Raw genomic sequence first — 135,384 nt, 5'->3', positions numbered from 1 at the left:
GTAACAATTCATTTAAGATTAACATGCCAATTCTTACTTATAGTTATCAAGAAACATTGCTTTTTCCATATATATGTGTATGTATGTATATACTACTTGAATATCTAAACTGATCTGGGATAGTTGTTCTATTGTTTTTCATAATTCGAAATTAAGTTACCGAAAGAAAATCTTTTCTGTGAAAAACACTTTAATGAAAACTTTAATGTTTTTTATTATTTGAATAAATTGAAAAAAATATTTTTTGAGAAGAGGTCGAGGAAGGAAGAAGAGGGCGGAGGGTCTGTCTCTGGAAAATTACCCTTAGGCGCCCTAGGTCAATGGGTATGAACCAGAAATATTTTGGGTTCACTTTTAATTTTCTACATCCAATTTATGCTGATCACAGAAACAATTTACAGCATTCGGATAAGATCATAAACATGCAATTCTATCTTCTCTAGAACTAATTCATGTTCATTTCCTTGTATTCCCTCAAATTAACTACAAAGAAAAAGATAAGAATTTTTCTTAAATCCATGTTTATTTTGAGGGAGCATACATGGATACTACATTAAGATGAAATCAATCTAATCATATAGTTTAATCATTAAATTGATATAAATCAATCAATCAATCAATAATATTAAAATAATTATATATATGTTGAAAGAAAATATCTTTTATTTGATCTCGTAATTTGTTCATTTTTTATTTTATAAAACATATTAAAATAAGATTATATTTTAAAACAGATAATAATCAAATTTAATTAACTTCCATATGACACAATAATATATAATTTTAACAGTTTTAGTCTGATCTCATTACAACCGAATTGGTTTGTTTATATATATATATATATATATATATATATATGTGGGTTCGATAAAGAAGTAAGTATTATGACTCTTTTTAAGCAATTTTGTACTATTATCATTTATAGGGTAACTTTTATAAATTTATTCATTAATCAAATATAATTTTAACTTGATATAAAATATTTAAATTGATGTCACATCTTAATTAGTATTTACTTATTTTAATCAAATATAAATTTACTTTTTACTGAGAAAATGAATAAAGATATTAAATTCACCTTTTATTCCCTTCTTCAAATCACTTTGAAGGAGCGTGGCAACCTGCTTAACTCCTCCATACTGATCAGTCAAACTCTGCAAGCTCTTCTCTTTCACCATCTTGGCAAGACCCTGAGCATCGACGTCGAGGATAGGCACAAGTTCGTCGCCACTTCCTTCAATGTCGATGGTAACGAAAGAGAGGGATCGCAAAAGCTCGGCATTTTTCTCCACAACTTTCTTAGTCAAGCCAACGAGAAACCTAGTCACGGTTATGGCCGTAACCGCTACCCGCCACCTTCGTATGTAAGGTTTCGAAGCTGGCGGTGGAGGGTCTTCTTGGAGGAGCATGGAGGGGAATTCGCTCGGTTTTCGAGACCTGAGAGACATGCTGTAAAAGGAAAAGGAGAAAACAGAATGGAAGAGAGGATTTTGCTTTGGGTTTAGAGAAGGAACACGTATAGGTTTTATAGCGACGATTCGATTCTCGTCATCAAAGATGAAGTAAACGCGTCGAGGAAGCTGCACTGTAGCTTCCTCGACCAAAACCGTTACAGTATTTATATAGCATGAACGACCAGATAAAGCATGAGGATTTACAAGGAGGAGGGAACAAAAATTCTTCTTGCGGCTTTTTAAGGCTAAGTTTCTAAGTTTAGTATATTCTCTAATAATGAGGCCTTTTTCGAAAAAGATAATAATCTCTATGAACATTAGTGTATTTGATTTAAAAGTATGTGTATGTGTCACTAATAAAAGATAAAGTAAAATTTTAAATTTATAAATACGGATCTTATTTTATGTAATAGTAGGTTTTTTGGATTGTAAATATAAACCCGTGATGCATGTCTTGCTAAATGTATTGATAAATAATATACTAACTAAAAATCATGTAATTGAGATGAGACAACTTCCTAAGCTCAATGTAAACTTTAATTATAGAGTACAAGATAAATGCTTCAATCACACATTTTGTATGTCTTAATATAGCTAATAATACTTTAATAAATTAATTTGAAAAATTGTTAGATTTAAATGTAAAGGAAGGAGGGGAAATATATTAAATGACAGAAGTTTATCTAAGCATATATGAATTAAAAACACCGAATAAATTTATTTGATTGAAAATATTAAGTATATGATAGAGGACTTGTGTGCATAGTTCCAATATCTGGCCCTCTCAATAGTGAAACTTCAAACCTGTGGATTCCTCATTCTTGATTTTCCTTTCAATATTTATAATTCCATGGTATATTCCAATATCTGGTCCTCTCAATAATGAAATTTATTTTGATTCTGTTCATATATTGGTATATATAAGTAAATAAATTCCATTTTCCTCTTTATTCTTCCTTCTCCTTTATCATGTTCTCAGATTATGGGACAAGTCTTAGACTTTACTACTTCAAATGTCAATTAAGGCCTCCTTGTGTTGCAAGATTTTGCAGAAGAGTGGGACAAGCATAGGATTGTGGGATGTGAAGTTGGCAAGAAATTTCCACTTAAACATTGGGAAGTGAATGTGATAGCTCTTGGTCTCTAGGTATAATTTCTTGTCAAAGAAGAAGTACCCCCACAACGCCTGCATGATCACACCCTTTGTCTAAAGAGTTGTTAAGACTTTTCTCTTATCAATTTATGTATCAATGACTTTGAAATTGCCTTGGTTGAAACATGATATCATGTGCTTTGTGTCAAATTGATATAATTTTCCTTAGAATTCATATATTTCCATCAACGTACTAAAGGGGGAAAGTATATTTATATATATATATATATATATATATATTTCCATTTATGGATAGTTTAGTGCTGGTAATAAAAAAATCATAGGAGTGATCTTTGGGTAATAGCAGAAACATGTTGAAAAGAACTTCCAAAGAGAGGTGTATAAATATGTAGGGAACGAGAAGATCTTATAGAATCAAATATTTTCACTAAGAAGCATGTGCATTATGCACCATATATAGCAATTTCCCACTGATTTCCTTATTGCACATAGCAGGACTTTTGCTCCATTTTTTTTATATAAAAAGATCCAAAAAAATTCAATCCCCAACTTACAATTTGAATTCTGAGAACCTTCAAGCTTAAATTTAAAATTTTAATGGGATATTCCGATTACCACAGTAGTTAGATTCTACTAGATGTTGGTTAGGGAAACAAGAACAGGAGGCAACAAGATATAAAAATAAATTTGCTTTCTTTCAACCTTTCATCTTCATCATTATAATAATTAAAAGATAAATTAATTAGGTTTTTCTCTTTCTTTCCTTTTCTTTCCCCTTTCCTTCTACCAAACATTCTTAGGAAAAGTTTAAATATTAATAAAAAGAAAGTGGATTCCTCCATACCTGGATGGGATAAGGCATCTCAATATGCCTTCGAAGCACGTTTCACATTAATTCCCTTAGCCTTTTAATTATTTAGACTAAAGCTTTTTTTTTTATTTAATTTTAAAATAAGCATGTTTTATGGATCTGAATATTGGGTTTAATAGTAAGTATGCATATTCCTTTTCAAAAAAATAAATTTAAATATCTTTCTCGAAAAAACACGATTTTCTTTTTCCAACAATACTGGATTCAAGCTAAGATGCCACAATTTTATTTTGGCTATCATTTTGGCTCTTCCTAGGCAAGCTGTAGAGGCAACAATATTCTTCGTCACTATCATTGCTTGAGTGCAATACAACTGCTAGGCAAGAATCCACTTTAGTCAAGCATTCTTTGAGATGCCTTGCACTCTAAGGTCAATGAAATTCTTGGGGTTGAATCAAATTTCCCACTCCAATTGCACTTTACCCCTTAAGTCTGTATATGCACTACCAATTACAATGCCCTAGACTTATTTTTCTAAGCCGGTGCATTAGTTTTCCACCCCAGTTAAAGAAGAAAGCGACACTACTACTAGAGAAAAAATCTTCCTTCTTCCCAATATATAATTAGAAAGAAGAAGAATAGTTAAATTAATTCATAGCACTAAAGATTAATTAATCTATATTCCTATCTTCTTACCTTCTTAGTTTGCTTTTGCTTTTACCTTTTGCTATAGCCTAGATTCGAGGTAAACTTTTAACTCAAGTCTTTCCTTCCAAGTAATTCTCTCCATCTCTTTTCCTATGGAATTGGAAGATACAATGTCAACATTAAGGAGGAAGACTAACGGAGAGTATATGAGAAAAAGATGAATCGAGCTTCAACTTTAAACTTTTTTAAGTAGAAGATGGCTTTTTCTTTTGACATAAGAGAAAGAATCACGTGAGTTTCTCTCCACTAACAGCAATTAATCTGATTGTTTTCCTTTTCCTTCTATGTGAAGCCTACGGTACACTGTGAGTATGCACTTTATCTGTCAATTGACTCATTTATTAACGAGAGATTAAGTCAATTGATAAATTCATTCATCTCGATTGTTGGTATTCTTACACTCATGACTCTTCATTGGAATTAATTTTTAATATACGATCCTTATATATAGGATAGGACATCTTATCTTAGCATGGGTCGGGAACTAAACAACCTATAAGATTTCTGATTACTCGTGTTAATTCCTATCAATGAAGGCAAATTGAAGCTCTATGTTCAAGAAATAAGAGGAGGGTCTTACAGCACAAAATAACCCGTAAAAAGAAATGAATTTTCCTAAAGCTGTCTGAATGGGAAGGTCTTCTCGCTATTCTAACTAGATTTCTCGTAATGGTGTTAATTAGTTAGTGCCGATGAATTTGACAATTGTGTCGGTTCGAGAATCTAGCTTTTAAAAAAAATCAAGATGAGTTAATTTAAAATATTAAAGGTGAAATAAAAGACATTAAATATGAATTTAAATCTATTTTTATGAAATTTCAATAACAGATTCCATGCGACATTACAATTTTTGACTCAACGCACACGGCAAAGACTCCAAAAACAGCCGAAGAAAACCGTGGCATCTTGTTACCACCATCCTTACTGCAAGCAAAGCACACACCTCAGATCAAAGATTATTCAGGTTTAAAACCTGGCATGGACAGGTCGTGCACCCCTACATCACCCACCGAGTTTGTGCCTCAGACATGCATATGCCAAGTAAGAAAACTACTTATTTCAACAAGCTCGAAGACTACCAATTCCAGGGCCTTAGGAAACAAAACCATATATGTTCCAATTTAGTTGCCAACAAATGTACCAACCCACCAATAATTTACTTCGTAATATTTTGGTGTCTTAATTAATCTAAAATCTACTATAGCTGAATAAAAATCTTCTGCCCTCATTTGATATCTCTTTTGACGCCTCTTTCATATTATTAAATCACATGCCCACTCCTTTATTTATCAATGCCTTATTTGGATTTAAGATGTACTCCGATTAGCTTTTGAATACAAAGAGTGGACAAATGACATAACAATAAGGTAGAGATGTCAATATAGAGACACCAAATGGAGACAGAAAATTTTTATTCAATTCAACACTGAGGCGGGATGAGTTTGAATTAAGAAAAAGATAAGAGTAGAGTTGAGTTCGGAATGGTCAAAAAATCATCTTGCCCTACCCGATTGTCATCTCTAGATTATTAAGTAAACCTGTTAAAATGGGTCTGGTCCTTTGAGTTAGTTCATATTTTATTAAATATGAAAGTGGGTTGAATTTAAAAATTTGGATTTATATTAAAATCGGGCTTAAATGAGCAGTTCATCAAATAAGTGGGATGAGGTGGGTTGGGGAGGGCTAGCCCTATGGGTCAAAAAAATTAATAATTTTATATATTTAACTATATAAAATTAATAATTTGGTTATAAATGGTATTACTTATTTTATATATTTCAATATCTTTAATCTTTATTTGTCCAATTAATAATTTTAATTTAGATTAAAACTTATTATCTCTTTTTCTTTTATGATAATGAACATTAGATGATAAATTGATAATAATTCAAACATTGAGACATCATTGCTGTCTAAACAAAATTTAAATGTTTTATTGAAGAGTAAGAATTGAGGAGGACATAAATGAGTTTTGAAAATTATATTATTTGGTTATATACTTATATTTATGAGATGGTATTTTATATTAAAGATTTAAATTTTATTTATGTAATTTATTTATTTATTTATATTTAGTATAATTTATTTATTTGTAACATGTTTTTGTTATTCAATTTATGGATTAAATTATAGATCATTTTATTAATAAAAAATTTATTAAGTAAAATTATAAAAATAACTTTTTTTAAAAAAAATCATTTAGCCCAACCCAACCCATGGGCTAGGAAGGGTGGGTTGGGTTGAGGTTGTCATAGCCAATGTAAAAAATAGGCTGGCCAGACCAGTCCATATTGAAACCTCTAATATTTTGAATACGAAAACCATCCTTTTAGGTCTCAACCTTATTACATGCTAAATCTCAGCAAGTCATATTCATTTTAATTAATCTAATAACTTATTGCTTTCCCTCATCTAGCCTGGCCCAGGCCGAATTAGGTTTGGTGGGCATTTCTTCATTTGGGTTGCTAGGTGCTAGCCTTTTTAATTTACCATATATGCTTCAATTGCTTACAAAAATTGGTCACATAGAATCGTTTGACGAGATCAATGATCCAATATTTCTAGTTTCTACAATCATTAAGCACTTCCTTATTCATCAAAATTATAGAATATTATTGAAAACTCTATTATCAAGTCGAATCCAATGTAGTGAATCCTACTAATTGGCTTCGAAATAGTACAAATTTCTGTAATATTATGTTAAGGTTACAAGAATCAATTTCCCCTTCCTTTATCGTATTCTCTGGTCAGCCCTTCCTATTCTTAATTGAAGTATACAAGGAGTTTAACTTATAAATACATAAGCATATTGATTAATCTAAAAGCATGCAACCTAAGTTGTAAAACAATACTTTAAACTTAGTACTTGAGTTTGAATCCCTTTTCTTTAATTATAAAAAAAAAATACTTTAAACCTATTAAGTTGCAGGAGAAGTAGTTGGTCCAGCAGCCAACATCATTCTAAGGAATTCCTCATAATTAACTTGACCATCTCCATCCAAATCTGCCTCTCTAATCATCTGCTCTAACTCTTCATCTGTCAGCTTCTCTCCTATGTTGATCATCACTTGCCTCAACTGCAAATACATTCAAAATTAACAAAGAAGAATATAAGGAGCCCTTTTTTTTTTGCGCAAATCGATGTTCTATTTGAAAGGTTAATTGAAGAATTAATCAACCTCAAAAGGTGATATGTAGCCATCTTGATCCTTGTCAAATACCCTGAAAGCTTCTTTCAGTTCCTCTTCTGCTTCTGCTTCCTATCAGCAAAGTGCAATAAAAAAAAAATTTCACGGAATCAGTCTTGCTTGCTGCTAAAAATTAGACTGTATTATCAAGCTGGTAACACCACATATGCATTACCTTCATTTTCCTTGCCATGAGATTCAAGAATTCCCCGAATTCTATAGTTCCATTACCATCAGTGTCAACTTCATTGATCATGTTTTGCAGCTCTTCTTCTGTCGGATTCTCATCCAATGACTTGATCGCGATAGCCAGTTCTTCCATGGTTATGCAGCCTTTAGTATTGATTAAAGTGTCAGTCCAGAAGTAATTGAACAGAAGAGAATCAGGGTGCTATTTTCCCATTAAACAGAAGAACATATCTTAAGAAAGATAGAGAAGAAACGTTACCATCACCATCTTTATCAAAGAGAAAGAAGGCTTCTTGGAACTCAGCAATCTGTTCTTCAGACAGGACTTCTCCCATGCTTGCTAATCAATGTGAAAACCCCCAGTGGAAAATAACAGAAAGAAACAGTGAAGAATGCTTGGGTAGCACTCTCAATCTTCACCGGCTAGTACTTATGTTGAATCCCAAGAGGTTCAAAGCATTTTATAGTGAAACAATGATGAAGACCAGAAGAATTGCAGCCAGTGAATTTCCTGGAAAGTTGTTGGGTTTTTATTAATTAATTTCAAAGTCCATTTCCATTCAAAAGTCTTGTCATTGGTCTTTGGGGTCGCATTCAATGCCGTTTGCAGCTGCCTAGCATTATAATGACTTTGTGAATATTTTTGTTCCCATTAACAATATTTGACTATACACTATTTGGACCATCAAATTAATCTTTCCATGCATGCATATTTTCTGGGGGATGTATGCATACGATCTTGGGATATAAACTATTACCTCTCAAATTGAATTAAATTAAAGTTAAATTAAATTACACTTTATCAAATATCCCAGAAATTTAATTTAATACTAGAAAACAGAGGATTTTAGCTCTGAAAATTAATTTGCCTCAAAATCAGATAGTAGAATTTTTCTTTTCTTTTCTTTTGGCTAAATGGGTAGAGCACTATGAATTGTATTGGTACCATACTTCAGCCAAACCCTCTTACAATCCAAGTGGGGGCAAGTGGCAAATATAGACAGACTTTTTAGTTTGTCAAAGAAAATGTAAACTAGGTTTCATAGCTTCTCCCCATTCATGTTGTGAATTTCCCCTTTTTGACTTTTGATAAAATCAGCCAACTCCAAACTTAAAGCTTTTGCTTAGTCTTATCTATGTCAGCAACATCTTAAAAATTGTTATACTAATATTTTGTGATAATTGGAGAGTAAAAAAAAAATTCACTGAGTTATCATGAATGGATCAACGAATAGAAATAAAATTCACTTTCACAGTAAAAAAAAATTAATAAAATAATTAATTTGATTTGAATGAAATATAAAATATTAATTTTAAATTATATAAAATATTAATTTATTATTCGATGTCTTTTTCAACACTTTACAATTGAATCTTTCATGGGCAAAATTATATTATCAAACATGTCTTATTCATGGTGACCACCACACGAATAAATTAAAACAAAAACACACATTGTAAATGGTGTTTATATATTAATTTTTGAATTGCATCGAGCTGTCAGTTTCTTGAGATTTGTCAATCTTTTTATTTGCTATGGTTTTGATTCGTTGTCTTCATCAGTTTGTCCATGCAAAGAAACTTCAACATGCTAATTGAATTGAAAAAGGGAGCAGTAGTTGAAGAACTGAGACTGACTAATTCAAACAGAAGGCTGGAACTTTGTAATGATCGAATGTCTAATAACTTGATGGTTTCTTTCTTGACCAACGTGTATTCATCAATTAGTTTGTCAAACTTTTGAAATAGTTCGAGTTCATTGCATTTCTTTGTTATGGAAATAAATTGTTTGGGAAAAATTAATATAGCTATCGATTTAATCGTGTTTGAATTAAATTTTAGGCACAAAGAAATAAATTAAATCGAGAAAGTCAATAACTATGGCAGCTCAAGCATATGCCTTGTACCTAAATCTCATCTTACTCTTATCACTCCAGAATTAAAAATAAATCCAAGTGGTTATAACACTAAGATATTAATTAAATGACATATAGTACGATTAATTAATTATGGGATTATTTGAAATTGATCTTAAGCAAATTGGACTGAGGATAGGGACCAAGCCAATGTGCAAGTGTCTCTTCTTTCCTCGAACTTGGTCTGTATACCGTACAATTTCAACAAAGCGTCGGTGGACTTCCTTTTGTTAGTTCATAACTATTGGTTGTCTGCTTATTCGTAAACTTGCATTCTATTTCAAACATGTGATGAACACGGCACTTTGACAAAATTTTCTGTTCCGTATCCATCAATTAAGATTTTTTTTTTGAAATTTTCGCGTAAATAAATCAAACGAAAATTTTTACATTTCGTATCAAAATGTCCCATAGAATAATTACATAATGATTTTGTTTATAATTATTGTTTTCTTTCTCTTTCTGTGTTCGTTAATGGGTTTCATTTAGTAGATTATGATAGGCGAAATAGTTTTGAATATAAACCGTTGCCGTGAGGGTCAGGTTGGGTAAAGTTCTACTTTTGCCAGTCTGAAAGCTTCCAGAAACCAGTCCCATGAGCTTGGACTTGATTGAGGGCCCTGTTTGATATTTCTCTTTGTGTTTGTTTCATTCTAATACCTGTTCTTTTCCAGGAGAAAAACAGAAAAGAAGAATGTAAGAGGAGGAGACAATCTCATGCAGGGAAGCAGTTTCTTAAATTGACCAGTCAGAAACTGGAAGAGAAAAGACTCAAAGCCTCAGTTGCAGGACCCAGCCAAGATGTCTGATGGGTTGTTGCCCCGCCTTGCTAATTGCCATCTTGAGGCCAAGCCGGCACTGCAAAGAAAGAGGGACAAAAAGGGTCACATCAACTCCTACATAACTTCAAGCAGAAATCCTGAAACACCCCTGTCAAAGAATGAAAACAAGCTTCTGTGTTAGTCAGACAAATGAAAGGCGATGAATCAATAAGAAAGAAACAGGAGATTCTAGTTATAATTGAAACCAAAAAAGAATGAACATATTTTCTTCAATAGGAATCTTAACAAGCACCCTTAAGATTAAATATGCTTTTATGTTTACTGTCCATTTCAACAAGTACTGAAGAAAATTCAAAGATGAAGCCAACTTGCCTGCATGGCCGGCCTCAGGGCCTTAATACCAATAAAAGTAAATAAACAACACATCCAGGCAAATGCATATAAAACAGCTATACACACTCACTAAATTTCTTCCCCATTTAGACTTCAAATCAACTTTATACTTGACATTTGTAAAGCCAAAATCCATATCAAATAAAACGTTTCCTAATTTGTTGATTCCCATGGAGCTACCTTCCAACCTTTCACCTGATGAGGCTAGCCCTGAGTGGATGAACAAAGGTGACAATGCATGGCAGCTAACGGCGGCAACCCTGGTAGGCCTCCAAAGCATCCCTGGCCTTGTGATCCTCTATGGAAGCATGGTGAAAAAGAAATGGGCGATAAACTCTGCTTTCATGGCCTTTTATGCCTTTGCGATGGTTCTCGTGTGTTGGGTAGGGTGGGGTTTCCGCATGTCATTCGGTGACAAACTTGTGTTTTTCCTAGGAAAACCAGCTGTTGCATTAGATGAGAAATTCTTGCTGGGGCGGGCGTTTCTGGGGTACTTTCCTACGGCGACAATGGTGTTTTTCCAGTCAGTGTTTGCAGCAATCACATTGGTTTTAATAGCCGGAGCACTTTTAGGGAGAATGAATTTTCGTGCATGGATATTGTTTGTGCCATTATGGTTTACATTTTCGTATACAATAGCAGCTTTTAGTATATGGTGTCCAGAAGGGTGGTTGGCGAAGCTAGGTGTTATAGATTTCGCCGGTGGATTTGTTATTCACCTTTCAGCAGGAGTTTCTGGTTTCACTGCAGCATTTTGGGTAAGCACCAATGCAACATTCTGTGGAAAGTAGGCTTTTCTGAAAAGGCCATTCAATCTGATGATTTCTTCCAGGTTGGCCCCAGAGCACAGAAGGACAGGGACAGTTTCCCTCCAAACAATATAATCCTGATGCTTGCGGGAGCAGGATTGCTCTGGATGGGGTGGAGTGGATTCAATGGCGGAGCTACGTTCTCGGCCAGTACTGTTTCAGCTCTCGCTGTCCTTAACACCCACGTTTGCACTGCCACCAGCCTATTGACATGGCTTCTCCTTGACAGCTTTTTCTTTGGGAAGCCCTCCGTGCTTGGTGCCATCCAGGGCATGATCACTGGCCTGGTTTGCATCACCCCAGCTTCAGGTATAAAATCTTTAACTGATTCATTTCTTTGCTCCAGGCAAATGAAAACAATATAGTTAATGACAATAACACTATTTATACACTAAACTGAGGATTTAACAGGTGTAGTCCAGTGCTGGGCGGCTATCCTAATGGGGATAATCTCAGGAAGTGTTCCATGGTACACCATGATGGTGCTCCAAAAGAAGGTTAAGCTTTTGAAGCTGGTTGATGACCCCATGGCCATTTTCCACACTCATGCTATTGCAGGAGCCCTAGGAGGCATCCTCACAGGCTTCTTTGCTGTCCCAAAACTATGCCGTCTTTTCTACATGGTGCCGGATTGGGAAAAATACCTTGGCCTAGCATATGGTCTACAGAATGGTCGAACTTCTGCTGGATTTAAACAGATGGGAATCCAACTAGCAGCCATGCTGTTTGTGATTGTCTTAAACATCGTTATGACTAGCATCATTTGTTGGTTCATCAGGTTAATAGTCCCATTAAGATTATCGGATGAAGAATTGGAAATTGGTGATGATACCGTCCATGGTGAGCAAGCCTTTGCTTTATGGCATGATGGAGAGAGATTTGTCACTTCTAAACATAATAAAGTGTATGATACAGATGATTTCTCCTATGTAGGATCTAAATCTATGGGTGAAGTTCAAATGGTATGACAGTTAATATACAAGGAATTTAAGTAGCAAGATTGCATGATGTTTGAAGAATTGCTGTTTGAATTCAGCTTCTTCTTTTTTTTTTTAATTTTCTTTTTCTTCTGTTGATGTTGTTGGGAAGGAGGGAGGGGAGGGGAGAGTGTATTTATTGTTGTATACCCCTAAATTGGAACCTGTTTAAGATTTTCCCAGCAACATGGTCTGTTCATTTCAAAGTTACTGTTGCTGTATAGCTTAAGTGAAGCTCAACATTCAATATCTGTAAGCATTACTACAACAGCTTAATATCAGCAAGGCATGCAGCCATAAGAAAACAAAACAGAAAAGAAGAGCAGATAACAGAAAACTAAGGCAACCGAGCATGATATTCATTAACTGAAGCATGTGTACAATGGAAAGCTTTAAAAAGGAAGTTTAAACGTAGCTTTTACACTGCAATACTGTATCTCATAACAGGGCCTAAACATCAATTCAAAACATGCATTAGGTGCATAACTAACATTAACCAAGACAAAAACAGTCAGGCATGGGCATTTGACAGGGGACAAGGCTTGCAAGTCTTCAATGTAAGTCTAAATTCAACAGTTACCATGAAATCTTGGTCGAAACTTTGGTAATGGTATGTAACAGTGTCAATACATCAGTGGCTTTCCATAAAGAGGGAGCAAACTTCAGAGTATGCATAGTACACAACAAATCCTCCATGTTTTATCAATACTTCACTAAAACGTTGGTTCTCTGGATCAAATATTTTCAATTCATTCCCGAAATGGGAAACAATAAAGGTTCCATCCTTGAGTTCTGCTATCGGAAATACAAAATAGACCTCTAAATAGAAAACAGCTTCTCCCAAATTCCATCGCTTGATTCATTATCCATATATCAGCCACCAGACGGTCAGGAGTTTCCTTCAATTAGACAAGAGAGCTTCTCAAAGACAGTATTCCCATATGATTCAGCATACTACGATCCAAGGCTTCTGAGCAACATCTTGGGTGTGATATTGCTTGGAATTTCTCAGTATGGAGATCGAAGGAGACGATCACCTCGGAAGGGTTAGCATGTCTAGCGTCAAGGATCCAGCTCCATCGACATAGACAGCTTGTTGTGCTGGCCTAATGAAGTAAGCAACTACGCCAAGGCCCCTCCATGAAGCGCTAGCACTTGAACTCAATGTAAAAACATTGCACGCATGGTTTTCTTGTTCCCCTTTAGGTCTAAACAATCGTATAATTTTGCATTCTTTGGTAACTTGATCACGACCGAACCCTACTAAGAAATACTTTGAAGAGATACCAATAATTGCTGCTTCAAAGTGGTTTTTCTTTCAGAGGTAAAACATATTTTTAAAATGAGAATATGGGGGCAAAGATAGCAAGGAGCTGCATAAAAATATCAGAGAGCACTTCAAAAGCTCTAAGCAGGTCATGTAGCCCTTAACCCTGCCCATCCCCAGCTTTGCAATTACTTCATTCAGGAACATTAATAGAACCATACACAATACTTTGTCTCTGAAATTCAAGGCAAAGGTTATCCTCTATAGAACAAACAATATAAAAACATGTTCTCAAGGGATTATCAGAGCTAATTTAGGTGACACAAAATTTTGCAATTCGTTTTTCCCTTTCGAAAGCCTGTGGTTTAAGGAGATATGAAAGGATCACCATGCAATCCTTCTAATTCATCTCTTCCAGCTATCTAAACCAATTCAGATTGACTTCTCTATTCAAATGCAGAATCAGGTGAGACATTCGTTTTTATTCTATCTATCTAAACATAAAACAACGAGGAGAGGAAAAAAAACAAAAGCCTACCCAAAGTACCGGCAGGGCAGGAAGTACCAGGGGAGAATCCCTTCTTTATCATCTTAACAATCCGATGCTCTCTAGTTGCAGGATTGTAAAGAAAGACTTTGTTTTTCCTAAGGAAGCAAAGAATTCCATCGCAAGAAGTGGACACGTAGGAATCACCACGCGGAAGACGACAGATATCCGAAGAAGTTCGTTTGAAACCTATCCTGGTGGTCTTTGTTCCTTCTTCCTCACCAACTTCAACATCGACTTTGGCCACGGATTCCAAAACCAGGTCCAGTTTAGATTCTCTAGAGGCAAATATCAATTGAGGGTAATTTTTTTCTGTTGCCTCTCAAGGTGTTGTTCGATGAAATAAGGGTTGATGATCAGTGATTGCCATTGCTTGGACACGGATTTGAGTCGTAACACAGACTTGGCACGAAGGGTAGCCAAGATCAAAAGGCGAAGATCTTCCAGCCAATAGTTGTTTATCAGGCTTGTTCCGCGTCCTGCCATTATTTATTTCTCTCTTTCTCTGTGTCTCTCAAATTCTTTGTAAGAGGCTGCCATGAAACTGTAGCAAAATCAGGTTGATTTTCTTCTAATATTTCTATTATTATTAGGGTAAATCTTAAAAACCTTGAATTATGTTTAAAAGGTGATTTGACTTTTTTTTGTTTAAAAATTAGTTTTTTTTTCTTTTAACTATTGAAGCTATCAATTAATAGTTAAAAAAACCAATTCTACATCATCCATTATGTATGCTAAATCAAACAAAGATAATGTCTTGTCTAAAAAATAATAAAAATAAATATTTGCTCATATATCTCTCAATTCTTTTAAAAAGATCTGAGGGACCAAACATTAGTTTAAGGGTTGACTACTAGTATTATTGTGATGTCAATAACCCAAGCTTGAGATAGTAGTATATATATAAGTACAACTATTAGAACATTACAGTGAAAAAATAAAAAATTATGAAATTATTTCGACCTAGATATCAATATCACTGTTTTGAAGATTTTATTGACCTTCATGGTTAACGTACAAAAAAAAAAGAAGCTCAATCATCAATTGTGTTTTGCACGACTACAACAGACTAATGTCAGTAAGGCATGCAGCCATAAATGAAGAGAAAACAGAGCAGAAAACAGAAAACTAAGGCAGCCGAACCTGATATTCATCAACTGAAGTATATATACAATTGAAAGCTTTAAAAACAAAGTTTTAACGTAGCTTTTTCACTGCAATGCTCTAATATCATAATCAGGACCTAAACATCAATTCAAAACATGCATTAGGTGCATGACTGCCATTAACCAAGACAACACTTAGCATGACATCTCATTTCAGCCAGTGGCTTTCCATAAAGAGGGACTAAACTTTCAGGGTATGCATAGTAATTAACGAATTTTTCATGTTGTATCAACACTTCACTATCACTTTGGCTCTCTGGGTCAAATATATGTAAGTTTCTCCCGGAACGTAAAACCAAAAAGGTTCCATCCTTGAGTTCTGCTATTGGAAATGCCAATGCAATTCCATCTGTCATCAATCCCCAATTAATAGAAAACATCTTCTCCCAAATTCCATTGCTTTGATTCATTATCCAAATGTTCAGCTGCGCAGGCGGCCCCTTGTAACTTCCTTCTACTAGACATAGAGAGCTTCTCAAGGACAGTAACCCCATACGTTCCAGCATTCTACGATCTGAGACTTCTGAGAAACAACTTGGGTGTGATATTGCTTGGAATTTCTCAGCATGGAGATCAAAGGAGACGATCACCTCGGAAGGGTTAGCATGTCTAACGTCAAGGATCCAGTGAAGTGCTCCATTGAGATAGACAGGTAGTTGTGCTGCCCTAATAAAGTAAGCAACTTCGCCAAGGCCCCTCCATGAAGCCCCAGCATCTGAACTCAATGTAAAAACCTCGCACTCATGAATAGGGTTTTCTTCTTTAGGTGTAAACAATCGTATAATTTTGCATTCGTTTGTAACTTGATCACGACCAAACCCTACAAAGAAATCCTTGGGGAATATTCGATCTGCAAAGAAGATATCATAATAAGCTCTATTATTAGTTTCCTACGAAGAAGATACCAAAGAAAAACAGAGAGCACTTCAAAAGCTCAAATCAGGCCATCTGGCCCTTAACCCTGCCCATCCCCTGCTTTGCAATTACTTCATTAAGGAACAATAACAGAACTATACACAATCCTATGTCTCTGAAATTCAAGGCAAAGATTAACCTCTATAGAACAAACAATATACAAACATGTTCTCACAGGATTATCAAAGTTAAGGGAACAAAAATGCGCACCGAAAAAATCAATACTGCCGGAATAAACAGGGGAGAATCCCTTCTTTTGCATCTTGACAGTCCGAAACTCTCTAGTTCCAGGATTGTAAACAAAGACATTAATCATCCCAAAAAAGCAAATAATTCCATCGCAAGAATTGGACATGAAGTAACCAAAACACGGAAGATGACTGATATTCGAATAATTTTGTTTCAAACCTTTCCTGATCTTTGTTCCTTCTTCATCACCGACTTCAACATCGACGATGGCCATGGATTCCAAAACCATGTGCATGGATTCGAAAATCATGTCCAGAACGGTTCCAGATGCTCTAGCGGCAAATATCAAGTGAGGGTAATCCTTTTTCTGCTGCGTTTCGAGATGTTGTTCGATGAAATAAGGGTTGATGATCAGTGATCGCCAATGCATGGACACACATTTGAATCGTAACAAAGACTTGGTTGGAAGGGTAGCCAAGATCGAAAGGAGAAGATCTTCAGGCCAATAGTTGTTTTCCAGGTTTGTTCCGCCGCCGCCTGCCATTACTTCTCTGTTTCTATGTCGTCTCTCAAATTCTCTCTGAGAGGCTGCCATGAAACTGTGGCATAAATCAGACTACGCTTCTTTTAATGCTTCTATTATTAGGGTAAATCTAAAAAACCTTGAATCATGTTAAAAGGCACTCTGTCTTTTTTTTAATTATATATTTTTCTTTTAAGTATTATCTTTATTAGTTAATTATTAAAAAAAATCAATCCATCACTTATTATATATCAAATAGACATCTTAAGACACAATATTTTCTTTAAAAAATAAAAAAAAAATTAAATATCTGCTCATATATCTCTCAATCTTTTAAAGTGATTTGAGGGGCCAAACATTATTTTAACCATTGGCTAATAGTATTATTGCGGTATCAATAACCCAAGCTTGAGCTTCGAGGTTGTGTTAAGAATAGAAAAATGTCAGATAGTAATAAATGTATACGTACAACTATTAAAACATAATAGTGAAAAGATAAAAAATTATTAAATTACTTCGACGTAAATATTAATATCACTATTTTAAGATTTTTATTTACAAAAAAAACAACAAATTTTCAAGATTAAAAAAAAAAAACTCAATCATTAACTGTGCTTTGCACTACTACAACAGCTTAATATCTGTAAGGCATGTAGCCATAAATGAAGAGGAAACAAAACAGAAACGAAGAGCAGAAAACGGAAAACTAGGGCAACCGAGTCTGATATTTATTGACTAAAGTATTGTGTGCAATGGAAAGCTTTAAAAACAAAGTTTTAAAGCAAATACAGTGAGGCATCGGCATTTGACAGATGACAAGGCCTGCAGGATCTTCAATGCAAGTCTCAATTCAACAGTTACCATGAAAACTCAATTCACCAGTGGCTTTCCATAAAGAGGGACTAAACATTCGGAGTATGCATAGTAATCAACACTTCACTATCTCTCTGGCTCTCTGGGTCAAATAATTCCAAGATTTTCTTGTGATGTAAAACTAAAAAGGTTCCATCCTTGAGTTCTGCTATTGCAAACGCCAATGGAAATCTGTAATTCGTCAATCCCCGATTAATAGAAAACAGCTTCTCCCAAATTCCATTGCTTTGATTCATTATCCAAATATTCAGCTGCCGAGATGACCAGTCGCATTTTCCTTCTACTAGACATAGAGAGCCTCTCAAAGACAGTAACTCCATATGATGAAGCCTACTACGATCTGAGACTTCTGAGAAACAGCTTGTGTGTGATATTGCTTGGAATTTCTTAGTACGGAGATCAAAGAAGACGATCACCTCAGAATGGTTAGCATGCCTTTCGTCAAGGATCCAGTGAAGTGATCCATTGAGATAGACAGGGAGTTGTGCTGCCCTAATGAAGTAAGCAACTTCGCCAAGGCCCCTCCATGAAGGCCCAGCATCTGAACTCAGTGTAAAAACCTCGCACTCATGAATATGGTTTTCTTCTTTAGGTGTAAACGACTTGATCACGACCAAACTCTACTGATTGATACAATGGGAAAACTCGCACTGCAAAAAAGATATCATAATAAGCCCTTTTATTAGTTTCCTGCAAAGAAGATACCAAAGAGAAACAGAAAGCACTTCAAAAGCTCTAACCAGGCCATCTGGTCCTTAACTCTGCCCATCCCCTGCTCTGCAAATACTTCATTAAGGAATATTAACAGAACTATACACAATCCTTTGTTTCTGAAATTCAAGGCAAACATTATCCTCTATAGAACAAACAATATACAAGCATGCTCTCATGGGATTGTCAAAGCTAATTTAGTTGACATTTGCAATTCGAATGCCTGGGCCCTGTGGTTTAAGGAGAATTGAAAGAATCATCATGCAATCCTTCTAATTTATCTCTTCCAGCTATCTAAAACAATTCACATTGAATTCTCTATTCAAAGGCAGAGTCTAGTGGACACTTGGTCATTTCTTTAATTCTATCTATCTAAACATAAAAAAGGGAACAAAAATGCGTACCAAACATATCAACGCTGGAATAATCAGGGGAGAATTCCTTCTTTTGCATCTTAACAATCCGAAAATCTCTAGTTCCAGGATTGTAAACAAAGACATTAGTGATCCCGAATAAGCAAATAATTTCATCACAAGAATTGGACACGAAGTAATTAGCCGACAAAAGACGACTGATATTCGAAGAACTTCGTTTCAAACCTTTCCTGGTCTTTGTTCCTTCTCCATCACGAACTTCAACATCGACGATGGCCATGGATTCCAAAACCATGTCCATGTCGGGTTTAGATGCTCTAGAGGCAAATATCAATTGAGGGTAATGCTTTTACTGCTGCTTTTCGAGGTGTTGTTCCATGAAATGAGGGTTGACGATCAGTGCTCGCCAATGCTTCGACAAGCATTTGAATCAGAAGAGGCATGTATTCTTTAAGGTATTTTTTAATCTTTGGATATAACAAGGTCTTTTAACACATTTATCAAAAATACTGAAAATTGTAATATAATAACATTGTTTATATAATAAACTAATCTATTGATCATTCATGATTAGATGGTAGTTGTTTCGTTTCATAATATAACTATTTAAAAAGTTAGTAATTATGTATAACTCTTCGATCACAATTTTTTATAAATTATTAATATTTATTATTTAATTTAAAAATTAATTATTTATTAATATTTTAATTCAAAAGTTAAAATACCATCATTAACAAACTATCTAACATTCCTCTCTGTCTATGTTGTCTCTCAAATTCTCTATAAATGATTGCCATGTAATTTTTGCATAAATAAGGCTACTTTTTTTTTTAATACTTCTACTGTTAGGGTAAATCTGAAAAACCTTGAGTCATGTTTGATTGCAAGGCACTTTGACCTTTTTGTTTTAAAAATTTTTTTCTTTTAATTGTTAAAAAAGCTAATACTACATCACTTATTATATATCAAATCATTATCGTAAAGACACAAATCTTCTCTGAAAAATAAAATAAATATTTGCTCGTATATCTCTCAATTCTTTTAAAGTGACTTGAGAGGTCAAACATTATTTTTAAAAATTGACTAATAGTGTTATTTTGGTATAAGTATTATTTTATATTAAAATCTTGAATAGTAGAATTTAGAGATTAAAACCCTTGAATGTTAATTTAATGTTTTATGTGAAATGATATGATTATGTGAGTAAAAGGACAAATGTTATGTTTTTTCTTTAATGTTTAGATTATTTGTATATTTAATAATTATGAATGAAATTTATAAATTTCAATGTTGTAATTTGTAAAAAACAAAAATGATAAAATTTTAACTTTTTTTATTTAAAACAGAACTGACCAAACTAATTCGATATTTAATCGATTTGGTCTTTCTATAAATTTAGTCAATTTTGATCGATTTTTAAAAATATTTAATTCATTTGATTTTTAGATATACTGAACCAAACTGACCAGTTACCCACTTCTAAAAAAACTCAATCACCAGTTGTGTTTCGTACTACGAACCCAATTCATTAAATACTAACCTTTATATGACAAGATTACTAATTTTTTAGAATTTTGTTCCTAACAAAAGGATATAAAGGAATTTGAGAAAATATTATAAAAAAAAAAGGAGAGATTGAGAGGAATTTTTTTTTATGTTTTGAAGGAAAATTGAACAGAAGTTGCTTGCTGCATTTTTTTTCTTTATAACCAAAAGAATCTCTAATGAAGCTATGAGCCGCTCCTTTGTTCCTTGGAATATGATCCTTAAGCAGAACTTCTTCCAATTTCCAAGGAAGAAAGTGTGTGAGCAAGGCCTTTTTTTTGCTGTGATTTTTATAATCTAACTCTTAACTCAATTATTGTACTCATTGGTTACTAACCCAACCATAAGAAAACACCCAACTCAAATATCAAACACATGATATAGAGGGACTAAACTTACAAGGTATGCAGTAGACACAACTTTTCTCCAATGCGGTGTCACATCACTCAACATTTTTCATTTTAGATTGTATAGTTGCAACCTCTGTTCATAATATTGGACAGAGCATTCTGTTCTAGGGAGGCTTCACAATAATTATCAAACCAATTGAATGCAACATCTCCCAAGCTCCCTTGTTCTCATTCAAGGCTGGTGATGAGTTGCAATCTTTCATGAAAATCCATATGTTCTCATCCAAGTCTTGAACAATTTTGGACTTCCTTTTTGGGTTCTGTTTATCAGTAGTAACTAAAATCTTTTTTAATGATTACAATAATCAGATTTTAAACTTTTAAGTTTTGCAATGTTTTATTGGGGACGGGTTCTGGTCCAGTGGTAATACTCCCACCACGAGAGCCAGGGGACGTTGGTGTCTAACCATGAGTCTGCTACAGCAAAGGGCTGCAGGTGGGGCTTTGGCTGACATTGGGTAATTACTGGCTGCTGTGGTTGGCTCTTGTTTTAATGTAACAACATTGTCAACAGGCTTTTGTGATCAATGGGGGAGGAGTCCTGACATTCTACTTGGAATTGGCAGGTATGCCTACTGGGTTGTTGTATAGCACTACCATTAACACAAAAATGGTAGTTTTTGCTGACTTCATTGAAGCAATGAATCAAATTCCAGCTTTTCACATAAAAAAAATAATGCATATTATTTACAACTCGATCAATTCACCAGTGACTCTCCATAAAGAGGGACTAAACTTTCAGAGTATGCATAGGACACAACCCTTCTTTCATGTTGTATCCATACTTCACTAAAACTTTGGCTCTCTGGATCATATATTTACAAGTTCTCCCCAAAATGGGAAACAAAAAAGGTTCCATCCTTGAGTTCTGCTATTGGAAATGCCAGTGGAGTTCTATAATTCATCAATCCCAAAATAATAGCAAACAGTTTCTCCCGAACTCCATTGCTTTGATTCATTATCCATATATTCAGTTGCAGCCTGTATTCTGATTGTACTAGACATAGAGAGCTTCTCAAAGACAGTAACCCCATAAAATGCCGCATACGACGATCTGAGGCTTCGGAGCAACTGCTTGGGTGTGATATTGCTTGGAATTTTCAGTATGGAGATCGAAGGAGACGATCACCTGGGAAGGGTTAGCATGTCTGACGTCAAGGATCCAGTGAAGTGCTGGTTGTGCTGGCCTAATGAAGTAGGCAACTACGCCAAGGCCCGTCCATGAAGCCCCAGCATCTGAACTCAATGTAAAAACGTGGCACTCATGAATATGGTTTTCTTACTCCTCTTTAGGTATAAACAATCCTATAATTGTGCATTCTTTTGTAACTTGATCACGACCAAACCCTACTAATTGATGCGTTGGGAATAGTTGTCCTGCAGAGAAGATATCATAATAAGCTCTATTATTGTTTCCTGCAAAGAAGATACCAAAAAGAAACAGAGAGCACTTCAGAAAGCTCGAACCAGGCCAAGTAGCCCTTCACCCTGCCCATCCCCTGCTATGTAATCACTTCGTTCAGGACCATTAACAGAAGTATACAGAATCCTTTGTCTCTCAAAATTCAAGGCAAAGATTATCCTCTATACAACAAACAATATACAAGCATGTTCTCATTGGACTATCAAAGCCAAATTAGCTTACACTATTTTTTTTATTTTTGATAGGGAAGTGGAATTCATTAAATCTTTTTTTTGCTCAATTAGAGGAAATATTCAATTAATCATCCCAAAAAGGAGAACTTAGAAGAATCCAGAAAGAACAAAAGGACAAAGAAGGACCAGAGTTTGTTCGTTTGTACAGAACATAAGACACCATGACATCATGTACAAAATGCTAACTTGCAGTACAAACCTTGACTATCAGACCTAAAGACACAAATTCAAGGATAACAGCTCCAAACAATCAGTTCATATAACCAATGATGTTAAAAATCAGAACAATAATCATGAACACAAAACACAGTTCAGCCTAGAACCTCTATGACATTAAGTGAGGAAGTAGGAAAAAACAAAAAATCCAAACCATCTTCACGTGAGAAGAAGGGCAAGCCATAAAAGCAACAGAAGAAACAGAGGCAAACTACCATCAGGCAGAGAACATAGACTCTTTATCAACTCCATATTTCGCAAGAGAATCAGCCAAGGAGTTTCCTTTTCTAAGAGTGTGTTGGAAAGAGACTTCCTTGAACTGCAAAATAAGAGAATCAATATCCTTAAAAAGCATCCATTTATCCCAAGGTCTCTTGCAGGGATGGAGAATCCAGGAGAGGACAATTTTAGAATCGGACTCCATGAAAAGCTTGTTTGTGGTTGCAAAAAGGGATAAAGAAAAGAGGTGGAGAGCATGCTTGATTGCCATGATTTCGGAAAAATTAGAATCCTGAACTCCAAGAGGGCCAAAGAACACTCCAACAAGAAATTCCCTGACTCTCGAAAAGCCCCTCCACATCCTATCGGCCCCAATTTTCCTCTGGCAAAACCGTCAACATTAAATTTTAAAGTCCCCTCTGGTGGTGGGCACCAATGAATGTTAAGGCCATGGCCAATACAAGGGACATAATTTCCAGCTTTATGCATTGGATTAAGTATGCATACTCCCCAACTTACAAAAAATTGGACAGCATTTCCCCTAAAAGTACATCATCCCACATAAACAAAACACCCAAAACAAAAACAGACATTTCCTATACACTCCGAATGTCATGGCCATGTACACAGCAACCATGCTGCCTTTCACAAATAAAACACTACGCATTTAGATCCCGAAGAATTCCGCCCTAACGATGAATTCGAAAACTATACACACACAAAAATAGACACCATCATCATGAAAGAAAGGACCTGGCTTTAATTCTAGTGAACACCCTTGCTTTAATTCTATCTATATAAACATAAAACAAGAGGAAAAAAATGCGTACCAAAGCAATCAGAAGAGTAGGAAGGACCACGGGAGGATCTCTTCTTTCCCTTCTAAAGAATCTGAAACTCTCTAGTTCCAGGATTGTAAACAAAGACATTGGTTAACTTCATTCTAGACTCCTCATCAATTAACTCACAGAAACACTTTCTTGCACAAACATTTGATTTCTATTCACATCCATCTTCACAAGACAGTCAGTATAGTAGTTAACTTCTCTGGAAAATATTTCATCAGCATTAACGAAAAAACTGTGTGTAAATGCAAACAACCAAAGCAAAGTTCCCAAGGTTGTTAGGTTCTTTCTATTCTTGGGCAGAAGCCTAGTTAAGTGTAACCTGATTTAATTGAACATAGATCATTTATAAGTTGAGCAATTGTATTGATGCTTGAATAATGCTGCATTATTCTCCTACTTTTAATGAATTAGCTAAACAAATAATGTTTGGGTTTTCTTCATTTTTTTTCCCTGGTTATTAGGTGAAAGAATAATGCAATAAAATGTAATTGACATAACACTTTACACACAAAAAAGAAAAAGGGTTTACTATAATTGATTGAGTTTCACTGCTGAAATAAAATAAAAGCAATACTTCCTTCAATGAAGTTATTAGCATAAAGTAATGTAATTTAAGATCTTTACCCACTTCAGATACTTACATATCAAACACTAATTAACTCGCGTGTTTTTCTGCATGCAGAGGGACTAAACTTTCAAAGTGTGCAGTAGGCATAAATGCTCTCTAATGCGCTAGCACAACCCTGAACATTTTGCTCTTTGGATTGTATAGTTGCAACCTGCCTTCATGATAAATGGTAGAAAGCATTCCATTCTTATGCTCCGCAATTGGAATTCCAATCGCCATTCACTTACCGAACACTTCAAATCAATAGAATGCAACATCTCTCAAGCTCCCATGTCTTCATTCAAAGCTGGTGATGAGTTGCAATCCTTCATGAAGATCCATATGTTCATCTTCTCGCTAGCAGCTAACTCAGTCAAGCAAAGAGAGTTTCTCAAAGGCATTAAGGCCACCATATTGAATCTGTCATGGTGACTATCCAGGCAACTCGAATGTGGGATTGCTCGGAATTTGACAATTACCTCCGAAGGGTGTCTCCAAACATTAGTGATCCAATGGAGTGCCCGATTAACATAGATATATGATTGTGGTAATGTTACAAAGTAAGGTGCTTCACCAAGCCTTCTACATGAAACGTTAGGATCTGGACCCAATGTGAAAACCTCACACTCACTAAAATTACCATGAGCCCTTTCCGGTTTAAACAATCGTACAATTTTGAACTGCTTAGTGACTTGATCCTGACCAAACCCTAAGTCAAACCGGATGGTACACCTGCAAAGAATAGATATAGCAGAGAACAATTAATGCTTGTAACATAACAAATTCTTTCTAATAATCCCCTTCACAGAACAATCTCCATTACAACTTGAGCCCTATACCTAACCAAATTCTAAACTTTAATTCGCTTGATATTGGTAGCAATGCAGACTATAGGAAAATCAAATTCATACCTTTCCAACCAAAGCCATAGGAAAAATGTTGAATCTCCCTCGTGCTGGGGTTGCAAACAAGGATAGTTTGTGGTGCATAAAAGCAAAGAACCCCATCGCATGAATGCGACATGCTTAAAAAGTATCTAGGGAGGTTTGTAAGTGTAATGGTCAAACCATCGGTAACAACTTCACCAATTCCCTCATCAGCTCTGTCAACATTTATGAACATTGATTTTAAATCCATCTGATTTTGACTGATGATAGAGGCAAAAAGATGATGTTTGATGAAATCTTGGTCGATGATCAATGAGCGCCAAAGCTTGGAGACACACTTGAATCTTAGTAAGGACTTGATAGGAGGATTGACAAATATCAACATGATGAGTTCTTCAGGCAGCCGAAACTCCTTATCTCGTTTTCGTCTACCATGGCTGGCCATATCTCTTAATTCTTTGGGTACTTCAGTTGAGGGAAAACAACCAACTTTCAAACTTGAAGAATTTAATCACAAACATACCACTTAAATAATTGCTAATCCCAAATAGTAATTTCTACATTGAGTAGGTTAATTAGTTGAAGCCCTAGAATGCATAGGAAAATTATTTATCAACTACTTTTTCATAAAAAATAACTTTACTTGCTAAGTTGAAGAGATTTTATTAAGATTTCAAAAAGAATACAAAAATTATAAGCTAACAAATATTTAAGTGGTATTAATAAAGAATAATAAAAAATTCAGTTCGTTTGACAACAAAATTGATTTCCAGAACTATATATAAATCCCGTTTACGCCAATTAATCAGAATTTCCAACAATCCCATTTTCGGATCTGTCTTTCGTTTGTTGGTTTGTCAAATTATTAGTGTATGTTGGATTTGTCACCTCTAAATTTGAAAACAAAAAAACGTAATTTGCAACGTTTGAGAATCCAACTTCCATAGACAACCTACCTAACCGCATTGGTCCATGAATTAGACCACTTTGAGACAGGTAAAATTAATAAACGCCTTATTAATTTTTAATTGTCAATTGAAAACATTATTTTTAACATTTTTGTCACAAAATACAATTCGTGTGTTAGCATTACTCTGTTTATTTATTGAAGATCCATCAATGTTAAATTTCATTTAACTTTTTGAGTGAAGTAAACATATCATAAAAAAAACAAAATAAATCCTTTATCTATTTAATTTTCTGATTATTTATTTATATTTAAATTTTTAATCCCAACAATAATTTATACCTAGAGTCCATCAGTTCAATGCAAAATTTATATATATATATATATATATATATATATATATATATATATATATATCCCATTCTCGTAAATTACAATTTTTTTTAGAGATCTTCAACCTTTTTTACTTAATCATTAAAATATCCACTATTTTCAAATTTTCAGTTTATGATTTCAAATATTGAAGAGGGCATTTTAATTTTTTTTTTTTTTTGGGGGATAATATCAAGAGCTGAAAATTGGAAGTGGACTTTGCACCAAAGGGGGCCCAAATTACGTCGAAACTCTCATGAGAAAAATCAATGTAATTGACAGTACACATTTCACAAAAAGTGGGAGGGGGGGATGGGTTTTCTGTAATTGATTGAGCTTCACTGCTGGAATAAATGAAAGCAAACTTTCTCTAATGAAATTATTGGCATAAAGTATTGTAATTTAAGATCTCTACCCACTTTCGATACTCACTTATCAAGTACTAATTAACCCGCGTGTCTTTTGCACATAGAGGGACTAAACTTTCAAAATATGCAGTAGGCACAAATGTTCTCCAATGCTCCAGCGCATGAACATCCCTGAGCATTTTACTCTTTGGATTGTATAGTTGCAAACTGAGTCCAAAAAATTTGATAGAAAGAATTCCGTTCTTATGCTCCACAATTGGGATTCTATGCTCCACAATTGAAAATCCCATGTTCACATCAATAGAATGCAACATCTCCCAAGCTCCCTTCTTCTCATTCAAAGCTGCTGATGACTGGCAATCTTTCATGAAAATCCATATGTTCATCCTCTCATCATCATCAGCTAACACAGCCAGGCAAAGAGAGTTTCTCAAAGGTATTAAGGCCGCATAGTGTCTGTCAGAGTGACTATCTAAGCAACTCGGATGTGGGATTGCTAGGAATTTCTCTGTATGGAGATCGAAGGAGACGACTGCCTCCCAACGGTGTCTATTAAAACTAGTGATCCAGTGGAGTGCCCCATTAACATAGACAGGTCGTTGTCCTGGTAATCCCCGGACACTGTAAGGTGCTTCACCAAGCCTTCTCCATGAAACCTCAGGGTCTGGACCCAATGTAAAAACCTCACACATACGAAAATCGTCAGAAGTCCCTGACGGATTGAAAAATCGAACCAATTTGAATTCTTTTGTGACTTGATCCCGTCCGAACCCTACTGTTGGATCAAAACGCATTGGTTGGCCAACTGCAAGGAATAAAAACAATAGAGCACAATTAATGCTTGTACCATAACAAATTCTTTCTAATATTTCCTTTGGCAGAATAATCTCCATTACAACTTGATCCCTATACCCTAACCAAATTTTAAGCTTTAATTCGTTTGATATTGATAGTAATGCAGAGTATAGGAAAGTCAAATTCATACCGAAGTAATCAGAGCCAAAGAAAAAACGTTGAAACTCCCTCGTGCTAGGGTTGCAAACAAGGATGGTTTTTGTTCCATAAAAGCAAACAACCCCATCGCATGAATGTAACGTGCAAAAATAGTCTTCACATTGGTTTGTAAATGTTATAGTCAAAACATCAGTCACAGCTTCACCAATTCCCTCAGCTCCATCGACATTTATGAACATTGATTCTACAGCTATCTGTCGGAGAATGGTAGAGGCAAAAAGAATTCGAGGATCCTTTTTCTGTTGATTCAAAAGATGTTGTTCGATGAAATCATTGTCTATGACCGATGAACGCCAAAGCTTGGAGATGCACTTGAATCTTAGTAAGGACTTGACGGGGAGGTTGACAAATATCGACATAATGAGTTCGTCAGGCACATGATCCTTCTTTTGCAGCCTTTGTCTACCATGGCTAGTCATATCTCTTTCATGCGGGTAAGGTACAAAAGCAGGTTGCTCAGTGGGGGAAAACAAAACAACTTAAAGGTACTTAAATAATTGTTAATCCCAAATAGTAATTTCTAGGATGACTAGGTTAATTAGTTGAAATCCTAAGATGCATAGGTAAGGGCATAAGAAATAACTAAACTTCCCATATAAAATTACTTACCAACTAAATTTTCATTAAAAAAAAAACTTTTTTTTATTTCGAAAGGAATGCAAAAATTTTAAGCTAGCAATTAAACTAGCATTAGTACAGAATATAAAAAAATTCAGTTACAAGTAAACATATCTACTTATAAAATATCTGAAAAAATAAAAAATCATTTAGGTCCGAAGGTTTTAAACTCCTAAATTTTTTTTTTTAATGAAAAACAGGCTTGTTGTATTCGATTAGGATTGGAGTACCCTAAGCCATCATAATGACCACGCCTACTGCTACCCATACATTCTGGGTGCTCACTTTTCAAAAATCAGAACAATGAAACCGTGACAACATGGCAGACGTGACTAAGTTGTATGTAGTATCTAAAATCAAAAACATATAATGCATGATTTTCTGTTAAATACCTGGAAATAAGTATTTGATATAAGAAGTAAAACATTTGAGTAATTGATGCATGAGATCGAAGAGTAAAGGAAGAATTCATCGATCAGTAATACATATCATGTTAAAATTTGTTAATTTTGTTTATACTTTGCTTATGATCACATAGAAGATAATATTATGATTGGAAGGGTACTACAGAATCATGCAACAGATTTTGAAATAACTATCTTCTTTTATGGTTGAGATCAATTCTTAAACATATTAATGTAAAATAATTTTTTATAATAATATATCACTACAATAAATGACAATAAAAAGACCATGAAAAGCAGGAATTATAGTGCCATACATTAAAGCAATCAATATCAATAATTATTGTTTTGATTTTGTATTTAGTTTCCTACAACGTGTTTGAGTTGTTAGTGTATTTGTGTTAGACAGTTAAGTTTCTAATATTGTGAGCTATTTTTTTTTTCCAGCTGCATTTTGGTTGAGTCAACAATATTGATATCTACTATGGTTGAGTCTTTGATTTCATTGCCTTTTATTGCTAACTTGCGGGACAACATATGCATATCAATAATCTAGACACTGAATGGCTCTTTTCATACCTATATGCTGATTTGTTTTTACATAATGGTCTATTTGTAATATAATATGAATGATTTTAGATATGAATCTCACTTTTTTTGTGCAACATAGTTTTTAGTATGTCAGGATCCATATATATTTTGGTGGTTAAGCAGGAAGTACGGTAAAAGGTATCTACATAAACAATTTTAAATTAAGAAAATCTTAACTAAGATGAATCAATTTAAGTGTTGGTGTATATAATATATTTATGTATTTTTTTCACCATTGTTGCAACCACGATGACAATCAGACTAATCACATCATTAAAAGGTTGATCTTGATTGATTCTTTCAGCTTTATTTTCATATAGAACAACTTCTATGTTGTTAACACTAGGGATGAGCAATTGGATGTTTCGATCTGTCATACTTAAAAATCAAATGGATCAAATATTTTTAGAAAACTAATCAAAATCTATTAAACATAAAAGAGGACCAAACTAACCAAACATTGAATTGGTTTGATCGGTTTGGTTTTAGATCAATTGACCAAAATTTTATCTTTTTTTTTTTCATAAATTACAATATTAAAACTTATAAACTTCATCTATAATTATAAAATATACAAATAATCTAAACATAAAAATAAACATAACATTTGTTCCTTCACTTATATAATTATGTCTTTTTACATAAAACATTAAATTAACATTCAAGATTCAACATAACAAAGAGTCAAAGATAATAACATATTAAAATTAACATCCACAAAATAAAACTATTTAACACAAGACCATTGACCATCGCAAATTATCAACTTGAATCTACTCCATGGCTTGGCTCTTCACATTCACTCACATGGGCTATCTAACAATTGAAAGGATATAAAACTTATTCTTAGTTTTAAAGTTTTTTAATAACAAAGTAAAAAAAGATTAAAAATGAAAAAATTATGTAAAAAGTCATAAAATTTAACATTTACGTCAATTGAAATGTGAAGAATGCATTTCTTATCTCTTTACTCATCAATCATCAACAATAGAAATGGAATCTACAATCCCAATCTCTAACATCTTTAAAATGCAGAAACAAAAAGAATTAAAAGAAATAAAGAAATAAGAATTGCAAAATTAATAAAATGTAAAAAAAATTAATTACCTAATTCAACTTTTTTAATGTCTACCATATTAGACTCAATCTCATTGAAATTGAAAGATGAAGATCCACGTAACCAATCTTGAGTACAAATAAGGGCTTGTGCAAGCTTAAGAGCTAAAGAACCCTTATGTACATCAAGCATCTCACCACTAGTGCTAAAAGCATATTCAGACACAACTGTGGATGTTGGAATCTCCAACACATCATGAGTTATTTTAACAAGGATAGAAACCTCTGACTATGGAGTTTCCACCACATCATAACATCAAAGCCATCAAAATCGACAGCATCATGCTTACTTAAATATTTATCCAACTCTGTTTTCAGATCATCTCTGCTACTTTGAATTCTATACGTCTTGTACTCAGACAAATTAGTTATTGTATATAATGAATTTTCACTATCATCTGTTGTACGTGGACGCCCTTCAACTTGACTACTTTAACCAACATTCACATATTAAGGACACCACATCCTTCTATACTCATCAAACAACTCTTCCATTGCTTTTCTCAAATTCTTAGTCATTGTAGAAGCTTGATCAAGAGAATACATTTTCATCAAACACCATTCTACAAAATCAAGTTTCTCCTAAGATCAAGAATAGAAGTAATGTAAAGTAATGAATTCACTTTTTTAATATTCTCCAATACTTATCAAATTTTTCCTTTATTCTCTTGGCCATTAACTTCATATCAACATTAGGAGTTCTTTTCCAATCACGCAAAGTGCAATAAATGATACAAATATCATTAAAAAAATTATTAGCGATGATGTAAGAAGTACTTGAAACTTTTACAGTGAGCTCGTAAAATTGTTTCAAGAAAAGACAAAACCTCTTCACATTTGTCCAATCCGTGAGATCAGGCACCCCATTCCCCCATCAATAACTTACCTCTATAGTATGGATCAACATCTTCAAATGGATCAAATGCTTGTTTAAACTTTTGAGCTGCATCCAACATCAAATAAATGGAGTTCCACCTAACGCTAACATCCATACATAACATACTTTTCTATTGAATCGTAGCAGATCTAACACATTCTTTAAATTTCGTTAACCTAGTAGGAGATTGCCTCACATATCTCATAGCACCTCTAACACAAGCAACAAATTCATTCATTTTTTTCAATCCATCACTCGCCACAAGATTAACAATGCGAAAAATACATCTCAAATGAAGATATTTGCATCCAAGAATATCATTCCCTAATATATTCATTTCTTTCAAGTATGCAATTGCAAGATCATTCGAACTAGCATTATCTACTATCACTGTAAAACCCTTACTATACCTTCTTGACAACAAAGATTAAAAGTTGGATTCCTATTTTCTTTTAATATATCATACCTTTTTTCATACCACATATAAGCCAAGTAAAATGGATATATATAATTAAGTCCTCTAAAACAAAAAGCGATGGAGCAATTTCCTATTATACGTATCATGAACAAAAATAAACATTTGTTAATGATGATATTCACAAAAGAAATTAGAATAATTTAATGCATCAATTTTTTAATATAATTTAACTTACATAGTTGCATCATGCTACTTCTTTCAGATGGCGGATTAGTTTCGAGCACATAGTTATTAGATTGATAAGCAAGATCTTACATGTGACTTTTATAAATTTGTGTACAAAACATCTTAATCAAACATTAACTATATTTTAATTTTTCATTTTCTTAAAATTAAATTAATGAATGATACCATATAATTTATAATTTTTGAGAGAAAAAGTTTACCAATAATATTGTCATTGAAAGGATTCGTCAATCCAATCTCGAAAAATGAAAAATTAGTAAATTGATGATTCCAACAAAAATTATCAATCATCAACTCAGCATTTCGTGCAGGATAATTACTAGAACTGGTTGTAGGGAAATTTGCAAAATTAATTTCTCTTATGTCACAAACAACATTTGGTGAACCAAGACCAAATGCAATAGTAATATGTTCAACCAAAGTTGTTTCCAATTCATCCTTAGCATTGACAATTGAAAGAACTATCTTATGCCTTCCAATAGGCACATTAATAACATTGAATGTGCAATTACATTGTTGGACACGAGCAAGCAATTGAGAGTTTTTGGTTGGTTGAACACTAATCTGATTCAGTTGAGGTGAACAATGATTACCTCACCTAGGATATGGAGTGTTATTCTCATATATAAGAGTATAAAAATTAAAAGTATTTTTAAGTTTAGAAAATTTTTTAACTTTCAATGTTTTCAACCCACTATCTTTATTTTGTTTTGATTGATTGAGTTTATCCACGACTTCAGATCAATCTTAAATTGCCCAAAAAAATAAAAAACAATTGTGCAAAAAAGACCTATAGATAAAACACTAAGCAAGCATGTGTTGTTAATAAAGAGAAATTCGTCATCAAAATTATAATAACTTATATAAGTAATATCTATAAACGCTAACTTAAAAAAAACAGATCAATAAACCAAGAAAACAAAGAAGAAAATAAAATAGTGTAATTGTCAAGGAAATTAAGCAAAAAGACATTACAATATGCGCTACTAGCCTGTACCTACACTAAATTCTAAATTAACAAACACACTACAAAATAATAAATAAAGACCAAATCACACTAACATCAAGATAGAAGCTTTTAACTTTAATCAAATCTTTTAAAAAAATTACAAGAGGTAAAAAAATTAGTCAAATAATTATTGCATTGTTTAAAGATAGTATGGAAATTAGTCAAAGTGACCAGCCCCACTAATCAAAAACCCGTAGGAAAACAAATACTAACAAAACATGCACAAAACAGAATACATAAAATGAGCAAGAAACTATTAACAAATGATCAAATGTGGTGTTATAACTGGCAATGTTCAAGGGAAAAAGCAACACTGCTATCAAAACAAAATGGGCATCAGTCAATAATAGATATAGAGTAGACGTAAGTAGATATAGAGATAGAATACATATTCTTTTAACATGTAATCCTCTCAATCAATGCTAATAGGTTCAATTAAACCATTACAAACTTATTAAACTTCAGTAAAAATGAAGAATATTTTTCAGAATATCAACTTTACAACTACTTAAACATAAAATTATAGTTACATCGTGCCAAGAATATTTTAAATTTTCCTCCTTTTTTTCTTGCAAAAAAAGAAAATATTCACACCCATATGTACATAAAACTATATATATATATAAGAGATATCTAATCATCATTAATTAATGTAGAAAGCTCACATAAAAATGAATTGTAGCAATGAAATTTCATCTTCATGTTTACCAATGCATTAACATAATTACTAATGTAAAAGTCTGAACCTTAAAGAAAACTATTAGAGGGAGATAGTATAAGTTGAAGATAGTCCAATCTTATAATTGTATCGTAAAAAAGCTTTAAAATAATATCACCAAAAGCTAAATGGTAACCTTTCCTTATTTTCTTTCCATTTTCTACCACTCATTTCATTAGTCCAAAGTTCAAAGCTAATAAACTTTGTTACTAGATGAAAAATCCCCAAAACTAATTTCCTTAATTTTTACAACTTTCATGAATTGATATTCATGAATGATTAAGTAAAGTTTTAATCATAAATATCACATAAGCAATGTTTATGGACAAAGACATATTTTATACACCATAAAACAGTGAATTTAACCCAAAATTTTGGACATGAAAAACATATTAATCAAGAATGAAACGCATGAAACACAGACATAAGCAAACAAGTATGTTTATTAAAGAGAAATTTGGTATTAAAATTATAATAACTTGCATAAGTAATATCTATAAAGGTTAAGTTCTAAAAAGCAAATCAATAAACTAAGAAAACACAGAAGAAAATAAAATGTTGCAATCCAAAAGGAAAGTAACCGAAAACACTTTACAATACGTGTCAAGGCTTTGAAACTTTGTGTAATCCATTTTCCCCACATAACAATAAGGAAAGAAAAATAATAAAAAAAAACCTATAAATAATAGCAAAGAAGATAATAAAAATAAAATTGAGAGGAACATGGCAATAAAAGGGAATGCACAGTAAATAAGACATTATGTAAAAGATAACTGAACAACCTGAAAGTTCGAAGTTCTTTACACCCAAAAAAACCCTAACCATTGCGCTAAATAGAGAAAATGCATACAAATCCAAATATAGAGAAGCACAGCGAGTCGAGGGAGAGGGAATACAACCAAAGGCAAGATTGATAAAAACGGTAAAAACTTATGAAAACCCAAAAAACAAGTAACAAGAGCAATAGCAGGTCAATGATGAACATGGAGAAGACAGCATCAAATAACCCAAACACGACACCCATTTCAGGCCACGCATATCCATTTGCTCCACATCCTGAAAAACCAAAAGCCTCATGTGGGTCTAGAAATAGAGGAAAGAAAATACATAAAAAAAAATGATTAAGCATGCCTCCCTCGCAAGCCGAACCAAGGAGAAGTCTAAAAGCATCAGACATGCAACCTACCCAAGCAAACCCTACCCCAAAACACATTACCAAACCCCCCGCTTCAACACGCCATATGTTAAACCAACGAAGGGCCAGATTTCGATTCTTGGGCATCCCATTGGAACCTTTTTTAATAGATAGTTATAGGCTATGTTATGTTATAGATGATATCGATTTTTTTTGTTGTATTTTTTATTTTTTTTTTATTTTTTTTATTTGACTTGGATCTTAGTCGGTTTTTGGGCTCAATGGTAGCTAAAAATAAAAAGAAAGAAAATAAAATAAAATAAACAAAAGAAAAAAAAAAACCACTAAGCTGAAAATCACTGTTTACAAATCTAGTGTTGGAGCTTTCGGCTGTTCGCAGACTCAGCAGATGGAAGTTGGATCAAGGCATCAAACATGAGCAAGATATATTTCAAAGCGATTGTACAAATGATTCCTGATCTGCATCTACACTATCCCCATGAAATTTGCGTATTGTCCTAAGAGCTGAAACAGCTTTCTCATAAGCAATATCATTTTCTGAAGGATGTCTAATAACAGCATCCAGCCTCGAGAAGGCCTCTATAAAGAAGGAAAAAGAAAACATAAATTACCATTTTATAGAAGCTAATAAGGCAATAATTTAAAGTGAGAAAGGCAGCAATGCAAGTGTAAAGCAACCTGGAATGTAAGGTTTGAATACAGATCCTCCAAACTCCGCACAAACACCAACCCCATTAATCGCTGCCTGAAAAAACAAGGAACATATATTTTCAATGCAATCCTATTGACTAAAGCACAAGGCAATTATTTATGATCAGAACACAAACCTGACGAACAGCAGGATTTTCATCATTGCAAGCTTCCAATAAGAAAGGAAGATATGTGTCATAATACCTGTCCCAGTCCCACCAACTTCAGTATAAATACCTCAAAGGACTTTGAGAATTGGCATTCTGACAATAATTAAGCTGGAAACCACTTACTTAAGAGCTGCCTTATGACAATGCTCTACAACATGATCAAATATAAGAATGGGAAATAACTTTTCTTCTGCTGATTTATCTTTACTCTGTATAATCAAGAAATTTAATCAGCCAGGTCAGAGGCCTATCACCTCTGTTTATGCTGTGATATACAGAAGATAAGGGGAGGGAACAGGACCGAAACAATTGAGACTGCTTACTCAGTTAATACACAAGCAATTCACATACACACATAAGCAGAAAATATAGCAAGGACCAAGCACTCACCCACATAGGTATTACATAAGATGTAAGCTCCTGGAAGAAAGGCAAGAAGGATGCCTTGAATGTTATGATCAAAGTGCCCAACAAGTTACCAACCTTGACAAAGAGAAGAAATACAGGGCAAACAAAGATGAGACCAAAATATAATCCATCTAACTGATAACCAAAAGTCCATTAGGAATAGAAACATACTGGACCCAAAACTTGTTTTCCTTTTTCTGCATCAAAGTCAGTATGTCCCAAAACTTTTTTTTCTTTTTCTGCGTCAAAGTCAGTATGTCCCACAACTTTTTTTCCTTTTTCTGCATCAAAGCCTTCTGCGTTAGCCCTTCCTGCGCTTTCCTGTATACCAGCTGAGCTACCTCTGATCACCTGTTTAATCACATCAAAGATGCACCTTACTCGGCCCTTATCAAGAAATGGTCCAGCAATCTGACAGATAGAGAAAGAGGGCATCAGCATAAGCTCAACTACCTTCAAAGGAAAAGAAAACATGAATAGATGATCCATGACAGATCTCAAGTTAAAAGATCAGTACAACATCATACACAGAATTAAGCAAACCACCACAATAACCAAAAATGGAAAAAGGAAATTAGATATAAATCAAGCCAAGTTATTAATTTTTTGTCGGTAAACGTATCTGGTAGAATATCTGCTAACACCTCAAAGAAAAAACAAATTCGATGGCACAAAAACCTAGAAAAATGTCACTGCTAATATCACCCATAACAACTGTCATGACATTTTGAATTACCGCTTCACATTTTACACGATGGTTATACAATTATTTATGTAACAGGGGGATATTAACTGTTTTCATCTTTTCATTTCTCTGTTTCCTTTTTCTATTCTTTTTGAAGTTTCATCTCACTCCTTCACAACCATCAGTAATACCAACATTTTTTTTTATCAAGCAGCTTTCATTGATCAAGAGGAAATGAAAGAGTTCCCACCTTCAGAAACCAAAAAAAAAAAAAAGGACCAACTTGCAGAGGTATAAGACAATATACCCTAACAAAAGAAGCAACCAAATCCACAAAACACCTTCCAGGCTCAAAACAAAACAATCTCATCAAGAGTAAGCTAAATAATTCAGCACGCTCAGTCATATTCAATTGCTACGACAATAAGTATTTAAATTCCAAATTACTGAATCACTTCATCATTAATTTTCTTCCTCTAAAGACTAGCCCATTCAGTAGAATTAATAACACATAACAAACATTAGAAGGAATGGCAAAATTTTCAGGACTTCAAAGAATCAGCAGGATGATTGACCATAGATTCTGTCAACATATATCACAAAGGAAATTTAACAGGCAAGCAAAAGCTAACAAAGAGGGCCACTCATAGAAGATACAGAGCTTATGAACCATGTCCTAATTATGATATCACCACCTCAGGCATTTTACAAATCCCAACCAAAGTTTGCTTGCAGTTTATAGGTCAATAAACAAAAAGACAATCAGAACTAATTCAAAATTCATGGGGATTACAAAAGCATGTGCTCCCTAAAATACAACAAGAGTTGTGCATAAATACATGAGACATGCAACTTCCTAGCTGATGATGGATGACACTAACCTGTATGCATTCATTCAATGAATTCAGCATCCTCACACAAATTTCTACCTGAAGCTCCTGCAAGCAAATTATAATAGAAAAAAAAATCAACATAGCATAAATGCTATGGATTAAATACAAACAAGTAATCATGTATAACATTCAGGACAAATGAAGACCCAGACAAAAATAGGACCTTGTGTAAAGCCTCCAGCAAAGCTGGCATTATGTCATCAATTAACTGTTTTAAATATGTAATATTATGACCTTGAGATTGCCCCTTCTTGCCAGCTAAACGTAACAGACTCAGCATGGCTAAACAAAATAGACAGAAACCACCAAGAATGCAAGTGAGGCAATACAGGAAGAGATGCAAATGAAAGGGAGCAAAAAGTAAAGGTCATACCTGCAAAAGCTGCTGCCCTAACTCCTTTGTGGACATAAAATTTAAGAAGGGGAACTAAAGTAGTAGTAACCTACATTGTTTCAAGCAGTTTAGTAACCTACAATCTAGGCTTTCACAGAAAGCTAAAAAGAAAAAATTCAAAAATCAAAATAACCTGATCGATCCATGGGAAGAATTCTTCATTGAAACAGTGAGCAAAATCAACTAACATTTCGCAAGCCCCAACTTTCAAATCCCAGATCCATATCCTTTTATCACCAAGTGTAATAGTCTCAATAGAAAATAAACAACATAGACCCTTTAAAGCTCAAAGGAAACATCATTTTGGAGGTACTATTGAAATAAGTCAAAGTTGACCAAAAAGGCATTTTACTAACACAATATAATATTCCAACTGATATCCTAGAAAGTGCTTATTTTGACAGGTTACAAGGCAAACCGCTCAGTTATGTTACTTATGTATGACAAGAAAATAAATAAATAAATAATCTTTATCCATTTGAAGTTTTTGCATAACAATCTTATGTGTAAATATAATAACCAAGAAGGAGAAATGAGTTCACAATAATAATAAAAAAATCCAAACAAATGCACTTAATTTTCTATTTAAGACCATCTAAAACAATTAGCAGACCTTTCTTCATCAGAAGACGTAGTGCTTATATCAGGCTTAAGCTGAACAAATTGAAGCAAAAAGGGAATGAAAGAACTCAGGTAAGGAAGAAAATCCTGCTGAAGGCGATTGAAAAGTTTCACCCAAACCTACAAAATATAAGGTCCACCCTACATAAGAAGTCCACACATAAAAGGCACACAAACACAAAATCATTCACCTATCAATGTGGTGTCTCTAAATTTTAGAACATACTTGTAACATGAGGCCCAATAGTAAATCATCCAACTCCATTTGAAATCCTTCCAATGACATCAAGATTCCCGTAATCTTGCAGTGAAAAGGAAACAGTTTGGCAATGAATATATTTGCATGGTAGATGAAGGAAAAAAAAATTAATAAACCCATTGACCACAGCTCCACAAGAAATCCATTTAAATCTCAGGGAAACATAGAAGTTATCAGTTGCTCACCAAGATCAAACTAAATACCATAAACTAATCCCTGTTGGAGACTCCCTTGAAGAGAATTATGTCAAATCTACTCCAAATTCTCTTTATATGGCTTGTTTTTTTGGCTCAGCAATTCAATAAAATTCATTGATAATGAGATAATTACAAAAAGATCTGCAGCCCAAAGGAAGGGAGCAGGGACAAAAGACTTAAGGCTTCTGGCAATTAACAACCCCACAAACAGATCATAAGAACAAGAAGTGAGCTTAACAAAAAACCAAGATCTCACAAGAGTGATTTCAAACTTCAACTGAAAAGCAGCACATAAGAACAAAAGAAAAATGGTCAAGTAAGAAAGTTTTACCGGAGGGAAAACAGTAGAATCCTCACCACCAAGCAGAAAAGTTTTGGCTTGTTATTAAACAAAAAGTACTCAGAACGGACACTCAATCAAGATGCAAATATTTGCGCCTTCTGGAGTAAATGCCTTTTATTGGGTCTAAAAAGCTCCCTCGCATAACGTAGACCACTTTAGCTGTAATGGTCTTCCAAGAGAGCATGAAAGAGTAACTTGAAAATTCCCAACTTGATAACAAATGCCCATGATTGGAACATAGAGTGGCAATGGTTTATCGTTCAACAATGAAAAAGGTAAAAGCTCATTTATTGTAAGAAAATGTTTTCTATTTTCATCTCCACATTTTACTCAATGAAACAAGATATTATAAGTTATATATCTAGATTCCAAAGCCCCTGTTTCCAGTCTTCTGGAAGACTCAAAATATTTTTAAATGATTTTGGATTTTTGAGAAAGGAAATGGAGAACAAGGGTTTCCAGTCTCAAAAGATTAAGCTATTAAAATTACTTCATGAAACACATTCTGATAAAAAAATTAAGATCTATATTAGAAAACACTTCAAAAAAGTGAACAAGCCCATAGTTTGAGAGTTTAAGCATTAAAGGTTCCTTTGGGTGCTCAAACCTAATGCTTCTGGATGGTCATGAAACAATTAGAACATAGAGCAAATTTTAATATTAAAAAATATTATTTGTCAAAATTCCTCATGTCTTCTAAATGTAGAAATAGTACTTGGATAATGTACAAATAACAAGAAACTTGTCAGTTGCAAAAGGTGAGAATTATTCACAAGAATAATGCCGATTACTGCAAATAGAACTTTTCTTTTGGCCACCTTAGTTAGAATCAGGCTATACCCTTAGCATTGTAGCTTCTAAACGCATGTATGGTTGTAAGTTTGTTGTTATCCCTGTGATTTCTGGCTAGTTGTTTTCACACGGCCTGCTTTTGTGTCCTTTCATATGATCATTAAAATTCCTAACTACTTCAAAAATAATACTCTATAAAAGATAATAATTGACAACCTAGATTTTGATTGCAAAAACTGAATCAAATCATTAATCATTACCTGTCCAACCTCCCTAACAGCCAATCCACTCAAAAGAATAAACTCCATAGCTTTGGCACGAAGCATGTGTTTAGATTGATTAATTGCATCCACCAAGATAGCTTGCAACTGAGGCATCACATCATTATAATGTGCCCGGACAAGCCCCTCTAATCGATTCAAGAATTTCTTCGGGTATGGCCCCGGGCAATGCCTCTGCCAGTGCTCCTATTATAAAGCATCCCATGTCACATAAAAGCACTAAAACTTAAAAGAGTAAAACTGAGAACACCCTAGAAGCCCTTGAGTACCCAAAGTGCATGAGTAACTGATAGCAAAGTTATCAAAGCACCCTCCTGCACCATTTGCCACTCACTCTGCAAAGCGAAAAAAGTACATAAAATTGAAAAACGGAGCTTATGCATGGCAAGACAAAGAAATTTCTATACATAATATCATGTGTTCTAAACTAATTCCTTTATCATTTAAGGAAAACAAATGCATGGCTTAATAAATTGACCAAGGATTATTCATGGACCTAGAGACAAAAGGGCATGGAGATCCTACAAAAGCCGCATATGACATGTTCTATTTTGATGTATTGAAGAAAAGTGCTGTTCCTACTACCTTCTAGATGTTCTCTCGCTCTGAACCTTTCCACCATTTAACAACCACCATTTTTATTTTCAAATATCTAGGAGTTATGAGGTCTTTTACAGGAAAACAATCAGCTGGGGATGTGATCTCCAAGTTATGTATGAAGGAGTACCTAAAACTTAAAAGGAGTGAAAGATTACATACCTGAAAAAGTATAAAAACTCCAGTCACGATCCTATCCAGCCATGGAGCTATGATGTTAAGGGTACCATCTTCACTGAAATTAAGGACTACCGAAGCTGCACGCTCCTATATTACACACAAGAAAACAGGGATGAAAATACAAAAACAAAGTTTACAGCTAAACAAAGAAATCGGATACTAACAAAGTCAATGAAAATAAGATATATTTTACAAGCCCACATTTATATATATCTAGGAATTTTCGGTTGCCATTTACAATGAAGATGAGAACTGCTGAAGCAGCAGGGGCCTATGTCACAGACAAAGAACAAAAATGACTACAAAATTATCGTTTACAACTAAATGAAAACATAAGATAAAAAAGATGAATGACTATACGAAACCAAGCTATTGCTTCTAGAAGACATGATTAGTTATGAAGAACATTTACAAAACATTGTGCGTAAACAGAGATTCCAAACACTTCAAATTTTTTCTTCTTTTTCTTCTTTGTCAGGGAGGGGTATGCCCGGATAGGTGAGTATCAAATGCCAACAGACAGACATACCTGAAGTTGATAATTTTGGAAGTCATTCAGGAAATCAAGTAATGTCAACACAACTATATCCTCACATCGATATTCCAAAAACAGATCCAAGCACACAAACAACTCTTTAATAGAGTTAATAGCAGCAAATTTAACTTGGGGATGTGAATCATGACATGACTCCAAAACCATTGTGACTAACTCTTCAAAATTTTCTTGCTTCATCTGCACCAATAAAATGAAAGCAAAATATAAGCAAATAAATAAGCATGTCTACAAAAACTATTTTAAATAATAACCAGCAAAATAAGAATTAAACGTAACATATTAAATTAAACCTTCAAATAGCCCTTGCTAATTATTGGAATAGCAATGAGACAAGCATGTCGCTCCTCCCATTTAGAACTACGCCACAAATATGACAACAGGCGCAAAATCCATTGGAAAATCGAGTCATCCAACAAAATACACAACCTCCTTAAACAATCTTTTCCAAACAAAGAATTTGTGTACTCCCAAAGTCTGCCATCATCATCCTTAATATGGGATAACCAATAAATCAACTCCTCAAACAGCCTCTTTACAAATTGGGTCTCTTTTCTTATCATATCTGGAGCCTTCTCTGCCAATGACATCAAAAATTCAATTGCTGAATGGCTGATATCACCCCTATCTTCAATTGATATCTTCAACATCAATTGTAAAACTTTTCCTAACTGGCCCTCAAAAAAGTTGGGGTTTATCCTAGCTAATTTGATTAACAATTCTAAACAATCCTCAGCCATTGAGTCTAATCCAAAATTCACTCCATCAGTTAAAATCTTCATCATCAATCGTAATAAGCATTGAAAGTCTTTAACTGTATCCTCAGTTAAAACAAATTCGATCAAACTAATGGAAGCAGACATTGCAGTAATCCTCAAATTTGTATCACTGTTAATATTTAAATTCATATGCCTACCCATATGCTCAGAAAAGATGGACCTGAAAGTAGGTAAATGAGAAATTATCCTTCCAGAATTTCCCTTCTCAGCTATGTTTTTAAAAAGCATCAATACATTCTCTTGACGGCACTCTACACGCTTCATATACTGGAACATAATATTCAATAACTCTGGCCATTGGCCAGTAGTATAGAACTCAGAAACCGTTTTGAAGATTATAGCACTTGAATTTGACACATGGTTTTGAAAAGGATCTGACACATGGCTTTCAAAGAAAACTAAAAGGGTATCTTTCATTTTTTTAATTGTGCTTTCTGAGGTGAAAAAAAAGCAAGGAGAATTGAAAATTTCATTGAAGCACGATGTAACTTGCAGATAAGTGTAAGGCTCGTAGTAGATAAGTTTGCAGAGACCTAAACATAGTGAATCCACACGTGACTCTTTAAGCAAAGTAAAGAGAAATCGAAACTTATCCTTGTTTGAACTTATCTGAGAGATTAATTGCTCAAATTTGCTTAAGTCAGCCAAAATATGATCAAGTTCTTGGAAATGAGCAGCAAAGGAATTACTTATACTGGCTGTTCGAGCTTCCATTTTGAAATACCTAACGACGGCAGACGCTGTTTCAGAAGTTGTGGCTGTTCGAGCGTCTCACAGCAAATGACACCGTTTTAAAATACCTAACGACGGCAGACGCTGTGTTTTTCAGAAGTTGTGGCTGTTCGAGCTTGTCATAGCAAAGGACGCCCGCCGTTTTGAAATAGCTGAGGACGGTAGAAGCTGTGTCTTTCAGAAGTTGTGGTTGTTCGAGCTTCTCACGCGCCGTTTTGAAATGCCCAAGCACGGCAGACGCTGTGTCTTTCAGAAGTTGGAGCCATTTTTCCAAAACAAAATGCCCATGCTGGGTTAGAAACTAGTACGGCAAGCGCAACAAAGCCAAATAGGACGCCCGCGTCGTCTATTTACTGCTCTAGTTGACCAGTCCAAGGTAGTATTTTAAAACATTAGACAAGGCTATAGGAGAACACGTGAGCCTTCAAGTAAAGAGCTGGTTTGATCTTTTTCTTTTAATTTGAAAATTTTGGTAGATTACCACTAATATTGGAAATGGCTTCTTCTCTATTCTGTATTTAATTTCATTTGACTAAGGTTCTCATATATCCATAATCCTATACATTTAAGATTCTCATTTAAAAAAAACGAAAGCCAAATTTGAAGAATCACCTCACCTGGCCCCTACTGGTTTGGGTTTGGAGCATGACGTTGTGGAAATGCCGTGTGAAATGCTTGCATAAAGCTAGTCTTTTTAGTTTTTGGCATAATTTCTTTACGCCAAAATTATAGGTTTGGCCTGTCGGGTACAGCCGATTTCAACAGTACTACTCCAAAATTTGATGTCATTGATGAATCATTTATCTTTCTCTATATGAAGGGTCCAAATTAATCAGGTAATTTGCTTTCTATAAAACCAATAGGAGAATTATTGCCTCGTCAAGGGAGGCAGGGTCGTATGTCAGTTAAACGAAGAAGAGAGGAAATTAAAAAACTAAGGCCCGGCCAATCAAATTGGCTAGGCAACTCCTACATTGTCTTGGAGAATTACTAGTTGTAGGCCACTTGATGGAGACTCAAAACACATGCGAACCCGAAGAGAAGTCATTTTCAAATATTCTTTTATTCTTTGACCCTTTTTTTTTTATGGTGTCTCTCTCTGGCCCAAATGTTGTCTATTTACTTCTTTAATTAACCAGTCTGAGGTAGTATTTTAAAAACATTAGACAAGGTTACGGAAGAACAAATGTGAGCCCTCAAGTCGAGAGCTGGTTTGATCTTTTTCCTTTTAATTTTTGGAGCTTATTTCGGTCTTTGATTGCCACAGATGATCAAGTATCTAATTAGTCAAAAGCTATGGTGCAACTTAGTTTGAAAATTTTGGTAGAGGACCAATAATTTTGGAGATGGCATCTTCTCCATTCTTTGTTTGACTCCATTTAACTAAAATTCTCATATATCCATGATCACTTACCTTTAAGAATAATATAATTTAAATTACGTGTGGTGATTTGAAAGAAAAAAATTAAAAAAAAATACACTTGGTTGTAAAAATAAATTATTTTGAAAGATTATATATGTACTAAATGTGTAATTTTCTTTAGATGAAAAAAAGGCATGATTGTACTTCAATATAAACTAACTATGTTATAATCAATGTTATATTTTAATTATTTTATTTTAAATCAGTTATAATATTATTTTTGTACTTTTTATAAGTAACAAAAGTATTAATCAAACGGAGTCTTAATAGGTTATCGATAACAAAATGTAAACCTGATCAAATAGAATTGAAGAAAAGAATATTGACAAACTTGACCAAATATACAAAAGGAATCCTCGATAATCATCCTTGAGAATCAATTTTATGCGTGTCCACAAATTGAGAGCACATATATTCTTTGCTAAAGTGTCTTGGCATCGAGGGTAAACAAGAACTCTGGCCTTTTTCTGAATCTTGTTTGTGTTAATCACGTTGTTAAGTTAATTATTGAAGATCTTCCATAAAGCCATGGCTTAACCTTATGATCAGTTTTAATAATAAGCTCTTAACTTGTCATCTCATTGCCTGCCAAACTAAACTAAATTGGCTTGACAAAAACTTCATATAGTAAATGTTGTAACAAAATGCTTGCAAATGCTACATTTATAAGGCGAAAGACAGGACAGGACACCAAGGCTGAAACAAGCCTCAAACCCAAGGAAACTATTAGGAATTACAAATATTAGTTTTTTCTCCCTTTTTTTTTTCTAATTTATTTTTTAAAATCCTATAACAATTATTCACTAGATAATTGGTCTGTGAATATAAAGCAGTAGTTGGACATACATGGAAGAAAATGCATGCTTCCTTAATCCCCAAATTAACTATTCGTATTTGTAAACACCGCCCTTCAAGTTCAGGTCAGGCCTCCACCACTGGCATAGCCCATGAGCTCGCATGAAATCTTTTGAAGGATTTAGATTCACTGTCAGATTTGCTGAAGGGAGCAGATGCAGCGGTTCTGCAGTTTCCACTCCTTTTACTCCCATCATACTCATGAAATGGACCTCCCAAAGAGTGCTGGCTTGCTAACCTCGCAACATCTCTTCCATCTTTTTCCTGTGCTCGAAGTAACCAATGTAGTCAGAGCATATGGGATCCACCCAGATATAACAGAAAACCAATTTTCTTCATATCTATTTCCATTGTTCCTTTCATTGTTATGTATACCCTTTGTAGCAGAAGCAATAGCAAGTCCAGGCGTGATTACACTGCCTGCAAATCAAAGTCCATGTTTCACTCTCTTATCTTTGATTCTCTCAATTGGGGCAGAAAAGAATGGCGGATTAAACAGGAATGGTTCCAGAAATTTGCCTGTCTTGGCCATAGTTTTTCCAGCCAGCATGGCCATGGCTGCCCCAAGGGAATGACCAGTTAACCAGACATTCGAATCACCCACGGCGGCAACCATGTCTCGAACAGCTTTCATGGCGATCCCAAAGCGAGTAGTCTGGTGGAGTCCATTGCGAATTACGTGGATATCCAACTCAAGGTCTCTTGCAAAGGAATCTAGTTTGATTAAGGTACCTCGGAAGGCAATTACATAACGGGGGTTTCTATCAGTTGAGTTCTGACGATGATAAGCATGCGGTGGAGTTTTATATTCAAAAATGGCACCGAAGATCGAAAGGAGAAGATCTTGAGGCCAATCATCCTTGTTGTTTTGCAGGCTTGTTCCGTCGCGGCCTGCCATTATATCTCTCTTTCCATTTGACTTTTGTTTTAATACCTGTATAAATAACTGCGGTAATCCCAATGGTGTTTTTTGTCTTTAAAATTCTTTTCTCTTGATCATTGCATTAGTTTGGAGATAGTATGCATAAAATAGTATATACACATATAGGTACAATTATTTAGAATATAGCATTATGAAATATAAAAAAAATTATGAAATGACTTCAATTAATGTACTAATGTGAGTGTTATTAAGATTTTATTCACTTTCATCGACAATGTCCTTCATTTTAGAGTCCTCATCAATTAACTCACAGAAACATTTTCTTGTAAAAACATTTGATTTCTATTCACCAGAGAATCAGTACAGTAGTTAACTCCTCTAGAAAATATTTCATCAGCGCTAAAGAAAAAAATCTTGTAAATGCAAACAGCCAAAGGAAAGTTCCCAACGTCGTTGGGTTCTTTCTATTCTTGGGCAGGAGCCTAGTTAATTTTTGCTTAGGAGGAGAGAGGCGTTTGGAGGTGGATATTGGGGTGAGAGAAGGAGTCATACTTGGGGGGATTGTTTGATGTTGTGGAGGTGGATGGGGACGTGAGTGAACTGAAGCTGGTTTAAAGTAGGTTGACTCTAGTTGACGTTTTGTTCAATTGTTTTGTGCTTGCTGGATACGGTGGCTCCAACAGATTGGATGAGAAGGACAAGAGGAAGGCTTGAGAGCGAAGCTGAAGGGAGACACGGTGAATCCCGTTATCTCGTGGAATGGAGTCTTACGTTACTGGCTTGAGGGTTCTTAAAGGGACTCCAAGACTTGGATGAAGTCAAGAGGGACGGATGCTGCCAAGGCTTGTGCTTGGCAGGGTGATGATTCTTGCGATCTTTACAGTGTTTTTTCTCTCTACTTCTTAGCTATTGCTTTGCTGGATCAGTTTTGATGTTGATATGAAAAGGTTGCTTGTCCTTTTTTGTGTTTCTGCTTGGTAGTAAGTGGAGTTCATCTTCTGGTTGTGTTGTGTGGTGTTTGTTTAGTGCATGCCATGCGTACAGGTGTCATTTGGATCGATTGTTTTATTAGGTGGACTCAGCCTGATGGTTGTGAATTGTGCAATATAGGCTGAGTGTCATAAGCGGCTTTTTATTTGTGTGCGGCCTGTTGTTTTTGTAACTCTACAGTTGTGATGAAAGCCCAAATCAGATTGCATTGCCATGGACAGTCTTTAGACAGAATAACTAGAGACATGAAATAGCATTCTGATTTTTGAAATGTTTTATTGGGGACGGGGTTGTGGTCCAGCGGTGATACTGCCACCACAAGAGCCAGGGGACGTTGGTGTCTAACCATGAGTCTGCTACAGCTAGGGAAGGCCTGCAGATGGGTCTTTGGCTGACATTGGGTAATTACTGGCTGCTGTGGTCGGGCTTTTGAGATCCATTGGGGAGGAGTCCTGACACTCTACTTAGAATTGGCAGGTATGCCTGCCTACTGGGTTGTCGTATAGCCCTACCAGCACCACAAAAATGGTAGTTTTTTGCTGACTTCATTGAAGCAATGAATCAAATTCCAGCTTTTCACATAAAAAAATTAATACATATTATTTACAACTCGATCAATACACCAGTGGCTCTCCATAAAGAGGGACTAAACTTTCAGAGTATGCATAGGACACAACCCTTCTTTCATGTTGTATCAATACTTCACTAAAACTTTGGCTCTCTGGATCATATATTTGCAAGTTCTCCCCAAAATGGGAAACAAAAAAGGTTCCATCCTTGAGTTCTGCTATTGGAAATGCCAATGGAGTTCTATAATTCATCAATCCCAAATCAATAGTAAACAGTTTCTCCCAAACTCCATTGCTTTGATTCATTATCCATATATTCAGTCGCAGCCTGTATTCTGATTGTACTAGACATAGAGAGCTTCTCAAAGATAGTAACCCCATAAAATGCTGCATACGACGATCTGAGGCTTCTGAGCAACAACTCGGGTGCGATATTGCTTGGAATTTCTCAGTATGGAGATCGAAGGAGACGATCACCTCGGAAGGGTTAGCATGTCTGACGTCAAGGATCCAGTGAAGTGCTCCATTGACAAAGACAGGTTGTTGTGCTGGCCTAATGAAGTAACCAACTACGCCAAGAGCCCTCCATGAAGCCCCAGCATCTGAACTCAATGTAAAAACCTCGCACTCATGAATATGGTTTTCTTGTTCCTCTATAGGTATAAACAATCGTATAATTTTGCATTCTTTTGTAACTTGATCACGACCAAACCCTACTAATTGATGTGCTGGAAATCGTTGTCCTGCAAAGAAGATATCATAATAAGCTCTATTATTAGTTTCCTGCAAAGAAGATACCCAAAAGAAACAGAAAGCACTTCAAAAACCTCTAACCAGGCCATGTAGCCCTTCACCCTGGGCATCCCCTGCTTTGCAATCACTTTATTCAGGAACATTAACAGAAGTATACAGAATCCTTTGTCTCTCAAAATTCAAGACAAAGATTATCCTCTATACAACAAACAATATACAAAGCTAAATTAGCTTTGCATCAAAGCTAAAGCAGCTGACACTATTTTTTTTATCTTTGAAAGGGAAGTGGAATTCATTAAATCTGGGTGTGATAAATCATCACTCCCATGGCCAATACAAGAGACATAATTTCCAGGTTTATGCATCGGATTAAGTACGCATACTCCCCAAATTACAAAAAATTGGACAGCATCTCCCCTAAAAGTCCATCATCCCACAGAAACAAAATACCCAAAACAAAAACAGACAATTCCTATACACTCTGAATATCAAGGCCATGTACACAGCAACCATACTGAAAAATCATCAGCTGCCTTTCACAAATAAAACACTGCACCTTTAAATCCCAAAGAATTCCGCCCTAACGATGAATTTGAAAACATACACACACAAAAAGAGACACCATCATCATGAAAAAAAAGGACCTTGCTTTAATTCTAGTGAACACCCTTGCTTTAATTCTATCTATCTAAACATAAGAGAAGGGAAAAGTGCGTACCGAAGCAATCAGAAGAGTAGGAAGGACCACGGGAAGATCTCTTCTTTCCCATCTGAAGAATCCGAAACTCTCTAGTTCCGGGATTGTAAACAAAGACATTAGTTTCCCCAAAGAAGCAAAGAATTCCATCACAAGAATTGGACATGCAGTAACCATCAGGTGGAAGATGACAGATATTCAAAGATCTTCGTTTGAAACCTTTCCTGGTCTTTGCTCCTTCTTCATCATCAACTTCAACATCGACGATGTCCACGGATCCCAAAACTATTTCGGTTGTAGTTCCAGAGGCAAATATCAATTGAGGGTACTCTTTTTTCTGTTGGTTTTCAAGATGTTGTTCGATGAAACCAGGGTTGATGATCAGTGATCGCCAATGCTTGGACACGCATTTGAATCGCAACAAAGACTTGGCAGGAAGGGTAGCCAAGATCGAAAGGAGAAGATCTTGAGGCCAATTATCCTTGTTTTGCCGGCTTGTTCTGCCGCGGCCTGCCATTATTTCTCTCAATTTCCCTCTTGTCAGTACAGGCGGCGATGGACTTTATACTTCTATTCTTGCGGTAATGCCAATGCTGGGTTTTTTTTGTCTTTTGCTCTATTTTTTTATCACTATTCACTTCCCCTGCCAGTACATTAGATTGGAAATTTTGATAATGCAAGGAAAGCTTGAGTCTTGAGGTAGATTTCAGAAAAATACAAGTATATATGTATAGGTACAATTATTAGAACATAACATTGAAAATTAAAAAATATATATAAAATGACTCCAATTAATGAGTGTTATCAAGATTTTATTCACTTTCATGTTAACATCCATCATTTCAAACTCTTCATCAATTAACTTACATAAACATTTTCTTATACGGACATTCTATTTGTATTCACAAGAGAATCATAATGTAGTTAACTTTCTTGTAAAAAATATTTCATCAGTATTAACAAAAAAGATTATCAAAATATCTCAATAATTTTTATATTTGTATATTTTATTTAATTTAATCTTTCTATTCAAAATCACAATAATTAAAAAAAGTACACAAATATAAAAACTATTGAAATATTTTGACTCGAAAAAAACTGTATAAATACAAACAACTAAAGCAAAGTTCCCGAGATTGTTGGGTTCTTTCTAATCTTGAGCAGAAGCCTAGTTAAGTACAATAATTGAGCATAGATCATATGTAATTTGAGTTATTATGCTGATGCTTGACAATGCTGCATTATTCTCCTACTTTTGATGAGTTGGCTTAACTTTGGTTTTTCTTCTTTCTTTTTTTCCTTGGTTATTAGGTGAAAGAATAATGCAAAAAAAAAGGGGTTTACTGTTATTGATTGAGTTGCACTGCCGGAATAAATGAAAGCAAAACTTTCTTTAATGAAATCATTACCATATCAAATACTAATTAACCCATGTTGTTTTTGCATATAGAGGGACTAAACTTTCAAAGTATGCAGTAGGAGCAAATGTTCTTCAATGCGATAGCACATTCGTGAACATTTTTCTCTTTGGATTGTATAGTTGCACCCAATATCCATAATAGTTGGTAGAAAGCATTCCGTTCTTATGCTCCGCAATTGGAATTCTTATTGGCCAATCGTGTACCCTAATCTCCAAATCAATAGAACGCAGCATCTCCCAAGCTCCCATGTTGTCATTCAAACCTGGTGATGAGTTGCAATCTTTCATGAAAATCCATATGTTCATCTTCTTGTTAGCATTAGTTAACTCAGCCAGGCAAATAAAGTTTCTCAAAAGGCTTTAAGGCCACCTCGTATCTCTTAAGGTCACTATCCAGACAACTCGGATGTGGGATTGCTTTGAATTTCTCTGTATGGAGATCGAAGGAGACGATTGCCTCCGAAGGGTGTCTCCTGAAACTAGTCATCCAATAGATTGCCCCATTAACATAGACAGGCCATTTTGCTGATGATAAACTGACTGAGTAAGGTGCTTCACCTAACTTTCTGCGCGAAACCTCTGGGTCTGGACCCAATGTCAGAACCTCACACTCACTAAAATCGAGATAGATCCCTTCCCGACCAAACAATCGAACAATCTTGAATTCCTTTGTGACTTGATCCAAACGGAACCCTATTGTTTGATCCGAACAGATTGGTTCGCCTGCAGGGAATAGATATAGTAGAGCACAGTTAATGCTTGTAACATAACAAATTCTTTCTAATATTCCCTTCACAGAATAATCTTCATTACAACTTGACACCTATACTTAGCCTAACTTCCATAGTATAGTGTTTGGGTTAAGAACCTATCTAACCTAATTGGTTGATGAATTAGACCACTTTAAGACAGTAAAAATAATAATAATAGTCTCTCTAATTGCTTATTCAGCCACATTAGAATTCACAACACCAATTACTTTTGAAAACATGATTTTCAGCCTACCTCTCTCATCACAGATAACAACCAATATGCCAACATTACTCGATTTTCCTAGTGAAGATCCATCAACATTAAATTTCATTATACTCAAGTCTATGGTGACGGTTCCTGTAAAATAAAAAAGGCTGAAGCATCCCTATCTCCATAGCCCCATGATTTCTACGCCTCTATACAAGAAAAACAAAAAAATCAGTTTGTGGTTTCAATTAATACCCATTAACAAAAGGATGCAACCTCGGCCTTGCAAGGAGCTAGGCCATCCCAAACTCGAAAACAGAAGTAGAATATTCAAAAACTTAATAATTCCAAACTCCACCTAATATATGAAAAGAAAACATAATTAAATTACTAATTAACAATTCTCGACATTAAAAAAAAACAAATAAAGAACAATTTAGTTCCATCCACTTCATTTTTGCGACAGAGTCCGCACAATATTATAAAAAAACAAAACAAATCTTTTATCTATTTAATTTTTTGATTATTTATTTATGTTTAAATTTTTAATCTTAACAATAATTTATAGATAGAGTCTATCGGTTCAATTTAAAATTTATATATTTATACATCTATCCCATTTTTGTAGATTCCTAATCAATTAAAATATGATCAATCTTTTTTACTTAATCACTAAAATATCCACTATTTTCAAATTTTCAGTTTATGATTTCAAATATTGAAGAGGGCATTTTATTTTTTATTTTTTGGGATAATATCAAGACCTAAAAGTTGGAAGTGGACTTTACACCGAAGTGGGCCCAAATGATATTGAAGCTCCTATGAACCAATGCGTGAAACCGCGTAAACCCATTTGACTCTGGTGTCTTCAGCAATGCCCATTCCCCACGTTCATGGCCCCTTACCTCTTTGTCCTTCTTTCCTTTGTTAAATTACAACAAATTAAAGGTATAAGACTCTACCTTTATATTTTAGAACAAATAAAATTAACCAAAAAAATGAAAAAGTATATATATTCTAGAAAGAAGACTTTAGTTAAGACTAAATCAGACATATGTTAAATACTAAGTTGAGTACAAAAATCACTTCATTTGCCATGAATGGTACAACAATGTATATATATTTTTCGGGTCTTAAATGAATTAATTGATAAACTTGTTAAATATGACATTTTTGGTCTACTAAAATTATTGTTAGTTTGTAATTAAATTGTTGAAATATAAATATTGAAATTTATTATAATTGTTTTGCTCCTATACTTATTAATAAAAAATCATATACTTAAAAAAATTTAATTGATTTTGATTGATGAAACAAAGAACTTGTAAAATTTGACTTGCATATGACAAGGTCACATTAAGGAACCATTTGTTACATACAAGCCACCAAGCACATGATATCTTATATGGGAAGGAATTATTAACTTTAGTAATAAGGGAAGTGGGAAAAAAATTTTAAAAATGGTGAAAGCAATTGTTAGAGTTGCTCAAAAAATAAGCAATTCTTTTGACTCCATTTCCCCGTAACTCTTTATTCAACTAATCGATCTTTCGTTTTTCTTTATTTTTATATCTAATTTAACACATAAAAATATCAATAGATATTTTATAATCCGATACTCTATATTACTTAAACCGATTAAATAAAATTAAATATCTTATAATTGATTTCAAATAATAAAACTATTACTCATCACAAGTTTAAATAAGACTAGAGGTGGTCTTAGGGTTTAAGAAATTATGAAATAATAATATTTATTGAGATTTCAAAAAATAAAATAAAATCTTGATATTTCAAAAAAAAAACAAGGGCATTTGTGATATTTTAGCAAAATATAAGTCCCAAACCAAAATGCACGCTCAAACTATAAAAGCGAACAAACAAACGTACAAAACAAAACCAATATAGTCTACAAACAGTATTTCTCTCAGTTTTGTCTGAAACTGAAACTATCTCGTCTCTCTCTCTCTCTTGCAATGTCTGAAGGAGGTTTAACGGTGCTTGATGGAAGCCATCTACGATCACTCAATCTCTCTTTGCCCGAACTTAACGGCAGCGTAACGGGAGCTCAACTCCTCGAAATCGCTGACTCCAAAGCCTGCAGCTCTCTCTTTGGCCTCTCATTGCCTCAAAAAGTCAAAGCCTCCGCTCTTTCTCGTGTCACCGCCGGCGCAGGCGATGATGATGTTACTTTCCGCAGAAAGGAGCTCTCCGGAGAAAAAGCGTCCAAGGTTCTGTCTGACTACATCTATGCCATTGCTGATGGTTTGAAAGGTCAGGGAGGACCAAGTCAGCTGGATTACTAGATGATTAAGATTATCAAGAAAAGTTAAACTTTTTAGCAATTTTAATTTTTTGGGTGATTTTATGATCTGGGTTATTTTGACTTTATGTAATTGTTTCTTTTTCTTGACTTTTTTTTATCTAAAAGCTAAACTGTATGGCATAGTTTAATTATATGGTGATTTCCTGATCTGGGTTTTTTCATTTTTTGGCCTTGAGTTTATTTTAATTATTGATTTTTTTTTTATTGATATATGGTTCAGATGATCCCCTAGTGGTGTCAATATTGGATGGGAATACTTTAAAGCTGTTTTTGGAGGATGAAGATGATTATGCTATGTTAGCAGAGAATCTGTTTACTGATTTGGATATAGAAGATAAAGGAAAGATTTGCAAGAGTGAGATAAGGAAAGCACTTGTTCAGATGGGAGTGGAAATGGGGATTCCTCCTTTTTCAGGTTACTACATCCATTTCCCTATCTTTTGCTGTGTAGAGTCAATGTATGGTATTGTCTGTTGAACTTTGATCGCATGTGATCGAATTGAATGCAATTGGTGAAAGTCAGTTATGGATCAAACATCTAATACCTTAACCAATAAAATATGTTTCTGTAAAGTGATAGATTAAGAGAATAAGTTCTTTCATCTCTTCTTTGAGTCCACTTGTGCCGGTCACCTGTCATCTGAAAGGGCATGTTTGACACCATAATTTGAACACTACAATAGCATGCTATGTAGAAATGGACTTCTTGCACAATGTGAAATGTTCATGCAGCATAAACTCACACATCATATTCATGGATTTTACTTGGTTTGAGCATGCAGTTTTGTCTCCAGCATCATCATTATGACTAAAGTTATAACACGAAAGCTTCTTGTTTCCCTTCTCTCTCATTGCTTTGGGAGCTGTTATTGCTTCTGAAATTAGGCAAAAACATTTCAAAACACTGCACGTCCCTGCTACATGGCTGACTCTCGTAGTATTGGAATCTGATTTATGTGTTTACCATTAAAGAAAGAACGAAACATCAAGAGAATAAACATATTGGGAGGTAAACAGAGGTATTGGAATATTAATTCATGACTGGAGAAGTATCTGACATAAGTGCCCAGAATCACTTCATTCAATAATAGTAAGTTTTGGTTAGATTCAGTCATTTTCTATATGATGGTGAAGTTTCTCCTTTTTCCCTTTTTATTAGAGTTTTAAATCAAGATCACAGTCTACCGTCCACACAGGTCACATTGGTGTCAAAATACCATAATCGAGTGTCTATGGAAACTCTCTCAATGATTATTGCATGGATGCATTGTAATATTTCCATTACTTTTGCAGTATTGATTATTTTCAGTGAAACACTAAGTAACCATCATCCTAACTGGAATGAATGATGAATGATTGCATATTGGTATGTAAATCGGTGGCAAGCATGCATCCATTCAAGAGTTTCCGAATGAATCAGTGATACCTATTAGCACACTAGAGTCGGTTTTGGTCACTTAGCTTGTTCCCTGGAAAAAGAGTGCTAGTTATTTTTTTGTGGATTTTGGTGTTTCCATGCGGAAACAAATACTGTAATTCATGGAGATTTTGGAGAAAAAAGTTAACATGTCTTAAATCCAGAAGCAAGAGTAGGATTCAGATCAGCAACAGAGTTACACAGTTTTACCCCTACTACTTACCATAGACTTGTTAATATCTGATATTTGTGCTCATTTCCAACAAAAATTGATAAAGGTTAACTATTGTTTGAACAGAATTTCCTCTGCTAAATGACATCTTAAAAAAGCATGGAGCTGAGGGGCAAGAAGAATTGGGCCAAGCACAATTTGCTGAATTACTTCAGCCAATTCTGCAGGAAATAGCGGATGCATTGACTGAGAAACATATTGCTGTCATCCAGAGTATCAAGGTTGTCAATGGTTCTGACCTAAGAAAGGTATATCATGAACTTAATCTTTTTTTCTTCTCTTGTATCCCTCATATGAAGAGCATTCACTTTTTGAATTTTATGCGTAATTACTAACTTTTTTTATCATTTCCATTTCAAAAAAAAAAAAGAGAGGTTTTCTATGAGTATCCATGGTGACAAAACTCCTTTCTTAAGGGACTAGGAGATCAGTTGAAAAACTTGGATATAATTTTGGAAATCTTATAATGTGAATAATTAAGTTTTTGCTTACCTGATTCCATGTAGTTGGGGAATCGTTACTTCATTGTTGTTGGGTAAATTCTGATGGCTTTCAGTTTAAATATTGCAGCTCTTGGCAGATGAGAAGCAATTCAATGATGTCATACAGAGGGTTTTGCAGGAAAAGAAGAGTGGAAAAGATGAGCTAGGGAAGACAGAGCTAATCAGGAGTTTCCTTGAGAAACATGGAAAAGATTTGGGCTTGCCACCTGTAGAATCCAATGAAGCTGCAACTCTTCTCTATGATGCAGTATTTTCTGAAGTTGAAAGTGGGGAGAGTCCTGCACAGGTGGAGGATGAATGTCGGGAATATGTGAAAGACGTCCTTGAGAAGTTTGCAGAGCAGCTTGAAGCCAATCCCATCTATTGTGACCTTGACAATTAAGGGAATGGCAGCACTTTGTATCCACTTCTTTGATTGGCAGAGCATGCTTGTAGTTATCCGGTGTTTGCTTCTGTCCACAGGGGTGGCTATGTTAATATTTATCTATGTATTAGACATTGTATACATGGTAATTGGGTCTTTGTCGCGTCTTTGATTCACACACTGCTTTTATGACGCCCGCCACTGCCCAAATTTCCTCACTTCTGAACCACATCACAGCAAATATAAAGTGACCTTATTGGCCATGCATGCTGGCTATTGTCATTGTTTTGATTTCTAGATATTTGTGCTTTGTTACGCCTATTTATGTAAGCAAGAGAACGCCCTGGATTGGCATATCAATTGTTCCAAGATAGAAGTTATTGAAGATGAAATTCTATGGAGCAGAATTCTACATTGAAAAAGTTTTCCGGTGGTCTACTCAGGGTAGAGTACCGGTGTGCTTTAACTAGACATACCAGTTATGATACCAAGTGATGCAGGGGGTGTAGGTCAAGTACAAAGATGCGGGCAATCACATAATCCTCAGATCTATTTAGTTTTCATTTCAAGACAAGATGGTAAGTTAGCTGATTAACAGTATTCCTTCAGATACAGATCAGCCATTACGTCATCATACCAGGGGGTAAAAAAAAAAAGACACTTAGTACAAAATGAACTGCCGACGTACTAAAGCTGATAAGTGGTGGAGAGTTGCTGTGACAGCGAAGGAATAGAAAGGATAGGGGTGATTTACTCCTCTAGTTATCAAAGCCGAAAGCAACTTTTTTCAGAAGAATCACACCATGCCGGTGTGATGTTTTTGGCCCCACAAATGGTGGGCTCAACTATTAAGCCAATTGCTGAATATTCTGTCATTTTCTGCCTTTTCAGACTACATTGGGAGCCGCTATGCTACCACGTAGACAAGATTGGTCTCCCTTATTTTTCTCGTGAACCTTTTAGCCCTTTCGATTCAGCCACGTATGGTATTATCCTCTGCAATTTTTTGAAGCACGGAACCTGATGACTTGAGAACAATGAGCTCTTGGAATTAAGACAACATTCATTCATGACAATGAGTTTCAGCCGCAGATATGACCTATAAAGGTTCCAAAAAGTGACTCAATATATTTTCCTGGATGACTATTGAGGATTAGCAAACTCAAGCTGTCAAAACAAGCTTGGCCTGGAGGGAAGGAAGTTATTTGAGATCAAATGGCAGTTAAGAACAGAGAAGGAAGCATTATGGAGCCTTAGAATACTATGAGGGAATATCCCTCAACTGCATATGATGTTTTGGTCTACTTCAAAATGTGGAGGATGGAGATCAGTGTTAATATATTTTAGGAATCGTATCCATTGAAAGAAACATTTGAGGGACCACCAGTGAAGCAGATGGGCTACAATCCATCAGTTTTCAATACAACCCTGTTTGTTCCCTCTGGTTTGCATAGAGCCACATGCACTGCTGGTAAATAACTAATGAATTCATAGAACCATGAAAAATAGCTTCATACTCATAGCTAGTTCATATATATCAATGAAGCACACAGTCTGCAAGTACCATATGACTGAGAAACAAAGTCATTATGAATCAATGCTTAAACCCAGAAATGAATTTTATTATTTAAAGGCTATTAAGCCTAGCATACCATCTTACAACAGCAGGCTACCACGGAATGCTACTTTGAATACAGTGGGGGCATATAAGCTTCCCCTTAGACGATGACCACAGTACACCAACTAAATACCAAAAATAAATACTCAACCTGACACTGGTTGACGCATTCCTATTCATGGCCATTAGCATAGCTATACCATAATAAAACTTGGCTTTAAAGCAACTACACGAGCTTTACTACTTCATTCTTTGCCATCTGCAGCACGAAGTGAGCCCAACTGAACTGGTGCTTGAGTTCCCACCACCTTAGATGACCCATAAATAGTCAGGTCAATGCCTTGAGCCTTCTCTTTCTCAATTTGTTCCTTGATCCAGAAGTATGTAATTCTCAGGCCATCCTACAAAACAATAAATTTAGATACTCCATAAGTGAAAGAGGCACTTGATAGAAAACTAGGCAATGACCAGTGATGCCTTTGGACTTTTCTACTTTTATGTGCACATTCCATTGATTATCTTTACCTGCAAAGCAACCACACTGTCTGCCAAACTTAAAGGTCAGGGGGAATCTTTAAAATACGAAAATCATGTGAGATATCATAATTCAGTTACCTTCAACCTCATCATAGGACCCCACCCAAGTTTTTCTTTGATCAATGTATTGTCTGAATTACGACCACGGACACCCTCTGGTCCAGGGATATGATGAATTGGAAGCTTTTTATCCTCAAAGCTAAGAACAATCTCAGCCATCTCATTCATGCTAACCATCTCATCACTTCCAATGTTCACAGGCTCACGGAAATCAGACTTTGTCAATCTGAGAACATTAATGTATAAAAAGGTTGATCACTAAGATTCAATCATAACTTTCCAAATAGATGGCTAAAACCACATTTACAAATGAGATAGCATACATTGGTTCAGAAGGCAGAAAACATCTTTCCTAACAATTTTCTATTGCACTTTATATAATAAGAAATACGCCCATTTTTTTATATCCTACCTCCAATTAAATGCTAAAAGAGGAAACCACCTTTCTAGTAAATGCATTTAAACACGGCAATGGTGCATAGCAGGCAAATATAAGCAAATATCTAAGGCTCAAGGTTTATGATGGTATTTAAGTTGCTTACTCTACTAACATAGCAAACTGCAAAAACAAAATTACTTATACCTTATTGAAGTCCTGTCTCATATATATTATAAGCAAAAATCCATGCAGATCAACATTAATTAAAACCAAAAACTTTGGTTTTTCCTTCTAGTTTGTTGCCTAAAATATGAGTTTCAGAGGGAGGATTACCTAAGTACACCTTCTACACATTCATCAATGAAGGTGAAAGATCGGGTCTGAAGACCATCTCCCCACATCTCAAACTTGTCGGTGGATGTAATAGCTTTTCTGCAAAAGGCAGCTGGAGCCTTCTCCCTTCCACCTGTAAGACAGATGCATGGAAGCGACAAAATTAGTATGTTTCAAAAGCAACAAAACACATAAGCACTCAGCAAAGAAAGAGTTTACCTTTCCATGTTCCAAAAGGGCCATAAATGTTGTGGAACCTTCCAATGCGACATTCAATTCCAAAGTCTTTAGTGTAGTGCTTGCACAACTCCTCTGTCGCAAGCTTCTCCAAGCCATAAGCATCTTGAGGCTAAAAGCCAAGTGAAAATATAAAAATCAGTAATTACATCACAAGCATTAATCAAAAATAAGAGTACCGGATAGTAGTTAATAACTAAAGGTAACAAACCTCAGCAGGCCAGGCATCAGATTCTTTCAAGCTCACATTAGTCTCCAACTGCTTAAATTCAGGGTAGATACAAGCACTGGAGGCATAGAAAAACCTAAACAAACCAAGATGTCAAGTGTTGAACCAACTTTAAACTTGAAAAAGGAATTGCAACCAATAATAGGCAAACATACAGAGCAACAATCCAACAAACCTCTTAACTCCATTGATCCTAGCAGCCTCAAGCATGTTGAAACTGATCATTGTGTTGTTGTACATAATGACAGAGTGATTGGACTGAATGAAACCCATCCCACCCATATCGGCAGCAAGGTTGAAAACATGATCCACTCCATTGGTAACTTTCAAGCAATTGTCCATGACCCGAAGATCAACAAGATGGAATTCATCACAAAACATATCTTCAGTCATGTGCTCATTCTTCTTCCAGTCAGAAGCAATGATGTAATGGCCTTCACTCTTCAGACGTCGAGCAATGTGGGATGCAATGAACCCACCTGCCCCAGTGATTGAAATTCGGAGTTTCTCAGATGGCCAGTAAGGCTCCCTCTCCAGGGCATCATAGGTGTAAGCACCATAGTTGGTCCCATCAGCACTTCCCATCCTGCATATGCTCAATTATAAACATCCATTAGGCACAATTAAATTTTGAAGAAGCAAAAGCAGGAAGCAAATGAACAACCAAATTAATGCTACATGCCATCATGCAATGACCCTTTTAATACGACAAATCAAAGATCAAAAAGAAAATAAAATGTTCAGATGCAATCTTAAAAGAGTAGAAAATCTCTACTTTAAGGAATAAAATTCAAGAAGAAAAAACATACAACAGCAACTCACATCCACTATACAAAGGAAATCATAAAATAAGTAACACTCAAAAAGTACAAGGACAAAAAATTAATAGAAGTGATATAGTTTAAGAATATAAAATTTCAAGTTTTTATATTTCTATGTATTCCTTTAGCTAGTAAAGCCAAAATGCACGAAGAATTTAATATTAACAGCAACATAATTTACAAAAACTTAAAAAAAAAAAAAGTCCCAATTCAGAATAAAAGTGCAGAAAACAAATCAATATAAGCAATATAAGTTCTTTTTAAAAAAGAAAAACACCTCTTGACAAGCAAATTTTTCCTTCTTTTTGGGACTAAACAAGCAAATCTTAAAGCAATATAAGTTACTGCTAAAATCAGCTAATTTGCTCAAAATTTTCAAATTTTGCGTGGAAGGAAAATAAACAAACACAATATCTCAAAGGACTATGAACCCAAAAACTTGTTAAATATAAAAGTACCATAAAAGAATCCTCATCCTCAAAGCATGAGAGAAGAGAATCCAAAAATGTGAGGCAGAGGGTCAATAAACATGCGATTTGAAACAAACCCAGAAAAAGTTAAGCCACAAATAATGAATGGAAGCGTTGAGAAACCAAAGACGATCGAGGGAAAAAATCCTCAGAAACAGAGCAACGAAACAGGGGAAAGGGAAACCAAGGAACACCCAGCACATATTTTTACCTGAAAAGAGTTAAAAGTTGGGAACTTTTGAAGAGAAGAGATAAATGCAAGAAGCGAGAAAGGAAGGTAACTTGAGATAGGAGATGAATGGGTATGGATTGTGAAGCCTGTAACGCTCTCCTTTCTATATATAGGGAGAGAGCCACCAGGGACCCGGGGGACAGACTACTTAAAAAACCAATTCTTTTATTACATATTATTACTTTATAGTTTTCTTTTTAATTATTTTATTTTTTTCAATATTTTTGAGAAAGATTTGAAGAGAGAAACAATGATTAAGTGAGAGAATGTCTTTTCCCTTTTTTTATTATTTTTTCTTTTTTATTTGAATTTAATTCTTTAAAAATAACAACCATAAAAAATAAAATTTTTACGAGTTTTGTTAAATAAAAAGTCAAAAATTTTGAGTTTAAATATTAATATAAGTTGACTTTGTTAAATTTTGTATTAACTTTTTAATTATATCATTTTAAATTTTTTGCCATGGTTTATACTATACATATTATAGAAATTCAAGTAATAAGGTTTATTTCATAATTGAAGCAATTTAATATATTCTTGATTGAGTAAAAAAAATTTATGTTTTCTGAAATTAATAATAAATTCTCAAATCACACAAAATCTTTTGTTTTTCATTTTATGATAATGATGTGATAATGATGTGTTTGTACGTGAATATTTATTGTTTATATAATTTTTTATAATAATTACGTATATTGTTTTCTAAAACATCAAATTTAAAAAATAAATAATTGAAATTTTATAATGTTAATTGTAAATTATTCTATACAATTAAAATTAAAAAAATATTTTTTAATAAATATCATTCTATACATTTAAAATTCTTATTTACAAATTGAATAAATCTAATCAATGTTTATAATGAAAAATAAATAAATATATGTATATATATATATAAAGATAGAAAAAATAAAATTTACTTCCTTCTTTTCTTTTTCCCATTGAGAAACTTTCTTTTTTTGGCAAGAATATCTTTGTTTATCATCTAGTGTAAATATAAAAAAAAAATAAAAAAGGGGAAGTTTTATGATAGTTTCCAACATTTTAAACCCAACAATAATATAAAAAAATAATTATCCAAACAATTAATTTCTATTTTTGGGCCTATTGTTATTTTGCATCAATATTTTCCTTAGATTGTGAAATTTGGACTCATTAATCCTTGGGAAATTGTGGGCAAGGGATGGCCGCAAGCCTCAAGTGGGTCATTTGTACATGAGGGAAAATTCCTAGAAAGCGGCTTGGAGGTGAAGGCTTTGTTTGGTTTCGGCACCTAACGAAATTACTTGGAAAGCGCTTTTCCCTTTGTGAACTATCGTTTGCTTTATCACAATTGCCTACCAAAGACACAGTCATTAACAGTAAACCAAACACTGCTCCAAACAAAAAAAAACACAAAAAGGTGGAAAATTCCAAATAATTTTTTTTTACGGAACTTTTTTTTTTGGTACCAAAATTCATTAGATTTCGAACAATACAATAGATTATGGACTATAACTTTCTTCTAACTTCGTTTGTTTCGATTTTTAAGACTCACAATTGAGATTTCCCATTCGAGTATATATCTTATGAGAAAAATTCTAATTCGGATTTTGTGTTGCCTTGGATACCATATTGTAAGATTATCACATGACTACATGTTTGTACTATAATCAAGTACTATTTTTTATGGACACACATGGATGCAAGATCTTGATGAAAATGTGACCACAAATTGGAAATATTGCTGAAGGATGAGACTTCTCAATCAAAGGAAAGGCCCACCCTCTCATAGTGAAAATGCAATTACTTGAATGGAAGTGATGATAGGTGCCAAAACCAAAAATTAGGTCTAAATAATCCTTTTTTTTTCTCTCTCTAATGCAATAACCCTTTTATGAATAATTGTTGTTCAACACATTTTCCATATGCGGAGTGATGCTTCTCCATCTATGTTCTTTTTCTTTAATTTTTTTTTTAACATAAATACTTCATCCACTTTCACATGATTCATAATCAAAACGTGGGCTATAGCTTCACCTTTTTATGGTTTGCAAATCACTATTTTTGGCATAAAATTTCAAACACAATGATTGAGACAGATGACATTAGCCTAATAAAAGTCAATATAATATTTAAAAAAATTTTAAATAAATTTTTATTATTTTATTACGTTTAATAAAATTTTTATATTTTTATTTTGAATCAAATAGGTCATTATATTTAACGAGTTTTTCTTTTATAATTAGAGGAAGAAGAATTCGAATCTTACTTTTTAAATAAAAAGATTACATACCTATACTCCCACATTTTTATGCTGTCTGAATTTAATCATTCTCACCCAACAAGAGAATATTATATTAAAAATATATTCCGTGTAAGGAAATATCACCACTTTTTATTTAGATTTATGACATGCAATTGTAATTTTTAACACAATAATTTATTTTCATTTTTCTCACTTGTCACCAATTTCACCTCCATTGAAAAATATTTTATCCATAATAATCAAACATACGATGCGTAAAAGTAATCCAACTTATCATAAAACACAAGTACATGTCAATATTTGAATAGAATCAAGATTTATGATATGGAATAACTATCTTGTAGTACAACTATATGAAGGGGAAATTTTTTTTGATGAATGAACTAATAGAAATTTTTGGTTGAAAAAATAGAAAATTAGATATTGATACAAAAATCTTGAAAAATAAAGATATAACATTTTAAAAAGTCTCTGAACAATTCAAAAAATTTTAAATTAATTTATATTATTTATTACCTTCAATTAATTTTTTATATTTTTATTTCAAGTTAAAGTGATTTTTATAACTAATAATTAATTTAACTATTATTTTTATTCCAACATAATATTGATGTGGATGGTAAAAATGTTATTTGATTACATAATTATATTATATTAACATATCATGTCACTATTTATTATTATATTTAACATGTCACGTTATGTCAACACCAAGTAACATAAAAAACGACAAATATCATTTTTATTAACGGTAATTAGTTAGTCAATCGTTAATTATAAATATTTAGTTGATCCAAAATAATATATAAAGACCTGTTGAGACGTAATAGAAGAACAAATATTATTAATTTTTTTTTGAATAATTTAAATCTTTTTTAAATATTATACCAAAAAATAAATTTATGCAACAAAAATGGATTAAAGACCACTGAATTTAAAAGACATTTGGGCTTTGTTCCTATGGACCCCTAATTAGAAAGGCCCTAGAATGTTACCTAGAGCCCAAGAAAGTTTAGGCTTCGACCATTTATTTTTAGGCCCAATGGCTTTCGGGTTTGGTTTTAGACTAAAAATCCAAGAAGAACTTGGCTCTGTTCAAATATAATCATTGAAAAGTAAAACAAAAAAAAAAAGAAAAATAATATAAGTTTCTCTCCGTCTTTCTCGTCGATCCGAAGCTCTGAGAAAAGGTTTGATCTTTATTTTTTATTTTTTTAGTTTTTTAATAATCGTTTTATATTTATCAGATTTATTTAGATAAATTTTAGTAGTAATTAAATCTGTTTGGATAGTCGGAAAATCGAGCAGTAGGAAAAGATAAAACATAAAAAGGACATAAAAAAAATTTCTTTGGCCTTAGGATTAATCTCAGCCAAATTTTACTTTTTTTTTTCCTGTAATTTTTTGGAAATCTTTGCTTCAAAGATTGGTTTTTTAACTCTTAAATTATATATTTTTTAAAGAAATGGCGGGAAGAGCTCAGATTCCGACATGCAATTCAGCACTAATTGCAATGATTGCTGATGAGGTACATGGAAATTAATTTTTTTTTTTTAATTTTTTAGCATAATTTTGATGATTGGAGTTTATTTTATTTTGATGTGATGCAGGATACAGTGACTGGATTTTTGATGGCTGGAGTTGGAAATGTGGATTTAAGAAGAAAAACCAACTACCTAATTGTGGATTCGAGTATGATTTTCGGTTTATTTCTTTACAGCTTTTGTTGAATTTTCAAGTATTTTTATGATTCCTTGCAATGCTTATGATTACTCTGTAATTAGAGCACTCCAGCATTTGGCTTGATTCACTAGTAAGTGCATATATCTCTGCTCAAAAGATTGGATTCGAATCTCCCCTTCCCCAAATCGAATAATAATTACTCTACTAGCTGATCAGAGCTAGGTAGGACTTAATTGTTGCTGGACGGGAATTGTAGGTAGTTCAGTTCAGTGGCTGTTGAGCCTCTGTTTCCATCACTGTTGAACATTTGTATTTAGATCATTAATCATAAGACAGGAGATACGCTCATAGATAGTATTTTTAATCAAATTGAATTGATTGCACTGCGGTTGTGTTGTTTGCTTCAAAGTTTCCATTGTGTTAGGCGTAATTCACTTATGCTACTCTTTTCTCAACTTGCAAGGGATGGTTCTGAGCTTTATATGTGTTTTTATATAATAAAACAACCATAGCCTTAAGGTTGCTCTTGAGATGCAGATAAGTGCCAAATATTAGTTGTGGCCTCAATTTTTACTGTTTTGGCTTATTAGTTTTTCAGATTTTGAGAAATTTGTAGCAGCTGTTTAGGGGTGTTTTGAAAAGTGTGGTTTCAAAAGTAAGAATTTTAGATGGTGGATGCTACCATGGTACTTTGTAAGGGAATGAAACTATTGTTCGTCCTACTGTTTTTCAGTATAACTAGCTCATTTCATATTTATGTTCTAAACTTTCACTATATATCTTCTGTCTGCCTTGTTTTTGTTTGCTAATGTTAGTTTTCATGTTTTTGCTCAGAAACAACTGTGAAGGCAGTTGAAGATGCATTCAAAGAGTTCACCACAAAGGATGACGTTGCTATTATTTTGATCAGTCAATATGTAAGTTATTCCTCATGAATATGTTGTCTAATAATATGAAAGTGGGTTATGCTCACTTCTGTTGACCATGATGAGGAAATGATTCACAAACCATTTGCTACTATCACTTAATGACTGGTTATGGAAGTAATCACAGCGTAAAATCCCTGTTGCATGATCACATTATCTTAATTCCCTTACCATGTTTCTTAGAATCATTAACAGGTATAGCCAGCCACTCTGATAAGTCAGGCAATTTGAGTTGCCTGGTTAGCCATGGTGAAATGAAAATTGGGAAGGGAACTTTGACAGTAGCTTGTTAAGCCGAGAATTGTCTTATGTACTAGCAGTATATCATACTAGCATGTATTGCGATCTTTGGGTTTACTCCAAAGCTCTTATCATTTCTGAGAACTAACTTTTCTTCCAATCTATCAGGTCGCAAACATGATACGGTTTTTAGTTGATAGCTATAATAAGCCGGTTCCAGCAATTCTCGAAATTCCTTCAAAGGATCATCCTTACGATCCTTCTCATGATTCTGTTCTTTCACGTGTGAAGTATCTCTTCTCGGCCGAATCCGTTGCATCTGGAAGGCGTTAACCATGTCCTACTGGTCTGCTTATCAAATTCCAATTATGGTATAGGACCATAGTTGATGTAGCTGCAAAAGTCTGTGCAAAATCATACACCATCATAAACTATATCATCAATGTACTTCCCTGTGATTGATTATTCAGCCTTTTGCGGATCGAATAACCTCTTCATTTCTTGTGTATGTTGTATTTATTGAGTACCAGAATCTGAGATCAAGGTTACAAGAACAGCTTGAATGAATTTGCCTGTAGAAGGCAAAGAAGCTGATTATTTTCATCATATTCCCTTTGAAGACCCCTCTTGGTCCTAGTTGTGGGCTTCTGGCCCATGTTGTGTTTGGTTTGTTAATTCCATGGGCTCTATAAGGCTTGAACAAACAGTAAACATGAAGGACTTCCTTGCTTTGTACCCTTACCCCTTGAGGTAATATAAGCATAATAAGCTCATATCGAGTTGGACAGAACTCAATCGCGAACAACCGAAATGATTAATTATTGTTTAACCGATAAGCACAAGGCACAATCATGGTTTTCAGCTTAATTATGAAGAACTTTTTTTTTCCTTTTTGGAAAATATTTTTTAATCTTTTTTTTCTTCATAAGGTGATTGGCAAAGAGAATTTTACAAACTAATTAGTTGAATTTTACTAATTTTTGTTATCATGATTGTTTCGTTTCAAGAGTAATACAGTAAAGAAAAATTAAATAACACTCGCGATGATAAGTGAAACTCAACTCTTTTTTTCATGAATGTTTAAACTATTTTTATGGTAAATTATCGATATATGTTTTTGTAATTTGGAAATTAGTGTGTGATAAATAGTAATATGGTTTTGTTGGTAATAATAAATTAGTTTAGAGAAATTATTGAATTAAAAAATTAATCGTAATTATAATAAGGACCAACCGAGACTTTAAACAAAACCGTCCCTTGCAAAAGGAAAAAGGCTTCACCCTTTCAAACTTGGTATGGAAACCTTCCAATTAAAGCTTTACTCACAACTTTTCATTCCCACTTTTATTTGTTTCTTCTCTTGTTTTGTCATTAATGGAAAACACCCACTCCCACAAAAATGCCTTTATAGGAGGCCCCAACATGTTTGTTTAGTACCCCAAATAACTGTGCTTAAAAAGGGTATTAATCATGACTAAGGTATATAAACAAACACAACTTAGCTATTGCCTTTAAAAAGAAGGAAAGAAAAAGAAAGTAAACTCTACCTAATTCCTTACGATTTTAGCTTTTCTTACATAATATTTTGTGATTTTTTTTCTCGATTAATGTTACGTGAATATCTTTTTTTTTTTGAATTAACATCTTATGCATAACTTGTATTTTGATCGAAAATTGAATTGTTAATTTTTTTAATAAAATTATGAAAATATTCTCAATTTGAAATTAATCTATTTGTTCATATTTAGGAGTATGTTTTCTTTTTTTTTGTAATTCTATTAAGCAAACTTAATAATTTATTCCTTATGAAAACTAAAAGTTAAGGTGTTAATTGGAAAAAAAAATATTTGTAAGGTGCACTGTAAGAAGTGTAGGTAGAGTTTACCTAAAAAAATAAAACATTTTTTATTTTGTTATTTATAAATAAAAGGATGATTTTTAATTAAAAGCAAAAAGGTGAATTTAGACCGACCTTGGGGCTGTCAGGCTTTACGTGGATAACATGGGCCCCACCGAATTGTGGGGCCCAATGAAACAGTTATCCAGAAAAGAGCCGCCGCATCTCAAGGAGGGGGACTTTGAACCAGTCGTCCCTACCCATCCAATGGAAATTCTATGCTTTCTTCCAAAGATTTTTTCATGTGCTTCGAATGACCATGTATTTTTCTATAATAAAAAAAAAAAAAACCCCATTTTTCTTTTTAAAATAAATATATACAAATATTGATTTAATCGATCAATTCATTTGTCTTGATATCGAATGACTCCGATTCGGTATTGTTCGGAATATACAAGAAGTAAGTAAAGAAACGATGTATTTCTGATTATTTGTTTTCGAATTTTTCTAATAATAAAAAAGAAAAAATTCATATATTTTTTATTATTCAATTGAACAAAAATAGTTGAACCAATTTCATTATCCAAAAACCAAAAAAAAAAAAAAGAAAAGGGAATTCAACCAAATGTCTCTGTTGTTTGGTGGCTACTTGCTAAGCTTGAAAGATATTTTTCAAAGAGCGTATCAATTTTGGTGGATAATAATAAGAACACCTTAGACTACAAAAACTTTTATTTCCAAATTTAGGGTTTATTTCATTCCCATTGATTTATTTTCCCAAATTTCAATTGCCAATCATGCAAAAAAAAGATTTTCTATCTTTCTCCAACAACTAGTAATTACAATAACCCAATAACTACTTTCTATTTATTTTTTTTGCTTTCAATAATTCATAAAATTTACGAATGAGTCGCTCCATTTTACGTACTAAAACTATTATATCATATCGTCTTATTTTTTTTTATTTTTTTTCACTTTTAGTATTGTAAAAATTAAAAATTCATTTTTTTAATTATCAACAAATACTTATTTTATAGGTAAAAACATATATATTTATTTTACAAATTGATCTTAATTATACATACCAATCTTTGATCCTCAATCATACATTCTTTACATTCATTTTATTGAATATGTTAACTTATGTATAACGCATATAAATCTACTTATACAAATTTTTAATAAATGAAATAATAATAAAAAAAAATTATCCGACTCATGGTTGTACCAAAAAATAAAGATGAGTAAAACTAAATTAAATCAATTACCCATTCAAATCAAATACGATTTTGATAAACGGTTCGATCTAATCGATTTATAAAATCAATTGGTTCAAAATATTTGGTTCAATTAGTTTTTGGATCGGTTTTCAATTTTAAAATTTTTAGATCAATCCTCCCAAAAAACTAAACTAATTATATATATTTATATATGTTAATATCTATAAAATATTTTTAACATATATTAAGAAGAATTGATACTAAATTTAATTAATACTATATTTTAAATATATTAATTTACTATATAAACGTATATAAATCATAGTCATAAAAATTTAATTTTAATTATATATATTTATAAGTAGTATATTTTAAATGATAAAACTTATATGTTAATATTATAATATATGATAATAAATATTCTACATATTAATATATTATAATTACTATAACTTAATAATGTTTCGTAATATAAAATATATATATAATTATATATATTATATATATTTAATTTATACATAAGTATTACTATAATTTATAATAAACTTTATTTATATGAAGATACTTAATAACTTTATTAATTATTACTTTAAATTTTTTAACATATTATTTATAATTAATTATTATTTATACAAACTTTAAGATGAAAACATTCTAACATATTAGTTATGTTATTAATTATATATATAATAAAGTAATATATTATATATATATGCATATATTTAATTTATAAATAAGTATTCTTGTAACTTATAATAGACTTTATTTATATGATTACATTTAATAATTTTATTAGTTATTATTTAATTTTTATAATATATTTTTTATAATTAATTATTATCTGTAATAAAATTTAAAATATTATAACATATAAATTTTATCATTAATTTCATATATATAATAAAGTAATATAATATATAATTTATGCATAATATATATTTTATAATTATAAATGAAATTTATAAATTTTAATATTATAATTTATAAAAAAATAAACTTTTGATCTATTAATTCAAAATTAAATAGATCAAATTAATTTTATATTTAATCAATTTAAACTTTTCTTTATATTTAATTAATTTTAAATTTATTTAATTTTTTAAATATAACCAATCAAATCAACTAATTCACCCATATACTCATCCTATCACGAAAATCCTAGAGACAAGAGCACCGAAATTTACTCTCCTTATCCATTTGGAAAATGGGAGTGGCCCCACATTACAATATTCCAAATCAAAAAAATAATAAAAAATTGAGAAAAATTCTAAATCCCAATCCCTTTGACACGCATCTGAATCAGCAGATAATAAAACCAAACCACCCTAAACGACCCAACCAAGCACAAGAATGGATAGAGTCTTCTCTGTCGAAGAAATCTCCGACCACTTCTGGTCCTCATCCTCCGCCGTCTCCACCGCTGATGACGATAAGAAACCCGGCTCTCAAATGAACCGTAGTGCTTCCGAGTGGGCTTTTCAGCAGTTTCTTAGTGAAGAAGCTGACAGGAAAGGTGAAGATGAAGAAGGAGAAGAGGAGGAGGAGGCTAAGGAAGAGCTGAAGGAGAAGAAGGAGAATGGGGTAATGACTTCGTTTAATGGGTGTTTAGAGAACAAAGATAAAAATAATATTCCAGTGGATTCAGAGGAATACCAGGCTTTTCTTAAAACCAAGCTTAACTTGGCTTGTGCTGCTGTTGCCATGTCAAGGGTAATTCTTTTCTTTTCTTTTTTGTTTTTTTTTTTGTGTTTGGTTGATGAGGAAAGGTGGGTGGCAATAAAGTAGGAAAACTTTTGATCTCTATTGTTTTTTTTTCTTTATAAAAAAATGAAATTTTTTCTGGTTTACGTTTGGTTATTAAGAAAAGTTAAAGGGAAAAGAAAAGGGAAGTGAGGGAAGTATGGATTTTTGACTTGTTTGAAGTGACATTTTGGTTTCTGCTTTCTGGGTAATGGAAAAGGTAGCTTCTTTTACCTAGATAGGTTCTAAATACTAGAACTTCGTTTTTCTGGGCCAGTGTTGGTTTGTTCTAATTTTCTGGGAAAATCAAGGTTTTCTGGTAGGGTGTTGTTTTGCTTTCTGGATAATGGAAAGGTTACCATGGATTTTCTATTTTGGCCACAGGAAAGGTTCCGACGTGATTTACTCATTAGTTTAGTTAAGTTGATGATTTGTCTCGTTGACCTCTTGGTACCACTAAATCATGAAAAGCTAATTTTTAGGATTGTATCAGTAGTTTATTTTCTTAATTTCTGATTGGTGGTGGGTATTTATTCTCCCTTAGCTTTGGAATTTGTGAATAAATTTGGTTGAGATGATTTTTAAATGATTTTTGGGTATTCTATCGTATAAGAAAAGTGTCTTTTTCCTTGGAAGAGTTAAAATCCTGATAGGACAAAGAAAGAGCTGGAGATCAGTTGGGCATGGGCTGTACATAGCAATTTTTTTGATGATTTAACCAAAAACCAAAAGCGAGAAACCGAAATGCCTAGAAATGATTGTGCTTGAGTTGACCAATGACCATGCCTCAAAAAATCGGAAAACAATTGAGTAAAAGTCGATTAATACTAAGTTGCACTGTCTGAAGCTTGTTGACCAGAAAGTAAGGAATAGAAAGGGCTATTTTTAGCATGAAAGATCTTCTACGGGCTTTGTGATGGCAATTTGTTTCAGAAAGGACAACTTAGCAAATAGAAAATCCTAGATCTTATTACTGGCTTCTACACTTTCGCTATTCTCATTGGATGATTGGCTTTTATGAACATCTGAATAAAACATATGCGCTGAATCATATATGGAAAACTAAAAGCAAACACTGGTCAGCAGCAGACTTTTAGATAACTCTTTCATCCCTCATGATACCAGCTCGACTGTGTAAGTATGAAATTGTACTAGGTTGTAAACCAATTCATGAACTTCTTTTTGTATCTTTCAAGTTTTTCTTTGTTGCATCACAAGCAGATATATGCATGACATGATTCTTTGTTTCATATTGTCCAGAAAACGTTTTGGTTTCAGATGTCATTTATTTCCCCAACTGAAAGTCAATTAAGCTCACAATATTTTGTTTTTAATCTTTTATGCCTCTGTTCTTAGTGTAAAATGTAGGATCTATCTTCATATTGCTTTGTCTCAATTAAAAGGTTATGTGAAGCCCTTTCCCTCTTATGCTCTTAATTTTTGTAAACTGTGGACTCATTATGTTATTTAATTTATGCATGTCAAACAGGCATCTTTTGTAAAATCCCAAGACTCTGCTGCTAGAGCCGACAGTGGATCACAAGCATCCAATACTCCACAATTGGGATCCAAAGCTACTTCTAAAGGTTTAAAATCATCTCTGAAGTTTCTTATTGTGCAGCTGTTCTTTCTGCTTCCCTTAACAGTGTTCATGGTGGTAGTGTGCATTTGAGTATAATGAGTAATACAATTTTAAGTTTGTTTTACTGGACATATAGGAGCTGACAATAAGGATGGTAATGCACCGGTTGAAATTCCTTCTTTGCCAAATGGACAGAAGAAATCTGTAGCTCAGGTGAGGCCAAGCACGAGTGGATCATCAAGAGAACTGTCAGAGGAGGATGAAGCTGAAGGGGAAAATGAAACAATGGAGAACATGGATCCTGCTGATGTAAAACGTGTAAGGAGGTAACCATTGCTTCTTTTGCATTGCTGATATACTGGGTCATGCATGTTTTAAATTGGTATGATGAATACTGTGGTAGCTTCAAATCAAATATTCAAAATATTTCCATTTAACTTCTTGAAAATGTTTGTCCTCATCATTAATGAGGCATATTCATGCTTCAGATACTTACTTTGTTAAGTTCTATTCCCACCAATTGTTCCATATGGTGGTTTTCAGGATGCTTTCCAATAGAGAGTCAGCTAGGCGCTCGAGAAGAAGAAAGCAGGCCCATTTGACAGAACTTGAGACACAGGTGTGGTGCTTTTCCCCTGGCATTGGTATTTGTGTGCCCTTCTCCCATTCTTACCATTCCCCCTTCAGTTATAGATGTCCTAATCCATTATTTAATGTAGGTTGGCGAACTAAGAGTTGAAAATGCAAGCTTAATGAAGCGTCTCGCTGACATTAGCCAAAAGTACAATGAAGCAGCTGTGGACAACAGAGTTTTAAAAGCTGATGTTGAAACATTGAGAGCGAAGGTAAGTGACCCATTGATATATTTGGTCTTAAAGTTGAGTGTGTTGGTGGATGGGAACTTTATGCCTGCTTAGACCTTGCGAGGCTCACGACCGGTCAAAATTTTGGCTTAAAGGCTGAGAGTTATCATCGGTTGATACAATGAGCCTGCAGTTTCATATTTCAACCAAAATTTTTGTAGATCTCTGTATACCGGATGTAGCTGAAACCTATACTTAATACTATGCCCATTGGTGAATTGTTTTTCCAGGTAAAAATGGCTGAGGAGACAGTCAAAAGAATCACTGGTTTGAACCCACTGTTCCATGGCTCGTCTGAGATATCAACAATGGCCATGTCATCATTTGGTGGAAGTCCCTCTGATACATCAACGGATGCTGCTGTTCCTGTGCAAGACGGCGCAAAGCATCCTTTGTATCAGGCTTCTGCAAACAATCCTATATCCACTCATGACCTGAAAGTCAGCAATGCATTGGCAGACATTTCTTCAGTTGAAAACATACAACCAAATTCTGCAGGATCAACAGTAATGGGAAGCAAAATTGGCCGGACAGCGTCTCTGCAGCGAGTGGCTAGCTTGGAGCATCTGCAAAAGCGGATCCGTGGGGGCGGAAGCCCCTGTGGGCCTCAGTCCAATGGGGAGCAGTAGTATCAGACAACACAAGCATAGTGTAAGAGAGTTTTTACTGAAGAGTGTCTTGGAATGACAAACCTGCACTATATTTCTGGTTTAACTTGTGGCAAACAATGTTATTCTTTATGTTAATCATGCAGTAGTGCAACTGCTAGATTTAACCCTTCAATTAATCATGTGATAACTGTTAAAGAATGGCTAATCAATACAGTGGTCGATTTTACCATTGCCATTTCCATATCTGCATCTCTCGAGGGATACCAGAAAAACCTGTATGGTAAAATTGGGTTGGCTGTCCTGTCAGGTATGAAACCCGAGCCCAGCTAGGGAAAACAAGTTGTCTACAACAAACAAGATTACGGCCATTGGTCTGCTACGGGGAGCCAGGTGGCCCTTTCAAGGATTGTTAATATAAATCAGTTTATGCGAATATGACTTAAATAATTTCATATCCAATACAACTTTTCCAGGAAAGCAAGGCTGAAGAAGGGATAAGAAGATTCTGTTCTACCAAAGGATTGAAAGAATTAGGTGCGAACATGACATGTTGAACAGGATCAATGGGAGAATCCATTACTCGAGGCCACTAGCCAAGGCCTCCCTCCCTCTTTTAATACCAATTGCCAATGATCCTTTTATTTGTTACAAGGGAGAGACACAACAAGAAAGAAAAAGATCATGCTAATTTTTTAATATTACCTTTCGACTAACTTTCTGCGAAAGCTTAGGCAATCTATTCAGCCTAATTCACACACCATTCTGCTGATGCAGGAGAGAACATTTCCATCTTCCTTACCTGTTCTAAATTCTATCATCTATTAACATATTGCATTCTGTTCCCCTTCGGTGGCTCCCTTTTTTTTTTTTTTTTTTGGCCCAGTCTTTCACTGGCTCTTTATGTGCATGAAAAATCAGCTTGAGAATCCATTTTGAAAATGTGTGAACATTGAATTCTTTCTCCAGTTAGTCTCTCCAGTATTTCTTCTTCTTTGTTTCTTTCATTGCCTCATTTTCCTCTCTCAATTTGCTAATTGCACTCAGAGAAAAACCATGTTGCAACTTCCCTTTCCATATCCAATAATTGAGTCCTACTCCCACACCTACAACCTGTCAAGGTGATTGCTGATGGTTTGTATGGAACTACCACCAGGTTCCGTTTCTACCCTCTTGAGCTTCATTTTCTTTCTTACCATCTCCACTTGCTGCCACCTTTTGGCCGAAGCATAAACATTTGATAAAGCTACATAGTCCCCACTGGTAGCAGCCATATCTACATAAGAATTTGGAGGCTTTAGTCGGAGCAGAATCTTCCCCACTTTCTCAGCCATTACAACATCTCCATGAACATTGCACGCACTTAATAAACTCCTCCACAATATGGCATCAGGTTTCATTGGCATCTCTATGATAAAATCATACGCTTCATTTAGATGTCCTGCCCTGCCTAAAAGATCAACAATGCAGCCATAATGTTGTATCTGAGGCTTGACATCAAACCTGCCTCCCATACTGTGAAATAAATGAAGTCCCTCTTGAACAAGCCCTGCATGACAACAAGCTGAAAACAAGCTAGTGAAAGTCACGGGATTTGGCTCAACACCAGAACCCTTCATTGCATCCAAAAGCTCCAAAGCTTCTTCCCCTCTCCCATGAACAGCTAACCCAGCTCCCATGGCAGTCCAAGTCAAAACATTTTTCACTCTCATTAGCCTAAAAACACATAAAGCACTATTAATGCACCCACATTTTGCATACATGTCAACAAGACCAGTTCCAATAAAAACGTCATTTTCAGGCCTAAAAAATGCCTTCTCTATAAAACCATGAATACAAGCACCACTATAAAGCTCTCCCAATCGAGAACAAGCTGAAAGAACGCAAACCATGGTAGTATCAGTAGGTTTCACCCCAGACACATCATTTAACATGTCTCTAAACAGCAACAAAGCTTCCCTACAACATTCCTTAGCCCTCTCCTTTTGTGAACAATAGCCTTTGATCATGGCATTCCATGTAACACTACTTCTCTCAGTCATTTCATCAAACACACTTCTTGCTGACAAAATATCCTTATTATTTGCATAGAAATGAATCAATGTAGTCGCTACCAAAAGGTTTGACATAACACCAAATTTCAAAGCTTTTTTATGAATTTGTCTCCCTAACCATAATGTTGATAATGAATGCGATCTAGCACAAGCTCCAAGCACAAAAATAAAAGTAAAATCATCAAAAACTAAATTCCCTTTGGAAACCCAGTTGGCAAAAGTAAAGATTGAGACTTTGGGTTGGCTGCATCTTAACAAAGTGTTGAAAAGGAACAAACTTTGGGTGTCAAAGTGTTTGTATACCAACTGGGCATATTTGGTATTTTGTGGAGAGGGTGAAAAGGAGTAGTTCTCAATTAGTTTGGCCAAAAAGGAGGGTTCTTTGAGGCCATTGATGATTAACTGAGCATGGATTTGTTTTATATGATGTGAGGCTATTGGGTTTTTCAGATTTAAGAGAGGCAGGCAGCTGAATCTTGGGAGCGAGTGCATGTCCCCATAAGAGTTATTTGTTGGGTGTAAGTTCTTTTTGAAGGATTTAGAGGTTTAGAGCATAAAATGTTCAGTCTTTATGCCTTTACTTGGAAGTGGGTACAGCTTCTTGTGCAAAAAAGATAGCGTTGTTCTTTGGTATGGATGTATGACCAAAATAAACTAATTTTTCTCCTCTAACAAGAAGCAATTGTCAAATTTGCACAACATTTCCAAACACTTTAAAAAGGTTGCTTTTTCCTCTTTACATTTTCTTTGGCTAATACTATCAAAAGATTTATGTGTAAAATGCCAAGTTAAAAGTCAAATCTTCTTTGGTCAAAGATCTCAGGGACTCCATAGGATCCCTAATCATACACACCCTCCCAAGGTTACAGACCCCATTAATAACATTTTCTAAGTACCCTTACAAAGAAGTTTCTTTCTAAATTGAAAATATGAAAAATGTGAATATTTATTTTACGAAGAAAAGTGAATTTACTACTTAGCCACCACCTACCACCTGTATACGCTAAATATCTGTCTGTGTGTGTATTTAAGCGGATACAGTTAAAACTCAGAAAAGGACAAAACTTGATAGCCTCCAGACTCCAAGTCCCCAACCTTACCCTTTCTGTTTATCTCTTCATCTTGGAAGTGGAACTCTCCTGCCCAAAACCCTTACGTACACATATAAAACTCTCTCACTTGAAAGAAGATCCAGAAACCCTTTTAACTCAAAGATCTTGACAGATTTAGGAAAACCATGGAGATCACTTCCATAACTCTCTCTCTCACAAGACCCCTACCACCTTCACTTCCCTTTTCTTCTGCTCACTCCAATTTTATGACCTGCAGTAACAGCATTTCTTTGTTGAACAAAACCAAATCTCAAAGCAAATCTGTTTTTGTCGTTGGTCAACCAAGAAGGAGAACAAGAGCTGAACCTGCCAAAAGGGGTCTTACTTGCAATGCTTTGTTTGGTCTTGGTGTGCCTGAACTTGTTGTTATTGCTGGAGTGGCTGCTCTTGTTTTTGGACCAAAGAAGTTGCCTGAAGTTGGGAAGAGTATTGGGAAAACTGTCAAGAGTTTCCAACAGGTTTGTTGATTGCTTTATCTGGGTTTTGCTTGATAGTTCGAAAACTGAAGGAAAATGATCCAGAGTTTGAATCTTGCTATTCAAAAATGTTTCTTTTGTTATTTGGTTGTTGTAAAATGGGAAGCTTTGATGTTGTTGCTGAGAGATCTTAGGAGAAAAGTGAAAAGGAAACAAATTTTGACTTTGTTGTGCTGTTTGATTAAGGCACCAATTAAAATTTGAACCAACTAGATGACTTTGTTATGCTGAATTGAGTTGGGCTCCATTGGAAAGAAAATTGAGTTAAGAGTGGATAGATTTACTTGTGGTATTTCTTTTGTGAATTGTTAAATTTAATTTTCAAATTTCTGATTGTATCTTAACTGTCCTATTTTTTGGGGAGTTACTAGGTTAAAGGTATTGTCTTGATGCATTGTATTCCTAGTTATCTGCCATTTCTTGAATTGTTGCTAAAGATAGCTCTACAGGCTTTGTTTCTGATTGAAGGGGCAAGTAAATAACTAAATATACATTGTAACTTAAATTTTAATAAACTGAAAGTTAGTAAAATCTTGTTTACTTCAAAGCTCTAGACCAATGGTAATATTCTTGACATTAGCTTTAGTTCTTGGGAGATAGATTCATTAATTGTAATCACCCCGATAACATTTGGGAACTATTAACCTTGTGTGCTAGGAGTTTTCTAGAAACTTTATATTTCTTTTCCTAAAATGTTTGAGAGAAGAATGCAATGGTATTACCTTTGAATGGGTTGTTCATGGTGCACAACTTGTGTTTAGGGAACTTTATCCAAATTAGAAGCATGGTATAGTAGATATTAGTTAAACTGCATTGCACTTGTTATGGGAAATAGGATTGGTGGGTTAGTTTTTATCGCATTTCATGGATTATAACTGGAGTAGTTTCTTTGCTTTTAAAACCTAGGATTGAATTGAGCCAAACTTGGGTGATCACTAGTTTTAATACTTATCAGTCCCAAATACTGTGTCATCTCCCCTCTGATGTGCAGTCCTCTCTTCTACTAGAAGTGTTGTATGCAAGTTGCCACCAAAAGTTCCTAGCATAGTAGGTCTGCACATTATCAGTTAATTCTTTATTTCAAACCCACAGGAATCATAAAGCAAGAATGAAATCAGCTTGTTGTACTAAAGCTAGCTACAAAACAAAAATAGAATAATTCTTGTGTTTTCCAAACAATGAAGGGAAACCAATTGGAAAATAAAATCTCAATCCGAGTTTCATTTTTATGACCTATTAAAACAACCTGCCACTAAGATGACCTTATATCAGTGTAAAACTCAATTCCTTTGTACAACCCCTTTGAGTAACACGTAAAGAGTTAAGAATCAAGTGAAATCTTGGTGGGGTGGGTGGGGGAGCAGTTTGAGATTGGAGACATAGGATGCCTGGAGCTGCTGTAATTGATTATTGGAGTCATCTTGAACTTTGTTTTCTTAAGGGTTTTCGGATGTAATGTAAAACCAATCATGAGCTACCAAAGCAATTTCTTCTTAGCTGTTCAGAAAACAAAATGTAAAATTAGGATAATTTTACCTAGGATAAAAAAATAATAATGACATGTTACTTTATAATGTTGGAAGCTTGACAATGTATTAACCTTGAAGTTAAGTGCAGCATGGTAAGAAGAGAGGTGCTTTACACTTTAAGTTGGCTGAATGCGGACGATCAACATTTCCCTGGTCAGTGGACAGCAGAAATGATGATCCATGCTAAGATATGTTCTCTTGAGATGCCAGTTTTTATGTCCTAGAAAAACATATCCATCAATCTAATTTAAACAGCAATTATCTAGTTTTCCCAGAAGGATTATGCTCACTTGTTGTTGTTAGTGAACTTTTTATTCTTTTAGTAAAACTATATTCTTTTGATAGAATTATTTGAATGCCATTCTCAAACTTCATTGTACCTGTCTTTTTGTATCCCAATTGCTAATGAATATATTGTTAGTCTGGCCAAACTAATCCGAGAAGGTCCTGTTGTTATCATCTTAATTTCAAATGTGTCATGCCTCCTTTACTTCCAATTGCTAAAGGATATTTTTGTTTGTTTGGTCAAGTTAATGTGAGTAGAATCTATTTGTACCGTGCCTATTTTAGTCCAAATTTCTAGATTTAGTGGGCAAAATATGAAGAAACACATAACTAGATGACCGGAAATTGGAATTAAGTCTGGCTTGCTTTACTTTCTTTCCAATTACGGGGAGGTTCTTTTGATTTATTCAGTGAAAAGGAATGCCATTTTGATGTCCTGGAAATGATGTGAGTTAGAGATCAGTGATTCTGGGTGTCGTGATTTTCTGAGAAGCCTTTCCTTTTAAACTGATATTCAATGACATTTTATACGGCTCATGTTGAGCATTATGGTTCATTAATAACATTCTGGTTGCTCATGCTGAGTACGGTGTCTCCTTGTTAGTGACTTAACTTAATCTTTCATGTAGAGTTCATGAGTATCCCTTGTTATAGCCCTTTTAGATGGCATTTTTTTTGTTGTGTTCCATGATCATTTTTTGGTATAGTTTGCTCTATAAGCCTATGTTTGGGAAACAAAAGGGGAAGGGAAGGAAAGGGGATGGAGGGGGAGGAGAAAAGAGGGAAGGAGAGGGTAGAGTTCCCCCTGTTTGGATTTGTTAAAAATAGAGAGGGAAAGACAAAGAAGGACTGGAAAGGGAAGGAAAAGGTGACTTATCCTTGACCTATAGATAATTTGTTAAACATGGGCACGAGACATTAGTTCCCTCGTCTATACATTCAGTTTCCAATTAGCTCATACATAAGCTGCGTTAACAATTACTGTAAGATTTTTTCTTATATGTTGCCTCGATGTTTCCAAGTAATATTTCTTAGATGCAGCCTTGCTGACATTCTTCATGGTTGATAAGATTAAATTTGATATCCCACAACATTTTGCAGGCTGCCAAGGAGTTCGAGTCTGAGCTCAAAAGGGATCCTGAGTCTCTAACTGAGCCATCTGAGGAGAATCCTACAGCAGTTATCAAAGAGAAGAAACAAGATGTCGAGGTCTCGAAGGAGAGTGTATGAGATTGTAAAACCATCATCTAGTTGGTACAATTTCTCTATTCATATCTGTTGTAACGATGAGCTTAGAACAAATAATTTTGAACCTAGATAAATTATGTTAGCAGTTTTTTTTCAATGGTAAGACCATCACTTGATACATTGTCTCCAGTGCATGTTTGAGAAATTATGGTTTTAGTATCCATTGACCAAACTGCCAAGTTCCGAGTGCTCCGGATTTTTATCCTGCATGAGAGCTATAACTCAGATGGTCGAGGCGTCGGAGGTAGGGTCGAGATCATAGATTCGAGTTGTAATGCTATGTTCTTGTGTCACAGTAACCCTTCAAGGAAAGTAAGCAGGATGCTTCAATCTCACATCACATAAGCAGGAAAAATCCTGTAAAGCCTATAAACATGGGAGTTGCACAATGGCACTTGCACTAGACAAAAAAAAGAAAAAAAAAATCTCCAAGTATCTGTTGTGGCTGAAGGTGGCATGAGGAAATGCTGCTTTTGTGCTTATATTATATTGTCTCTGGAGCAAGGATCATAGCTGCTATTATTGATTAATGATCAATAGTTTCAGCCTGAGCCCACTTCCCCATTCTTTGCCCTTGGTGGGTTTGTCTGAGCCCACTCAAATTGACTTTCTTCTTCTCTTTCTCTAAATTATTTCACTGGTGGGCCAGGAATCATTGTTTCTTCTTGAGATGGACCCCATCCCTAGCACAGGCCATTTTCTTTCATTTTCTTGATTAGGTTGGTAATCACATGTTAAGAAAACTGATTAAGATCCAAAGAAAGGGATTAAGATTTGATTAGACAAAAAAAAAATTGGAAGCATTACTGGTTAATTAATCACACTGATCTAGACGCTATTGGCCCACTCATTTGATCACTGAAATGGAGAGTACCATCTATTGGACATGATGGATTCTCATACACACCATATAAAAAAAATTTGCAATCCTCCAATTTTTAGTTTAAGAGAAAGGGGTGGGGGCAGAAAGTAGGTGAGGATTAAATAAATAAATAAAAATTAATAATAGCAATTAAATTAATAGAAAATCTGTGATATATAAATGTCTTTCTTCTAATTTTGTAATGTATAGATATCACACGCTTTAAAAGGTGTTTGTATTGATTTGGATTCTAATGTGTCACGTAGCACAAATTATATAGAAAAGACAATACAAAATAAATAAATAAATAAAAATAAAGGAAAGAAAACAAATAGTATAAGATAAACATATTGCTCCAATTTGTCTCTTGATGATGAAAAGATCCACTTTGATTATTGTTAAATTTTAATTAATTCTTAAGTATTAAATTTTCTTCTTAATCTAAGTAAATTTTATATAAAACAATATATTTTTTATTTTAAAAATAAGTAGTGTTGTTAATCACATACCTAAATCAATGTTGAACTAGTTTTTTTTTTAATCAATTTACCATATATCACACATGTGATAATTTTGGATATGACATATTAATACGATATAAAATTAATATAAAATTATATAAGTTTAGGTTTAAGATTGTCACGTTTTAGTTAATTGGATTATCATATCAATTTGTATAATAGTTGTATGAACACGTTTAATACAATTCAAACAAATCAATAATATTATAAATACTTAAACTAATTATCAATAGTGTTGCGGCATATAAAATTTAGTTTGATTTATTTAATACATGTATTAGTTGTGTTGTATAATCTGTTTAATAAATATGTTCACGTAGGTAATTAGATTTTGATTAATTAAATTAATTACGTCGTATACGATAAATTAACAGATTTAATATATTAGTATATTATTATATTATGTAGAATAGAAAATGGACTTCATCAATTCTTCAATCCTGTGATTGTTTCCGCACGCTCTTCCATGGGAGTTGGCTTAGTTCCGAGCTCTTTTATTTTCTTTTCCTTTCCAAAAGGAAAGCTTTCCCATTACACACACTCTCTCTCTCTCTCTGTGTCTCACTTTAAAGCCATAACTCACAACACAAACCGAAGCTAGCTCTCTCTCACAGAACACAAAGTTAGACTCAAAGGCCAAAACAAGACTAGGAAGAAACACTCTTTCCAGTTTCAGTTTCTCTTCTCAAAGTCCTCTCTCCTTCTTTCTCTCTCACAACTTCCCATTCAAACCATAAAGAAAACAGTAGAGACCAACACTAAGTAAAAAGGCAGTGAATTGAAAATTCTTCTTGGAATCCGCAATTCTCTTTCCGGGTTATCGGGCTCCGGATCTGCCACCCATTTCACCAACACCCTTCACCTTTCTTGGTTACCCCGTTAAAACCCCATAACTTTCTACAAACCCACCAAGAAAAGAAGAAAGAAAAAAAATAGAGAAAGAACCCAGTTTTTTGAATCTCTTTCCACTGCCAAAAACATTGGAAAACACTTCTTCTATATAGTAAAACTCAAAGGCAAAAGTCTTTATATATATATATATATATACAAGTGACAGAGGGCAGCTGCTTTGTTGGTGATAAGACATGGCAGGTAATCAACAGGAAGGGTTAGGTGATGATTTCTTTGAGCAGATCCTGGCAGTGCCACCAGGCTACGGTGGTGGCGCTGGTGGTGGAGGTGCTGGTGAAGTTGGTAGTGCCACCTTGCCGATGGCGTTACAGTTAGGGTCAAGTGGCGGTCCAGCTGGTGGCAGTAGTGGTGACGGTGGTGGTGGTGGTGGAGGGTTTAGAGGGATGGGAATTGGTGTAGGCATGGGAATGATGCCTCTGGGTTTGAATTTGGAACATGGATTCTTAAGACATGAAGATGGAGTTGTAGTTGACAGCAACAACAGCAACAGCAACAACAATAACAACAACAATAATAACAATAATGCTTCTTGTTCAGCTGCTTCTGCTGTTTCTGGAATCAGTGTATGACATTCAATATCTATCTCTTCCTTTCCATCTGTGCCTATTTTTGTTCGTTTTCAGTATCTCCCTTTACTTTTTAAAGTTGGGTATGAAAAAATTGCTGCATAATTTGTTTTGTCCTTGAGTAATGAATTATTTCAGGATTGGCAGTTTTGGGTTGTCCTTTTTCTATTATTTTTAGTTCCTTTTTTCTTTCTCAGTTGTATGAAGAATAAATACAAAAAATGATTTCTTTCTCCTTCTTTTGAGTCTGAGAACAAACAGTCTACTCTGGGGTATGGACATGTAATAATGGTAGAATCTTAGCAAACTTTTCCTTTTTACAAAGATTTGTAAATGATAGGATAGGATAGGATATTGGGTACAAAGGCTACTATTTTCAAATGGATTCTGAATTTTTAAGCTGCTTTCATGCTCTGGAAATTCAAACCTAAATCTGTGCACCGGACTTTTTTTTCTCTTGCAAAGTCAGCTTTTTCCGATTGGGAAATTCCCCTAACCTTCTTTGGACTTACACCTTTCAAATTTGAACAAAAGTTTCTGCGTAAAGGTTTTATATGCTTATGAAGAAAATTAGAAGGGTAATTCAGTTATTAATGTGTCTTTGTAACTCTGCTCATGGTGGCAGGAGAGAGATTCCATGCATATGACAAGCTTGTTTCCACCCTTTGGACAAATGCAAACTCAGCAAATCCGTCCTTCAGCTCCTCCTCCTCAGCCTCCTCACCAGCTTCACCAGGTGAACTTAAACTTTTTTGGACGAAAATGCCCTTGATATTTGGCTTAAAATGGTCCTACTGGGGGCCTTGGCATTGCTTTCTCTTTTTGTTCTCTTTTTCCTTTAGGGTGTACTGTAGGAACTGACCTTTTTGTACGGTCCTGTCATGATTAACGTCAGGGGTATATTTGATATTTGCGAAAAATCTAGGGTTGGTTGTTACTATTCGGTGCTCTGCACGCTCTTTTGAGGGAGAGTGGGGGTGAACGGGAAAGTAAATTACTGACAACAGAGAATGTGTCGTGCACGTGTGACTTTCTCTACACGTGCGGGGAACTCTGCAATTATCACCTCATCTGGTTTACAAAGGGAGGGCTTGAGTGGTCCTTTTCAGCATTTGTAGTGATAATCTTTGTCAGGAAATAGATTTCCACGCTCTTTCAGTGTTTGATAACAAGCGCGTGTACAACAATCGCATCAAAAAAAGTTGGGTTTGAGTTTCCAGTTTAATTAAAGAAATGGTCCAGGTCAAATGTTTGACTTTTGTGGATGACTGCATTGTTTTGGTTGAGCCATTTTTATATCTTTGTGTCAATTTTTAATTTACAGATTTTTGGCATGATTTCGGGGAATAAAATTTCTTAGTTCGTTGATTTCCCATTGGCACAGAAACTTCTCTTGTTTGACTTCGAGCTCTAGAAAGTCGGTGATTAAGTTCATAAGAAAATATAGAAGTACCCTTGGTTAGATTTGCATTAGTTTCGAGTCTTAATCAGCTTTAGGAAGCTCGATGATGAAATTTAATCTCGAGAATCCTGAATGAAAGTGTACGGAGTAATTTAATCATCGAATCCATTCACCGAGTTATGTTTCCAACTTTGAGATTTGAGAACTATTAGTTCATATGTGCTCTTTTATGCTTAATGCTTACCTGAATCCAGCTCTTCAGATGATCTTAAACTTATATGATATTTTGAAGTAGGCAAGTGAGCCATCTGTACAGAATGGTTCAAAGTGTACTACTTTATGAACATTAATTGTTACCAAAGTTTTAGCCTCTTTTTTTTTTTAATATGGTGGACTGAGTGTTCTTTGAATATATTCTTGATACATAGGAAGCTGTTTTTTTTCCCTTTTCCACGCACTGTCATGGTTGCCAATTTCTTGCTTTTAGTATGCATCTCCATCACGTTTACTAATGGTCCCTAACACCACACAATCCATTACATCCTGATGCAGCAATTTCATAGCCAGCCAACATCAGGTCCAGTTGCTGCTGCACCGCACCCGCCTGCCATCCGTCCAAGGGTGCGAGCAAGACGAGGACAGGCAACGGATCCCCACAGTATTGCTGAGAGGGTAAACTTGATTCTCTATTTCATAAAACCTATAATTATGTTACATGGGGCTTCTGTCAAGTCAGAGTTCTTTTATGAGGTGCTGCTTGGTTCCTTTTCATTGAAAATGCTTGCTATGATCTTTCTTTGACATCTTTTCTTTTTATATATTTTCTTAATAATGAAGTTTGGTATGTTTTTGCCATTTTGATGAAATGAATCTTGGTAATCTGTTCATTTTTTGTTTAATTAGTTTTTTTCTTCTAGTTATTTGTACATGTTCCCTCTTTACTTACAAGCTTTTGCACCTGGTCCCCCTTCCTCCACGTCCTTCTGTGAATGCAGTTACGCAGAGAAAGAATCGCAGAAAGAATGAAAGCTTTGCAGGAGTTGGTTCCTAGCTGCAACAAGGTTTGGACATGCTCAGCATAATTTATATATGATTTATGTTTACTTGTTTGCTGCTGCTATTTGATTCTTCTTCCTGGTGTATAAGAAGTAAAATAAACTGACTTATTCTGTCCCACTGGTTGCTGTTTTTCTGCATTAGAGTGGAATTTTTTATTGCTTTATCTTATTGACCAAAGCCAAAGGCTAGAGCTTCTAGTTGTTTAGTATTTTGAAGTGTTCTGTTTTCTTAAGACTTCTCCCTTGCCCCAAGTTTTGTAACGTCTGCATGCACATGGCAAGATGAATATCATGAAAATGTTTCCATTTTTTATGAAATCCATGGAGTTCATGCTATTGCTCAATTTTGAAATGATGGGGGAATCTGTTGTGGCATCTAAGATCCGCATTTGCTTATGCATTACTAAATCTTCTGCAGACGGACAGGGCAGCCATGCTTGACGAAATTGTAGATTATGTGAAGTTTCTAAGGCTTCAAGTTAAGGTATTAACAATTAAAATCTCGATTTCAATCTTGATGTGACTAAGATTCATTGTATTTCAAATGGTTGTTGTTAAATAGTCTTTCTCAATAAGTTAAGAAAGGAATCATCCTAAAGATACTTCAGTTGCAAATATCTTCAGAGATTTCCTTTTTAAGCATTCCATTCTCTCCATGTACTTTGAGAACACTTAATTGAATTCGTCGCTGCCATGGAAGAACTCATCATTGCTGCTTTTGCAATAGAATTTTCTTCAAGCCTAAGAATATAGAAAAATAAAAATAAAAAGGAAGAAAAAAAGCCCTCATCATCACTATCTAAAAGTTCCTAACTAATTTGAATTACTTGTTCCGATCATGTCTTTCCAAAGTCTTTAGCAAGTCCTTATCTCAGGTAGGGTCCCCTTGCTGAATCCTATACACATCTATGAAGACCTTAAGGTATACCTTTATGTGTAGTAGTTACAATGTCAGACTGAATTGACTCTTGTCTGGTGCCGGAATCTCAAGGCTAAAAATAAGTCATTATCGAATAGTAAAAATGTGAACTGCATTACTGTTACTTGGATTAGTAACTAATGTGAACAGGATTCTACTGTTTCTTCTCTTGTCCCACAGCAAATTTCTGTTATCAATTATATTCACTACACGCCATTAATTCCGTTCAATATTTGAACAGGTCCTGAGCATGAGCAGACTCGGTGCTGCAGGTGCTGTGGCTCAGCTTGTAGCTGATGTGCCGCTATCATCTGTCGAGGTAGTTTATATGGAAGGATCATGATTCTGAGATTTTCCTTTCATTTAGTGAACCTAAAATTAAAAGGAGAATCATGCTATGAAAACATGCAGACTGTAGTATTGAGCATGCAAATTTTCGTGATTAGGAACTAAACTATTGAGTATGCATGAAACCATAAGAACTAAGTCATAACTTGTATGTACAGTTATCTCTGTTGTTGTCATAATCCCTTGTTACTTCATAGTTTGTAAATGTACATTCTTTTCGAGTCCCATACGTTGCACTTGTATACTGGGATATACATGTACATTCGACAGGTCATTTTCAGCAAATCTATTAACTGGATCAAGTAGTTGGCTGTCTTTTTCAGATATACCGTGTTTTCTAAGTTTTGTTTTCCTTGAATTACTTTTTATCTTTCTGTGAATAGGGAGATGGCATAGAAGGTGGAACCCAGCCTGCCTGGGAGAAATGGTCAAATGATGGAACTGAGCAGCAAGTGGCTAAGCTGATGGAAGAAGACATTGGGGCTGCCATGCAGTTTCTTCAGTCCAAGGCACTTTGCATCATGCCCATATCACTGGCCTCCGCGATCTTCCGCACACACCAACCGGACGCACCAACGATAGTGAAACCCGAATCAAGCACCCCTTCATAGAGCGTGCCCATAAAAACGACTTCTTAACCCTGTAATAGTCCTATCCTGTACTCACTCACGATGGCTATTTCGTGCTTTGGTCCAATCTTAACTCTCATTGGCAACATCAGTCAAGTCAGTGCAACCTTTTCCATCCTTCTTTTTTCCAGTTTTGTTCCAAAAGCAAAGAAAAAAAAAAAAGGAGTGATTCCCATACCTATCTTGAAAAAAAACTTGGAAAGGCATATTGATGTTACACTCCATGGTGTAGTCAAGGGAAAAATACTTTTCAAAGGTTTCATTGATGTTTTCCTCTTCTAATATCCATAGTTGATCGAGTGGAGGATGACCCAAAAAAAATGCTGGTGGTGGGAACTCGCTTTCTTTCTTTTTGTCTCTGGGATAGTGGGAAGTGGACCATTGAAAAGGGATGGATAGGTATGTGTATGATGTATTTGCAGAAAAATTTTAATGCAAGTTGAAATTTGATAATGGACTGCCTTGTGGGAACTTTCTGGTTTTTCATAAAGAAGTTTGCTAAACACTGTTTATAAGGTTGAGCTTCTTGTTTCTACAAAAGAAAAGTGAAGTGAGCCCCCTTTTTGAAATTTTGCTGAATGGGTTGAGTTATTGGAGAGAGAAAGGAGGCAGAGAAGCTGTATTTTGTTTTCTAATGTATACATCTACTACCAAAAAGGTAGGGGGGGGTAAAGCTAGTGACACTTTTCTTCTTATCTAGAATAGTACAAAAAGAATGTAGTTGGGATACTAATATCTAGTGATGAATGATGATCACTATAAAGAATTGAACATAAATTCCAATGTGTCAACTGCATGTTTTATGGGAATATGCCTTTAGTTGGGAAGAAAAGAGGATAAATATGAAAAATAAAAAATTGCACAATTTATGGGTTTTGAGACTTCTTTCGAAATCGATTTAGGATAAAAAGTTTCACATACTCAACTCTATGATAATTAGAAGTTATATTTAGTGTTAGGTTTGTCAAGGATCATGATAATTAAAAAATTTTTAATGAAAATGTTTCGTTTTTTGAATTAGTGATAATTATGAAATCTTTGTGAAAATGTTATTTTCTTCACGTTCTTGATAATTTGGACCCTTCGAGTTCTTGATAATCAAAAGATTTTTTTAAATAATCATGTCAAGTCCATAATAATTAGGGTTACGAAAGTATTGCGAACTTGGACATTAACTTTCATTTTTTTGATATCACATTATCAAACCCATATATGACTGGAAGAGGAAACAAACAAATTGGACTTCCAAAGTACAATGAGTTAAAAATCCCGGACACTTTGAAAAAGATAGGAGTGGTAACACATCTTCAAGTGGAATCCTCATAATTGTTGAAGAACCTACTTATAACTTTTATCAAGCTTTAAATCTTAGAAAATATCATTAAGGCTGAGAGCTAAGGATTGCTAAAAAGAACTTCCTTAAAAGAACTTGCTAGTTGTGTGATATTAACACTAATCAAATTTACAGAGCAAATGCTAAGGAAATCAGTAGAGACAAGTAAAACTTTTTCTTGAAACTTGTAGTTACATGATGCTACCAAAAAAAAGGCTTCTAGGATCTGTGAATCCGTCTTTGCCCACACCATCTCTCAATCCTTGAAAGCACAAATGAGTGCTCTTTGTACATGGTCTGCCACTGCCCTTAACCTTCCTTGAGCAGCATCTCCTGCTGTACACCCACCAACCTCCACAGTTCGAGCCACCCTCTGCTTGCATTTCTCCCAGTCATCGACACGCAACCAGCATGCTCGTCCTCCATGGCTTCCTTCCATGCCAAGAAAGGACACGCTGGGGTTTTCACCAAATGAATATCTTAATCTCACTGAGACGCAGTAGGGCAGCCAAGCAGCGCCACCAGCAGCGTTTATATGAGGTATATGGGCAGGGTCAAGTACAACGGTCAGTGCAAAATCCACGGAGTTACGAGGTCGATCATAGTGGATATTGCTTTTAGTCGTGGATGAACTTTCGGAACTATCATCAACATTTACCCCAGTATGATTTTCAAGACACAACTCGATTCGGGGTTTCTGCGCAGGAGCTATATCTCCACCTTGTGTCTGGGCTAAACCTTTTTTCCATGCTATTAATTTCAGGAATTCTCTTAAAACTGATATGGGTAACGTGAGAAGAGTAATGAATGATGCAACTCGTGAGGCATCATAGGGTTCTGATGCAACGCGGCGACTGAAGTAGTCACATATCTCGCATATTTCAGATTGAGTCAATTCCTCTTGAGCATTAGCATTGTTTTGTTGCTGCTGCTGCTGCTGATTGAAGCGCTTCACACTAAGAACCTGAAGAAGAAGTTGAACTCTGTGGACACTTACAGCAAACACATAGCCCCTGCAGAAAGACAAGCAATCAGATGACTATCCAAACACAGATTTCCTCCATATATAATAACTGAAAATCAGCCTAAAGAGAAAGGAGCATTCCAAAAGAAATCAAACAATCAACAATGTTGCACTGTCCTCCCCTATTTTACTGTCTCATTATCCAACCAAGGCTCTGAGCCAAATGAATCCCAATCAATTATATTATACTTTTCCATCTCTATTTTCATCCTATACTTTTATTTGGTTAGGTAGCCACGTTTGCTGAAATCTTTCTATTTTCTAATTTTTAAATCACAAAAAGCCTAATAATCATATGGAAAGGAAACAATGTGGTCAGTTAGGAAGTCAAATCCCACACTACAACTTGAAGCTGCAAACACTCATCTGAAAGCAGTTCCTGTCTTCCCATAGTGATATCAGCACACAAAATAGCCTAAGACTGACCACCATGTCTTCTGCATAACTCTCTCCACTGAATTGATCGTCTTTTAGGAATTACAATGCAAGACACAATGGATTCAACCAAACTTTCGGATGGTCGAACCACACCTAGCCGTGGGAACCAACAGGAGCTTCTACAGGAGGTTGACACATTCAATGCTAGGCATCAAATGATGTACCTTTATATTGGTCATAGTTAGAAGCAATCCTAATTATCATATCTTGTACATAAATTATTACCCATCTATTTTTCACAAGGACAATTGAAGCAACCAAATTAATCATGTACTTTGAACATAGAGCCAGCAAATTCATTAATATAAAGAGAAAACAAGAACTACAGGTAGAAGTTTCCTGCATGTGGGAAAGGTAACTAGAGAAACATATTGTGACCTTAAATTTAGCACTTTCATTCTCTTACCCCACAAAGAAACGCAAGGCAGGCTGTTCCTGGTCCAAGTTCAAAAGGGCACCTTCATTGTCCTTCAAGATTGATCCCAGGATCTCTTTCAAAAGATCTGGTAACTGGGCAAATAACCATAGAACTCCAAGGTACTTGAGAATACCCCTCAGTACCTTCTTAAGAGCAACAACAGGAACCCATCCACCTCCATATCCTCCATCATCACCAAGACCAATAATGGCTGTATTCAGTTCCCCCCTTACATGTGCAGGAACACCACTACCAGGCGATCGACGTATTGGTAATCCCGAGCTCACAACAGCCAAATTTGGGGATCCTGGAAGGGCATTTCCCACACGGTTTAAACCAGCTACCTGGTTTGCTGCCCTAGACATTGCTGCCGAAGTAGGGAGATTAACTCTATTTCCATTTGCTGAAAGCTGTGGACCTGAATTTGAGTTTGGATTGTTTGAATTTGCCAGGCCACCTGTTTGTTGACCACTGGTGAAACCAGAATCTAATCCAATTAATTCCTGGCTAACATGCTCCATAATGAAAGGCCTGAACTGTGGACATGGTAAGGACCCTCCGAAAGAAGATCCCCCCCTGGGTGGTGTTGCAGGTGGTGTCGCTGGTTGCAGCCAAACCTGATCTCCAGCAAAGCATCGCATGTCAACTGCAAAACGCTTGCGATATATTATGCGTATCCAATATGGACCACGCAATACAACAGAAACATCAATGGGCAACAGTGAACTGGGGACAATGCCAGGGCCACCTCTCCCTGGAGGGGCAACTAACATTCCAGGCCCATGGAGGCCATGATTTCCCAGAGAGCTTGCGGAACCAGATGCAACAGGATTTCCTGCTGGACCAGAAGCAGCCTGATTGACATTTGTAGTTGAACTACTTGGCAGAAGTCCCTGGGATGGTACATAACCTGACTGTTTTGGCATGGAAGAAACAGCTGCAGATGCTCCAGGGACTCCTGGAGCAGGACTAGCTCGAGCAGGCCGAGTTGCAGCTGCAAGAGCATGCAAAGGTCCTGCAGTAAGCCGAATGCAGTCCAAGAGGGATGCAACTTCAGCTCCATCTATGAAATCTTCCAAAAACTGTACAAAGCAACTGAATAAATTAGTGCATTTATAATAATCATAGGTAAATGGAACCAAGAAAGGTTAGATTTGTACCCAAGCCAAGTTCCTGTACTATCCAGAATACAAAGTAATCTACATTATATTCCAAAGTTGAAAAAGTATCATGTGTTTATGATGAAAAACATTCCTCATTGCTTATGTGAGATTAGCTTATTACATATTTATCAAGCGACATCCCATAGGTTATCACACACTGCTACAATGTAGTTCACAGGAAATTTCCATTGAAACCCTACTTAAACACATTCATGTAGGTTCATGTAGGTTACTGGTTTACTGATCAGTTGAGGGAACTCCTTATGCTCATAAATGATCAACCTTTAAATCAGTACACTTCCAAGAAAATGATGCAACAACTTTAAGATAACAACCATTTGTCCAAAAGCTAGAAAAGTAAAAGGTATTAAAGTATTCATCCCAGCATCAAAACCCGAGATTTGGCTCATTGGTTGGTGCATGATCTCCCTACTTAAAAAGCAAAGTTCAAATTCCCCTTCACCCAATTCCTTAAAAAAAAAAATCAACCAAGATGGCACCGGTAACCTTTCATTCAGTGTAATTCTGAAAAACTCAGAATAAATGCCACTATCTTAAGCCCATCTAACATTCTTAGTCAAGTTCTTAGGGAAAACAAATTGAAGATAGGCCAAGACATTTTGTAATTTTTCATAAGAAAAAAGAAACATGGAAGAAAATTAATAAGTTGCTCACAAATGATATCAATTAAAAATGAATAGGACTGGCATAGGCCATAGAACATATGAATGTGTCATGGAGATCATACAGGAGGATTGTATTCAAACACCAAATCAGAATGAAAAGCATGATTAGAACTATGTATGAAATCAAGGTAAAATAAATGAGAAAAAGAACTAGACAAAGGAAAAATTTCCATTTAAAAAGAAAGAATTAGGAAAACGAACCTTGGTATGAGGCCAAAGTTGGTCAGGGGACACATGCATTGTGCAGCCTTCTTTACCTGATTCCCACTCCACAACAAAGCGAGCTAAGACACCTGATCCAAAGCAAAACCACAAACTCAACAGTCCTACGGCCTCAATTTTGAAAGACCTTCTCATCTGTTCTGATAACTTATCAGCAACATCAACAGCACCTTTGCCTCCAACTGGTGCTTTAACATCAGAGTTTGCACTGCCGTCATCAGGTTTCTCATCTGCTCTAACCCCAAGCAATTTCCGCATCCCAAGAGCAAACATTCTAGCATTAGAGAGCCTTCGTATATCTGCCACCAACTTCTTAATACTATCTGCCTCAACAGATTGATAGCTCAGAACAACACCATCTGGATCATAACGAATATGAGAATCCACATCAGATGTATTGGCTATGCGTACGCCAGAGCCCCAAGGTGTATTATTACCTCCCTTCTGAAGTTCCCACAAATCTCTAAAGTGTTGGTCATTTATTTTGACATCCCAGGACATGCTTCCAGGCCTGCCAAGTCGCAAGCATATATGCCTCCATGAATCACCTCGGGCAGATGGAAGTCGGAACCATATATTGGAGGATGCATTTCTTAGACCCACTTCTTCAACATATGGAATGTCCAGTTCCTCCATCTGGCTAGTTAGCCTTGCATGTTTAATACAAAGTGAAGAATGTCTGACCACATGAAGAAGAGCAGAAACATAGATGCAAGAAGGTGCATTCCCTTTATTTGCTTCAGCTATAAGATTCCCATAACTGTATACTTCAGTTTTATTGATCATTTCTGTAGAAATAAGCGCCTGTGATGAAGGCTGCTGAGGGTAAGCCACATCAGTGGTTTTCCTTCTCTTGCAAATTCCTGCATCAGCCCCTATACCTTGGAGAGATGGAATCAAACTCAACATATCTGAAACTGTACGCTTTCGTGGATTTTTGTCATGTTTGGAAACATCATGAGAAGTACCATGACAAATTGGAGTTTCTGCTGCCTGGGCTGCAAAAGGTGCATTTTGCCAGTCAATTATACCTAACCATAAAACAAATTTAAACAGACAGATCCAGAAAAAGGATGAACTCAGAGAAGGTATCTTACATACGGGAGGTGAAGCCAAGGGGCTTGATCCAGCAAACCTAACAGATGCAGTTAGATTTGTGGAGGATGAGCTTCGAGGTCCATTAGGTTTTGCACTTTGTGCAGAGACTCGAGGAACAGTTGGTCTGGGCGGAGATAATAGTCGAGATGACCTACTTGCTGACAGTGCATCCTTTGAAGTATCATTTAGCAATCTCAACTGATCTTCATCCAATGCTCCAAGCTCAACTGAATGATTAGATCTAAGAGAAGCCAGATCCTGATCAGATTTTGAAGTGGATAGCTTCTTCGCAGATGTGCTTCTTCCTGTACCAGAAGACAAGGAACCAAAAGAACTGGACTGAAGTGAGCCCTTCAGACCACTTGATGGATATAATGAACCACCATAATGAGTGGCTGGGCTTGATACTTTTGCAACATTACTAAGCTGTGGGACCTGCAAACCCACTTCCCACTTTGGAGAGGGTGTTCCAGCTTTTACGCTATGAATATTCATCGGGACAGAACCAAGTTGAGAAGCAGGAGATGAGCTGAATGAAGAAAAATTCTGAGAAGGAAAAGGAGTGGCAGATGTCCCCTTTTCAGTTTCAAAAACTTCATCAACAATCGATGAAAAGCTTGATGAAGGACCCCCAGCAATCTGCATAGAACTATCGAGGTTGAACTCAGAAAGAAGGCCATGTTCAGAGGTCTGATTCGGACCCCCAATATTAGGCAAAAATGAAAGTAATTTTCCCCAGTCAAGTATGCTCAAATTTGTTTCATCTTCAAGCATCTGCATCTGGCTAATGTCAATTTTCTTGATGCGCAACACATTATTCAAGTCATTAAATGACTGACCCTTCCCTGATGGATCTGGCTGAGTCTCTAGCAGTTTAAACAGAGGCTTGAAATCCTTATCAAGTTCCATCAGCAGAAAATAAGAACTCTCACAGTCTGGAAACCCCATTACCAGTACAGCAGAACCATTCACAAGGTTCTTGGGCACCTTCACTGCAGCAAAACCATGTTCATAGACCTACAAGAATCAAACATCCAGATTCATTAATTAATAGCAAACAAACAAATGAAACACAAAAGCAACTATACAGCAATTAGTAACAACAAACAAAAAGGCGGGAGTTGATTACTTCGAGGCCTAAGAATCTGCCAATAGAGGCAAATAGATGTAATATACTTTTGCTTCTCAGGCTAGTAAAAACATCCGCTGCTGTCATAGTTCCTTGATTTAAAGCTTCTTCACAATCTAACAATGCTGAAGGTGAAAGAATATTCTGGGATGACTGGAGAAGAAAGCGGCCGTTCCTGCAATCCAAAACAAACTTTCAATAATCCTAAACTAGGCAAAGACATGTTCATTAACACAACTAAGTACAAGTGGAAAGATGACAGCTCAAAAATCTTGAAATAGAAAATTAACAAGGTAAGAAGCAGCAAAGAAGTCACCAAGTACAACTGAAACTGCCCCATTGTTATTTTGAGAGAGAGAGGCGTGGAGGGCATCGTCGAAAGTCAGGTAAGAGTAATACTCAAGTGGCAAAAGCAGAAATAATACATCTGATAACCTAGAAATGAAAATTTCTTGCTAGGTTTGATCCCAGTAAAGCCAACTCTTCCAACACTTCATATAATAATATCTTCTTCTACTTCCAAAACATTTTGAAAACCATGCACATATCTCTAAACATAAAATTTCTTAAAAAAGCTTCTTGCTAAATCAAGCAAGTAAAATTCCCTTGCCAATTTTAAATTAAGAAATAACATTGTTGCTTAGTTTTCTGATAAAATATAAAATCCTTTTCAATCTAGAATAGACCCAACTCATGGAAAACCGATAAATTTTAGTAATGAATGAAACCCCTACAGTCAAAGAAAGGTTCCAGTAGCCCTGCGAAAATGAAGAACCAAGTTAACTGGTTCTTGTGCTAGTGAACGCCAGAGACAACACTCATCAAAGTGCACAGCAAATATGTTTGCAGGCTGAATTGCTAGATAATCCAACCTCACTTCAATGGCAGAACATCAAATTTCCAGCGCAGCAACAATCTTAAAATCTGATTGCATGATCCATAGTTCCTACCCTTACCATGGTCTAAAACAAGGAGCACTGAAACTCTTTTAGGAATGTAACCAAATCCTTCCATAGTTAAACAGGCATGCATGTAGCTTTCCACATGCAACTAATTATCTGGATCTTAAATCACTTACACAAGGAATTTCATCCTCAATGCTAAATGCTATATCAACTAGATCATAGAAGTGAATGCTATGAGCACTGATCTTTTCTGTTTTTCCTTCATATCAATAGGTTCCTAATGTTGAGAATGGATTACTAAAGGCAAGTGCACACGTGGTAGAGGAGAGCAAAATGAAAAAAATAAACTACTAAACACAGAAGAATTAGACATTATTTGAAGGGGTAAAGAATAGAACCTTATGTTTATTCCAAGGGTAAAATATGATGAGCCATAAGCACGGACACGTAATACTTCTTGCCCCTCACGCTCCTTATTGTCAAGCTTAGCATCCTTCTGCAGCAAAAAATGGAGAAAAGAGAAGTTACCACAAAGTATCATCGGTGATACCAGAATCATAAACTCCAGCAAAAGACTATAGCGATGAAAGCAGGTTTTAAAAGAGAAAGTAATGAAACAACAACACTATAGTTTTTGCCGATGTATATTCTATCTCCTGATATAGGATTGTGTTGGTGGAGAAACAAATAGCAAAATTCTTTTGAAGTGCCAATTTGTGAGCAGCGTCATAAAGAAATTCATCACTTTCACATGTAAGTGACAGTAATTTAAAAAAAAAAATAGAAACACATGAGATCTTTTATACACAACTTATATACATACAAAGAATCATTTAAACCTTTTTAAAAACAATCAAGTCCAATTGGTTGATTCTTTTGTCCCCATTAAAGAGAGGACAGAGATAGAAACCTCCAGTTAAATTGAGAGTTAGACGTAAAGTGAAAAAAACTTTGTCCTTAGGCTCCATCCCCATTCATGCATGATTCTTCACTATGACATTCCTGTGCAAGTTGTCAGCAAATAAACCCATAATAAAAGGGAAGCAACCTTTTTATGCTCACTGTCAGGTTCATCAGCCTGTGAGTGGAGAACAACATCACTAGTAGCTCGGCAAATCTGCACATTTTTCACCAGCTCCTTCTGAATTTCCAGCAGACGAGTATATCTATTGCACGATATAGCTCTTAACAGCAGCTTCTCAACATCAATGCAACTTTGGTCAAGGGAGAACCCTGCCTCCTTGCCAGTTAATGGGTCTATAACAAATGTGCCATGTTGACACTTAATCTGCAGGTCCGGTCCAGGTTCAATTTTTATATATGGGCAAGCTCCTGAGTCTGAAGCACCCGAGTTTTTATCAAAATCTAACCAATAGACAAGCTTTAATCCTGGAGTTCGTAGACCAGCAGAATCAGATTCATTATCTTGATTCACCTGTGTGAAACCACCACTTCCTCCATCAGATATCAGCTCAAAGCGAATAGCATCTTTCCATCTCCCTTGTCGAAGTGCCTGTACTTGCCTTATCACAGTGTCCATAACAAGTGCAACACAGAGCTCATGTAGAACTGAGTATAAGGTATTGAATGGATTCTCTGCTGCAGACATTCTGCGCTCTAAATCATCACCAAGAGCATGCCTTCTCAACTCTTCTAGTTTCACAAGCCCACTTCTCTCACCAACAAGTAATTCTAAATACAAAATCCTCCACATTGATAGGTGTCCTCGATAACCAAGAGTAACTAACACCTTAAATTCGCCATCTACACGAAGCAGAGCTGTACCATTGGAAACTTTCACTTCAGAAATTTCCTTGGGCAGTGAAACTTCAAGTAATTTAGAGCGTACAAGTGTGTCCAGCTTTCTCAAAGCTGGCTTCTGCTGATCTTCACTTAATGAGCTTTGCATACCCACAGCTTCTATAGATTTTGGTACACGCTCATATGATCCTGTGAGTAGGACTTCAACAGCAGATGGAACATCATAGACAGGGGCCCGAGCTTGCTGTAGCCCCTCATGCATGAAGAATAATGAGTCTGCAGCCTGGGTGAAACATGTATCATGACTTGACAAAGTAGATGCCAATTGCTGGCAATACTGTATCAATGGAACCTGCACATCACAAGATAAGGCTAAATATGAACATATATAGCTAATATGTCAATTAATTCCCATGTGGAAAGGACTCAATGGAATTTTATTAAAGAATCAGAGATACATATTACTTTCACACGCAATTTAGTAGTCGCACATCATAAGAGTTTAACTCCTTAAATGAGTCAGATGATACTTGCTCTTTGATGGCCCAACAAGCACAATCAAAATGATGTAAAACATTAATTAATACTACAAAAGCCTGCAGAATCTTAAGGTGCATCTTCATATGATATTCAACTTCCACAGAGTCTACACTTATATCAAAGGATTATACCATTGACGTTGATAGCTACACTGAGTCCAACTACTATAGTGGCATGATCTAATGGGTTGGCATAGAGCATTGAAGTCATAAAAAGCGTTGCAACTCATAGCATGGTTAATGGAAGTAAAAAAGTGAGCATCTCCATAATATTCCAGCAATCGTCAGGTAAACTCTTACGCCTGCATCCTCCCACAAGTAATCTATTTGAGCACATTACTAGTTTTTTGAATAAGAGACGGGCATTATAACAACCAAAACTGACTATTGATTAACTTTTCACAGCATTTATTTTCCAAATATTTGTATTTCTTCCTCCTCCTTCCATGACTCTCAAATACTAAGCTGAAATTTCATAACAGTACCTCATTTCTACACTTCAAGGGATTCGGATTCACTAAAATTAGATCCATTACAAACCCAGATACAAAAGAAAAATTACACTTAAATTAAAAAATAAATCTTTAGTTCCAGTTTCAATAGCTCGGTAATCAAACAACTAAAAACAAAGAGTCCACCAGTTTAACTGAGTCACTGATTTAAAACGCAAAACCAACAATTCTTTTACCACAAAAAACCAAAAAAGGAAAGAAAAAAAAAAAGAAAGAAAAGAAGCCAAATCTTTTAATACAGAAAACTTTAATTTCAACAAAACCCACAAATCTTTTAGCAAGACAAAAGGTGAAACCCAGATAGCTAAGTGAGCTCGAGGAAAACACAAGCGAGTCGAACTCACCTGCTGACACCACTTAGCAAGAACATTGAGCCTAAGCATCCGTTGCTGGGTCTTGACTATATACTTAAGGAGATTAATCTTCTTCTCCGTATCCGATTGGTCGTTTGATTTCGATTTCTCCACGAGTTCTTGCAATGACAAGAACGATTCCTCGGCTGCTCGGCTCACTAAACTCGAGAACTCCACCGTCTGTTGCCCTAACTCAGCCATTTGGAAACCAAAACTCAAAAATTCCCCCACAAAATTTTTAATTTTGACGTCAATTAGGGACTCTAGGGTTTGGAATTGGATCTGGGTTTCATTGCAAATGCATGAAAATTACTGCTTTTGAAGTTCCACCTCTCAATCTTTCTCTCTCCCCCTCCTTCTGGGTATTTGTTTGGGGTCTCTCATGTAAAGGAGAGAGCTTTCTTTCTTTTAGGTTCTGGCTTCGGGGAGAGAAAGAGAGAGGCAAAAGAAAAATTTTGGATGTAAGAAATGACGAAAAAGTCTAATATAAGGACAAAGGAAAACAGAATTGCCACGTCACCTTTGAAAAATGATTCAGATTAAGTGGACAAATATTTGTTTTTTTCTCTCTGCCAATAATACCCTGTCCATTTTTTTTTCATTTTTTGTAAATTAAAACTAAATTAATTTTATGAAATTTGAATATTTCAATTTTATATTAAATTTATTTAATTACATATTAATTTTTTGTTTGATTTATTTATTTTAATAATTTGTTTTATTTTATAAATGTAACTTCATAAAAAAATCAAATAAAATTAATACTTAATTTGATTCTATTAAATTCTATAAATCAAGCTTTTCATTTTTTTTAATAATTGGGAGAAAGAATATTTAAATTTTACTTTTTAAATAAGAAGATTATGTATTAATCAATGAGATAAACGTTCAGGTGTAAATCAATCTTTTCATTTATAAATTTTTTTTTATCATTTCATATTTTAATTCTTGTTTATTTATTTTTAAAATATTGAGAAACAGGTTCAAATTTATGGAATAAATGACTAAATGTAGATTTTGCAATAAAGTTTTACATTCATTTTCTTACTATTGCATGAAAATGTCAAATGAACAAAACCCTGAGTTTTCATTGCATCATTTTGAAAAATAACTTAAATTTTTTTTATATAACTAGATATTTAAATGGGTGTGGGTATTTAACTAGTAATGAGTAAGATATCAAGATTCAAATTTGAATAGAAAATTTCAAAAATAATTAGATAATTGTCGAATTCAATTATCCTACTTATTAATAGGGTTTGAGATACGACACTTCGCAATTATCTGCATCCTACTCGTTGAAACCCTAGAAATACTAAAGAGTCCCAACCGAGATAGAATAATTTGTAGATTTCACTCCCATGAATTTGTCTTTTGTTTTTGTTTTTTTTTTTTCCAACTTTTTGCATGAAGCATGGAAACCCTAACTATGAACCAATACCATTGATTTTCAATTTTCAACTATCAATTTGATGGTGTCATGGCATTTTCTTCAACAATAAAAAAGGAGGAATACTTAGCCCAAGATTGGTGCTTGACAATCAAAGAAATAAAAAACACAATGCACAGAGTTCTGCTATAGTCAAAAGTTTGGAATGAGGGCTTTATTTGAGAACATGAGGCTCATGGTTGACTCATGGATTCATAAGAGAAACATCAAAGGAAAACTATTCTTGGGCCTGACATTTTTTGTTGGACTACAATGGGTGACAGAAGTTTCAAAGTCTGGGTTAATAGTTTAATGGCCCTGACAAAATGGAGCCTATTGCAGCCCACCAAGAGAGTGAAATGACTATAATAACATGTTCTTGCTTCTTTTCATATTTTAATATTTTTCTATATATATATATGTGAAAAAATAAAATTTCCCTTTAAAAGTTGATAATTAATTTATACAGACACCAAGTCTGCCAAGATTTTTTAAATATTTGCAAATAGTTGAGTTCATTGACAAAATCTTTACGGGTTCATATTTTCAATTCAAAAGATATATTGGATAAGTGGTAGAGATGTGAAATTCGTGACATTTTATCTATTCAATTATGCAACACTCTTGTTGCACGTAAAGCTTTACTTTGACTTTTGTATTTCTCACGAGATTTCACATAAATGAATATTCAAGTTTATTCTGATACCACATTTCACAAGTCTATGTTTTCAACTCAAAAAACATGTTTATAAATGATAGAAGGTACATGTTTTATAACCCAAGACACATCCCATCTCTTACTTATTTGAGATCCGTGACACATGAGCTAATCTAAATAAGAAGAAGAAGAAGAAGAAAGGGAGAAATTAACAGTAATTAATTTGACCATTTATTGAGAAAATCAATTGTTTCATGTAATGTTAGAACTATTTGGAAATTTGAGACTTGTGTTTAGTCTCTTTCTTTCCATTCCTAACTTTAAACAAAATCCTCTTACATGGTTTATATTTCATGACTTTTCTTCTTTGAACTCCAAAATTTCCATGTCATTTCTCTTTCAGGTTTGATTGATCATATATGGATAAAGATTATAGACCAAAAGGAGAAAAAAAGGAAAAAAGGGGTATTTTGATTTATATCCTTTCAATAAGATAATTTTCCCTTTGATACATAATTCATGGAAAGAAAAAAAGGTAAGGGGAAAAAAGAAAAAAAAAAGGAAAATCTTGTCATGGACATCATATAATTTCCTTTGTACAAAATCCATGAGGAGAAAACATGAGCAAACTATACATGAAAAACTTTGACAAAATCCTATCAAACTTCTTTGTTGCCAATCAACAAAGAAGAAAAATTGTTTGGATCTTATAGCTGAATGGTTCTTCTCTCTCTTCATGTGAGCAATGGATTAATTTCTTTCTCCTTTACTTGTAACTGGCTTGGAGACTGCTAATTTTGTTCATACAACACAACCCAACCCTCTTGCTTCTGATCCTTTCATTATCCTCAGCCTTTTGCAGGAATTTGTGAACATTCTGCATTGAGAAATGAAAAGAATTGTAAGCTTTTCCTCTTTTTTGGTTGAAAAATGAATTGGAAATTGATTGAGCCAAAAAGAAAAAGTGACAGAGAGAAAAGAACTTACTCCCATGGAACATCTCCAACCAACATCCAGTCACCATCTTTATCTTCATAGGTGGGTACAAATTCTGATCCATTGTATCCTTCCCTCTCTGAATATTCACCTGATGGTTAACAACAACAAGAAAAAAGTTAGCTAAATATTTATATAATTTTGAAAAATAAAGAAAAATGAAAAAGAAATAAGTGAGGCATGCTTACCAACTTTGAACTTGAACATGTCTTCCAGGGCCTTGAGCAATTCTGGGTAGCCCTTGTACACCTTCAAATCTATCTTTCTAAGATAAGGAGCTCCATCCATGCTAACTTTGACATAGATCCCAGCAGCTTCAGCCTCTGTTTTCTTTGGTTGGAGGCAGTTTTTTCTGTAAGATCGGATTGGTGGCCACCCTACAACTTGTGCCCTGAAAACATTACATGACATCCAGCCCTATTAGTAACCATTAAAACTAGAAAACATGATTCATTTATCCCATCCTGATTGAAAAAAAGATTGCTTACTTGGATGGTGGAGCAGTTTCCTTGTCACATTTCTTAGCATCTGCCACATTAGAATTGTCACCAGGCACAGATTCTTCATTCATATCAGGCAAGGCTCTTTTGTTACTCCTACCACTTGCAGATGTTTGCTCCTCGGAGGTGCCTGGCAGGCCTAATCGGAGCTCGGTAGCATCAAGGTTAAGATCTTTCTCAAATGCCATAGCTGAATTCTCTCTATTGTTTGTACAATAATTCTTGCTTACAATATCAAATGATCTTGAGGTAACTTGATAGCTGATTGATGGACTTAATCCAATGAGGCTTTTTCTACAAAGATTAGAAAGGGAACTGTGGATGACGTAGCCCTGGAAATGTTTGCTATGAATTCCTCTATATATAATTCAAGGAAAGCTGATGATCAAGGTCTTAAGGTTGAAGGAACATGCATGTGTGCATGGCCTTGGGAAATTTCAATGGTACTTTATAGATGGGAATAGGATTATTAAAGGCAAAGGACATTAACTAAAAAAATAGTATTTAAAATCAGTTGATAAAATAACACATTCGTTGTAACATGTTACATATTCATATAAACAAGGATTAAGAATTTTATAATTTCGATTTAAATTAAATTAGGGTCATTACATGACATTTGCAAATATTAATCAATAGATTAACTTGAAAAATATGATTAAGGGACATTGATGGGGAGAGTGGAGCTCAAGAGCTCTAAAGAGAGAGTGATCAAAGAGGGAAAACTTTATGGGAGGCAAAGGTATCTTTAGTACATGAATTAGGACATGGGGCGGCTACGGTGTTTGTCACATGAACAGCACAATTGAGGCAGTTGTCTTAAAATAATGGGGACAAGGTTGGGACAAAGCTTAGCAGCCCATATTCAAGTCTGTGAAATCAGAAAGAGTAATTGGTCTAAGATGAATTGATCAGTTCTAAGGGAAGAAATCTGGAGCGACGGATGCTATGACCGGTGCGTGTGGATTCCAATTTTGACTTGGGTTGGGTCCACATGGGTTGTTGTCGATGCGCAAGGCATGGTCTAGTTTAGCGCTTTAATTTTGATCCATCGTTATGGGTTCACTTACATGTAGGCATGGTCACCCTCTGTGAGCCATTGCCTCATTTGGAGGACGTTGCTCATCAACATGATCATTGCAGAGAAAATCTTAACAGAAAAAGTCCTTTATGCCATTATACACTAAGGGTAGAGATTAAAAACCCGACATACTTAATTAAAAAAATAAATGATAAATAATTAAATTCAATTGTGAAATTTATAATTTTTTTATTAATGTTTAAGATAATAATCTTAAATCTTTTTAGGACAACAAATCAAAAATCATTCTCAAAATCTTATCAAATTCGACTTTAGAAATAAATGGACCCAAGCACTTTCATTTGAAGTAATATCCATGGCCCTCCATTCTATCATTTTTCTTGATTCAAGAAGAAATGGAAAAGAAAAAATGCCTCTCCCATGAGCTGAAACGGTGGAAATATTTGGAGTTTGCTAATCTCCAAATAATTATGATTTGACATATGATTTATATGTTGTAACTAATCAATTAATTAGAATTTTGTTTGTGTTGAGAAATTGACAACAATCATAGAGACCTATAACCAAAAGAAGCCTATCATGAGAGTTCCCATTGATTCATTTGCATTTAACAAATGGGAAGCTCTAAAGGATTAACCTTTTCTTTTTAGGGGATAACTTAGGGAATAAGCTTTGGGTCTAGAGTTGTTCTATTCTTTAACTACCTAGCTAGCTAGGAGGTCATCTCATTCACTCTATTTTAGCTTCCTCTCTCTCACTCTCTCTCTCTCTCTCTATATATATATATATAGTCAAAGAAAGCAAGAAGAAGCACTGGAAAAACATAAAAAGATATCTACTTGATTTTTATTTATAATTAGGGTACATAAAATTTCCTTACTTGACATTTAAGTTTCAATTATAATTCACTCTTAATCTATGTGTATTAGAAATAGAAAATTCACATTGAATACATAAATCTTGTTGCTCCATTGTTAATGTTTTTATTTGTTTAATAACGTGATATCAATTTTAAAATAATTTTACTCTAAATTTGTGAAAAGTGAAACGACAAAGAAGTAAATGAAAAAAGATTATAAACAATTGAGATACATGGTTTTGATCGTACACATTTAACCATTATCACACCGACACCAAACTCAATCGTTCATCACAATTGTTCAACCTGAATCATGCATGCCGGCAGTTGCTTTCATGTGCACACACGAGTGTGCCAAAACATTGAATAGTCACTCACTGCCGCTATTGGCAAAGTTTTCCATTTCTCTACAACTGAGAGCTTGGATTTGCTGAGGCTCCTTATCCCCTTGGGAAGGACCACAGGGCACAGAAGGGTCCCCCAGTACTTGTTGATATATGACATTACATTATGAGCTTTTCTCTCTACACTGTCTGGCTGGGGTCTCTCCTCCAGTTATTGCCAGCCAATCAACCCCATATCTCTTTGTTGCCTTTGGGACAGAATTTGGGTCCCATGAAAACCAACCACAGCTAATTTTTCATTATCATTTGCCTAATTGCCTTTACTAATTTTTTGTTCCTTTTTTTATGATTAATATTCTCTTTTTGGAACATCTTTTAGTTTCTTGCTTATTTCGTTTGTTCCCCAACAAGTAAACATAACTTAATTAATTATGCTTGTATTTAATCAAATTCCTAGCTTATTAATTAATTTCAAAGCAACTTTGATATTATTCAACTAGCTATAAATGATCATATTCCAAATGGACCCTAGGTTTAGATTCATTTTGTGTCATGTTTTGACATTAACTATATATATATATATAAGATTGGAATGACTTAACCTAGGGTGGGAAATGCATTGAATGATGATGGATCTAGCTAGGACTCCCTTTTTTTAACATCTACTTTATTGTAAATTCATAATAGACATCCTAACCATAACGTAAAAGGAATGAAAGGATAAGAATTTTGTTTATGATTCATTGCACCTAAAATTTTTCAATCCCTTTCTCAATAAAATCTTGTTAGGGTACGAGGGCGACAATTCACTCGTGAGCTTTGTATTGCCACGTTTAGTTCTTAATTGCCAAGACGTGCGTCGGATTTCATGATAGGAACATTATGATGAGAGATATATATTTTATATATATATAACTAATGTTCTTGGAAAGTGATGATTTTCATAGATGTTGTTGGCTATGAATATAGGTTATATATCCGTTTTTTTTTTAAAGGCATATTGATTATATATCTTAATCCAATTATATTTTTGTTTTGCCAATAAAAGCATCTAGAACTATAATTGTTTTGATTAACCAAAAAAATCTAACAGGAACCAATTATTTTCTAATATTTTACCCTTCGAACCCTTCTCATCTACAGTGAGAACCCATTCTGAAATTTAAATTTTGTTGTATGTTATAAACCGTGATCAATTTAGAATTTACATAAAAAGTGATTAAAGATTAATTATAAAGATCATGAATTGATATATTTTAAATTTTATACATATAATAATAAAAAATTAAAAAATAACAACCCTCACCCTATCACTTCATTGGCTTTACTACTAATTATGCGCACTAAGAATTATTTGATTGTGAATTAATCAGACCACTTTCAACAGTTTGAGTTGAAAGCTTTGTTTGTTTTCTATTATTGAAAACTTTTTGGGGTTCTTAAAGTCTCCACACGAGTGAAATAGGTTAAAATGATAGATGGAATATTTAAAGTACATAAACAGTTAAAATTTGTTTGGTTGTGGACTTCCTTATCCTCAGGTCACCATTCCAATTATATGCGTGACTCGAATTTCAAAGCTTATGGAGGTGAAGTCGCCATCCTTCCCCTTCCAATCACAAAAGGCAAGCTTGGAAAAGAGACCAATTACGTTCTTTGTTGGTATTCTCATTTGTGAAGGACAAAGCTAAAGATATGGACGCATGCAAGTGGTTGCTTTGCCACACAATACTGATCAAATCATCGTCAAAAGTTTTGAAAGACCTAAACTCCAAAGCACCAACTATGACCTTCGGGTTTTTTTTTGCCAACAACCAAACCATAGTCTTACATTTTAATTAAAACATTTGATTTAATAGTTTCTAGAAATAACCTTGATTTCATTTAAAGACCGTAATTTTAAAACTTTTTTTAAAAAAATTGTACAAAAATTAAAGTTTGAATCTTTTTTCTTTACTTAAGACTTCTTGATTATATCCTACTATTTATATATATAAAATTGCATTCGAATTTTGTTACATTAATAAATGGATGCATCCCACGGTAGTTCATTTCTTTTTTTTTTTTCTTTAATCCTTTTGTCCTATCAACCTTAAGCTCAAAGCTCTAGTGCCAAGTCTCTATCCTTTTTATCCTCACAAGCAAAAGTCTAAAAGATATTAAACTCTCTCTCTCTCTCTCTCTCTTTATAGATATATATGTATGTATGTATGGAGTGGTTAGAAGTAGTTGACTTTCCTATTGTATCATCCCCTCGCAAAAATCTTATAGTCAAAATAATAATTTTGAAAAATATTAAATTTATCTGATGGTTTAATTATCTAAAAATTAAATGTCAAATAAAATTATTAATTTTTTTTTGTATCATTTGTAAATAATCGGACAATTGAAGCATAGGGCAACCTAGCATTGTTTTTTTTTTTTTGTTTTCCTTTTTTGGGTTGAAAGGAAAGAATAGCTTTGGGGGCATTTGGCTTAGACTAAGTGGGAGGAATGAAGACACTCAACCTTCTCCCCAAAGAGGACAGTACGTACCATTTGGAAATATAAGAATCTCTGTGAATCGTACAAAATAGAGTCATGAGAAGAACAAAGAAGGGAAAACCAAAAAGAGGTGAAATTGACCATAAAAAGAGAAGAAAAAAAAAACCCTTATATTAATGGCCACACGTGTGGTGTCTGAGAGATGCTGACAGTGTTCTAGGGATGTGGTACCACACTAGATAGGAATGCACACGTGTGAGGTCTAGGAGATGGTGACAGTAGGCTTTGTGGGCCAGGCAGCCCACACGAGGGGACATTTCTGAGTGTAGATTGGCTGGCAATGGGCCTCCCCCTTTCTTTTGCTAAATCTCTTCTCTTTTGTTTTGGAGCTGAAGGGCAGTCCTTTTCAAACCTTGCTTTCTGTGTTCTGTCAGCTTTTTGGGGTAATTAAATTCGTATCTAGCGTCATGTTGGCCATGCCATGTGCATCTTTGACCATACCATCATCATCATCACCCCCATGGCCCTATAATATTTCCCCATCCCCTAAAGAGAATTGTTTTCTTTATGTTCATACATTTTTTCTATTATTCAAAAGAAAATACGTCGAAAGAACTCCTTGAAGTGAATATTTTAAGGTAAAAATTAATCGATAATGTAATATTAATGGATATGAATTCATTTTTCATGATGAATATAATTCGTATATAAAACCCATTTTGACTCTTAAAGTACGAAATGTATCTCTTATGGGCGCTTTTCATGACTTAACATTAGCAGTTACTGTCCCATTAGATAGAAAGGGTTTGCATTGTTCAAGTCAAAAGATCAAATTTTAAAAGTCAAAAGTGCAATTTTCACATGCAGTATTTAATATAAGAAAATGACATTATAGTCAAATAAATGGTTTGACCAAAGGCAAATGTTTTAAGTATTTATTTAAGCAAAAAAAGATGAGGTAGTTACAATCCATAGGGTGGTCCAAGGGCTACAAATTTCAAAGGGCAAGTAAAATAGATATTGAAATTTTGGTAATATATTTTGAAATTCAAGGCAGTTAGATAAATTTGTAAACATTAAGAAAATATGTAAATTGTTACTTATTTTTCAAATTTTGGTAATCGTCTTTCATTGCAAGGAAAATTATTTATATCTTATTAATTAAAAATTAAGATTTTAAATTAAAGATTTGGAATTCAGATCCTTAATAAAAGAAATAAGATTTATAAGATGATGTAGAGATAAATTTTTTTGTATAAAATTGAATAATACTTGTAGTCATTAAAAGACCTGATTTCGAGACTGATGAATATGTTTTCGAATACGTAAAATAACTCATGGAATAATAACACAAAAGAAAATTGATACTCTAGTTGTGAATTTCCTAAGAAATATATTGCATGTATACATCATGTTGCATTAGTATTTATATTTATATATACATATGTATATATATATGTAGTATATAATTATATGTAGATGTTTGTCATACTTGGGTGAAACAGGGCACATGGGTTGGGGGAAGAAAGAAACAAAGGTGAAACAATGCAAAACTTGTCTAAACTCTTAACAGCAAGAAAACCAAGTTGGGGGGGAGGATGGGTCCCCCACAGGGGATACCCTCTCAGCCAATCAAATGAATGAATCTCAGCTCTTGCCGCATTTTGTTTTTTTGGCTGACTTTCCGCAAACGCGGTGCAAAAAGTCAGTTTTGCCTAAAAAGATTCCACTTGCTTCCTCGAAGTCGTTCTAAGAATAATTACATAATAATCATATCCGGTATTTCAAAAGTATTTATGTGGATATCAATTGATTATTCTTCTTTCTCCTTAAAGAATTCAGTGCAAATCATTAATCACGCCTCAAATGATTAATTTGAGTTCTCTCAAATTGTATAATCACACGTAATCCAAATCGAGTAATCATGGATGATAAATTTTAGTTTTTTTTTTAATTTATAAATATTGTATTATTTCAATAATTACATCATATGGTATTATTTTTTATTTTGAGGTAATCATGAAATTCATTTATGTAAGTATTAGTTATATTTATATGTAATAATTAAATTTAAATTAAATAATACATTTGAGTATTTAATTCATTAATTGGTGTATGATCTCTTCACTTAAATAGTAAAATTTAAACCCTTTCCTCCAATTCAAGAAAAAAATTTAAATTAAAAAATTAACCTAGTTAATAATACTTAATTCTTTCTTCCAATCGTTTAATTTTATTAAGTGATGCTACGAGAATTTCATCCTTTTATATTATTTTGAGATAAATATATTATTTTTAATTTTTTATTAAAAAATTAATACTTAAAATAGAGCCGACCTTTTTCTATGGTCTTATCCAAACAAAAAGGGAGATGAAAATTTCTTTAGTTAATAATTGTCTTTTTTATGAGATGCATTATGGTTATTGTTTACTTTTGCTTTTACCATTTTTTTGGGTGTGAATACAGTGGCACCCAAATGGGCCATGATGTGTGAGCTTTTAATGCTTACCACAGGAAGTGGAGAGAGTGTGGATAAGAATGTGAAGGATGAAAAGGATTTTAATGGGTAACCTTGGAGAATGGCACTACTTACATTATATTTTCAACCTAAAAAAAATAAAATTGTAACATGTATTATATTGTCATTGCAACTTGATTCAATTCCTATCAAATGTGAGATTCATCTGATTGATGTTGGTTTATTTAGTCTATTCATTAATTTATTATTGTAATAGTTATGTCATGTATATGTTATAGATGTTGTTGAGTAATATTTTATTATATTAATATAATTTTTTTATTTGCACATGTAATTAGGAGTGAGTATTAATATATTCCAATTGAATTAATTCATCAAAATCGAATTGAATTTACTTCATTCAATTCGATTTGCTTAAATTTAATTTTCATCAGTTATTTGTTCTGATTTATTCTCTAATTTTTATTATTTTTAATATCTAAAATTTTCAATTAATCATCCAAAAAGTAGATATTTCTAAATATATAATATATAAAAAGATTATTAATGCATATATAAGATAAATTTCAATAATAATTATTAATTTTTATATATAATATAAATACTGAAAAACCAGTAAATTCGAACAAATCCATCGAACATTAGTCAATTTCGATTATTTCAATTTCATAGTATAGTTCAATCGGTTTGATAATTTTATATGCGAGTAATTATTTTGATTTTTAAAATTTTAAAATCAAATTGATCAAATGCACACTTAACATAAAATTTTATCAGAATATTTACTATGATGATTAATTTATTCAATGTTAATTCCCTCCAAATGTAATTAAACTAGGAATTACTAAAGGAAATGGAATTAGTTTAATGACTCCATAAAGTTAAAAAAATCAAATTATATATATAGAAATATATAATATATTTGGTGCATATGGGATCATTAATAGGTGGAGCCTAGGAAACAAAGGAAGGCAAACAACGCCAACTACGTATGTCCACTCACTCACACAATCATTCTAAATATGACATCATCCATGACATCACCTTCCCCGACAACCCGTGGACGGTCCAACTAACGCTTTCTTCCACGTGGTATCATCATCGCCGTCGAGAATCCCCTAACATAATATTCCAAAACCATATATTATCTTTCCACAGAACCATTTTTTGGCCTTCTTCCCCCCCCCCCCCACACATTTTCACATATTCCCTCCTCCCACACCTTACATGCACTTCCTCTAGCAAACAAACTATCAAGAGAGAACACAAAGGAAAAAAGAAAGAAGCAAAAGGAAAAAAAAAAAAATCAAAGAGAGATATTTTGGGAGAATGGAACGAGATTGAAGTTGGATCGATTCACGAGTTTTTTCACGTAAATTTGATGTTTAATTTCTCATAATGACTAGCATTATGGACGCGGCGTGTGGCAAGTATAGCATGATTAATTTCGAAGAGACGGAGTTACGTCTAGGATTACCGGGAGGAAACGGGAACGACGGTGAATTGCTGAAAAACAACGGGAAAAGAGGGTTTTCGGAGACCGTTGATTTGAAGCTTAACCTTTCAACAGCAAAGGAGGCAGTGGCAGATGAAGCTGAGAAGGTTAAGGAGAAGACCACTGTTGCTCCTCGCTCTGCTGACCCTGCAAAGCCCCCTGCAAAGTAAGCTACCATTTTCTTTTTAATTTCTTGGTTTAACCTTGTTTCTCAAATCTCTGTTTTCATTTCCTTGTTGGGAAAGTAACATATAGTAATTGAAAGTTCAATGGATCAAGACGTGAGCATGCATGAGCCTGTTCTTATCTGAAATTAGTCATTGAAAATTTCTTCCAGGTGTTGAATATTGATTTGGAGATTAAGAAGATGAGTCTCCATTGAATCTTGGCCTTGTAAAGTGAAAAAACAGTTTAATTTGGGATGTTTGATGGCTTTGGTTGTTTGTCGGGAAAAAGACGGAAAAAAACAAAACATGTGGAATCTTTAGTACTTTTCCCAACAACCAAACAATAATTCAAAGGTTTAACAGGAAAGTGGCCAAGATAGTCCACAGCCAAGCTACCAAACTTTGGTAAATGTCAATAATAAAGTACTGCCACATTCATATTTTCATTACTTGGATATATAATATATAATATTAAATATAATTCTCTTTTACCATAGAATGGAATTCCAATAATTTCCATTATATATTTTTTTGTTATTTCCTTGCTTTGAATCATTATGATTTTATGTTTATCGTAAAAGAATGAAATGATCTAGCTAGTTGCTTAAAGTTGGGGGCACATTGGATTTCAGGGCACAAGTCGTGGGATGGCCACCAGTCAGGTCCTTCCGGAAGAACATCATGGCCGTCCAGAAGAACAGCTCCGACGTCGAGGGCGACAAGGCCGGCAGCAGCAACACCACCACCGCCACTGTGGCGGCGGCCTTCGTTAAGGTCAGCATGGATGGAGCACCATATCTGCGCAAGGTGGACTTGAAATTGTACAAGAGTTACCCAGAACTCTCTGATGCCCTGGGCAAAATGTTCAGCTCCTTCACTATTGGTAACTGTGGGTCACAAGGAATGAAAGATTTCATGAACGAGAGCAAATTGATAGACCTCTTGAATGGTTCTGAGTATGTTCCTACTTATGAAGACAAAGACGGAGACTGGATGCTTGTTGGTGATGTCCCATGGGAGTAAGCTTCCAACTCCAAAATCAAACTTACGTTTTGTAATCTTGGCAACTTAATCTCATGATTAACTCACTAATCCGTCTCTACAATTCTACAGAATGTTCGTCGATTCATGCAAACGCTTGCGAATCATGAAGGGATCTGAAGCAATTGGACTCGGTCAGTACTGTGGCCATTCTTCCAATCTTAAACAATGGGATCTAAACGTAAAATTTTATCACTGATTATTTGTCTTTCTTATGATATTGCAGCTCCAAGAGCAGTAGAGAAGTGCAAGAACAGAAGCTGAAGTAGTGTTACGGAACAACAAATCTCAGATGAAACCCACCTGGCAAACCGGCTCGAGAGGGTTCGAGCAGGGAGTTTGAATGTGTCTGTATCAAGGGTTTTCCTTCTTTTTCTTTACTCCTTTTTCCTTCAGCATGAAGAAAAAACAAGAAAAAAATCATGAGGAACATATTCAGAAGATTTATTAGGGGACAAGAAATCAAAATAATAGAAAAAAAATCAAAATATGTTTATAAGACTTTTTTGCTTTTTCTTCGGTGCAACTCTGCCTTATTGTCAATGGCTTGTCTAAATAATACCCTAAATATTATTAATGTTTTCTAGTTGTCATGAGTGCTTTCTTTCTTTCTTTCTTTTTTTGGGGGTTTACTCCATTTTGTAATATTTTGCATGTACTATTACTTCTTATTTTTTTTATGTAATGTATGAAGAGATTCTGTGCATTATGTATACCTTTTTATTATTTTTTATAAATTTTATAATGGTTTTTTTGTAATTGGTTGAGGAGACAAATAAACAAGATCCATGAAAAAAGAGATATGGTAGAGCAAGGCCATGTGCAAATTGCTGGGAACATTTAAGAATCAATTATTATTTTTTATATTTTATTAATTTCAATTGCTGGTATATGGTATTTTTATTGCAAGTTGTAGACAACTGTGGACCCTAAAATTATTTGTTCACAGCAAATGCTTAATTTTTTTTATAAAGAAATAAATAATTCTAACCCCTCTCGAGATGGTTCAAATCTACAAAGAAAGTAATTTCTGAGAATGAGATATTAACAAAAGAAATCGTATTTTTTTTTTATTTTTAGAGTTATGATTTCTACATTAATCTCGAATTTTAATCTTCAGATTAATAATCATAAATGAAAAAATTGGCTTATATTGAAAGATGACAATGAAGGTGGTGAGGAAATGAGAATTAATTCCACAACAATTTCCTTCATTAATTCAAAATACCATTTTCATCAAAGAGTGATGTGTACTTCTGATATGAAATTATTTGATATTAAACAAAGAAAAAAAAAGATTCCAAAGTATGTATATAGATGTTAAATTATTAATGTCATTACTTAATATGGAATTCCTTAACATAAACCCAACAAGAAAAGGGGCCATCAAATTATTAATGTCATTACTTAATATGGAATTCCTTAACATAAACCCAACAAGAAAAGGGGCCATCAAAAGACAGAATCATTCCTATTAATAGTCAAAACATGCTGTTGCAATAAGAAAATTGTCTATGCAATAAGGTGAATGAATCCTGTTTTCTAACCAAATTGGACTGGCATTTTGCAGCCAATCCAAGGCAGCATATAAATTTATTCTTTGGCAGGCGTATTGATTAAAATAAAAAAATAAATGTTTTTCTTTAACCCCATGGCTATGAAATTATTGGCTTCAAATTAATTAACTCAAAAAAAAAAAAAAAAAAAGAAGGAGAAGAAGTGGGGTGTGAGTGAGTGAATGCAGGATTTGGTTGGGAAAAAGGCATCTTTCTGTAAGATCACCCCAACATGAAACTGGGGATTTGTGAAACTTGTTTTTGTCCTTTCCATTTTTTCTAAGATTCCCTTTTAAGGGAAGTGACTGAATATCTGATATCTCCATCTTGAATGCTCAGCATAAATGTGGGGATTTGTAAAATTTGCCTCTTTGTTTAACTCTTCTCAAAGATTCTTCACAATGTTAATTAACTTTCCTTTAATTCTTTAAATAAACCATAAAAACACCTCCCCTCTCTTCTTGCTCCTTAATTTTCCTACTCCATCTCTTAAACTAGGCTGTCTTGAATCTTTTCAGATTGCAAACAAAAAATAAAGGTTGTCCTGGACCTAACATCAGATTTGTTACTCGGCTATAATCTACTCCAATCATTTTGGTAATTAGTTTGCTTTCTTGTTGGAAAAAAATAATAGCCAAAATTGGAAACTTCATATTGAAAAATAGAGGAAATCAAGGCTTAAGTTTGCTAGCAATGAGCTCACAAAATGTCTAATGAGTTCAGGTGTTGAGGTGAAGGTATGGAATAAGGTTATATATATGCTTTGATTGATGAAATATTCATATAGGAATTCCTTGAAATGGGTATAAAATTACAATTATTTGATGCCAATTAAACTTGCTTGCAATTATTTATATTTAGCATGGAGTGTTGTGTCATCCAGCCAAAAGTTTTGTTTTTGGGCTCAACTCCAAGATTCCAAACTTCAATTTTGGTCCAACAACAGATCCCTGAGGAACCCCAAATGATTGGGTTGCCCTATTGATGTTTGGAGCAAAACTGTGGGACTGAAATGAACTTTATAAGGGTTGCCTTCAAAGTTGTTCTTAGCAAACATAACACAAGCTTATTGGTTCAGTTTATTTAATTGGCCCAATTATCCAATTATCTTTTGTGGTTTTATTTCCTTTATAATTTCTTGGTGCTTGAGTTACACAAAAGGAAGTACTTCTCTCACATCCATAAACTCCACCCTCTAATCTAATTTTCTATAAAGAAATGTGATTATTGATTAGATTTTTTCTCAAATAGCCAAAAAAATTGGATTATTTTCTAATGATGATAATGATGTTACTTCAACATCAAGGGTTAGTTTCATTGTACCATCGCAACTTAGAAGAACCACCCTTCAACAAGTTCATTTCTTCTGGCCAAATCGATGTTTGAAAAGATTGCCCTAAAAGAAGATAAACAAACAATATATATATATATAGAAATATGAAATTAATGAATATTATGCATTAATTATCTTGAGAATTTAATAATTGACTGAATTATTCGAATTTATTGATATCCATTAATTTTTAATACTTATAAAAATAGTTTTCGAGCTTTTGATTTACATAACAAAGATTAATTAATTTTTTATTTTGTTAAGGTTATATTTAAATTTTTAATTGTAATTACTGAAATGTCTCAACAATTGGATAAGAGTTTGAGTTCGGTTGAATTTGAATTATTTTGAGCTTAGATCGTTTTGAATTTATTTTAAATTTAAATTTTTATTTTTTAAAAATTTATGAGTTGAATTCACTCCAGTTTTAAAGGCACATTTCGATAATTTAAATTTGAAATTTTCAAATTAAAAATTCCAATTTCTATCTAATTCAAAATGGTTAGAATTATGAATGAGCAAAGAAGAAAAGAAAATTGATAATTACCTTTCAAATTAAATAATTAACTATGTTGATATGGATATGGCAGTGGCTAACTTACAAGCAATGAACTTTAGATGTATGAAAAAGAAGGAAGGAATGGGATGACCTTCAACTCTTAAATTTAAATTTGAAGTCATAATTCTATGCCTTGTAATGAAATAAAAGAATAAAGTAAAAGAAAAGTGGAATAATTTTTTTTTATATAATTGAGAAAAAGGGGATTCGAACCTTATTTTTTAGGTAGGAAGATAATGCACTAATTAATGAGCCAAATGCTTAAGTACATGTGGAATAACTTTATTGTATTGGCTGATCGCAAAAATCAATGAATCAGTACTTATCTTTATGATTGATCTAAGTAATCCTAAATCCACAACAGAACCCTCAATCATTTGATACCAAAAGATAGCTAAGTTTGGTTTAATGATACTCTAAACCAATTCATATTTGCTTTCATGATGGATTGGTGATACCATATACTTTTGCCTTTCTGGCTTTATATTGATCTCTTTGGACTCTTCCCATCTATACCAATTTTCCTTTGAGATGGAAATCAAACCTTTCCTTCATGAACATTTCTTGTGCTATAGTTTCAGACGTATCAATGGCAAAACCCATATTAAAAACAAATCAAAGAGAAGAATTAATGGTGTACTTGCAAAAAAAAAAAAAAAAGAAGAAAGAAAGAAAAGAGAAGATATAACTTTAGCTTAATCTTGTACATGCTTGATAAAATTAATTACAAGAAATAATTCATGTTATGCATTTTACATGAATTTCACATGGTGTACTAAATTCAGGGTTAATCATCTACCCCATAAAGGGTAATCCCTAAAATCTAGCAGGGACACCTGGCTTTCCCCATAAACGAGACTATCTTACTCTTAATTTGATCAAAGTTGCAGTATACTAGGACAACCTTTTAAAGAAAAAGAAGGATTGGCCAATTAAGCAATCTATGCATGGGAATGCCCCTGGCAGTTCCAATTTCTTCTGCTCAGTGTGTTGGTTTTTCCTTCATTATTAGTATTATTATTTTTAAAAAAAATTTAGAATTTTCTGTTTTTTTTTGCTTTTTTTCTGTTATTTTTGAGTTGATTTCCGTTTATTACAATTAAAAGGAAAAAATGGGTGTCTACAATATTTTATATAATAGAAAATTAAATTGTTACAAACTTATTTTCCATAGATCATAACAATTTAGAACAAAATATTATCTACTTCAATATCATAGAAAAGTTAAAAACAAGTTATTTTTACATATAAATATCTTTTGAAAATGTCAATTGATATTGGATGTAACAATTAATTTTTATGTCTCTCCGGTGGAAGTATAAGAGGATAGGAGATTGAGTTTGATTGAATTTGAACCATTTTGGGCTTGGATCTTTTTGAACTTGTTTTAAACTTAAATCTTTGTTTTTTTTGAAATATTTATGGGTTGAAATTGCTCAAGTTTTAACAAGTTTTTTAAAATTAGAGTAAAAATTCATATTACTCGTCAAGCTATTTATGGTTATAATAAAAAATCTGATTAAAACAAGAATAAAATTAAAAAAATCACACACATCAAAAGATATTTCAATTTTCTTTTTTAATAATTAATGATCGACCACTTCAAGATAGCTTTGTGGATTAATTAGTAGTAGTAAATTAATAATATGTTTTACGTCTAATAACATAAATGGGAATGATAAGCACGAAAAGGATATGTAGCTAACTCAAAATGAAAAGAGAAACGGAACTTTGGTGAAAGAAAAGAAAAGAAAAGAAAAGAAAAGAAAAAAAACTTTGGGAAAAAGAGAAGCACTATTAACTTAGAAAAAGCTAATTCTCAAAGACAAGAATCCAACATCTAAGTAACATTAAAAATTTCTGTGTCTTGAGTTGGCCGAACAGGAGAGTAAGCTGTGTAGATGGATGTAGGCAAAATTGAGTAAAGATATCAGGCGGCTAATCTCAGACTTTGTCCTTATCCTCTTAATCAGCATTTATTTCTAGCCGCCTCTCATGCCTTTGACAAACAAATAAACATTTAGCCGCCTCACACTTTCCATCGTGAGCACGTCCACCTCAATCCCTTTGCCATCTCATCTTCAACATTCTCAAATCACAAACCATTTGATTAGCAATCCAATGGTCCATATCCTAGGCAGCAAGGAACATCATCTCAGTTTTGTACTTTACAAATTTCCAATAGTTATATGCCAAATTGCCAATGTGTTGACAACGTCAATTTATTAATGATAACATGAACCTAACTTTCTATAAAACCTTATCAAATCAAAGACAACTTTGCACATAACAAATTCAGCAGTTTGGAAAAGAAAGCAATGGATAAAGTTAATACTGTTCCGAGGTTGCTGGTCTTTTTGGTTAGCTTAGTGGGAGCAGCAGTTGCTGAGCAATGTGGCTGGCAAGCTGGTGGAACAATCTGCCCAGACAACTTATGTTGCAGCCAATATGGGTGGTGTGGCAACACCGATGCCTATTGTTTGCCTGAAAATAATTGCCAGAGTAATTGCAAAAGTAGTGGCCCTGGAGGAGAGACTGCGACTGTGACATCCACTTACCATTTCTACAATCCAGAGCAACATGGATGGGATTTGATGGCTGTGAGTGCCTATTGCTCTACATGGGATGCTAGCAAGCCATTTTCATGGAGGAGTAAGTATGGTTGGACTGCCTTTTGTGGCCCTGTTGGTCCTACTTTCCCAGCTGCTTGTGGCAGGTGCTTGAGGGTAAGAAATTATTGAACCCTTTCTCCCTTCTTAATTCAAGATCAAAGTTTATTCGTTGATCAAGTTAAAACATTGCCTTCATTTTTTTTGGGGGTCTAATCTTGATTTTATATTGTTTTTACAGGTTACAAATACAAGAACAAATGCTCAAGAAATAGTGAGGATTGTGGATCGATGCAGCAATGGAGGGTTGGATTTGGATGTGGCTGTTTTCAACCGATTGGACACTGACGGAGTAGGATATGCCCAAGGCCACCTTACAGTAAAATATGAGTTTGTTAATTGTGGCGATGGTTTCAACCCTTTACTTTCCTCAGTTGTTGATAATAGCAGTAAATAAAATGTTTGCTGCTTAATTATGTGCTAGAAAAGCCAAATCATGTGAGGGAACATGCTGTTGTTTTGAGAGCTGGCTTAATAAATTTCATCTGGGGTTTGCTTGGTTTGTTGAAATATTCTTTTACATATCTTCATTCCAACTGAAAATGAACTTCAAATGTTTTAAGTTTAAATTCGAAGTCATAATTCTATGCCTTGTAATAAAATGAAAGAATAAAGTAAAAAGGAAGATGGAATAACTTTGTTGTATTGGCCAGACCGCAAGAATCAATTATTCAGAACTCAGCTTTATGATTGATCCAAGCAATCCGAAATCCACACACAACCCTCAATTATTTGATACCAAAAGATGTTAAAGTCAATACTTGCATGCACAGTACACTTGAACAAGAATTTCAGGTTGTATTGCTGTGATGCAAAGATACCAGTATATTTCAATGTCCTTGGAACGTGTGGCCAAGGATGTCTATTATATGGTTTAAGCTAAACACTTGTTCATGCAGTCTTACAGGTGTTGATTATGTATAACTCATATATTTAGCTTGTAATTAATCTTCAGAATATCCTTATGAAGCTTTTATCAATTCTTGCTTTGCTGGACCTTAAGCTCTGTTCATCCCTGTTTTACGCTTCAATAACAGAGGCTGTTATTACAGCCAAATACTTGAGCTTATACCCTCATAATAACAGATAGCGAAGTTTGGTTTAATGGTAATGTATGAAATTATTGTTTACATATACTTTACAAATTCATTTTTGCTTTGATCATAATAGATTGGTGATACCATATAATTTTGCCTTTCTGGCTTTATACTGATCTCTTTAGACTCTTACCAACTGTACCACTTTTCCTTTGAGATGGAGATCAAACCTTTCCTTCATGAACATTTCTTGTGCTATGATAAACTACAACACGCTTCTTTGTACTATGACTATCAATATATCCATCCCAGGGTATCTGCTAAATGCACTCAGAAAATTGTATCTGGGGCCTATTCCTGTGAAAGCTGCAACTTTTGGGTGCATCAAGACTGTGCACAACAACAACTTCCTGTTCAGATAACACACGCTCTTCACTCTGAACACTTCCTTGATCTGTCTTCCCATGTATCGCATGATTTCATATGTGATAAATGTGTTTGCACAGCTCGAGGTTTCAAATACAGCTGCAAACATTGCTCCTTCAATGTTGATTACTTTTGTGCTTTAAAAACTAATGAAGAAGGCCGGTGGAGATGCCGACATAAAGAGCAAAGAAGCATTATTAAGCATTTCATCCACCAGCATGGGCTGAGCCTCTTCAGCTATAGGAAGATATCAATATTGAGCTACGTTTGCGCTTGGTGTCAGGACCTTTTATCGGGCAGGTCTTATGGGTGCCTTGATTGCGATTTCTTCCTTCATGAATCATGCATATGGGAGATACCCAAAGAGCTGCAACATCCTTTTCATCCGTCTCACCATCTTTACTTGCAGTTTAGCAATCTTTCGGCCTATTGCAATGCTTGCAAAGGGGAACTTGATCAATATCCGAATCGACACTATTGTTGTTATGACTGCAACTTCTGGCTTCATATTGGCTGTGCAAGACTCCTACCCACCCTCAAGAATAACTGCCATGAGCATGACCTTACCTATTTGGTAAAACACTCTCGCTATAAAATTTTCGCATGCAACAGCTGTGGTGGGAATTGCTGTCACGAAATCCCAAAGATATTTAGGAAAAAATTTTATCATAATTCCGTCCCAAGGAAGTGTGCTTTCTACCTCTGTGTGCAATGCGATCTCAATTTTGATTTCGATTGTGCTTCAATACAGTCTAAAGTGAAACATAGATCTCATAGGCATGAACTGCCCTTAAAGATTTAGTTAGAGAAGATGATTCAGGAGAGTATTATTGTGATATTTGTGAAGAAATTCAAACAATCATGTCTATTATTGTGAGAGATGCCAATATGTAACTCATACTGAATGTGGTCTCAATCAGGTAAGAGATCCAATCCCTTTGCTTCACTGTGTCTTTGCATTACTAATAGATAATGTAAATGTTTGACTCAGCAGAAATCAACCAACTCAATGCCGGGGTCTATGAATATGGAATTTAAGCAGGGGGGGACCTCCCTCAAGGTGGATGGCAAAGTTTTGGTAGAGAAAGTGATGGAACAAGGTGAATCAGAGCTTGGTGAAACAATTGATACTACTATTTACAAGAGCCGAGAACTTAAGGTACAGCATCATAGACAATAGTATAAAATTTTCCCGACTCTTGAAGCAATTTGACTCCTAGTCTTTGACAATGACAGTATTGTACAAAATGTTTTGCATGGCAAAACTCGGTGTCTTAGTGTTATGTTAAAATTTTAATAACATAAATTTCACATATGTAAGTAAGTGAAAGTGCTAATGGTAAAGGAGAAGAATTTGACCCCCCTGTCTTTATGGAGGATTTTTAATGAAATTGATGCTCTTTGTGTTGGTATTGGAAATTATTAAATCTTTGCAAAAGGAAAGTTTAATAATGTTGTTATATGCTGGAAGAGGCAAGAAGGTGATTCACAGCTTGAGATGTTGTCACATTTCCTCAACAAAAATTGACAAATATTTTATTGCAATTTATGTGGGTTCTTTGGTTTTCATGGAGGAGAATTCCTGTGAACTTCACTTATTAAACTGATTTTAGGTGAGATGTTTATCTTAAATTTTAGAGTGACATTAAAGCATGTAGAGAGAATGGTTTTAGATTAATATAATAATTTTTCATTATTAGTGAATCTTCCTTAATACTTTTTTTTTTGAATATCTTTAAAACAGAGTAACCATCTCTTTTGTTTTTTTGTTTTTAACCTTTCAGATGCAAATTCACCATTTCAACCATCATCATCCTTTGAATTTTCATGAGGTACACAAGGAAGATGAAAATCTTGGCTGCAAGGCTTGCAAGCTGGAAATTCATGGTCCAGCCTATATCTGTAAAGAATGCGGATATTACCTACACAAAGCATGCACTGAATTGCCCAATGAGGTGGTACATCCTCTTCATCACCAGCATCCTCTAAACCTTCTTACTAGATCTCCTAATACCAGGCCCTTTATATGTGATGAATGTGGGGACATTTCAGATGGTTTTCTTTACTTCTGCTTTGAGTGCCAGTTCAAGGTTGATGTGGAATGTGCAGGACTGAGTGCTCTTAGAAATCAAGGCCAAAGGCAAAAAGTGATGGCCAGAAAAACTAAGATATACCATTTCAGTCATGAACACATGTTGGTACTTGGCAGTGCAAAGAAAGACTACTACTGCAGCTATTGCCAACTATAAATCTTTGGTCTGGCTTATTGTTGCCTAGACTGCAATGATATTTTTGTTCTTCATGAATCTTGCCTTGGATTTCCTGAAAAGATGCAACACCCCTTTCATCCGCTACACCCGCTTATGGCAAAAATGTTCCTTACAGAAAGTTGCCATGCCTTTGATTTCCGATTCGTTGGCATCAGCTATAGTTGTTTGGAGTGTGACTTACATCTCCATCCTACATGCCTTAATTCCATGAGGCGGGCTCCAAAATTTAAACTTCGAACATGCAAACTTGATTTTTTCTATTTTGGGATAGGTTGCCAAATGCTCTTCAATGGATATACATGTCTTAGATGTGATGAAATTTGTGCTGGACCCTTCTGTTTCTGCATTGAGGCTAATATAAGCCTTCATTTGGAATGTTTGCCAATAACACAAATGGTTAAATCTACACATCACAGTTATCCACTTACTCTTAAGAATTCATTTGTTGAGGATGATACAGGAGAGTATTATTGTGATATTTGTGAAGAAGAAAGATTTACAAAATATCACATCTATTATTGTGAAGAATGTCAGGGCATGTTCGTTACTCACATAGAATGCGTGCTTTTTGAGGTAAACTCATATATGACATATATATTCCTCTAGATAGAATATTTTGAATCTTTGCTGAAAATTTTGAAAACATATATGAAAATGAATTTACAAACAGCAAATAATTCACACAAATCATACATGTATTAATTTGTTATCTCTTATTTATGGTTAAATTTGTTGCTTTGACATAGACTTATTGCAATTTGCTAAGATTTATCACTTATTAACAAGATTGCTTAGTCTAGCTATTTGATGTTAGTATAAACTATGGACATTTTCTGTCTCAAGAAGAAATTACTTTCAGTTATCTACTGCAACTTTTAGCAAAAAAGGGAAAAAGTACAATACTATAAGTTCTTATCACTAATTAAGTGCCCACACAAACAAATTTATTAAGATATCTTAAATGGGTGCATATTTGCTTTGTCAGGTGGAAGAGGTATTATCATGGCCGGTTCCACGAATAAGGAACAAATCCGTTGAGTTGGAGGAAGAAATAGAAGATCGTCTAAGAGATTTTGATCTTCTCTTAGTTGGAGGGAATTTCCATCTCAAAACAAGATTTGTTACTGCTCCTTCTCAACTATTGGCAACAACTTGAAGAAATGGTATACAAGTTTGAAGGAAGGGTAGATGTTGATGACCATGTTTGAACTATTATGTGGATTGAATTTGTTTCAGACATTAGATTCTTTCTGGTGTAGGAAAATTAGTGTGCAGCTCAAGGCAACTAAGAATGACAGGTTAGGTCAAGGAACACAGAGTAGAAGTAATAAATTTTATAGCACATGAATATAAAGCTGATCTTTTCTCTCCCTCCTTACCTTAGAGTTTGTATTTCTGCTTGATTGCCATATAAGTTGATGTAATCAACAAAGAACAAGCTTAATTATTGATGGTTTATGCTTAAATTTAGAGGGAATATCGGATTACCAAGTAGAGCTGCAACGTGTCTTTGTTTTTGCTGGTGTTGTATCTGATTTTTAAATGAGATCATCCCTAGTGAATGGCTTCTGGATTGCCGAGACCTTTTTGTTAATGTTATGAATGAGAGAAAGAACAGAGTATATAGAAGGGATAGTGATTAGAACTGTTTTTATTAATACAAAACAAGGCTTATATATCTTGTGTACATAAGAAACACCTATAAACATGCTTAACAAGTGTAAGTGTTAATTTATATGCAAAGTAACACGTTGAAAGGACAGCTCAAGATTGCATTAACTCTAAAACCAGTACAACGAAGCAACCTGATACAAACTAAAGAAACAAAGTTAGTTTGAAAATAGCCACGTGCTGCAGCCATGCAAGTATTACTGCTAAACACTTTCTGGGTTGTGGAAAAGCTGCTATGGTGATGGTCTGAAACCAAAAATGTTCAATGTTAATGCAGGGATGGAGATGAAAGCGGTGGCCAAAAGAGAGTGCAAGAATCAGAAACAGGGAACAGGCTTCCTGTTTATTGCTCATACATTTTTAATTTGGTGTCAAAAGTGTGTCAAGACATAGTTAATCTGTGAGACAGGTGTGGTAGGTTATTGTGTGCCACTGAGTGGTTGCTTTTCAGATCCATATGTGGTTTTATTATGAGTTGTGTGGATCTTAGTACTGTGAATGTATGGTGTGCCACAGGGAATTCACACAAGATGTTAGGGAAGTAAGCTTTACAAAGTTAGGAAAATAGACGCTTCTTGTGGTTAGGAAGAGTTTTTATTGGTGGAGTTTTTGTGTTTGAGTTTGCAAGTTAAGCTTGAGTGTCGATAATGATTTGTATGTGCTTTATGATTTTCTACAATGCAATGAATCTCCTTCCAATGTTTTCTTTTTGCACTTTATCTTGAATAATTCTCAAGTAACGTAAAACACTGATCCCCAGTTGTTCTTTGTTTATTAATTTGAGTTTTTTTTTTTGTTTGGTAAAGTAGCACATCAATTATTAATTTTTTGGAATATATATATATATATATATTGTGCTTAACCAATAAGGTGTTTCATTAAGTGGGTGCTAGTAATGATCTTTGTTGTCCAAGTGGTATTGTTGAGGAAATATGTGAACACATTCTTATTACATGTCACTTTGGCTGGTTTGTTTGGTGTTTTGTATTACAATGGTGGGGAATTTCTTGGATTATTCCTCATTCTATTGAATCTTTTATTAAGTCATGGTTTGACTCCTTATGTTTGAGTGGTATGCGATGCTACCCTTTGGTCACTATAGTTGATCAGAAATAATCGATCTTTAATGGAAAAGAAATGCTGTTTCTCGTTAAAATGATGTCCATGTTTTGAATTAGAGTTAGTGAAAGACAAGAGGCGAATAAAGGAGGTAGCTGTTTGGTGGCTCAAACCATGGCAAGTAAAAGCTAGCTATACTCTTCAAGTAGCACAGAAGGGAACCTCGTGGATTCTGCTTCGTGAGTTTTAATTCAATGTTGACAAATCTTTTAAAGGGAAACCAGTACCAACCGAATGTGATGGAGTGTTGTGTTGGTGCAAATAGTGTTAGTTGGAATTTAAAGGGATCGACAAAATTGATTGCAACACGTGTCTTTTAATAGATATTATCTTTAAGACTTATATCGTCATCGCTACTCAAAATGTAAAAGGAAATAATACGAATAGCTTTAAGATACAATGAAGCCAACATCTAACTTCATCTCGCACTTTACAGGAGTAGATCGCTCGATATACCCTGAGAGTTGAAAAGTTGTTTGGCTTTAGAGTTTACTTTTTGTAACAAGTAGATTATATGAAATTTAGACTTTTTTAGAAGATGATGAGAACTCAAGTGTGTATGTTTATTTTCTGAATTTTATTTAGAACATAACACTTCTCTTGCTTTTGAATTTTTTGCTTCTTAATTGTTTTTGGTATGTCAATGTTTGACAATAAGTTTTTTATATAAATTTACAAGTGTCTTTTCTTTAAAGATACAACCTTTTTATCAAGGCATCTCTACGTCTTAAAGACATTTTTGCTTAATGCAATATATAATCTTTGAATAAAGGTATTGTTCTAATAATTACCTTATAAAAAGATAATTATTTATTTAATAAGATATAACCTTTGAGTTATAATATGAAAAGATAATTTTTTATATCTAACTTTTTAAATAGTGATGTATTTTAATTATCTTATAGTTTTTGGATTTAAAGGTATTTTTCTAATATGACACTTTATCACATAACTTTTTATATGAAAAATCACTTACAATCTAATAGATACACTATACCACACTATATGATATGACCTTTCAATTGATATGACTTTAAATGATCACAACTTTTCATATGAAAAAACTAACTTTTCATATGAAAAAACTAACTTTTCATTAGTAACTTTTTATATGAAGAGATATAACTTTTCATTTTGAAAATACACCAACATGTTAATAGACTTCCAAGGACATATCCATGGAGTTTGCTTTGGTTCGATTAAAATCCACAACTCAAATCACTAGAGTTAATGGGAATTGAATTTGTTTTAGGTATAATGCTCAAATAAGCCTCTGAATTATTCAAGAATATTCAAATAAATCCTTATTCTTTTATTACGTTTCATTAAGCTCTTGTATTTTTATTTTGGATCAAATAAGTACTTATTACTAATGATTAACTAATTACCATTATTAAAAATATCACTTGTCATTTTATATTGATATGACATTGATATAACATTAATGTGGATGGTGAAAAATGCTACATGATCATAATATTATGCCAAATTAGTAAATTTTGTCACATCCATTATGTTACGCTAGTATGCCACATCATAATCAATTATGATATTTTAATATCTCACGTCAACGTCATGCGATATAAAATAACAAATGATATTTTGATTAAATCAATCATTAGTTATAAGGACTTATTTGATTCAAAATAAAAAGTACAAGGGCTTATTTAGTTCAAAATAAAAGTATAAGAACTTGATTGAACTCAATTTTTTAAAATAGTTTAAGGATTTTTTTGTTTATTATGCCTTCGTTTTACATGGCTTTGCATCTTTAATATGTGTGAGTAGGAAAGTTGATCATAGGGTTAATGGGAGTCGGAAAGATGATGTGCTTCCTTGTATTACGCTCTGCTGGTAATCTTTGTTGTGGTGAGAGGTGGTGTTTTTTAATTAATTAATTGTATTGCTTAAATCTTTGAAACTACGGTGTGTTGCGGTGATTGAATGTCCCGACCTGATGAACTGGTGGAGTCCCCAATGGACTCTATAAAATTTTCTCTCAATCGAAAATTTAATTTCATTAATGATGAAAGATCATTACAATCTTCACGTCTCATTGTCTGAGATGGGTTGACAACACAATAAAAGATACACCCCAGAACATATTAACGCCATCATAAATACATAACACCAGCCAACTCAATATTCGGGACATAACCCTGGAATCAAACAGAAATTACATACCTAAAGAGTTCCTACCACCAAACATAGAATAAATCACAACCAACAACTCCTAGCCTTTCCCAATAGTTTGCAAAGCAATTATCTTCCATAAGAGCATGCTAGAAAATCACCTTCCCAATGTTCATTTGTGACTTGTGACTTGTCATTCTTTGAGAAAATCTTCTAGTAGTCCCAAGGCTTCACCAATTCTTTTGTTATCCATGAAACCACAACAAGGGAGTTAGATTTTAAAACCCATATTAAATAAATCCAATGCAGTTTTGACAGCAACCACGATATTTGTGTAGTTTGAATCTTGGAACAATCTCTTGTACTCCAAATAATCCTCCTCAATGCCCTGACTTTCACACAAGATCCCAATCCCCTTGATGTTCCATAAAATCACTCTCATACTTGTGCTTAACCGAAAAAAACTTAACTCCCAGTAAAATGGCCCCTCTTAGTAACTTTTTTGCCTTTCTTCTAATTAAAGCTTTTTTGTTTCTTGAAGATGGAATTCTGAGGCTTCTCTTCAAATTTATCATAACTCTTCCATTTACTATTTGGAAATGCAAATTATAGTATTGATTTAATCTTCTTACACTGTTCAATGTGACGAGGAAAAAGAGGATTCAATGCTTGTAGTATTGCCAAGGGGAAAATGCGATTTTCTTAATTTGGACGATGGGAGAATGAAGAGGGTGCGGTGTTACAATATAACAAATATCGATATGGCTTTTGCAGATTTTGTAGAAACTATTAGATTTGTTCTCACAAGAGTTCTTGCAGAAGCGAAAAGATAAGATTGCTACTATAATGGATTTCACGCTGGATGTAGCAATACACTTAAATATTTAATTTATTAATAACTATATCTATTATCTATTTAAATATTTATATTTTTTAATTTTTTTTACAATTTCATCCCTCAATATTTTAATTTTGTTCAATTTAATCTCTATATTATATATTTTTGTTCATTTTAACCCTAATGACGCGACACAAAAATTTTTTTTAAAAAGTTTTTGATATGCCACGTGGTATTGACACGTCAGCATGTCAGTGTCACGTCAACATTGCCACATCATCATATTAGTGGCATGTGGTATTGTCAAGTCATCATGTTGTGCCATGCCTTCAAATATTGCTATATCAGCATTGACGTCATCCTCGTTAAAAGTAAAATTAGATGTCGTTAGGAGAGGGACTAAATTGAAGCAATTTTCAAAATCAAGAGATTAAATTGTTGCTACTTTGAGTAGAGAGATTAAATTGAACAACAAGAATGGAAATATAATAGGAACGTGTTATCCCAAGTTAGAAGCTTAGTAGAAAAACAAAGATAATGAGGTGGCAATTTTGGGTATGGTAGAGACAGATGAATCCTAGTTGTCAATATTATCTGAATTTGAATTCTTTTTAGTACAAAATGAATTTGGGATTATGTCAGAGAAAAAAATGCACAAAGATATGTTAGCTTAGCAAATTTGGATTTGTTTTATGGAAATCCAAAAATCATTTTCCTTTCCTTTTTTACCAAAAAATACTTTAAATGTGTATTCCAATGATAACATATTTATTTGATCATTCAACACAAAATTTAAATTTATTTATTTTTATAATTAATTGACACATGAACTCAACCTAGTTTATTAACATGTAAACAAAATATCTTTTCCAGGTCAAATTTGTTTTTCCTTAAAAGTTGATATGATCATTGAGTTCAAAATTTAAATTTTTATAATCATTAATTGACTCGTGAACTTAGTTTAAGGTTATTAATATGTAATCAAAATAAATTCCTTACATCAAATCTGTTTCCCGTTAAAAGTCGGTATATCTAAACTGTTTTTTTTTTATAAGTTTTAGTTTTCAATGATTAGATTAGATTAGATTCAATTATATAGTAAGTTTGTTAATTTTCCTTATATATAGGATTTAGACAGTATAAAAAAGAATTATATATGGCCATAGTGTGCTGTAGAGTGTCAAGGTGAAGAAGGATGAAGACACCAGCAGAGGAGGCTAGGATGAAGACACTAGCAAACGAGGTTGCCGACATCGACGACTTCTTAATAGAAATCCTACCACGATTACCTACAAAGATTCTTTTACAGTCCAAACTCGTTTCAAAACAATGGTTGTCAATTATATGCAGCTCCGATTTCAGCATTTCACACACTCGCTTCCTCCTCAAAGAAGCCTCTCTCAAACCTTCAGTACTTTTTCTCGATGTCATCTACAGACAACCACCTATGAAGTTCATGTTCCTTCCTTTGAACGGCGACACCAAACAACTCCCGCTCTTGGATTTCATGAATGCCCCTTACATCACAATAATGCAATCTTGCAATGGTTTGCTTCTTTGCACATATGATTATGATAATCAGAGTTATTTTATCTGTAACCCTGTTATCAAGAAATTCAAGATGATCTCTTGTCCGACGCCTCCAATGCTGGAATATCATCCTGTTGGTGTTAATCTTGCTTTCGACCGTGTCAAATCACCTTATTACAAGATTATTTCTATTTGGCAGGAAATTTTGCTTGACAAAGACGAGGAAAACAATTGCTTATGTTGTATGACTTCTAATTTTTCTATGGACATATACTCATCAGAGACAGATTCTTGGAATGTATCGAAAATCAAACTCACTTCAGAGTGGGCTACATAGTTCGACCATGCTGTTTTCTTTAACGGTGCAATCCATTGGGATAGTGTTGCTAAAGAGTCGCTATACTTTGATGTGGAGACTGAATACTTGATGCCGATGCCAAAGCTAAGTAGGCGATATAGCAGTTCTCGATACTTTGGGCAGTCCAGAGGCTATTTGCATCTTGCTGTTGGACGAAAGCCTAGTTATGGTTTAATATTTCGGATTTACGAGATGCTAGTGGATTACTCAGATTGGTTCATCAAGTACCGTATTGATCTTGAAGCCGAAATGCGAAGTATCAACCTTAAACCTCCTTATTGTGATTATGATATTTTCTGTCTGGTTGTGCGCTCTGATGAGGACAAAAGAGATTCAATGGTTGCAGTAATTCAATGTGGAACAGCCCTATATTACAATTTCAGGGATAACGAAATGGAAGTACGGACAGATGGCCCTAAGGCAAACGGATATCGATACGATATTGCAAGGTTTCGGGGCTGTGAATACTTTGAGACCCTCTCTTGTGTTTGAGATTGCAACTACTTCAACCTTGTTGAATAATTCTACTGGTTTATAAGCTTTAATGTTAGATTATTACAATGTTTTAGTCCTGTTTTTTTTACAGTTATGCTATTCTGTTCATCTTCTTGTGTTATCTGTTCCCATTGCAAACTTGTAGCAAAAATAATGTTTAAATGAATCTGGTTGCCTTTTCCTTGTACATAGTAAAGGTCTTTAAATTAATAATTTTTCAGTTCTATACATAGCTTTTTAGTAGCAATTTTTAATTTCATTTCCCTTAAAGTTGAGGGAAATTTAGTAAAATCGTTTAAAGGAATCCATTGGAAAAGAGAAATGCTTGAGAACTTGGAGATTGTCTAGCAGTGGTCAAAATGCATTCACCTAGTACCTTCAAGTATCATCGACCATTGCTTTAATTTGGCTTGAAAAAGTGAGCAAGGCAGATGTTGAAGGGAGTCAATGTTGATAAATAGCCAGTATAGAGACGATGCTTCAAGGACCAATGAGAACAAGCTCTTGGAATGGGATACAAACATCAAATTCTAAACAAAGACATTAGAAGTAGATCACTCTTGTTGGTACTCATATGCACAGATATAAGGTATTTCATTTCGAGGAGGTGTCTTGGAGCAAAACATATTACATCTTCAGTTGATGACATGACTTTAAATGGTTGGAATGAGATACAAATTAACATGGAGTATCTATTTTATACAATCTATCTCTATCAAGTGCTCGATTATTATACTATCATGAGAAAATGTTTAACAAAAAATCATCTGAGACAACCACTTTGACTATGTTGACTCAATTATTGTACCAAGTGACTCATAGTAATCATAATGAGAAATTTGCATTGAAAAACAGAATGAAAAGACTTTGGAGTGGCTACCACTATTGGGTAAGAAAATTTTGCTAGTCAATTGTTGAATGTTCATTACATTAAATGTAGAGCCAAAATGCATCCTACTGTAATGGATTTCATTAAAAGGGAAAGTGATTGAATTTAGAGCAAGGCATATGACAAGAATGGAAATATAGTAGGAAAGTTTTAGCCCAGGTTAGAAGCTTAGTTGGAAAATGAAGATAATGAGGTGGCTTGGCAAAGAAAACAGAATGAATTAGTGATTATGTCCAAGGACAAATCCAAAAGGATACGTTACCTTGGCAAATTTGAATTTCTTTCCTTTTTTCCCTCCTTAGTTTTCATATAAATCCAAAAAACAGATTCCCTTCCTTGTTTGCCAAAAAATACATTAAATGTGTATTCCAATTGTAGAACAAGGTTTATTTTATCATTCAACACAAAATTTATATTTATATCTTTTTTCTTATAATTAATTGACGCATGAACTCAACTTGATTATTAACATGTGAACAAAATATATTTTCCCGGTCAAATTCGTTTTCCGTTAAAGGTTAATTTGATCATTCAATATAAAATTTTAACTTTTACAATAATTAATTAGCACGTGAACTCAATTTAACTTATTAATGTGTGAACAAAATAACTTTTTTGCATCAAATTCGTTTTCCGTTAAAAGTCGGTATATCTAAACTATTTTTCTTATAAATTTTAGTTTTCAATGATCAGGTTAGATTAAATTATATGGTAAGATTCTTAAGTTTCCATATATATAGAATTTAGGAAGTATAAAAAGGAAAACACTGTCAAAGAATTACAGGGTAACCAAATGATCAGAAAAAACTAAGCCATTGTTATGGCCATGGTAAGCTATAGAGCGTCTAGTCAAAGAAGGATGAAGACGCCAGCAGAGGAGGTTGCCCACATAAACGATCTCTTAATAGAAATCCTGCGACGATTACCTACGAAGACTTTGTTACAGTTCAAACTCGTTTCAAAACAATGGCTGTGGCTTATATCCAGCTCTGAGTTCAGCATTTCCCACACTCGCTTCCTCCTCAATGAAGGCCTTCTCAAACCTTCGGCACTTTTTCTCGATGTCATCTACAGACAACCACCTACGAAGTTCGTATTCCTTCCTTTGAACCGCGACACCAAACAACTCCCGCCCTTGGATTTCATGAATGCCCCTGACATCAAAATAATGCAATCTTGCGCTGGTTTGCTTCTTTGCACTTGTGATTATGGTAATCAGAGTTATTTTATCTGTAACCCTGTTATCAAGAAATTCAAGACGATCTCTCTTCCAAGGCCTCCAATGCTGGAATATCAGCTTGTTGGTGTTAATCTTGCTTTTGACCCTAGCAAATCACCTTATTATAAAATTATTTCTATTTGGCGAGAAGTTTTCCTCGAGAAAGACGAGGAAAACAATTGCTTGCGTCATATGACTTCTAATTTTTCTATGGACATATACTCATCAGAGACAGATTGTTGGAGTGTATCGAAAATCAAATTCACTTCAGAGGTCGATACACAGTTCGACCAGGCTGTTTTCCTTAACGGTGCTATCCATTGGGATAGTACTGCTAAAGAGTCACTATACTTTGATGTGGGGACCGAATGCTTGATGCCGATGCCAATGCCAAAGCTAAGTAGGCGGTATAGCGGTCCTCGATATTTTGGGCAGTCCGGAGGCTATTTGCATCTCGCCGTTGGACGAAAGCCTGCTTGGCGTTTAATATTTCGAGTTTATGAATTGATAGAGAATTACTCGGGTTGGTTTATCATGTACCGTGTTGATTTTGAAGCTGAAATGCGAAGTTTCAACCTTATACCTCCTTACAGAAATTATAATCTTTTTTGTCTGACTGTGCTATGTGATCAGGATAAAGGAGATTCAGTGGTTGCAGTACTTGAAAGTGGAATGACCCTATATTACAATATGAGGGATGAGGGAATTGAGCTGATGGAAGTACGGACAGATGGTCCTAAGGCATACAATTATCTGTTCGATCGTGCAAGGTTTCGGTGCTGTGAATACTTTGAGACCTTCTCTTGTGTTTGAGAGTGCAACTACTTCAACCTTGTAGAGTAATTCTACTGGTTTATAAGCTTTGATGTTAAATTATTACAATGTTTTTACTGTTTTTTACAGTTCTGCTATTCTGTTCATCTTCTTATGTTCACTGTTCTGATCGCAAATTTGTAGGAAAAATAATGTTTATCAGTTCGCAAAGTTAAATGAATCTGGTTGCCTATTCCTTGTACATACATTATATTTCAGTTCTATACATAGCTTCTTAGTAGTATTTTTCAATCTCACTTTTACAACAGCTTAAATGGCCTCCAATTCAATGTAGGAGTCGTAAGTTACACTATTTTGTCTTAGTAGGACTATCAGGTAGTAACAGGAAGTTCTCTAGTAAATTATGTCCTTTCACCAACAGTCATTGACCTCGAATTTCTGGTTGTTGCTCTTGCTGCTTTAAGCAGCCAGAACCCCGGTGTCATTACAATAGCAAATGCAGCGTTTGGATCAGACCCATCCGTTAATCCTGATCTTCTAGCCAAGGCCTTTTCAACTGGACAGAAAAATGGTG

General features: G+C 34.4%; 20 protein-coding genes and 4 pseudogenes across 33 annotated transcripts; 11 read left to right on the top strand and 13 right to left on the bottom strand.

Annotated features, from left to right (window-relative positions):
• Positions 1–6,676: 6,676 nt before the first annotated feature.
• On the bottom strand, positions 6,677–7,932 carry LOC110415127 (calmodulin-like). The gene is made up of 4 exons (XM_021426637.2): positions 7,724–7,932; positions 7,451–7,608; positions 7,267–7,347; positions 6,677–7,164 (listed from the first exon to the last, which is right to left on the bottom strand). The coding sequence occupies exons 1-4, from the start codon at positions 7,797–7,799 to the stop codon at positions 7,006–7,008; spliced, it is 474 nt and encodes a 157-aa protein (XP_021282312.1). The 5' UTR covers positions 7,800–7,932; the 3' UTR covers positions 6,677–7,005.
• A 2,793-nt stretch (positions 7,933–10,725) lies between these two features.
• Positions 10,726–12,332, top strand: LOC110415542 (ammonium transporter 2 member 4-like). The gene is made up of 3 exons (XM_021427219.1): positions 10,726–11,313; positions 11,388–11,673; positions 11,776–12,332. The coding sequence occupies exons 1-3, from the start codon at positions 10,726–10,728 to the stop codon at positions 12,330–12,332; spliced, it is 1,431 nt and encodes a 476-aa protein (XP_021282894.1).
• Positions 12,333–12,964: 632 nt separating this feature from the next.
• Positions 12,965–14,641, bottom strand: LOC110415637 (F-box/LRR-repeat/kelch-repeat protein At1g09650-like; annotated as a pseudogene).
• A 799-nt stretch (positions 14,642–15,440) lies between these two features.
• Positions 15,441–16,969, bottom strand: LOC110415636 (putative F-box protein At2g02030). Its single transcript, XM_021427337.1, has 2 exons — positions 16,447–16,969; positions 15,441–16,171 (listed from the first exon to the last, which is right to left on the bottom strand). The coding sequence occupies exons 1-2, from the start codon at positions 16,967–16,969 to the stop codon at positions 15,441–15,443; spliced, it is 1,254 nt and encodes a 417-aa protein (XP_021283012.1).
• An 881-nt stretch (positions 16,970–17,850) lies between these two features.
• On the bottom strand, positions 17,851–19,703 carry LOC110415635 (putative F-box/kelch-repeat protein At1g12870; annotated as a pseudogene).
• Positions 19,704–21,559: 1,856 nt separating this feature from the next.
• LOC110415634 (F-box/kelch-repeat protein At3g06240-like) lies at positions 21,560–23,894 on the bottom strand (annotated as a pseudogene).
• Positions 23,895–26,895: 3,001 nt separating this feature from the next.
• LOC110415414 (putative F-box protein At2g02030) lies at positions 26,896–28,875 on the bottom strand. The gene is made up of 2 exons (XM_021427062.2): positions 27,927–28,875; positions 26,896–27,746 (listed from the first exon to the last, which is right to left on the bottom strand). The coding sequence occupies exons 1-2, from the start codon at positions 28,372–28,374 to the stop codon at positions 27,016–27,018; spliced, it is 1,179 nt and encodes a 392-aa protein (XP_021282737.1). The 5' UTR covers positions 28,375–28,875; the 3' UTR covers positions 26,896–27,015.
• Positions 28,876–34,703: 5,828 nt separating this feature from the next.
• On the bottom strand, positions 34,704–44,008 carry LOC110415008 (uncharacterized). Of its 13 annotated transcripts, none has more exons than XM_021426466.1 (18): positions 43,640–44,007; positions 42,465–42,748; positions 42,148–42,351; positions 41,601–41,705; positions 41,111–41,176; positions 40,821–41,027; positions 39,196–39,270; positions 38,962–39,089; positions 38,482–38,575; positions 38,328–38,397; positions 38,118–38,236; positions 37,943–37,999; positions 36,548–36,787; positions 36,359–36,451; positions 36,092–36,177; positions 35,936–36,002; positions 35,787–35,853; positions 34,704–35,008 (listed from the first exon to the last, which is right to left on the bottom strand). In XM_021426466.1, exons 1-18 carry the CDS (start codon positions 43,662–43,664, stop codon positions 34,782–34,784), a joined length of 2,214 nt encoding a protein of 737 aa, XP_021282141.1. In that variant the 5' UTR covers positions 43,665–44,007; the 3' UTR covers positions 34,704–34,781. The 13 variants fall into 13 exon arrangements, 9 of the variants coding, with proteins under 9 accessions (XP_021282141.1, XP_021282142.1, XP_021282136.1 ...); XM_021426467.1 differs by having other exon boundaries at positions 43,675–44,007; XR_002445067.1 differs by adding an exon at positions 35,455–35,687 and having other exon boundaries at positions 34,875–35,008; positions 42,465–44,007.
• A 1,981-nt stretch (positions 44,009–45,989) lies between these two features.
• On the bottom strand, positions 45,990–47,894 carry LOC110415633 (GDSL esterase/lipase At4g10955-like; annotated as a pseudogene).
• A 369-nt stretch (positions 47,895–48,263) lies between these two features.
• LOC110415300 (F-box/LRR-repeat/kelch-repeat protein At1g09650-like) lies at positions 48,264–50,508 on the bottom strand. The gene is made up of 2 exons (XM_021426903.2): positions 49,874–50,508; positions 48,264–49,145 (listed from the first exon to the last, which is right to left on the bottom strand). The coding sequence occupies exons 1-2, from the start codon at positions 50,367–50,369 to the stop codon at positions 48,448–48,450; spliced, it is 1,194 nt and encodes a 397-aa protein (XP_021282578.1). The 5' UTR covers positions 50,370–50,508; the 3' UTR covers positions 48,264–48,447.
• Positions 50,509–54,116: 3,608 nt separating this feature from the next.
• On the top strand, positions 54,117–57,466 carry LOC110415952 (calcium-binding EF hand family protein). The gene is made up of 4 exons (XM_021427745.1): positions 54,117–54,506; positions 54,779–54,973; positions 56,274–56,455; positions 56,778–57,466. The coding sequence occupies exons 1-4, from the start codon at positions 54,209–54,211 to the stop codon at positions 57,090–57,092; spliced, it is 990 nt and encodes a 329-aa protein (XP_021283420.1). The 5' UTR covers positions 54,117–54,208; the 3' UTR covers positions 57,093–57,466.
• Positions 57,467–58,675: 1,209 nt separating this feature from the next.
• GME (GDP-D-mannose 3',5'-epimerase) lies at positions 58,676–62,122 on the bottom strand. Of its 2 annotated transcripts, none has more exons than XM_021427500.2 (7): positions 61,970–62,122; positions 60,643–61,053; positions 60,450–60,543; positions 60,221–60,350; positions 60,002–60,134; positions 59,308–59,515; positions 58,676–59,093 (listed from the first exon to the last, which is right to left on the bottom strand). In XM_021427500.2, exons 2-7 carry the CDS (start codon positions 61,050–61,052, stop codon positions 58,938–58,940), a joined length of 1,131 nt encoding a protein of 376 aa, XP_021283175.1. In that variant the 5' UTR covers position 61,053; positions 61,970–62,122; the 3' UTR covers positions 58,676–58,937. The 2 variants fall into 2 exon arrangements, with proteins under 2 accessions (XP_021283175.1, XP_021283174.1); XM_021427499.2 differs by lacking the exon at positions 61,970–62,122 and adding an exon at positions 61,747–61,919.
• Positions 62,123–65,333: 3,211 nt separating this feature from the next.
• Positions 65,334–67,693, top strand: LOC110415266 (V-type proton ATPase subunit F). Its single transcript, XM_021426862.2, has 5 exons — positions 65,334–65,428; positions 65,702–65,766; positions 65,849–65,930; positions 66,756–66,838; positions 67,256–67,693. The coding sequence occupies exons 2-5, from the start codon at positions 65,704–65,706 to the stop codon at positions 67,418–67,420; spliced, it is 393 nt and encodes a 130-aa protein (XP_021282537.1). The 5' UTR covers positions 65,334–65,428; positions 65,702–65,703; the 3' UTR covers positions 67,421–67,693.
• A 3,743-nt stretch (positions 67,694–71,436) lies between these two features.
• BZO2H3 (bZIP transcription factor family protein) lies at positions 71,437–75,112 on the top strand. Its single transcript, XM_021425937.2, has 6 exons — positions 71,437–71,854; positions 73,374–73,470; positions 73,603–73,792; positions 74,010–74,085; positions 74,186–74,311; positions 74,560–75,112. Exons 1-6 carry the CDS (start codon positions 71,495–71,497, stop codon positions 74,956–74,958), a joined length of 1,248 nt encoding a protein of 415 aa, XP_021281612.1. The 5' UTR covers positions 71,437–71,494; the 3' UTR covers positions 74,959–75,112.
• A 147-nt stretch (positions 75,113–75,259) lies between these two features.
• Positions 75,260–77,897, bottom strand: MEF20 (mitochondrial editing factor 20). The gene has a single exon (XM_021425936.2). It carries the CDS (start codon positions 77,481–77,483, stop codon positions 76,044–76,046), a length of 1,440 nt encoding a protein of 479 aa, XP_021281611.1. The 5' UTR covers positions 77,484–77,897; the 3' UTR covers positions 75,260–76,043.
• A 155-nt stretch (positions 77,898–78,052) lies between these two features.
• On the top strand, positions 78,053–81,762 carry LOC110414642 (Bacterial sec-independent translocation protein mttA/Hcf106). The gene is made up of 2 exons (XM_021425938.2): positions 78,053–78,561; positions 81,495–81,762. Exons 1-2 carry the CDS (start codon positions 78,229–78,231, stop codon positions 81,621–81,623), a joined length of 462 nt encoding a protein of 153 aa, XP_021281613.1. The 5' UTR covers positions 78,053–78,228; the 3' UTR covers positions 81,624–81,762.
• A 1,700-nt stretch (positions 81,763–83,462) lies between these two features.
• Positions 83,463–89,373, top strand: LOC110415531 (transcription factor UNE12-like). The gene is made up of 7 exons (XM_021427208.1): positions 83,463–84,499; positions 85,128–85,238; positions 86,457–86,576; positions 86,900–86,965; positions 87,381–87,446; positions 88,123–88,200; positions 88,613–89,373. The coding sequence occupies exons 1-7, from the start codon at positions 84,110–84,112 to the stop codon at positions 88,838–88,840; spliced, it is 1,059 nt and encodes a 352-aa protein (XP_021282883.1). The 5' UTR covers positions 83,463–84,109; the 3' UTR covers positions 88,841–89,373.
• Positions 89,374–90,181: 808 nt separating this feature from the next.
• On the bottom strand, positions 90,182–100,874 carry SWP (RNA polymerase II transcription mediator). Its single transcript, XM_021426030.2, has 8 exons — positions 100,431–100,874; positions 98,323–99,387; positions 97,673–97,770; positions 96,370–96,544; positions 95,240–96,257; positions 94,122–95,140; positions 92,060–93,153; positions 90,182–91,204 (listed from the first exon to the last, which is right to left on the bottom strand). Exons 1-8 carry the CDS (start codon positions 100,638–100,640, stop codon positions 90,448–90,450), a joined length of 5,436 nt encoding a protein of 1,811 aa, XP_021281705.2. The 5' UTR covers positions 100,641–100,874; the 3' UTR covers positions 90,182–90,447.
• A 2,107-nt stretch (positions 100,875–102,981) lies between these two features.
• On the bottom strand, positions 102,982–104,476 carry LOC110414934 (auxin-responsive protein IAA4-like). The gene is made up of 4 exons (XM_021426340.1): positions 104,011–104,476; positions 103,711–103,913; positions 103,514–103,613; positions 102,982–103,403 (listed from the first exon to the last, which is right to left on the bottom strand). Exons 1-4 carry the CDS (start codon positions 104,208–104,210, stop codon positions 103,328–103,330), a joined length of 579 nt encoding a protein of 192 aa, XP_021282015.1. The 5' UTR covers positions 104,211–104,476; the 3' UTR covers positions 102,982–103,327.
• Positions 104,477–112,482: 8,006 nt separating this feature from the next.
• On the top strand, positions 112,483–114,693 carry IAA16 (indoleacetic acid-induced protein 16). The gene is made up of 4 exons (XM_021427652.2): positions 112,483–112,892; positions 113,526–113,912; positions 114,007–114,068; positions 114,161–114,693. The coding sequence occupies exons 1-4, from the start codon at positions 112,630–112,632 to the stop codon at positions 114,196–114,198; spliced, it is 750 nt and encodes a 249-aa protein (XP_021283327.1). The 5' UTR covers positions 112,483–112,629; the 3' UTR covers positions 114,199–114,693.
• A 4,949-nt stretch (positions 114,694–119,642) lies between these two features.
• LOC110415889 (pro-hevein-like) lies at positions 119,643–120,561 on the top strand. The gene is made up of 2 exons (XM_021427653.2): positions 119,643–120,108; positions 120,233–120,561. The coding sequence occupies exons 1-2, from the start codon at positions 119,701–119,703 to the stop codon at positions 120,446–120,448; spliced, it is 624 nt and encodes a 207-aa protein (XP_021283328.1). The 5' UTR covers positions 119,643–119,700; the 3' UTR covers positions 120,449–120,561.
• A 590-nt stretch (positions 120,562–121,151) lies between these two features.
• LOC110415887 (uncharacterized) lies at positions 121,152–122,513 on the top strand. The gene has a single exon (XM_021427651.2). The coding sequence runs from the start codon at positions 121,306–121,308 to the stop codon at positions 122,314–122,316; it is 1,011 nt and encodes a 336-aa protein (XP_021283326.1). The 5' UTR covers positions 121,152–121,305; the 3' UTR covers positions 122,317–122,513.
• Positions 122,514–130,740: 8,227 nt separating this feature from the next.
• Positions 130,741–131,925, top strand: LOC110415886 (F-box protein At5g07610-like). Its single transcript, XM_089783432.1, has 2 exons — positions 130,741–131,208; positions 131,413–131,925. Exons 1-2 carry the CDS (start codon positions 130,741–130,743, stop codon positions 131,923–131,925), a joined length of 981 nt encoding a protein of 326 aa, XP_089639558.1.
• Positions 131,926–133,643: 1,718 nt separating this feature from the next.
• Positions 133,644–134,849, top strand: LOC110415885 (F-box protein At5g07610-like). The gene has a single exon (XM_089783431.1). The coding sequence runs from the start codon at positions 133,644–133,646 to the stop codon at positions 134,847–134,849; it is 1,206 nt and encodes a 401-aa protein (XP_089639557.1).
• The last annotated feature ends 535 nt before the right edge of the window (positions 134,850–135,384 follow it).

Source organism: Theobroma umbraticum, unplaced genomic scaffold, assembly GCF_002168275.2.
Source record: "Theobroma umbraticum cultivar Fairchild unplaced genomic scaffold, ASM216827v3 scaffold_147.0, whole genome shotgun sequence".
Classification (NCBI taxonomy): Eukaryota; Viridiplantae; Streptophyta; class Magnoliopsida; order Malvales; family Malvaceae; genus Theobroma; species Theobroma umbraticum.
Note: the sequence above shows the minus strand (reverse complement) of the source record. Positions and strands in the feature narration are given on the sequence as shown.

Coding starts and splice junctions, on each gene's coding strand:
- LOC110415127 (XM_021426637.2), bottom strand. CDS start 7,799: ATGGGAGAAGTCCTGTCTGAAGAACAGATTGCTGAGTTCCAAGAAGCC. Junction 7,609..7,723: donor CTTTGATAAAGATGGTGATG/GTAACGTTTCTT, acceptor TCAATACTAAAG/GCTGCATAACCATGGAAGAA. Junction 7,165..7,266: donor GCTACATATCACCTTTTGAG/GTTGATTAATTC, acceptor ATGTATTTGCAG/TTGAGGCAAGTGATGATCAA.
- LOC110415542 (XM_021427219.1), top strand. CDS start 10,726: ATGGAGCTACCTTCCAACCTTTCACCTGATGAGGCTAGCCCTGAGTGG. Junction 11,314..11,387: donor GTTTCACTGCAGCATTTTGG/GTAAGCACCAAT, acceptor GATTTCTTCCAG/GTTGGCCCCAGAGCACAGAA. Junction 11,674..11,775: donor TTGCATCACCCCAGCTTCAG/GTATAAAATCTT, acceptor AGGATTTAACAG/GTGTAGTCCAGTGCTGGGCG.
- LOC110415636 (XM_021427337.1), bottom strand. CDS start 16,969: ATGGCAGGCGGCGGCGGAACAAACCTGGAAAACAACTATTGGCCTGAA. Junction 16,172..16,446: donor CGGCAGTATTGATTTTTTCG/GTGCGCATTTTT, acceptor TCTTCTTTGCAG/ATCGAATATTCCCCAAGGAT.
- LOC110415414 (XM_021427062.2), bottom strand. CDS start 28,374: ATGACTAGCCATGGTAGACAAAGGCTGCAAAAGAAGGATCATGTGCCT. Junction 27,747..27,926: donor CTTTGGCTCTGATTACTTCG/GTATGAATTTGA, acceptor TATTCCTTGCAG/TTGGCCAACCAATGCGTTTT.
- LOC110415008 (XM_021426461.1), bottom strand. CDS start 43,664: ATGGAAGCTCGAACAGCCAGTATAAGTAATTCCTTTGCTGCTCATTTC. Junction 41,177..41,600: donor GAGTTTTTATACTTTTTCAG/GTATGTAATCTT, acceptor TTCGCTTTGCAG/AGTGAGTGGCAAATGGTGCA. Junction 36,003..36,091: donor TGTCATAAGGCAGCTCTTAA/GTAAGTGGTTTC, acceptor GGACTGGGACAG/GTATTATGACACATATCTTC.
- LOC110415300 (XM_021426903.2), bottom strand. CDS start 50,369: ATGGCAGGCCGCGGCAGAACAAGCCGGCAAAACAAGGATAATTGGCCT. Junction 49,146..49,873: donor CTACTCTTCTGATTGCTTCG/GTACGCACTTTT, acceptor TCTTCTTTGCAG/GACAACGATTTCCAGCACAT.
- LOC110415952 (XM_021427745.1), top strand. CDS start 54,209: ATGTCTGAAGGAGGTTTAACGGTGCTTGATGGAAGCCATCTACGATCA. Junction 54,507..54,778: donor CATTGCTGATGGTTTGAAAG/GTCAGGGAGGAC, acceptor TATATGGTTCAG/ATGATCCCCTAGTGGTGTCA. Junction 54,974..56,273: donor GGGGATTCCTCCTTTTTCAG/GTTACTACATCC, acceptor TTGTTTGAACAG/AATTTCCTCTGCTAAATGAC.
- GME (XM_021427499.2), bottom strand. Junction 59,516..60,001: donor TGTGTAGAAGGTGTACTTAG/GTAATCCTCCCT, acceptor TAATGTTCTCAG/ATTGACAAAGTCTGATTTCC. Junction 59,094..59,307: donor GTCCTATGATGAGGTTGAAG/GTAACTGAATTA, acceptor ATTGTTTTGTAG/GATGGCCTGAGAATTACATA.
- LOC110415266 (XM_021426862.2), top strand. CDS start 65,704: ATGGCGGGAAGAGCTCAGATTCCGACATGCAATTCAGCACTAATTGCA. Junction 65,767..65,848: donor TTGCAATGATTGCTGATGAG/GTACATGGAAAT, acceptor GATGTGATGCAG/GATACAGTGACTGGATTTTT. Junction 65,931..66,755: donor CTACCTAATTGTGGATTCGA/GTATGATTTTCG, acceptor GTTTTTGCTCAG/AAACAACTGTGAAGGCAGTT.
- BZO2H3 (XM_021425937.2), top strand. CDS start 71,495: ATGGATAGAGTCTTCTCTGTCGAAGAAATCTCCGACCACTTCTGGTCC. Junction 73,471..73,602: donor ATCCAAAGCTACTTCTAAAG/GTTTAAAATCAT, acceptor CTGGACATATAG/GAGCTGACAATAAGGATGGT. Junction 73,793..74,009: donor GATGTAAAACGTGTAAGGAG/GTAACCATTGCT, acceptor GGTGGTTTTCAG/GATGCTTTCCAATAGAGAGT.
- MEF20 (XM_021425936.2), bottom strand. CDS start 77,483: ATGCACTCGCTCCCAAGATTCAGCTGCCTGCCTCTCTTAAATCTGAAA.
- LOC110414642 (XM_021425938.2), top strand. CDS start 78,229: ATGGAGATCACTTCCATAACTCTCTCTCTCACAAGACCCCTACCACCT. Junction 78,562..81,494: donor CTGTCAAGAGTTTCCAACAG/GTTTGTTGATTG, acceptor AACATTTTGCAG/GCTGCCAAGGAGTTCGAGTC.
- LOC110415531 (XM_021427208.1), top strand. CDS start 84,110: ATGGCAGGTAATCAACAGGAAGGGTTAGGTGATGATTTCTTTGAGCAG. Junction 85,239..86,456: donor CTCCTCACCAGCTTCACCAG/GTGAACTTAAAC, acceptor ATCCTGATGCAG/CAATTTCATAGCCAGCCAAC. Junction 86,966..87,380: donor TGGTTCCTAGCTGCAACAAG/GTTTGGACATGC, acceptor AATCTTCTGCAG/ACGGACAGGGCAGCCATGCT.
- SWP (XM_021426030.2), bottom strand. CDS start 100,640: ATGGCTGAGTTAGGGCAACAGACGGTGGAGTTCTCGAGTTTAGTGAGC. Junction 97,771..98,322: donor CTGACAGTGAGCATAAAAAG/GTTGCTTCCCTT, acceptor TTTTTGCTGCAG/AAGGATGCTAAGCTTGACAA. Junction 93,154..94,121: donor AACTTTGGCCTCATACCAAG/GTTCGTTTTCCT, acceptor TGCTTTGTACAG/TTTTTGGAAGATTTCATAGA.
- LOC110414934 (XM_021426340.1), bottom strand. CDS start 104,210: ATGGCATTTGAGAAAGATCTTAACCTTGATGCTACCGAGCTCCGATTA. Junction 103,914..104,010: donor GAAACTGCTCCACCATCCAA/GTAAGCAATCTT, acceptor TAATGTTTTCAG/GGCACAAGTTGTAGGGTGGC. Junction 103,404..103,513: donor GTTGGAGATGTTCCATGGGA/GTAAGTTCTTTT, acceptor TTCTCAATGCAG/AATGTTCACAAATTCCTGCA.
- IAA16 (XM_021427652.2), top strand. CDS start 112,630: ATGACTAGCATTATGGACGCGGCGTGTGGCAAGTATAGCATGATTAAT. Junction 113,913..114,006: donor GTTGGTGATGTCCCATGGGA/GTAAGCTTCCAA, acceptor ACAATTCTACAG/AATGTTCGTCGATTCATGCA. Junction 114,069..114,160: donor ATCTGAAGCAATTGGACTCG/GTCAGTACTGTG, acceptor ATGATATTGCAG/CTCCAAGAGCAGTAGAGAAG.
- LOC110415889 (XM_021427653.2), top strand. CDS start 119,701: ATGGATAAAGTTAATACTGTTCCGAGGTTGCTGGTCTTTTTGGTTAGC. Junction 120,109..120,232: donor CTTGTGGCAGGTGCTTGAGG/GTAAGAAATTAT, acceptor TTGTTTTTACAG/GTTACAAATACAAGAACAAA.
- LOC110415887 (XM_021427651.2), top strand. CDS start 121,306: ATGGAGATCAAACCTTTCCTTCATGAACATTTCTTGTGCTATGATAAA.
- LOC110415886 (XM_089783432.1), top strand. CDS start 130,741: ATGAAGACACCAGCAGAGGAGGCTAGGATGAAGACACTAGCAAACGAG. Junction 131,209..131,412: donor CAATGCTGGAATATCATCCT/GTTGGTGTTAAT, acceptor TGGGCTACATAG/TTCGACCATGCTGTTTTCTT.
- LOC110415885 (XM_089783431.1), top strand. CDS start 133,644: ATGGTAAGCTATAGAGCGTCTAGTCAAAGAAGGATGAAGACGCCAGCA.